This window comes from Protopterus annectens, chromosome 10.part0, assembly GCF_019279795.1.
Source record: "Protopterus annectens isolate FY-2018-M chromosome 10.part0, PAN1.0, whole genome shotgun sequence".
NCBI classification, from domain to species: domain Eukaryota; kingdom Metazoa; phylum Chordata; order Ceratodontiformes; family Protopteridae; genus Protopterus; species Protopterus annectens.
In genome coordinates, this window is record NC_056744.1 from 1,766,440,669 (window position 1) to 1,766,584,847 (window position 144,179).

At 40.3% G+C, this 144,179-nt stretch overlaps 1 pseudogene; it reads right to left on the reverse strand.

Annotated features, from left to right (window-relative positions):
* Nucleotides 1-3,235: 3,235 nt before the first annotated feature.
* On the reverse strand, nt 3,236-97,663 carry LOC122814480 (annotated as a pseudogene).
* Between the last annotated feature and the right edge of the window lie 46,516 nt (nt 97,664-144,179).

Genomic DNA, 144,179 nt, shown 5'->3' on the forward strand with positions numbered 1-144,179 from the left:
TTCAATAAAGGATATTCCATTTTTAACTCAACTGTGGATTACCTACTATTTTCTATTTGCGTATTTTGTAGCACGCATTTTACAGTTTGCCTTTTATTAAGTGAACCAAGTGCATAACATAATTTAGGAAGTGAACATCACACCCCACACTGCAAAGTTTCTTCTTGGTTCGTTTTGGGCCCAGTAATAGGTTGCATTCTGGGTTTTGCTGAGACTTCAAGTGAAACCACGGATTTTTTGGATTCCTGAATTAGCCTACTTATGAGGATTGAGACATGATATGCAATGCTTTTGGCTTCTGTTTTAAGGTACTCACATGGAAGGTCATTGGCTGAAGTAGAGCCTGGTTTGAGTTTGTGTGTTTTTATATAGGAAATGAGCAAAGGTTGGAAGGTAAATGTGGATGTGGTGATATGTGGCTGTTGGGCAGGTTTGGGATTAGATGCTGAGGAATCCTTGGTTAGAGATGCTATACTATGTATGAAATAAGAGTTGAATTGTATTGCAGTTTTGAGTGGTAAGTTATCGGGAGAGAGGTTTGGGCTGAATTTTTAGCCAGGATGTAAGCTTTCTTTAATGACTGCCTAGAATTTTTTAGGGTTGTGTTTACTGTTATTCTGAATGTATCTATAGTTTTTATCTTCATTTATTTGCTTTTCAGTATGATTGTGAAGCATTCTGAAGTTTTCAAGATATTGTGGTGTTTCATATTTTTGATATCCTTTCCATGCTTTTCTCTATTCTGCTAAAGAGCATTCTACCCCTTTTTTTGGATCACCAAATTTCATTATTTGTTTTTAGTCTCTTCCTTCTAGGAGGAGCAGTGCTATTTAGAATATTCAGGAAGATTGATTTGAATTTATTTACAGGATAATTTAAGAGAAGAATTTTAGGAAGTTCCAGCTAATAAATGATAGGGTAGTAATTAACATTTCTGGTGTTAAACTTGGAAAGTTTACACGCTGGTTTATAAACATGGTGTTTAAGTGGGTGTGTGATATGTCTGGTTGTATAGGTTTGGAGATGATCACTGAGAAAGTCTGACATTGTAGCTGTGGTGGTGTATTTGCTAGGGTCTGATAGTAGGATACAGTCTAATACGGAATTTGATGTCTTGCTATAACGTGGGGCTATTAATTAGTTGTGTGAAACCACATAAGTTCATAGGGTTGGGTGTCGACTGCTGTGGGGTTATAGTGGTGTATGGAAGAGAACTGTATTAATGTTCACTGTGATAAGTGGGGCCAGGATTGGGGTGAATATTTCCTCCTAGGATTTTAGTATATTGGGGAATTATTGATACTTGTTTTGGAGACTATTTATTGCAGTTAATTTTGTTTTGGTTTGAGCTGAAATAGAGTTAATCAGTCTATTGGAATACAGATGAGGGGTGTCATTAAATAGGTGTGGTGCAATGCATGGAGAATGTTGGGAGAGAGTTGGAAAGATGTTAAGAGGTATTATTAAGTCATGGTAGGATGACAAATGGCAGAGTAGGAGGAAGAGAATACAGGGTAAGCTGTAGTAGCATGATTAAGTAAAGGAATCTGTATTTTATTTATGACAGGTAATGGGGAAGTAGGAATTAAGAAGGAGAAAGAGGATACATAGGATACATAGGATACATGTATTTTCTATGAAGGAAGAGAGTTAGGTTGTCCAGATATCTTCCCTGGAATGTAAGGAATAGAGGGGTTTGAAAGGCTAGAGTAGGATAGAGTAGTTGAAATAGGAAGAAGTGAGGGTTTATTTGGGAAAAGTAGAAGATACAATGTGGAGCAGATAAGTAGAGGGGTGAAAGTATGAATGTATACAGTGGAAAGCAGGATGGGAGGGAGAAAGATAGTTGAGAATTGTGCTAAAAGATTGGGAAGCAGGAAAAAATAGGATTCATTGTATGATATAGTAGTAAGGTTGTGTGGGGGATAGTTAGGAAATATGAGCCACAAGTGTAATGTATATGTGGGAAGTATAATGGCAGAATAAGAAGGGGTGGGACTGGATTGAGGGTAGGGTAGCAAAGCCAAGCATTATGGGCTTCATACCCTCAGGTCAAATTATAACAGAGAGTAATCAGTTTATAGCCAGTACAAAGCAATTAACAAAGAGCCACAAAGGAGAACATGTTTTCTTTCATTTCCTAAATGCAGAAACCTGGCAGCTGACATTGTAATCTACTGGTCAAAAGAAATGACAGTGGCCAACTTAGTAAGTGATCCTTGGAGTGCAAGGACTATGACATAGTCATTTTCCAGCACAGGGTAGGCATGCATTTGATTAAGTTAAGTTAACTCATTCCCTCCAATAAAGCTCTGGAAGTTTATACTGAAACTTGTAATTTTTTTTCTAAGTTTTTCTCCTTAAACTATTGTATAGGATTTTATAGTTACATAAGTGGATCAACTTTGCCCTTCTAATAACGTTCTTAAGTAAATTTTAGTCTGTTCATGTCTTTGTAAAAATGTAAACTTTGCCCTATTGTACTTATTTTATGGAAACTTTACACTATTATTCATATTCTGGAGCTTTTCTTCCCAGGCTTCTGCTGAAAATGGGCTCACACCCAGTCTGACTTTCCCAGTAAACAAATGTAAAATAAAAATAAATAAAATAAACTTCCAATGGGTGGAGCTTAAAATGTTTGATAGAGTCAGATTATGTCCTCATATTTCAAACAAATATTCATATCTCTGGAACCACAGGGGTTGGTAAAGAAGTAGTATAGTAGTACTATTCTTTAGGTTTGATGCTTTAAACTGGGTTTTTATAAGTTAAAGTAAACACAGTAACTATTAAGTTTGTAGTATTTTGTATACAACTTACAATATCTCAGTGCCATCGGTGCAAGCAAGGGAGTGAATTTGTACTCCCCTGGATTTTGACTTCACTTGCCAAGGGACTGTCACATTTACTTTTTAATTAAAAAAAAAAAAATGCTGTTTTTGGTTTTAAGGGTGTTCTTCTTTAAAAACGGTCCAGTCGCACACCCTCACGCTTGTGAGTGCATTATCACACAGGCATCCTATTCTTCCTTTCCACCTGCATGCATCGTTCCATTCTCATGTTGCAGTCGCATCCTACATATTCAGTCCTCTAGTTTACACTACATTCACATTTGCGAACATGTACACAAGGGTACCTTTTCATTCTTTTGCTTCGTTCCCAGAGTACTGGCCTTTGATCCCAGGCACACACTTTAAACCTACTGACTTTTGCTGTAAGTACTTGCAGTTCTTCAGGTGACATGATGGGAGGAGTAGGTCGCTGGTTGGGGTGTATAGCTATACTGGCTCTTTTCGTCTTTCATACAACAGCAAATATAACACAGGATCACTCCACCTGCAATAAGGACAGCTGCAGTTGCCCAGCCAATGTGCAAGGCTTCTCCCAGTTCTTCCTTCTGGACATTGTTGACTAAAGGATTATAAAAGTCCCTGAAAATATTATGTCCTGTCCAGGATACTGGGATCAGAACTATGATTCCAGCCAAAATAAATGTAATTCCGGCAGCAAGTGTTCTTTCACACGCTCATTATCTCCTGTACACCACATGTATTTCTTTCCAGTGGTAGCTATTAACACCAACAGCCAGTAAGGTCAGAATTACTGCAGTACACATCAGACCTCAGGCACCCTGAAGGTCATGTGTTAGTACCAATCCAGAAGAGAACCTTGCACCTTGTATTGCATTCTTAAGTTTGCATGCTAGATACACAAACCTTCCCATACAGTTTCAAAGACAATGATGCCACTGCCTATAAAGGCTGTAACCCTGCACCGGAGCATTCTTTTTACAGCACTTGTCTCTATCAAACCAAAGACACTAAGGCAAAAACCAACAATTTCAAGTGCTGTAACTGCCTTTTTTCAGCCTTGTGTTGTCTAGTAGAATGCGGTGTTAAAGAACTTTAGTCAGAGTCACCAAACATCTTTAGCAAGCCTGCAAACAAAGCAAATCAGTCAATACTCGCATTTTGTCAGTATTCAAATGCATAGGGTGAGGGATGCAGAACTTGCCTCGCAATGGAAAAGCTAGACAGATAAGGCACTTCTTGTAATATTTAAGCTAAATTGAAACATTGCACTGCACTTCCTTCTTCTAGCTGACCATGCAGTCTAAGTAAAATTCTTCTGTGTTTACAAATACAAGACTGAGTACTGAGGCATTCAACAAGAACAGGAATATCAAGTTTTTGAAGTACTCATATTCTTGAGGAGTGTTGATGAGATAAAGACATTTTACATTGTTATAATTATAAGCAAAGTATTTCTAGAATACTCTTCTCTGCTAACCTTTTCTTTATTTGATTTATTTTTTTTACTAGTGCATTAGTTATAAAAATAGTAAGTCCAGCAACAGTGATTTCAGATCTTTTTAAACATCTTTTACAAGTGTGATATTGCACAGGTGTATTGTAGAGCTATTGTTGCATTGTTCCCTGTTTTCTTGAAGTCTAAGAAATGCTGTTAATGGTTGCTCCACAATATCAGTAACTGCATGTCTGTTAAACTTGATGGCTCTCTGTTAGTTTATTTTTTTAATTTTCAGCTATTGCATTTGTTCAGTGGATAGCACTCTCACCTTTTATGCTGGAAGATAAGAGTGCTGTAGGTTGTATTCCTGCATCAAGTGACTGCATTCATGCACTAACTAACATAGACATTGTGCTGTAGCATAATGGGATTGTTGGACTTCTGAGGTCCCAGCTGTTGGCTGGCACTTTAAACCAGGTTCCCATATGCCAGGGGAGGTGGAAGTTTGGCAGGTTTTAAAGGATATTGTGAGGAGGAGTATGGTAAGAAGGAGCACTGATATGGGATTACTTGATAGCTAGAATATTGCAGCATAGTGGTCGTTTATGTAGAAGATGCAAAGGATTTGAGTAGTTGGGGAGAGGGGCTGTTAGGTGGGAAACAGTGTTAAAAGAAGGGAATATAAAGTATTAAGACAGAGTGACAGAGCACAGTTTGGAGAGGTGACTGATGTGATATAAATAGGTCCACTTTAGAACAACAAAATGTCAGTTACCCAAAACCCATATCACTGACACAAAAAGACTGACAGCATCAACGCACCAACGTCCTGGAACACTGACTCACCATTCCAGGTAAGTAACCTATCGGCCATCCGAAACAAACACATAAACAGAAGAAAACCAAACCCACCCATGTGGGAGCTGTGCCCCCCCCCAACTAAATATACCAACTCCGAGATAGCACTACCGTGGGGGTAAGGGGTAAAGTTCAACAGGATGGCCAAATGGTTACTTATCTGGAGTGAAACGTCACTGTTCCAGGACGTCAGTGTGTTGGTGCTGTCGATCTTCTCGTCTCGGTGATATGAATTTCAGTTAAGTGGTATTTCATTGTTCTAAAGTAGACCTAGTATAAATGTATGGATGTACTGATGAAAATACAAGGTAGAAAGTAGAGAATTGTGTGAGCTGTCTAAACACAGATGAGGTATATTAATAATTTGCTTACTTAGTGAAATAATGTTAATTATTTTGGTCTTAAAGGTAGCTTTTGGAGATGAGGTGTAGTTGTTTCAAAGAGAATAGCTGTTCTTAGTTTGTGTTTAAAAAGCCCAAGTAGCTGGGGTTATGAATTACATCTAATGGTGCTTATAAAGGAACCTGTAATTATTTAGACTGATTTGATAAAGATGGATTGATGATTCTGGATCAGTCTCACTAGCTAGTTTGCAGTTGCCTAAGTGGTGATTTTTAGTTTTAATTCACATTGAAAGGTCATTATGTGGATTATATATGACTTGAGAATGAAAGAGCACATGTCTTGACAGAGTAGGTTTTCTGTTAGGAGGAGAAAGTAAACTATGACACTGCAGTAAGATTTTCATTTTAAAATAGTAGATCTTAAAATGCACTGAGTGTTTAAGTCTCAATATCATCAACAATAAGAGTCAGTACCTCAAAGGCTCCATTTCTTTTTATCCTTGACAGGATTTCTCCAAGTAAGAGAAAGAGGTGTGTGGGTGTGTGTATATCAACAGCAAGTAAGGTTTCCTTGTTTTTTCATCCTGGACAGGATTCCTGCAGGTAAAGGAAAGAAGAAGGTGTGTATAAAGTGCCCTGATTGGGGATAGCAGGTGGTTAGTTAATTTGCTCAGGCTCAAAACTCTGTACCTTGGTACCTTCTGCTCGTGTTAAGTCTGTTTACAATGTGCAGATGTGTTGTTTAGCAAATGGTATCACTATTATGTTAAAAAACTTAAAAGCATTGTTAGTAGCACAACAAGTAATATACTTGCTTTTGATGCAAAAGGCTGTGGAGTCTAGTCCCACAGCATGTAGATGGATTGCTCATACTGTGTTGTACTTTACAGGGGGTGGGGTGCTGCAGTCCTCCTTTGGATGAGATGCCTAAAAACTATGAGCCTGTTGTCAGTTTGTCATCCATTCCCTATTGCAGTATTACCAGCTTACCATTTTTTTAATGTAACATAGGCAACAGGCACTTTATTTGTAGATGAAACACTGAAATATAAAGTTGTTTGCTAGCAGCAGCCTCTTCATTAGTTACAGATCTCTTTAATATGGAATTATTTAGATGACTTTTACTTTTGCAGTGATTGTGTATTTTTACTGATATTGGTAGATTGTAATGACAGAAGTTTGAATAGTCTTTTATGATGGAAATGTTCTGAATTGGGCATTTTTTCATTATTGGTTCATACATATTGTTTCATTGCTTACTGGAAAAATGTTCAAAATTACAAATTTAAAACATGCTTTAAAGAGTGGTGCTGTATAATATAAGGAACTTAATATAATATGATCAGGAAGGTGAATCAAAGAACACACGCATGACTACATAGTCCTAAATGTGTGTGCAAGGGGCCTATGATTTGAAAACAGCCCAAAGGCAAACTTTATCCGCCACTGGCCAGATGCATTTTCTTTGAATGTGGGTTTCAATGACTGTGAGTTTCACAGGCAAAGATGTTTTAATGCTGTTTGTTTTCATTGTGAGACCGTATTGCTTTGTTTAGCAAATGTCTGTCAGTGTTTGTGCTATAACATTTAAAATAAAAGTTTTAAATTAAATCCAAATAAGCATTGTAGAAGTAAATCAGAAAACAGTATGCACCTTACAGTGTTTATGGTAACTGGGGAGAAATAGCCAAGTAATGAGACACTAGAATACCTGCAGGAGGCAGGTCTGTGTATGGGGGGGTGGGCAATCCATTACTCTGCCTAAGTCCCCATTTGACCATGATCTGGCTCTGCTTCCCAACCACAGACACACAGGGTACACTTCCACTGTAGCATACGTCTAACATTTGCAGATATGACAAGAAGTATGTTCAACCGTTTGAACTTCATTCATACCACCCATGATGTCAGCCACATTTAGAACCAGAATTTGCTTTGGGCAAGAACTCAACCATGAAGTTACCCAGCTCACAGCCTAGCATAGCAATGCTATTACTGTGTATTTCATCTTGGTTGTGGCTTACACTGAGATGAGGGAATCAGTATGTGCATTAAGACATCCACAACGCTTGCTGTGTGGTTTAACTGATTTAGTAAATATGTTTTTTTTAATTAATATTTCTTGTGTTACTTTGTAATGACCAGGGGCATGGCTTTGTTATCATTTACAATGTCCCACCTGCTTGCATAATTGCATAGGCACCCTGCACTGTGTAGGAAGAGCAGTGCACACACCCCGCCCACTGTGGACACTGTTCATTAAAGCTGTAGGTGGCCAAAGTTTAAGCAAGGACCTGCAAGAGATGGCTTACAGGAGGCTTCAATGTTGCTAGCAACTGTATACTTATTTAGCCAAGAAATGAGTAACGGTATGTAAGATGTGAGTACTTTACAGTTAACCGTGGTATATAGTTTTCTTGGTTATCCAAACATAAACAGATATACCCTGGAGCTCTGGCCTCTGGGTTTGCACCCCCCTGCAAAAATGCCTGCAGGCACCCTTGATCAGCACCACTCAAGTTACACACCTATTGTCAGCAGCATTTTGTTCTTCCATCTCAGAGTTTTCATATGAAGCTAAGCAGTTCTGTATGTGCAACTTGGTTGTTGAAATATTAAAAAAATACAAAGTGAATGACTATATGCAGTGGATATAAAAAGTGCACACACCCCTGTTAAAATGCCAGGTTTCTGTGATTTAAAAAATGAGACCACAATAAATTATTTCAAAACTTTTCCCACCTTTAATGTGACCTGTAACCTGTACAATTCAATTGAAAAACAAATCTCTTAGGGGAAAAATATAAACAATAAAAAATGTACAATAAGTTGATTGCATAAGTGTCCACACCTTTAAACTAATACTTTGTTGAAGCACCTTTTGATTTAATTACAGCATTCAGTCTTCTTGGGTGCACACCTGCCATCAAATAATGAGACTCTGATTAACTCTAAGTAAAGTTCAGCTGTCCTAGTAGGATTTTCCTGACATTTACTCAGTTGCCTGCTACAGCAAAAGCCATGGTTTGCAGAGAGCTTACAAAGCATCAAAGGGATCTCATTGTTGAAAGGTATCAGTCAGGAGAAAGGTACAAAACAAATTCCACAGCATTGGATATACCATGGAACACAGTGAAGACTGTCATCAAAAAGTGGAGAAAATATGGGACAACAGTGACATTGCAAAAAACTGGACGTCCCTCCAAAATTGATGAAAGACAAGATGAAAACTGGTCAGGGAGGCTGCCAGGAGACCTACAGCAACACTGAAGGAGCTGCAGGAATTTCTGGCAAGTACTGGTTGTGTACTACATGTGACAACAATCTCCCATATTCTCCATATGTCTGGACTATGGGGTAGGGTTGCAAGACGGAAGCCTTTTCATACACAGAAAAACATCCAGACCTGGCTAAAATTTTCAAAACAATACATCAAGTCTCCTAAAAGAATGTGGGGAAATGTGTTATGGTCTGATGAGACCAAGGTTGAACTTTTTGGCCACAATTCCAAAATGTACATTTGGCACAAAAAAAACCCCACTTGACATCACCAAAATAACACCATCCCCACGGTGAAGCATGGTAGTGGCAGTATCATGCTTTGGGGTTGCTTTTCTTCAGCTGGAACTGGGGCTTTGGTCAAGGTGGAGGGAATTATGAACAGTTCCAAATACCAGTCACTTTTGACGCGAAACATTCAGGCATCTGTTGAAAACTGAAGATCAAGAGGAATTTCACCTTTCAACACAGGAATGACCCCAAACATACATCCAAATCAATAAAAGAATGGCTTCACCAAAAGAAAATTAACATTTTAGAATGGCCTGGCCAGAGCCCAGACCTAAATCCAATAGAAAATCTGTGGAGTGACCTGAAGAGGGCTGTGCACAAGAGATGCCCTCGGAATCTGACAGATTTGGAGTGCTTTTGCAAGGAAGACTGGGCAAATATTGCCAAGTCAAGATGTGCCATGCTGATGGACTCCTACTCAAGAAGACTGAATACTGTAATTAAACTAAAAGGTGATTAAACAAAGTATTACTTTAAGGTTGTGCACACTTATGCAACCACCTTATTGTATGTTTTTTATTGTTTATATTTATTCCCCTAACAGATTTGTTTTTCAATTGAATTGTACAAGTTATAGGTCACATTAAAGGTGGGAAAGGTTTTGAAATGATTTACTGTGGTCTCAATTTTTTATATCACAAAAAACTGGCATTTTAACAGGGGTGTGTACACTTTTTATTTCCACTGTAAATATTGTATGAAGAACAAGTAATATCTCTATACCTGCACTAGACAAAGGTTAAATATCAGTCTAGTTATGTTTGCCATTGTGTAAGTTTTAAGATGAAATATTTAATTACTTTGCATGTAGCATTAGTTTTAGAATTATTAATATAAATATGAACAAGCAATGTTGACGCCTTGAGGCGTCAGTAGGATGTAACTGCAAAGCACTTGGAGGCGTCACTTGTCTGTAATAATACACAACAGGATTTTTCATGTTACATTTACTTTCACTGTAGAATAACAAAATTCTCAATGAAAACATGTGGGAGTAGGCCCTTGTGGCAGAGCTCTTGCAGTATCAGTGCTGGATGTAATGACCACAGCCTCTGAAAAGAAAGAAAAAATATTTTTTTTTACTAAACTGTAATAGTGTATTAAATCAATAAAATTAGTATTTATTTTAAAAACAGATGGAGGAAGGACTACAATGAGTCAGAGCAAGAGAACTTTTGAAAAGTGTAAGAACAGAGAGATGGTAAGAAAGTTTCTGAATGTAAGCTCAAAGTAAGATTAACAGGCGGCATACTGACAGGGAACCACAATAATATAGTGTCTATGCAGAGATGTACAGAGCAGATTATCATAACATAGCACTACACTAATAAGCACAATATAAAACCATCATTTATAGGTGGGTGGTGAACAGCTTTGTGAGCTAGTGTGAGATTAATCAGTTGCAGCTGAACATCAGTAAAAAATGGTAGTAAATGCAGGGAGATCACAATCTCATCCCCCAATGATCCCTCTCTCAGTTAGGGGGGTTGACATGGAGATTGTTTAGGACTACAAGTATTTGGGGGTGGCACCTGGACAGTAAGCTGGACTAGTCCAAAAACTCACAGGTGGCATATAAAAAGTGTCAGAGTAGGCTGCACTTACTACAAAGACTCAGATCCTTTCGAGTCTGCAACACTATGCTGTGATTGTTCTATGAGACTGTAGTGACCAGTGTTATCTTTTTCACAGTGACATGTTGGGGTAGTAACATACAGAAGGCAGAGGCAAACAGACTCAATAAATTGGTAAGGAAGGCTAGCTCAATAGTTGGAGAAGAACTGAACACCCTCTAAACCATGGCTGAGAGACGAATGTTAGAGTGACTAAAGTCCATCATGGAAAATATTGACCACCCCCTCAACAGAGTGGTTGATGGTCAGAGAAGTTCCTTTAGCAGGAGACTGATGAGCATGAAGTGCTCCACTGAACATCATAGGAAATCCTTCCTGCCCATAACCATCAGACGCTATAACACCTCCTACTATCTTAGCACCACCCCCTCTACTAAAAGAGATCACATAGTGCAATATTAAACTCTTAACCTGTTTTCCCCCATCCATTTATCTTTTTTTTACCTCTTTTCAGTGCAATATGCTGTACCTTAGTTATAGTATCGTAATGTGCAATACACCATATCCTAGTGTGAGTGGTAATTAACATGAAAGGCTCCCCCTTTCATGTCATTACTGTATGTGGTATCAAACTCATCTAATACTTTGGCTATGGTCAACAGTGTACTTAATATCAGGCATTGCTGTTATATATGTCTTCTTCTTTCGACTTTTTCCCGGTTAGGGGTCGCCACAGCGGATCGCCTGTCCGCTCATGATTGGCAGTGGACTTTTACAGTGTCGAGTTGCCAGCCCGGCGCCCAACCTTCCACAGAAGGCACACACTCGCATGCACTCACACCTAGGGCCAATCTAGAGTGTCCAATCCACCTACAGCATGTCTTTGGGATGTGGGAGGAAACCGGAGCACCCGGAGGAAACCCACATGGCCACAGGGAGGACATACAGACTCCACACAGAAGGCACCCCAGTAGAGGATTGAACCGGAGAACCTCTTGCTATGTGGCAACAACGCTAACCGCTGCACCACTGCGGCCGCCCCATTGCTGCTATATATGTGAGGTACCATAAGTGAGTATAGTATTTGTCTTTTCTAATTATGTAACATATGTGTTTGGTCTACATTGTGTCTGTGTTTATCTGTGCAGTTGTAATATAAGCAATTTCCTGCGGGATCAATTAAGTATTTTTAGTAAACATTCATAGGATTAACCAGTATGTCAGATGAGTATTATATATACCAAAACACCACCAACTTACATTACAGTCATTCTTGTTAAAGGGAACAGGTTCAACATGCATAAAGCATATCCAGATTGAATGAAATTGATACAAATGCAACACACTACCGAGGTCCTTTCATTATTCTGCACAGTCTTAGAACAAACAGAAATGTAATAACATATGACACATGCTTCTGTGGATGCACTTGTGCATTAAATTATATGCCCTAAATATATGATTCTGCATAGTCATACTTCATTAAACAAAAAGGAACTGCCATATAATCAGTGCCTTGCAGACTGCCTCAGGCTTACAGTCAAACGTAAAATTGTAGAAGCCTCTTCACTTCTCAGCATCAGCAAAACAGTGAGTCAAAGCAGAAGAGCAAGAGAAGAATGCTTTCTGGGCACAAGTACACCCACAGCATGATCGCTATGGGATTCAAAGGCCCATTCTGCATAAGTAGACAGTATGTTCACCAAAACAATTTCTTCAAATGCAATAAGTCCACAAATTGGCAAAGTCCAATTTCGATCCCTCTTTAATAGACAAATGACAAAATGAAGAAGTAAAATAAACTGAGTCCCTTAAAATCCACACGATAAGCGCTTTCGATAAAAATCTTCCTCAGATCGTGATCTAAAAATGGGACTAGCATTCATTTTTAAAAGATGAGCTTCTATATTGCTGACCAATCCATACACAGTCCAGAAAGCAAGGAAAATGCAATATCTATATGGACAGTTTAGTGTAGCCTAACCATTGAGGTTAACAGCTCTAGTATTTTTCATAAAGTCGATGTCGATGTCAGCAAAAAATGATGTGCTTCAGCTGCATAAATCTTCTCCATCACGCTAAGCAGGTCTCCTCCTTTTATAAACTGAGAAATAGTAGGAACATTGATAAAGATATACATGCTAGAAAAAATGTCATACATCTACAGGCAACAGAATTAGAAGTGTACATTTCAAACACAGTCTCTGCTTTCTTAATTCTTCTGTGTTCAGCACTTTTGCTTTCCCATTAAAACATTTTTGCTGCCTTGTTTCTCACTCAGTAATCTACTCACACAGTGCTTTTTCTTTTAATCCACATGGACCCCTGTCTCTTGCTGTAGTCAAGTCATGCACTAGATTTCAGCCCTGTTCTTGAGAAAGCAGGTCTCAGTGCAAGGCTGGAGCATGCCTTCAGGAATATCAATAGACTTTCTAAATATCAAAGGAGGGGCTGTTTGTCCAAGCTCTCCTCCAGTGACAAGGTCCCAACATTCAAATAACTTATACTACATAGTTGCCTTGTTTGGCTTTTTCAAACAGTGACTGTTGGCACCAAGGCTTTGCACACACAGCTAGTTACAGATACAATCTCTCTCTGACATACAATATACTTATAAGGGGCTAAGCCATGTGACAGCAGGGGGTGCATTATCATTCCACTAAAACACACACTGAAAACTTAACCTTAGCTATCCTACACTAGAATTGTTAAAGAACCAACATACATACCTAACTAGTTCCTCCCTCCCTTGTCCCACATTCACCCCTACCAGTGGTACAGAATCATGCTATCAGATACAAGGGATACTGCTGACACCCCCACAGTCCCACAGTCTCACACTGAATCCTGTTACTGTTAATCTGTCTCTGGCTATTCATGCAAAATCTTTTCTGTCTATCAATTAAAATTTCTCATAGTTCAGTGATCAAAGAAATTCACACCTGTATGTGCTATCACACTAGACATGGGACTGTTAATGTAAACAGTTAATATGACCTGCATTTACATCCCTTATACATTTTACTAAAGGTAAACCATTCTAAAATGCACAAATGCAGTCAACAGAAATGGAAAGACAAAGGCCCAAAATAGGGACAGATTTTAAATATTACTGTTATAAACTTAGAAAGTTGCTAGAATAACATGATTTGTGTTTGTATGTATTTCTTGAAGGATATGAGGTCTGCAAATCAGATGTATATCATTATTTAGAGACTACAAGTCTCACTGACCAGAAAAACGCATATTTTATGAGGAAGATACTAAAATAAGAGCTAAAATTCTGGACATTCTGTGAAAATCTGGACAGTTGAGAAGTATGACACAACAATGGCCTAACTTCAGTGATGGTCAGTATTAGATTCACTCAGCAACTGCTGGAAAACATTATTATAGCATCAAAATAGCACATAGCAATTCCTGTAGAACTAATGACAAACTGATTTTGCTGCAAGACTAGCTCTTCTACTACAAAATGGATGTCTAGTTTATTGCAAAAGATCTATCTAATATAGGCTCATAGGTCATTACTGGGCTAATGACCATTAGAGCCTTTATAAGGCTAGCCATGCACCCCAACCCAATTTTGTACAAAAGTACCTCGAGTGTCTACATGGGGGGGGGGGGGGGGGCATTTTAGTAAGCCAGTACTAAGGGTTTTGAGGGGGTATTAACTGGTAAACATTTTAGTTACTGGCAGCCTCTGCCCATCAGACACCTTGGAGTCAGACCAGTGGTGAATTTGTGATTTCCCATCCAACGGTCAAAGTTTTATTTGAATAGGGTCAGGGATGAACTCTGCTTCACATAGATGGGGAGCCTGTTCCATAAAATGGAGATTCTTTTAGTCACATATCTGTGTCTCCAACATGTTCTATTTGTAGGTTCAAATGACAAATTCACCACCGTAACAGGAACAGGCAAGCAAAAACTGAGGGTAATGCTACTCAATGCTAGAAGTCTAAATCTCAAAATGCACTTACTCGAGGCACTCCTTAAAATGGAAAACATCGCTATCTGTGCAGTGACTGAGACCTGGTTCAAGGCTCCAGAGAGCACCCCTGCACTACCAGGCAGACCACACTTTTCGGCCATGTAACCTGGACCAGAACACCAAAGGTGGAGGTGGGTCCATATTCATTAAGGATATCACCTCCAGGTTAGTTGCTCAGCATAATGCATCCAAGGTTATCCAAGTGCAACTAACTCTGGGCAAAACAGCAATCCAAATTGTAGCTTGCTACAGATCCCCCACCATGCCCCAAGATTCCCACTCCTCTTTTCTTGATGTACTGGAAAATATTAGGGTTCAACCAAACACCCTCATAATGGGTGATTTCAACTACCCCACCATTAACTGGGAAAACGACTCATGTACCAACTCCTTCACACAACGCTTTCTGGGATTCATTAACACCAATGCCCTGGATCAACTTATCCACACCCCCACCAGGGGCAACAATATCCTAGACCTAGTCATTACCAACATGAGTGACCGGTGTTCCACACCTGAAGTCAGCTCCTCGTTGGTCCGATCCTACCATAAGCTAATCACCCTTGATATCCACATCCTACCCCCACCCCCCTTTAAGGAAACCACAGTAAAAAAATTCTCCAAAGCCAACTTCATGCTTCTTAAGACGGAAGTGGTGAACTTCACGACACCCATGCAGATGGACAATACAGTTACGACTGCTGAATCCTACACAAATGCACTCTATAAGCATTTACACGAGTGCATGGATCTTGCTATCCCAAACATAACCAAGATGCTATCCTCCAGAAAAAGGAAGACAATCTGGTGGTCCCCTGCCATAAACAAACTGTACAACAGAAGGAAGAAATTGTTGGAAAAGAGAGTAAAATCCCATGAGTGGAGGAGCTCCTTGGTCAGCCTCAGTAAGAAGCTGAGATCCCTTATAAGATCCTCCAAAGCTAGCTACGAAAACAAAATTGACACTGATTCTAAAGACAACCACAAAGCATTCTATAGCTATGTCAAGAATCTCAATGGCAACACCCAGATCCGCTCTGAGTTACAGCACAATGGCACGAAAATTACAGAACCAACTGATATTGCCAACATCCTGGCAGATAGGTTCAGTGCTAATTTTACCCCCCCTCAACCCCTAAAGGGCCCATATCTATACAGGAAGAATGCAGAGTCCCCCTAATCACAACTACGCAGGTAAAAGCTGCACTCTCTAAAGCCAAAAACACAGCATCCATGGGACCGGACAACATCCCAGGCTGCATTTTACACAAACTTCAGAACAAACTGACTCCCCACCTAGTACCATGTTCAATCATAGCCTCACATCAGGCTTTGTGCCCACTGAATGGCGTAGAGCAACAGTTAGCCCATTCTACAAAGGGGGAGCCACCACTGATCCCGGGAACTATTGCCCTATTAGCCTGATGAGCCTGGTCTGCAAGGCCATGGAACGTATCATCATGGAACTCATAAACAAAGACATTGGTAACCTCCAAACTCTGGATCCCACCCAGCTCGGGTTTGTGAAAGGCAGATCATGTCTCCTGAACCTGATTGACTTCTTTGAGCCAGTCACCAAAGCCATAAATGAGGGTAAGGTGGTTCACACAAACTATCGTGACCTTGCCAAGGCTTTTGACATCATCCCCCATTTTGGAATTATAGCTAAACTCACTAAACTAGGTATAAATCCCTATGTCACAAGATGGGTTGCCAACTGGCTCACTGACAGAACCCACACTGTAAAAGTTGCACACTCCAAATCTGACTTCAAACCAGTGACAAGTGAAGTACCACAGGGTTCAGTCCTGGGACCTCTCCTGTTTGGTATCTACTTCTCTGAAGTACAGGCTAACACAGAAGGCCTCTGGCTAACAAAGTTCTCAGATGACTGCAAACTAGGAACCATAGTCGAGTCCCCAAATGATGTGGAAATCCTACAGAAGGACCTTACTGAGACAGATGCCTGGTATCAGAGCCATGGCCTCAAGCTCAATGCTAAAAAGTGCATTGTCATTCCCTTTGGTAAAAACTCTGTACCCATAAACTACTACATAGACAGCAGTCTACTTAACACCAAATGTGTGATGAGACCTTGGAACCCAGGTGGACAGTAGTATGTACTTTGATAGTCACATCGCCACAGTAGTCAGGAAGTCCTTCTACATGTCACACCTCATCATAAAAGGGTTCTCATCCAGGGAAAAAAGAGGTCATTGTTACCCTCTACTCAACACTCATTAGACCCATTATAGAGTACAACTTTCCTTTTGGAATGTACCTCAAAAGACATTTGCAGCAGCTGGAAAGGACACAGAAGTACCTCACAAAGAGGATTACTGGCCTCAAACAGATACCCTACACTGACCATCTCAAAAAACTCCAGCTTTACTCCGTAGCAAATCGCCTACTCCGAAGTGATCTCTGCCTAACATATAAAGCTATGTTAAACCCAGAGCTGTTGGACATGCTACACCTAAAGAAATCCCAATCCCTCCAAACTACATGGTCTAGGGACCTACACCTTGTCACCACAATAAACATGCTGGAGGGATAGATTCCTGTCCCAGAGACTTCCCATACTCTGGAACACGCTACCCATCTATGTCAAGCAAAGTTCTTCATTAGCACTCTTCAAGAAAAATCTTGATGAGTAGATGGCAAATAGGAAATACACCCCGGGGATCACTTCTGTGTCTCTGCTCGGCAGTGGCACAGGAAAATAACTTTCCTGGCTGGCATAAGCCAGGGAACCTTGTTGGCTAGGTTTACGTAGGCCCTTGGGCTGATAGCTTAGTACCTACCTATGAACCTATGTCACAAAGTTCAAATCCTTGGATCTAATGTTTCTACCCGCTGCTTGCCATCAGGACTGGATCTGAGGATGCCTTATATGCCAGGCATAGATCACCTCATAGTAGCCTGTAGGACACTGAATCCAGAGATAAGGCCTTTAGACAATATGTGTAGGACAAGTTTTTCACGCCATGGATTCTACCAGTGAGGAATTTTGATGGGCGCTCTAACTGATGTGAGTGGTAAGTGTCTAGTTACGTACATGTCAAAGGGGGCATTGTACTCAATGATGGGTCTGATAACGGTTGATAAGCATAGTGCTATAATTTCCTTGGACCTGGATGCCAAACCCTTACCTATAAGTTGGGTGATATAGAAAGATTTTCTTACTAACTTTGGTACATGTTTGTCAAAGGTCAAATTACTAGTCTACATATATTCCCAGATACCTAACTACTGGATTGACTCTTAGGGGTGTTTTATCAATGGAGTAATTAACTTGGGTGGGCAATTTCCCAAACAGCATTATAATGCATTTCTTAGCATTGAGTTTTGAGCCATGGTTTTAGCACCATTCATTTGTTTGTGTTAGGGCCTCTTGCAAGATGTTGGCATCATGGGACAATCTATGATAGCTCCCAATTTACAGTCATCAGTGAACGTGGTGAGCCAAAGGCCTTTGATATTATACTTACAAGAAGTAGATGCCAAGCAGGAGCAGGCACAGCATGGAGCTCTGATGTACTCCGCTGGTGACCAGTTTCTTGGTGGAGGTGGTCTCACCAATCCTGACTTCTTGGATCCTATCTGTGAGCCATCCAGCAATCCAGGAAGTTATGCAGAGATTTCTGCCTAGTTCAGAGAGTTTGTCAACAACACTTGAAGTAGGGTATTCTATCAAAACCCTTCGCTAGGTCAAGGTATGTGATATGCACTGTTTTATGCTCATACATTGTCTTGGAAACCTTCTTGAAGAAATCAGCCAAGTTATGAAACCCCGACCTTCCCTTAGCAAAATCAAACTGGTATGGGTCCAGTGCCTGTAGGCTGCTAATGCCTTTGTTGATTATTTCCATAATAATTTGTTCCATGGCTTTGAATATTGGACTTGTCAGACTGATGGGTCTCTAGTTCCCAGGGTAGTTTGATTGTCTGCCTTTATGAAGAGGCATGACTATTATATTCCTGCATTCACTTGATATGTAATCTATTTTGAGGTTGTAGTTAGAGTGCCTCAAATCATCCTGATAGGTCATGTTTTAGACCATTCAGGAGACAGCCAGGGATATTGTTGGGGCCCATTAAGGCAGTGTTTTTGGTCTCACCGATCACTGCCAGAACCTGATCTCTGCTAATAGTTGAGAGAAGTATGCTAGATGGGATTTCACAGGGGTAGCTGGGGGGAGCAGGAAGTTAAGAACTTAAGTTATTAGCCAGTAGAATTGCTGATCAGTGAAGGTGGTACCATTAATCACCAGTTCAGCACACTGCTATGCATTACATTTAAGGTTCTGAACATAGCTGAAAAAGGCTTTGTAAATATCTTTAGCCTGAGCGGCTATCCATGACATCATAGATGGCCTTGTTAGACTTCATTAGACCTCTTAGTTTCTTGTCTAGTAGAATCTGAAAGCTCTTTTCTTTATGGGATTTGTTGTGTTTGATTTTGGCCATGATTTATTTTTTTCTTTTGTTACATAACCTGTTGAGGTGAGGATTCCATCAGTGGGGTTTATTTTTGGTGTTTGTTTTGAGCTTACTTCTGGTAGGTACAGCAGATTCTATGCAGCCATTTACATGTCTGTACATGGTTCCTGTGAATAATTCTGCATCGTTAGCTGTGGTCTCAGGGTGAAGGGAGCCTTGAATTTTGATAAACTCTTGCTTAATAAGATGTAGTTTGCCTTAGAATAGTTCCTATCCATTACAGGTTTAGTTGGGTTTAACAAGCTGATTTTTATTTTGAAGGCAACAGCTTTGTTATTTGACCTCGCTAGTAAGGATGTGACATGGGGGGGGGGGGGGGGCAATGTTCTACCATGTTGGTGAGTATTAAATTTAGTACATTTGGTTCTGTAGTTGGAGCATGCAGTATCTGGTCCAAGGTGTGCATGTTAATAAAGTCCAGAAAGTATTCTGCCTGTGAGTTTGTGGCAGTACATGTTTCCCAGTCTATAGAAGGGTAATTAAAGCTACCCACGAATAGGGTGTTTGGTTGGATGATGAGTGCCTCTGATGGGTCTAGGTAAGAGCTGTGAGACTCTAGGGGCATAGATGGTGACCTACAGCTAGCTAGGATATGGTGAAGGACCTTATCTAAGATGACTTGCACATGGATGAGCTCCACGGCATCATCCTTTTTAACCAACCTGGAGGTATATTTGTGACTAAAGTAGATCAGGACACCTCCACCTTTAGTCCCTGTATGTGCTGTTGCTCGTCTAAATGTGTGGAAGGCACTGTAACCTTCCACTGCCAGAGTACCTTCTACAGCTTTAAACCGAGTTTTATTAATGTCACAGATGTCTACGTTCTCTGTAGTGAGGAGGGCTTGTAGGGTGTGCCATAGTGAGGAGGGCTTGTAGGTTCCTAGCATTGAGCAGTAACACCATAAGATGCTGGTAGTTTTTTTTCTTTTTTTTTTAATTTTGGCATTGCCTAAAAAGGCTCTAAGGGCGTGGGTGAAGTTTTATCAAATATCCAAAAGCCTAGAGGGGGCAGGTGCAAGACTGTCCTTGGCAAAGAAATGTGGTCTGTTGACCATATCCTTCCATGCTGACAGATATTTGATCCCCCTGGAGTGCCACCAGAAACTAATCCAGCTATTAAAATCAGTCATTTTATGTACATACTGTATGTAGTATCATGCTGCTCAGTGCAAGGCTCATACCTGTCTGGGGCACATATTCAGAAAGATCCATAATATGGCCTTTTGTGTTTCCCATTCTACCTAAAGTACTTTACTTTCAAGGATGAATGGCCAGCACAAAGAGGCAAGTTGTGTGGCAATAACTGACATAAAAATGTACATATCATACTCTCCTGTCAGTGCAGCCCCTATACTTGGCATAAAGGGAGCCTGTTGTACACTATGTATATATAAGTACATTAGAAAGTTCTCTTATAGGTTGTTTATGTTCCACAAAACTACCCTGATGATTCTCTGAAAGGCACAATTGTAGTGGCTCAAAATTAATATTAATATTACAATGAACTGGTGATCTTTGAGATGTTACATTGATTAGAAGCACTTCTGTGATCCATTTTTACATTAAAGCACATAGTTTTAATGCCTGGCATAGTTAATTATGTTGCTACCCACTAGAACACACAAAACCTGAAGTAGATAAAGCATATTTCATTGGATCCTTATAGTTGCATGTTACAATATTACAGTAGCCGGTATTGTGGCAAGCATCATCAGTGACCATCTACTTTCATTAGAAGCTCAGTGTTAGGCCATGATCCTGAAAGTATATTGCTAGTCTTCTGGAAGACGTAATAGATTTACAATTAGTACCTTTCCACAAAAAAAAAAAAAAAAAAAAAAAATCCAGAGACTCTAATTCTGGTGGCTGCCAAAAAAGCAATTATTAGAAAATGGAAATCAAAGTCTAAACCAACTGTACTAGAAGCAGTGAATATAGTAACACAGATAAAACAATTGTAACTGGGATCTTTAGAAATGATCTGTAGAAAACTACAGAGAAAAAAATGGGAGTTGTGGGAACAATATATGCAGAGAAGGAATGAGGTTTAAGAGGCAGGATTTAAATGAGCCATATAATGCTTAACTAACAATGACAGAAAAGATTTTAAGTGATGTATAATGTTTGCAACTAAAGTGGTGTCAATGTTTGTTTTTCATTTATATAAATATAAGAGTGCCTATGCCATACATGATAATTTAATAAAGATGTTTATTGAAAAAAAATTCCAGATAGAAGAATGTTAATCGGAAATACCTATGTGCTTTGGCTATTAAGTTCTACTCCAGAAAGTAGTTACTGCATGTTATGCAAAAGACTATGCCTCCCTTATTTGTGAGGCTCTGGGACGTTAAAAGAAGTTATTTATATATTTGTCCTTACGTTACTGTAACAGAAAGTTGTTTTCTTTGGATGAAATTGCTTGTATTACAAAAAGCCTGCACAACTGACTTTTGTTTGACTTTACAATAATGCTGAAATTATTCTATGAACCTGTGGACTTTGGCGCATTAATGCATCACACTACTGGGTGCAGCAAGCATTTTTTACTGCTACCAATTATACCAAAAATCCTGATTCTCCTTTGTTGCTACCGAGTTGAATGTGCATGTACTGTTCCTGCCTAAATGCCAAAAGGACTAGAGTCAGTCACGTCTTCTGATGATAGAATGCTATCCATTGCCAGAACTATATTAACACCAAAAATAGTTCTTATCACTGAAAAATAAATATCAGTGAGGAAGACCTTAAGTCATACCTGGTAACTTTTGAGGTGCATAACCACAAGAAGGAATGGGACTAGCATGAATGGGTAGGATTTTTGCAGGTCAACTTACTGGGGAACCCTTAAAAGGTATCATGGACATGGAAAGGAAAATGAAAAAAATTAAAGTAGGCAGTGTTAGCACAAGCTAGTGTAATCTTTGAGATGCACTCTGAAATGTTTCATAAATAGCAAGATCTCAGTTATGTGATGTGAAACGTGCTTAAATTATGGTTAGATCCGGGGGTCAACATATTAGAACTAAAATGACAGAAATTTTAATCACTAATAAATTTAGAAGGACTTTGCCTGCTTCTTTAAGAAAGTGAATGCTTCAATGTGACCATAAGTATACTAACAATTCTATTGTCCTAATATGGACATACGTATGAACTGTCCAGATCTTTGCATCATATTTTTGGTCTATGCCCACACCCCTGTTAATTATATATGTATATTTATTTATTTGCAGTTTGTAAAACAGAAAAGTCCATTGGGTCAAAAATGAGTCAGTTTTTAATGGAGGCCCAGGGAGAAAAGCTCCATATACAAATATTACAAAGCTAATATCAATTCCGAGGTCACACACCAATGAGGAGAGGGTGTAAACCCTTGCCTAGTATAACTTTAGTTTTTTCAGTATTCTGTGTTTAGTTGTTTTGCAGTTTTGACATTTTACATTTTAGATATGTTGATGTTGATATTTTGACTTGAAGATCATATCTATCTATCTATCTATATATATATATATATATATATATATATATATATAGTTTTATGAGGGAAAATTTAATAAAGCCTACACAGTCTGTTACCATGTAGGCATTCTACCATGCTGCTTATACAAAAGTAAGTAGGTTTGCAATCCAATAACACTGCTGGGTGGCGTGCATGCACTTGCCAACACAGGAAGTTCCGTGGCATGCAAATCACCTCATAAGCAGGTGAATCTCATATAAATGAGGCAGGCAGAGGACACAGCAAGCAGATAGGCAGCCCTGCAAACCCCGTTTCAGTGTCCGTAGCGTACATGGAAAAATTACGTGTACAGAAATGTAGACATAAAAAAAGGGGCTGTAAAAATATAGGTAGATGGACAGAAATGGTATAGCACACACAGATATGAGTGAGTTACAGAAAATATGTTAAAATACATTTTTTTAATAATGTGGGCATGTTTGCTCGGCATGCCAAAGTGCACAAACATGCCTTATAAAAAATTTTAAAAAAGTGGAAAAAACAAAATAAATATCATGAGACAGAAATTTATTACAGCACTCTGTGTGGAGTATCTACAATGATGCATTGGTGCTGTTGCCAATGATTTAGGGCTTGGAAGTGTCTAGTTTCCAGGTTGTGAGCATGGAAACCTATGCAAATGAGGTGGAGTTAGTGAATAGCATAATGGGGTAATTGTGTCCACATATCGCCTCCATGTAGCACAGAATCATGTTGAGGTCCACAAAAGAGGTAGCTGACATCAGGATAGGCTGTGTCTACTATCATCTGAGCTGATTGGAGCTTAGCTGTGCCTGTTTGCATGGCTTGCTGCCAAGCTGAGCATGGAAGTCTGGGTGGTTTTGTGCACTGACTTCTAAGCTTTGTTTACCTATGGGACATGTGTTTCCACTTGTTTGTGCAGCATGCCACTGTGCTGATCATGGAAGTCTGGAGGGGGGGGGGGTGTTCACTCACTGCTAAGTACTGCTTACCTATGGGCAGGCATTTGTGTGGAGGGCCACATTGCTGAGAGTATCTAAAAGGCCAATGATGTAGTAATTAGTTTTGACAATTGTTTAACTTAAACTAGGGCCATTAAATGATGTTAATGATATACTAGGTGGGTGAAATGCATCATAGGTAGCCAATCACACAGACAGCACCTACAGTAGAGCACTATAAAGTATGCATACACCCTGCAATCTGATTTTTGCCCCATACTCTGCATCATTGGAGTACACACTTGGGAATTTTAACTGACATAATGCTAGGGGTTGCTGCAGCTCTGCTACATCTGTATGTGCTAGATGCTAAGGTCATTGCTGATGCTGCTGCTGACAATAGGCCTAGACTGAGAAGGAGAAGAGTGTTCAGGCCCAGGGTAACCTTCCATGAGCTACATGAGCTGGAAATTGTAAAGTGCTACAGGGTGGAGAGGGACATACTACAAGAACTCACTGAGCTCTGCTACCCTCAACTCAGACCCAGAGCCAACAGAGAGCACCCCATCCCAGTGGAAACAAAGGTATGTGTAACCCTTAGGATAACAGCCACAGGTACCTTCCAAAGACCAACTGGGGACATTATGGAGTCTCAGAGGCATCATCATCCAGGGTACTCCACCAGTTCCTGGATGCCATGCTACCACATGCCAGTGAGCACATTTATTTTCCCCTCACCCCTGAGGTGAGGGCCAGCAATATGCATCACATATGCCATGTAGCACACTACCCTGAGGTACTGGGTGCCATAGATTGCATTCATGTACACATCAAGGCACCACCTGGTGAAGAGAGTAGAATCAACGTCAATCGCAAGGCATGCCACTCCATCAACTGCCAGGTTGTGTGCAATGCCCTGGACATTATCATGAATATGTGTGCTGGCAGCCCTGGCAGTTATCATGACTCCCATATCTGGCATGCATCACAGCTGTACCAGATGTTTGCTAGGGGGGACATCCCACACGGCCATTTACTGGGGGACACTGGCTGTGCACTGGAACCGTGGATGATGACATCCATCAGAAATGAACACACACCCCATGGAAGAATACCATAATGCGGCACGTTCACAAACTAGGAACATCATAGAGTGCATGTTTGGGCTGCTGAAGTCATGGTTCTGGTGCCTCGATATATCTGGTGGAGCCCTGCATTACTCTCCAGCCACATGTGCACATATGTTCACAGTATGTGCCATGCCTCACAATATGATCCCGCAGAAACAGCTGCAGCAGTATTAGCAAAGGAAAGGGATACACAGCACCCCACCAGTGCCCAGGTCATCACAGCCACACTCACAGGAGGACTCAGAGGAGGAGCCCCCTGATGATGTCCTGCTGGCAGACATAGGGATGCCCAATACGCCCTGGCATTGGCTAAGAGACAATGCAAAGCACATTCACTGACAACCTAGGGCCTTAAGGCCTGATACATTGCTCCTACTCATATACATATATTAAAATATCTGATGCCAGGCAACCCACATAACCTGTACCTATCCATGTATTGGCTGTGTACTGCCTGCATCACACAGAGTCAGCCCTGAAATACAATTCTGTCAACTGCTGCATTCGCAATGTAAGTCTCTAACCTACATGCTAATTGTGAGGACTACTATAATATGGTATTGTATGTATGGATCTGCTGCTGTTATGCGAGGAAATACAGTAGGCTATTTGGACATATGAAACATACACATGGGACTACAGATACCCAATCTAATATTATGTGTTCCTTAATATACACTAGGCCTCATGGTTAAAATATTCACAACATAAGGCAAGGGAGATGTTAAACAGTGGACACACATGATATTTGGGCAACTGTCTACCCAAGCTGATCATATGCTGTTGCTTCCCCACCCCTAACACAGCTGTGTACCCATATAACTATTTTAACAGAAAGTCAGCTATGGTATATCAGTGGACCAGGCAATCTCAGAGCTGTAATATAGATATCGCCCACACATTGTATCTCTCTCTTTCTTCACACAGGATATCTATGCTGTTGGTTGTGTGATGAATAACTCCTCTCTGTCTGGTGACCTGTGTGGCTTGCTTGGTGGACTAGGGAAACTAGCATGGGTGATAGTGTTGATGGTTCTAATCTGGAATTGCTCACATCTTTTGCATGTGAAGTAGTACTATGTTGGTGTTTTCACAGACTATCATATCTCTCAACCTCTTAGTGCAAGAAATCTGGACAAATCCAGAAAGACTGGAGGGCAAAGGTCCAAACATAGGGACAGATTTTAAATATTGTTCACATAAACCTAGAAAGTTGTTGGAATTAAAGGTGTTGTATTATTACATATTTTCAGAAGGATATAAAGTCTGAAACACAAATGTTTGTTTGTATTTATTATAATGTATTGACGTCAATATTCAACAATTCACCAGAAAACCACAAATGTATGAGGTACAGACCAAACATGTGAGGCAAAACTGACAGGTATGTAGACTGCCAGTCTGTTGGTGGTGTAACATTTCCAACCTTAGTCATATATTAAGTACAACAGACAGCTGGGGAATGCCATGGACATTTTGAGTGAAGTGCAGTACTGCAGTAACAAGGGCAGATTTTAATATTTGTAACATACAAAATCCCAGACTGGAGTACAGGTAGGTGTGGCCTGGAGTCACAATATAAGTACTGCCAGTCGCACTGGGCATGCCCATACACTTAGTTAAAATGAGTGCAATTCTGTTGCCCCTTTGTCAAAAATTCCCTGTTATGTATAAATGTCTATAAATACAGACATATATGTATAGATAATTGTCTGTTACTATCTCTCTCTCTCACATATATAGTATACCTATATATACAGCTATATATATTAAAACGATATATAGACTCCCCCCATATATCTGCATAACACAAATACATAACATATACACACATGGCTACATTTATATATACATTCCTGTTACATACAGAAATATGTGTATGGATGTCTGCATTGTTTGACATATCCTAAAATGGTGAGTAAATATGCACTCAGCCATAATGTTGCTCAAAGGATCCATACTAAGAGCACAGCAGTACATAATCCACTTACTTACAAACTCTTGTCCCTGCTGGATGCCACCATGTAGACAGACACAGGTGAGCAGGTGGTGCAATGTGTAATAGTGTCAATACACATATGGACAGGGCACATTGTCCCGGCCGACAGTTTTGCCTATCTAATTGCAAGCAACCACATATGGCCATACTGCTAACTGTACACACATAGCTAGGATAACAACAGTTATCTCACTGCTAGGGCACTAGATGCAGATAACAGTATGAAGCAATATCATTCTGCAGGCCACACATGCTGTGCAACACAAGCCTAGTTTGTGTAATCCACAAGTACTGTGTCTGCAATCACATATACAACAGACGTAATTGGTGGTGCTTTTGATAAGTACTGTGAGCTATAATGTATAAGACTAGATAGGTAGGGGTTCTAATATCACTCCAGCCAATATATATATATATATGTGTGTGTGTGTGTGTGTGTGTGTGTGTGTGTGTGTGTGTGTGTGTGTGTGTGTCCCTCCAACACAGCAGACATGTCCTCATGGGTTATCCACTTGCAGTGGTTATGCACTTTCTGGCCCTGTAACTAGCTGTCAGTTTCCAAACTGCACTCCTTTACAAGGCCTGTTGATGTCATCCACCTTAAGACCACTAGCTGACAGTCTAACATCAGACATAAGCTGTGGCACATGCGATAAGTACTGAGAGCTGTAGTGTATAAGACTAGATGGGTAGGAGTTCTAATCTCATTCCAGCAAACTTTGTGTGTGTGTGTGTGTGTGTGTGTGTGTGTGTGTGTGTGTGTGTGTGTGTGTGTGTGTGTGTGTGTGTGTGTGTGTGTGTGTGTGTGCGTGTGTATCCCTCTGCAACACAATGGATATGCCATCATGGCTAAGCAACTACAATGGTTATGCAATTTTTGGCCCTGTAACTAGCTGCCGGCTTCCAAACTGCCCTCCTCTACAAGGCCTGATGATGTCATCCACCTTAAGACTGTCAGTTGACAGTCTAACACCAGACATAAGCTGTGGCATGTGCAATAAGTACGCTATAGTGTATAATACTAGATAGGTTCTAATCTCACTCTGACCAACTTGGTGCATGTGTATATCCATATGGCATACATATGATAACCTTTGTAACTTAGACATAGGTAGGATTTTGCAGTATTTTATTTGTAGTGGGTGATGTGCCCCCCCCAAATGACTGACCACAACAAGGCCTGCTGATATCAACAATTATTTTATGTTCTAAACTGATAGTACCAGCAGACATGAGGTGTGTTGCATGCATCAGGTACCGTGATCTGTAGTGTGTACCTACCAGTACATAAGTGTTCTAATCTACATACATCCAATGTGCACTACTTGTGTGCCTTGGCATGTCCTGTATATAGTGAGTGGAAATGGTGTTAGCCTGAATGTAGCTATGTATGTGTTTGAAGCTGTTACAGCATTTTACATCATTACAGAGCTGTAGGACATGTGAACTTAAGTAGCATAATTGCCATACAGACCTCACAATCAGAAACATCTTTATACCCCTTGGTACAAGATCAGTACCTGCTGCCCCAGTGCAAGAGGGCCTCGGGTAGACGCCGTGTGTTGAGGTGACAGTCACCCAGCCAATCATACAGATGGCATGTGCTGAGGTTCACTGAGGTGCTCTGTGTACCATTTGGCAGGGTCTGTTTCAAGAGTGTGTTTAAGTCTGCTAGGCAAATGTCTCCCACAAGCATGCAGTACTAATGTCACATAGATTAATGTCCATACAGTGAGTCATCCATCTATTATGTTTTCTGCAGATAGGCAGCATATGCACTCCAGCAGGGTCACACCTTGCCCTGTATGCAAGGCACAGATCACCTCTGAGTAGTCTGTATGCCACAGTTGGTAATGGCACTCATTGCAGATGATCAGCAATGAGCACATACAGAAGATGTGAAGTGGCCTTGTAAAGGACCATACTGTTGTGTGCAGGTGCCAGTACAGTTTGGTAAGGTACATCAATGAATGGTTATTGTACTCAGATATTGGCATGCTGAGGGAAGAGTATGTGGAGGTTATGAGTATGTCACTTACTGGTGACTGTAGCCTCAGCTATGTCATATGATCCCTGCCATACCATTGTAGAGACATGGTGATCTGAGGCACATTAGGTGTAAACCTGTGTGGCCAGGTCTGTGTGGCCACTTTTCACCCCTGAGTATGTACATCACATGTTGGGACAGATGTGCTACTAACCAGGGACATAGATCTACCTGATGGACATGATACTACATATACATTCACTCAGAGTTTATGGCCATTAGTATGTCACCAGGCATGTGTTTCCAATACCCTCTTGCAGGATACTGACATAACACAGAGATTATATGAGTGCTTACAATTAGCAGGCAGCAACCAACACTGTTAGCCATAGTCATTAACTACTCACGTGTACTGCGGTGACATGCAGTCCAAGTATTAGAGGACCCAGGACTGTGCCCTGTTGAGCACTGCTGCTTACAGATCAGCTATTGGAGTCAGATGTCTCTATGTTGCATATGTCTACCAGCAATGGGACATGTAGTGACCCCTACAATGACAGTATTGTGGATGTCTAAGTGGGTGCCTTGTACATGTTTTCTGAATGGGTGGTATAGTCAGACAGCTTGGCTCAGTCTGGGGGTGTACAGCCTGATGTACTCTCACCCATGTCCCTGCTGACTGCCATGGAAATGTCCACCACATGTAACAGTCATGCATCCACTGTCATACATCCAAAGTGTGTACACTCAGCCATGTTTGCACCACATATATGTGTGCAGATCAGTTCCATGATGATCACCCCTATGGGCATACTGATATGGATACTTACACAAAGATTTGTATAGCTATTTTGGTCAGTGGATGCACACCTCTGTGCAAGGGTAAAACAGGTGCCATTGTCCACTCAGCTGGTGTGCAGATAGTGGTGTCAGTATAAATGCAAGGGCTTCCCAATGATGTTAGTAACCCTTGTCAGATCACAGGTGGGATTCAGCCTGGAATGTTAGCATGTGCAATAGATATGTGCCTTTCATTGTGAGGCCAGTTACAAACTGCTCTGCCAACATGGCGGTTATGAGACAGGTTGTAGGAATGTCATGTGTCACATGTGGTGGGGACAAGGGAGTGTACATGATGCAGACATTGTGGAAGTACAGATTAGCTATGAGCACAGACCCATCATATTTGGCATCATGACGTCTGTGGTCAGCGACTATCTGGGCCTCTCCTTTGGGGTTACACATGTAACTACACTGTGTGTTCTAGTCCTGCTTCATGTGAGTGGTGACAGGTGTCACTTACCATGTCTACACAGCATCACAACAACACTATGAGCTGCTGTTACCTGAAGAGGTCATGCCTCTAGGTAGGGGGGGCATCCTCACCCCAAATGTCACACAGCAATGTCCACCTGTTATTGCACAGCTTGCTAATGGCACTTTTCCACCAGTGAGGTGTGCTGAGCCATGATGAGCCTGTGTCTCTCCTGTCCTGTACAGCCAAGTTCATGCAGTTGTAATACTGCTGACATAATACATGGGTGTAGAGCTCTGCTGACATTCCTGTCCCATCTGAAAAGGGAGGTGCAGTCACGCTATGTCAAGCATCCCACAGGAGATAATAAATTACTTTCTTGACATATATGTCTGTATTGTCTGCAAGAGGGGGTAAGTGCTGGTAGTTCTAAGGAGACTGTCATGTGGTCAGATACTACCAGGGTGGACCTCTCATTGGGGGAGCTGTAGTGGTCACCCATATTTCTACACACATGATGCTATATGTTGGTTCCCTGTGTGGGGATGTCATGGCACTGCTCCAGGGCAGTGTAGTTAAGGACCTGGACCATGCTTCAGACAAGTGACCACAGCATGAGTAGGCAACACAGTGTGTACATATTGCACCTCCCTAACACGTTTTTCTGTGCTCTGTACAAACACATTGCATAACTCTCTTCTTGTAACATGCTGGAAGTAACTGCAATACTTACTTGCACAGAGGACAACTAGCATGTAGTGCCAAGTGGTGTCCCCAGATTTCTGAGTCATGTCACCTGAAATGCCATGACAGGGGTTAGCATAGATACCAGCACTAACACTGTTGTACACCTACTGACACTGGGCCGAACACTGTTAATGTTGCTCTATGCCAGATCACACCTACTATCTGTGACTGGCGGAGTCCTATGACTGTTATACTATGCAATGTATGTCGGACAGCAGTCACATTCCACCAACCTTGGCCTGACAAGGTTTATGGGAATATTAGGGCAGCAGGCCATGCTGGAAACTGTGTACATCATGTACAGAGTGGTATGTCAGCTGGTGTATAGACATGTGTCTAACAGTCATACGCTGTGAACATAACATTGGGACACCTACGCTGAACTGATGCCACTCACCAGTAGGGTTCGTCATCTGTCATTAATGGTGTACCCCTTCTAGGTATTCCCTGTCTGCAGTCACAGCCACTGTCAGTGACCTCTGACTGGTACATTAGCAGGTGGTTACATATTAGGAGCCATCACTGACTCCCACACAGACCCAACAGTTATCCAGGATGGCCTAAGACACAGTCAGTTGTCTGAGCCACTGACACAGACATGCCAACCAATGCACAATGCAACCCTGTGGGATATCATCCACCACAGCACAATATTGTAGTGTCCACACACTGCACACACTTGAGCCATTACACATGAAGGTATGGTGGACACAGAGTACTGTACCCCTTGATGGTCACTGTTAGGATGTGGGGATGCAGTCACTATTATACCACATATACCGACAAGTTTGTGATGCAAATTTCAGACTGTCATACTGAATGTGTCAGCCAGCACACCTATCATTGTGTGCAATGGCACCCTTGCCATGTCACCACACAGGCATATGGTACAACTGTAGCAGCCACACAGGTGCCATGGTACACCAATACACAGTGTAGATAACATGTCCTATGGAGTCCGTGTCATAACTGTACAAATGTAGTCCATCTACTAAATGCTTTGAAGGGGATGTGTATGTCCCCATACAGGGAGGTGTCAGATTCCATTGTGTACTTCCCGCATTGCCATGATAGGAGTAATACATGTCTCATGTTCTACACAGCTACAACATCAATGTGATATACATACTGGGGAAACTGCTATGTAACACAGATGGTACACCCTATATGAAACAGGCTCCCCATGCATGTGAATCTCATATCTGTTGTGACACACATCATGTGCAGGTTACATAGTGGGATGCAGAACATGACAATCATAACTGGTGTTGGCCAGCTGTCAGAACCAGACACAGGATATTTGTAGATGGGTGAGCTCCATCACCACAGCTTGTAGATGTGTAAGTTTTGAAAACCCAGTTGACACATATCAAGGGTAGCAGACCTTATCACAAATTATGAATGCACGAGTACGCTGCCACCATTATCCTTGTTAGATTGTTATACACATATGAACCGATGGAGCCATGCACGTATACTGCTTTACCTTGCTGAAGTTATATTTCTGCTGTGCTGCCCTGCCATCCTATGCCACTTTATTGCCACCATGTGTCCATATTTTATCCCCTCAAACTCCTGGAACAGAAACATGCAGAGGTCCGTGACACACCTGTCATTGTGTAACAATACTGCCAGTACATCATACAACATAAGGTACACAAAAATCTGTTGCATATTCATGACACATGCCAGCATACAGTATCTGTTGGTGACCACTACAAGTGGCATGGCAAATCAATACTGCATTACACAACTGCATGTCAAATAATACAGTCACCCTGTGCATCATACACATAGCTTCATTTCCCTGCATCGAAGTAAAATGACTTGTCAATTTACTTCTTTGAATAATTTTTGCAGGACATATTTGTTGTTAGTCTTTGGTACGAGTGCTGTTACTTTAAATTGAGGCTTGCCTTTTAATGTGTAGGAAATGATGTCACTACTTTTGACATTATAAATTGTATTTTTCATTATTGTTTTTGTCTGAAGAAGTTTGCTAAACTAGTAAACGAAAGCGCTAACTTTTTACTTTTTATTTTGTTCCAGTGTGGTTTGTCCTCTGTCCATTCATTGTGACAAGTTGCAGTTTTGCTTTTTACCAGTTTTTTAGATTTACTTATGAATCAACAGTGCTAATGAACACATTCTTGGTACTGATTTTAACATTCTGTGAAATCTAACCACAATATCTGCTCATAATATGAGCAACCTCACCCTATACTTTTTGCTCCTGGGGAGAGAGAAAATGTGAGCATTACTTGACCGATACTGAAAATTTAGTGCTACATACCATGGGATTTGAACCCAGGAATGTGTGTGGCAAAATGTATTATGTATAAACCATTTAACAGACTGAGCTACTGAGTCACTGCTGATAACTGAGTGATTAATGCAGGCCTGGAGATAACCTGGAACCATACTATAAGTTGAGAAATACAAGTTACAGGACATTCTTCTGGCATTCTAGTACTATTACAGTGTTATAATACACTGCAGTTACAGTAGAACACACACGCATGAAATACAACCATACTACATATATTAAAACAGCTTTATTTTAGAATCAACAATGCTGGTGAACACTTTTTATTGTTATTGGTTTGAAATATCTGTGAAGTCCACGCAGAATATCTGCCCATGGAGTGGGCTACCTCACCCATATACTTTTATTACCAGCAGTCTGAGGAACATAGGGCATTATGTGACCAATATTGGCCTGGAAACAGCCTTGGACAGTACTATGAGTTAAGCAATACAGTTTGCAGGCATTATATTTGCATTCTACAGCTATTACAGTGTTATACTTGACTGCAGTAACCTTACTATACAGAATCAATGCATACAGCTCAACTGCAATGGCTATGGCAACACAGTCCTGCTCTACACCATTTTGCTTACTTTCATTGGTACTGTTTATTGTTTTTATTGAACTACACTTGTTATTGTTCATTTATTGCACTATAGCTGTAACTGCTCGTTTATTGCACTACAGTTGTACACGCCCATTTATTGCACTACAGATTTTTTTGTGTATACTTTATTGCAGTGAATGATTTACTCTTTCTTGCCTATTGCATTACAGTTATCATAATACATCTGTACTCACCACACCCACAGCGCAACCTGGCCAGGTGCCTGGCATGGGACTCGACACTGCGAGCCCTCTCAGCTGCAGCTATTGGAAGAGAAGCACACCATTATACATACCAGTTTTGCAGACATTCAGCTTGCATTTTGGTAAGACAGTGGAAAATATATTTAGATACTTGTGGGGCATTCCCATCTTTTGCTTCTTGGACCTAGGTGTCCATGGTTTCTCCTCTTTCTCCTTTTCAGGTCATCATGGTGGTGACAGCACTGCTCAACTTTGCGGGGGATACCAGTAACACTGGTGAGTTCCTTGGCCAACCAGTCCTAGGCCTCTGCCTTATACTCTGAGCCCTGGAAACTGCCCAGCATCAGCCTGGGTTCATGTTTTTTTTACCAGGAGCCCAACCATGACCCTGGACTCCTGAATACCCCACTTCTGTGCTCAAAAGCACGTATCTTCACCAGCACCATCTGCCATATCAACAATCGATTGAACTCCGATGAATGATGCAGAATTCCTACCTATTGCATTTAATATAGGGTGTTTTCCTGCCATTACACGTCATTGAGCGACATTAAAAAAAGTGCTGTATCACTTAGCATCTCGCAAACCAGCTAAGCAAAATTGAGCAGCGCGAAAACTCACAAGAACCACACAAACATTGGCAGCTGTTATCATGTTTATGCAGTGCTTAGCATGGTTGAGCTGAGTTCAGCAGAATGCAGCAGTGCCATATTTTAAAATTTTGTTATTAAATTATACAAAAATAGTACATTAAATTACAGACATGTTCTGCCTGCTGTGGACTTGAACCTAGGACCTACTACACATAAAGCCATAGTTCTACCCATTTAGCTACTTGGATATTATGAAAACTAGTATACCTTCACATATACTACTGAGCTACCTGTTAGCATTCCTGAGCACCATGTCATGCAAACATGCATAAACAAACCTGTAAATAAATAATTACATCCAATTTCTATTTTTAGATGTCTGGCAACTATCAGCTATGTATGTATAAGCTGTGCTCGGTGCCGCACAAATGACAATTCATTTAAAAAAAATTTATTATGATAATTGATTACATCCAGTTTCTAATTTTAGATGTGTAGCAGGCATCAGCTGTCTATATGTAACCATGGTTTGGCATTGCTGCACTCCACACCATGCTGCCCAAACATACAGAAAAATAAAATAAAATAAAAAAGCAACCTTATATATTACACATTTAACATAATTCACAGCATTTTAACAGTGGTGGGGTGCATTACTGGGAGCCTCACTCTGTACTTAACATTTGACCAAGTATCCACAACCATGGGTAGCCTCTACACATCTCCCTACACTGATTCAATATCCCCTGTTCCTATTCTGTCCCTTGACAGCACGCCATCATTAATATGCATGGTGCGATGCCGAGGGAGGACTGTGGCCATGTATATGGATACATTCCAGTAGGCTTTACACAGTGCCTACACTGTGTGTGTGTGTGTGTGTGTGTGTGTGTGTGTGTGTGCGTGTGTTGTGTGTATGTGTGTGTGTGAGTATTAATAAACACATGAATATTAAAGTGAAAGTTCTCCCTTAAAGAGCATTACTATATTGTATAATAAAATGCAGTGCTTATAATAGAACTCTAGTGTTATCTCTTACACCTCTGAAACCCACTTGACAAACTGGTCCCTCCTTCATCTCTACAGGTTGTCGTACCTATGGTGCATCTGATCTCCAAAACAGGGAATTCCTGTCAATGAAGCTTCCCAACTCCTGCCAGATGTCAACCTTTTCCACTTTCCACCAGTGGTGGCTGCCTCCAACTTCTGCAGGTATGAGTCCTGTGATGTCCCACCACTGGACCAGTAATCAAGGAGCCTCAATCCTCACCACTGGCAACAGTGGGGGATGTTCACTGGAAGGATGACAAGCATACACACAGTATTCCCGGATGCAGCTCTCTGCATCAAGTACAATTTCTTTTAAGAGCACACAGAGACCACAGTCAGTCCAGAGCTGGTTTCTCACTCTTTCTCCAGATCTCCAGTAAGACTCCCCACTGGCACAGTTATAGAGTTAAGATCTCAGTTGAGTGACCAAGTTAAGACCTATAGCACCCTCTCTGTCCAACCAGCCATTCATGTCCCTGCTGAAGTAGATGGCACACAAACTCTTTGAGATTTGATTTACACACACACCTGGGAGAAGCTGACACATGTTTACTATCTCTTTCCCCTTCCACTCAGATTATAAGGTGGTTACCACTGCCACAAGTCAACTCCTTATCAGCTTCTTTAAGGCTCTTAACAAAGGGTGTCCAATCGTACTTTGTAATATTAATACTAACACAAATGGTAGTTTGACCAAGAGCAAGGCTATTAGGAGTTGCCCACTCAGTGTCACCAAATAAATATGCAAGTACTCTCAAAACTTACATATGTTTACACAGATCAGCCACAATCAAAGGTTTAAATCTATTTAATAATAATATTAATAATAAATAATAAAATAACAAGACAAAACTAAATATATATTGACAGTGACATCAGATTTCAAAACCAAGGGAAATATTTCAAACAACATTGCAGGACAGTCTCAAATAAAGAAAAAAATATCTAAACTATGCTTCACTATATTCCTGACTGAATCTAAGAGAATTACTATTAGAGCAAGGCAGATGTGATGAATGGATCTTCTAGTTGTTGTCAGATCCAAGACAGAATGCTCTGTCTCACTAAAAGACTTCTCAAATTAATATTTAAAATATTACTTCTAGGATAGCTTGCAGAATGACATCATTTCCCGTCATCTGACTTCTAGTTCCCAGACCAAACAACCATCAATGAAGCTGGCAGTATCTAGCATCTGCCTGTAAAAATACACAGACAAGTGCTTCTCCTCAGATCTCTAGCAGATGCTGGAAGTCATAAAACAATTGCATTCCTTCATGCTTTCAAGACTAGTAATTACTTCACCCCAAAGACAATAGAGAAACTTTCCTAGTACAGGCATTGTGTCTTTGGCTGCATTGAAAACTGTAAGATACCATCTTTTATGGCCTAACCTTAAAGTAATTTAATTTCATGTATTTTTTCTAAAATTTACTAGACTGAGGTTACTCTCCTGTATCCCAGTTTCCACTGATAAAATATATACATTTAAACAGTTATAATAGTGCATGCACATTTCTGTTCTCCTCCAGTAGGGCACGCTGTTGTTACATTTCAAACAGCACTTTGCAAAATACCCTTTTCAACACACACATCTGTACAAGCAGCTTGATATACACATGACGTACAGGTCTAATACATTTGTAACACAGCATCCTGCTTGTATAAATCATTTCAATATTCACCAAAGACAGATAATTATTTACAAAATTCCAGCTAGCTGGGCTGGCAGTATCTCCTTTCATCACAACTCCTGCCATAGGCAGAGGAGGATGTTGGTCTTATTGATCAAACACCCTGGGCACAACCAATAGACGCATTGCTCAGACCAAGGTTTGGAATGAGAAAATGGCAGAGGTGAAATATATAGGGGTGCAACATCACTCTGTCAAGTACTTACACCCTTACAGGTGTGCTACCTTACTGAAATAATTCACATGCAAAATGTTTGTATATTAACATGACCAGTGCCATGACAAGCCAGGGAGGTAAAAGACCTTTTGGTATTAATTACATTTTTTAATTTCTTACACTGTAACAATTCCATGAATTTCATATTAGGGACACAATTTTACCCTGCTTTTCTTTTAACGATATTAAGGTGTTCTTTAACCATATATGCTATTGTCCCACGATTTTTTTGTAATACCATGGACCATTCCTGTGGAAAGGGTGGGGGATAAGTAATATAGCACTGAAGTGGTTATTTACAGTTTTGTGACAAGATTAATGTCCTGCATGGTAGAGACTTGGGGGAAATTAAAATGTTTACACACAAGAGCGTTGTATATTTCTGGAAGTCCTTTCTCAGTGGAAAACATGCTGCCTGCTCAACAAAAGGTAGAGCATGCTGGAGTGGAAATTATGCAGGAATGGCACCTGTGTTCATGAGCTAGGGGCAGCTTGCCCATGGTAAGCCAAATGCAGTCATGCCTTCAAGAGGATATATGCATGTGCACTTCAGTGCAATTAATAAATCTCAGTGAAACTGAGCCTCATATACATAAGAAGTTTTCAAATCAACCCCAACGTATGCAAAACATGATCTGTCTGCCATTTTAGGTTTTGCTGGGCTAGGCACTTATGCCAAAGTCCTCAAAAAGTTTGGGAGAACTTGAACCATTTATTAATAATAGGGATAACCTACAGTTATTGGGAAATTAATTAATGAGTATAATTCATTGTAATTATCTCATAAATAGGCAACATTTAATGGAAAGACATGACATTGTTTACTGTTTTGTGGAAACATTATGGGAATGTGTAAAGTGCCATTTTCAGGACTGTCTACCTGTGTCAAGTGCCTTGATGCTATACATAGTCTTTGGCAATGGGTAATGGCCAAGATAAGACTGCTGACCACCTTAATGACCCATGACCTACTACTTCACATATGGAGTACATCCTCTCACAGCAATGATAAGTATTAATAGCCAAACTCCACAATCAACAGCTAAAAAGATAGCAACATTTAGGTGATCTTATATTCATGACACATACGTCAATCAAAATATTTTACATACAGCTAACAGCTGTTCCTTTCCCACAATATGTGCTTGCAGGTTACCTCATGATGCAAAAACAGAGAACAAGACACAGAAGATAAAACTTCAGTCATGAGGTGAACCATATTCTAATTGGTGCTCTGCAGGAATATGAGAAATGCCATTTTAAAAAAAGGGACCAAAACAGGCAGAGAGAGCTAAGGTGTGGAATGAAGTAGCAGCTGATAACAATACAGTAAAGGGTGGTACCACACCCTAGGCCATTGTAGAGAAAAAAATCAAATGATATGGTGGAATGTTACAGGAAAAAAAGCTAAGCAGAATGCAATTGCCCATGACAGCACTGGTGTTGGTCCTTCCCCATGCCAACCTTTAATGCTAGACAAGGTATGCCCTTTCTGTAGATTGTGTGATGATTTGTATACAGAGGAGGACACTCTTAGAATCATTGTAGATGTGGAGTTTACACCAGTACTTTTGGACCCCTGCAACAGCCACAGTCTGGTATTTTGGAAGGTTAATGTATGTCATTTTACTATGTTATGGTACTATGTATTTAGGATGACACTGCATATGTCACTCTTACATGTTTTATCATCAGGTGTACCATCAATATCATATGCAGTAGAAAGCATACACACAACCCATGGCAGGTTTTGCCATTCTACATAAATGTTAAAATAATTCCACCTATAACAGGTCAAATTGAGCACATCCTGCTATATTTCTTCACAGGGTCAGCATCAGAAACTACATCTTGTGCCTTAGTACAGCAGGCTGATGCTGACAGCAAAATGGCTGCTGCTGCTGATGATGATGATGCCACATAACTCTCATACTCATGAAATAACCTAAGGACAATTTCACACAGTAGTCTAAGAGTACTGGCATGGGTCCTCAGCTGCTTGATAACTCCAAGTGAAGATAAATTTCACTGTTAACTCCAGAGATACGCAAAACCTTGGCTGCCCAGCACCAGATGTGCCATGGCATAGTTCTTGTCCAGGATGCTACTACAGAGAGCCAGGTAGAAATGATCAGAGTACTTTAGGGAATACATGAGGAATTTCATCAGTACATGGTTGAGGCCAAGGACAATTCCATTATGAGTCTCATATGTACTATGGTTCCACACACAGAATCTATGCCAGCCTCCATACAAGCACTCATAAAGGCTTACCAAGCACACATTGGGATCACTGGTGGGCATGGATAGGGAACTGTCCACATGCGTGGTGGACAAGTATGCAGGGCTCCACATGCATCTCAAGAAAGTACTGCTAGCACTTATAGATCCCTAAAGAAGAAGGCAGCTAGGTCTCCTCAGACTTCCACAACATGTGTTACAACCTTTCAGTCAAGATCTAGGTCACACAGCATGGTTAGGTTAATGTAAAGAGGTTCACCTACTTTGAGCAGATTTTGTCACAGGAGCAACTCAAGGTTCAGCTGACATGCTTGCAATTGCTCCTGATTTATGCGGCCATTCCACACAGTCTCCAAAGGGAACATTGTGGATATAAGTTCTTGGGTTCACAGTAAGTGCTAGGCTAGCTGCTCTTGTGGGCCATTTCAAGCCTGGCCAGTTTCCCTTTATGTGTTCAAAACAACCTATCCCATTTGCTTATTGATTGGCCTTACCCATCTCATGGTCGATAATTATATACTACCCTTAGTAAGCATAACAGGGATCATAAACGGCCACGCAAACTGAACAAAAATCAAAAACAGGAACAGCAGAGGTCGAGTAAAATGCTAAACTATATTTATTAAGCACTTTTCATTTGCTTAATAGAAGCAAACTTCTTCAGATAAAATACAGCATAGGCAAAATGCCTTATTTAAAGATACAACTCGAGTCATGTGGCAAAAAAGCTCCATTCATGACACACTAGTTATTTAAAAACTCCCTCCCTTAAGAATTAGTTACCGGGGGCGTGGCTAGGATGTAGACTGGTTGGCAGCATCTTTTCTCAGCTCTGCACTCAAAAGATATTTCTGACAGGAATTTTTAAAAACTAGATATTGTAGACAAACCTATTTTGTTGAATTACTTCTACTAATATCACTAGAACTCTACAGTGCAAAAAATTTGGCTTTAAACATTATTTTTCCTGTCAAAAACAAGAAGGAAGGTATCTGAATCTACTGAAAATGAGCTTTTCTAAGCATACCACACAGGACCAGACGATGAAAAAGGAGATACAGTCTTTATTAAATGCTATACAAGACTTGTCAGTGAAATTTGACAAAATGAATACCAAACTGGACACTTTTGAGGAGAGATCTACAAAACAAATACAGCAACTACAAGAAATAATGACTCAACCGAAGTCTCAAATAGCTGACAGAGAGGGATCCTTAAATGATACTGAGGGCAGACTCTCAGAACAAGATCTTCAGCTACATTTTTTATCACAACAAAATGCTTCATTACAAAATAAAATAGAGGATCTAGAGAACAGGTCCAGACGAAATAACCTTCGCATCTATGGGCTACCAGAGAAAACAGAGGGAGATAACATGGTGACTTTCCTTACTACCTGGTTACCAGAAGTTTTAAAATTGCCTGAAGCTCTTTCTTATGGAATTGAAAGAGCCCACAGATCCTTAAGAGCTGCTTCATCAACCATCAAATCAAAAAAATCACCCGAGATCAATAATAGTAAAGTTTTTTTCATCACAGGACAAGGAACTTATTTTAAAAACAGCATGGTCAACTTCTCCAGTTAAATACAAAGACAACATAATCAGATTTGATAATGATTATTCTGCTGGAGTTATAACTGCAAGAAAACAATGTCTCCCTCTGATAAAGGAATTGAAAAAAAGACAACTTAAAGTCCACTTGCTGTTCCCTGCAAGAATAAAAATATTTTTTACTGAAGGTCCTAAAACTTTTGACACTCTGCAAGCAACAGTTTCTTATCTTTCAGCTAATAAAACCTTGGATAATGTGGAAGAAATGGATTTCTCCCAATTTGGGGTTAAGCGTCACTTAGAAAAAAATGAATGGAGCACTGCTGACAAGAAGAAGAAACGATAAAAGACATATGAAAAACACAAACATTATTGGGTACTTACGTATTATCGCAACCAGATTTTCGCGGTTGCGAATTTACAATACTTCTGTACAAACGAGGCCACAAACCACTGTAAGGTGGTATTTAGGGTCTGTTTTATTTGTTGTGGACTAGCTTTCCATTACAGGGTCTGTGTGAAGGGGAAGACAAACATTTGAGGAAACCCGCTTCGTGTTTTCAGAGTGCCTCACACACGCACGCTTGAATTAGAATGCCTGCTGTTGATCTGACGAACGGATTATTTTGACAGTGTGGAAGGAAGCAGCCTTCAGAGGCAAAGGCAGACCCTGTAATGATGGTTTTGGTCACTTTTTTTTGGGGGGGGGGTACTATTTGTAAAGACATCTTCAGGTAAAAATTAAAAAAAAAAAAAAAAACGGTTGCTAACAGCCACAAAGTACAGGAAGAAGAGAGCATTGTCCGGCAATAAGATGTTTTGGGAAAGTGCTCTTACTACGTGTAATCATGAAGTGATTTCAGTAACCGGGAAGATGCAATGACATGCTGCCGCCAGGGAAGTGCATGCATAGACAGTTCACTATTTTTCTAATTTTTATTCATAACCCTGCATAAAAGACCCTTTCTTGTCAAAGAAAACACATTGTCTCCCATTTTTAAAATCTTACCGGACACATTTCACTATCGGGAAGCAACCTTTACGATCGCAAAAATCTGGTTGCGATAATACGTAAGTACCCATTATTGTCTTCTATTTGCTCTGTAAGGCAAAAAAGTTCTTTGAAAGCATTCATGCTTTACACATGTGTCAGTCTTTGAAACAATATAAATACAAGATAAGCAGGACATTTTATAACAAAAGGAAACAACCCTAAAGAAAGCTAGGTAACATATCTTTCTCTATTACAGTGTAAATACTTACAGTCATGATTTTTCTAACTCTAAATGATGTTTAGATAGTTCATTTATAAATTACCTGCCTTTTACTGCTAGTATAGAATATGATGTATTTACACTGACATATTAATGTGGTGTGTTTAAATTAGCATGATTCCTTTTTATATTATTTACACTAAGCTGCATGAAATATCTAAACTGATGTATTTAATATACATAATAATATATAAAAACTGATAGTAATAACTGTCAAAAAGTGCCTTGAAAAGTAATTATCTATTCTTTGATCCTAAAAGTGCCTTTTTGACTAACAAACAACTGTTTGGCTTGTATATCTGCCCTTAATGTTAAGAAAACTAATAGAAGTTTAATAAGCTGGTGTTCAGTTTAAAAAAAGCCCTAAAAACTTCACTTACTTTGTTTTTGTCTTCCCGCCATGGTCACAAGCTGCGAACTCTTATTTTAACACCCCTGAATGAAGGTTCTTCAGTTAGAATCCATTACAGTGTGTTAAACCTTCTAACAGCACAAAATGAAAGTAAACAGTCATGAGTGATGTCAGCACTAAAACAAGACAGTATGGGTGTGGTGTCAGCTCCTAAGCTACTTAAAGTAACCAGCATACTATTTATGAGATGGCAAAGTGCTTTTACAGTTTTAACAAATATTAAAAGTACACTGAAGTACCTAATGAATTTAGAAGGTATCAACACATACATGACATTTTATTATATTGTAATATTTGTTATTCATTTTGAATTGTACACATAAACAGCACACAAAGCTTAAAAAGAAGTATATCACTTGGAAGTAACTGTATGAATAGTTAACACATACAGACTTTACTATAATCTTTTCTGATAAGATCACCCACGTAAATTACTATAATTTAACTTATTTTTATAAAAATTTAATATATTTAAGTCCTTGACTGGAACTATATAACATATTTGTAAACACACTGCAGCTAGTGTACTCAACCTTAAGGATAGTAAGTCAATTAAGGTTCATGAATGTAGCTATGTGTTATTAGGCATTTTAAGGGTAAAAAGGAGTTGCTGTTTAATTATCAAGATACTCTGTAAATATTAAATTGTTCAAGTAGCACAATCATTAAGCAGTAATGAGCAAGAAAAAATCTCAGTCTTGCTTATGATATTGTTTTATATATATATATATATATATATATATATATATATATATATATATATATAGGAAAGAACTGCTGAATTATAAGTATGCTTTTATTAAAGGCAAGTTATATTAATATTGAACATCCTCACTGAAAATGAGTGGTTGTGTAGAGACACAGTAACTCCATTATATAACCAAGGCTAAAGAGTTTGTCTTGTATGTCTAAATTGATCAGCCTTGAACCTTAGATTGCAAATAGACATGCAACATACTTTTACTTATAATACTGAATATATATTATATAACATCACAAACGCTAAAGCCATTGTCAGCTACATCTCATATCAATCAGCATTAAAATATGATTTGAATAGCATAGGCATTTACTAACATATTGCTGTTGGTACCTGATATGCATATAAGTAACAGGTCTAATTTCTGTCTATGAAAGTAAATACCAGGCTGTGTGCATTTGTTAATTATGAAACAAGAGCATGCTATCTATTCTTTTTAATATCCTATATGTATGTACTTGTTAGAGACACACACATGCTGCAAAGCTGCTAGTTATTGCATATTCATTAGTATATTTCTGACTGCAGTGTTATAAATATATGGTGTGGACCACTTGCATTAAGAATATGTCTCTATATTGGGCATGTTCTCTGTTTGAAAGTTGTATATTATCTATAATATGATATGGAGTACCCTCACTAAATTCAAAGAAGCCACAACAGAAACAAATATTTATTAAAAATGGAGAATAGAAGGATGAAGAGAAAAATGAAGGAAAATGGTTGATGGTCATATAAGGTTATCTTTTCCTGTGTATGTAGAAGAGTTGACAGTAATAAGTACCAAACAATTGTGTTATAGCATATTTAAAGCCTACTTTGCTTCTCATATTTTCCAACCTTACAGTTATAACACTGCAGATAAATCCTGTAATATCATAAGGAGTATGAGTTGCTATTTGACATATGACATATGTGGTACACTAGCGATGAAATATGCCAGTGGCACTAATAAATATATAGGAATTGCTAAGAAATATAGTCTTAAACTATATAATACCAATGCCAAAAACAAATTAGTAGCATTCATACCACTAAAAATGACTTTTTGAATTAAAAGAAAACTATAAGATTACTGATAAATGACAATACAAATGTAATGTTATATTCATTGTTACGGATACTTTCTGATTTAATCAACTTGTGGCATGGTTAACTGATGCATATAATGCTTAACATTTTTTTTTTTTTTTTTATGTATGTATGCATATATGTCTGTATGTATGTATGTATGTGTGTATATATATATATATATATATATATATATATATATATATATATATATATATATATATGTGTGTGTGTGTGTATGTGTATGTATGTATATGTATATATATGTATATATATATGTATATATATATATAGGTAGACCATTATAATAAATTTGATACCTATGAATGCCACTCACACTATAAGGGAGATAGACAGCAAGCATATTATTTTTAAGATGCATAACCGTTATTGCTACACAAAAGATATATTAAAATAAAAGATTTTCCTTTACAATTTAAACAAAACCAAATAGTTAAGTATTAAATCTATGTATAGTTGTGTTGCCTTAGTGTTTTATAAAATATTAAAAATAGATAAAGACTGTATTTAAGTAATCTGTAAAGACAGATACATGTATACTTAAAAGATATATAAGATACTTTTCATTATAAAACTACCATATGGTGGGGCCGGGGAGGATGCTGAAATGCAGACTTAGAGAGATTGCTTGAATGATTAGATCATTCAAGGATGAGATGTTTTTTCTCATGGAGGGGTTTGGTGGTTGTTTATCTTATATTGTTCTCAGTTATGATCTTGTAATTTACTTTTATTGGGTGTCTATAATCTATTGTAATACTGTTGGAAGAAGAAAGAACAAGTCATTCTCTTCATGTACACACATCTACACATTGTTACGAGTATATGAATATGGATAAAAGCAAAGCTAATATAAATCCAATTGCAAAATGTATATCTCTTAATGTAAATGGTTTAAATAATAGCTGAAAAGGGGGAAGTCTTTATAGATATTTAAAGTTATGTGAAGCGCAACTAGTATTTTTACAGGAAACACAGCTTACACAGGAAGACATAAATAAAACAAACAATAAAATTTATACAATACTAGTAAGTTCCACCTATAATCAGAAGCGAAGGGGAGTAGCAATTTTGTGGAAAAACACTACTTTAATGCCTAAAATCATAAACACATTCCATGACAACTCAGGAATGTTTTGTCTAGTGACAATATCTATCAATGAAATGATATATACATTAGTGGATATTTATTGGATACCAGGACTAGGTGCTAGAGTGGCCAAACAACACTTAGAAGACATTGTACAATATACCAAAGGCAATTTAATCATAGCTGGAGATTTCAATTGCATTATAAAAGAAACTGACACAAATACTAAAACTACACGTAAGAGATCACCTTTAACAAAGTTGTTATCTGAGTTTGTTGAAACTTTTAATATAGTTGACATAAATGAGTATGCTATCCCAGATTCACTATTCTTTACACATTTTTCCCATAGACATAATACATACTCTAGAATAGATAGAGTACATAACAAAGGATTTAACATCTAAATTAAATAAAGTCAAGACAATTTCATGTCCATTTTCGGACCATAACACCATAACGTTTGAGATAGACTTATGTTTCAAGAGAAGGATATTAGTAACAAGAATACCATCTTACATAACAAATCTCAAAGATTTTAAGGAATTTTATATTAAAGAGACACAAACATTCCTAGATATCAATCTTACAAAAGATGTATCTGAAATATATATATGGGATGCATTGAAAGCATACCTATATGGAAGAGCAGTGGGATGGTATAAAAATAAACAAAAACAGTGGAATAAGGAATTAATGGAATTACAGTCAAAAGTAGATAATTTAAAGCTTGATATTCAAAATGGAAACACCAACTTAATAAAAGAACTAGAAGATACCAATACAAAATACTCAGAGACGCTACACCACAAAACAATGATCAACTTAGAAAAAATTAAACTATGTTACTATTCAATGAACTCTAAAAACCAGCAAAGAATAGCAAATAGGACTAAAAAGATTATTAAAACAAATCAAATCAAGGAAATACGTAATATAGAAACCAAAAAGAAAGTATCTGATTTAGAAGGAATACTAGAAGCTTTTAGGCTATTTTTTCATAAACTTAATAATCAAAATGAGAAAACAGAAACACATTCAGCATTGAAAGCTTTTCTCAAAAACAATGTTAAAGTTAGGTTATTAGAGGAGCAGGTACAACTAATAGATAAACAAATAACAATGACAGAACTTAAAGCTGAAGTAAATAAGCTAAAATTATAGCTTTTACTCCGTGATCGTATTTACGAACATCAATATGCCATTAGAGGCAAAACAGAAAATGCCTTAGCAAACATATTTTAACTTACAAAGAACATACGTTTAAATATAAAGTTATTGACCAAGCACTGTTTGATATCAGAGGTGGTCCTTTGTCTTTACATTTAGAAGAATTAGAGTTGTTCTGGCAAATTTATCTAAATGCATATAATTTCCCATATATATATATATATATATATATATATATATATTGGTGAGAAGTATTTTTATGTAGATTTCTTAGAAATTTGTCAGTGTAAATGAGCTTTGGAGGTGTAATTGTTGTTAGATCGCATTAGTATGTATTAGTTACTGTGGTAACTAGTTCTTAAGGGAGAGAGTTTTTAAATAACTAGTGTGTCACGACTGGAGATTTTTTGCCACGACTCGAGTTTTATCTTTAAATACGGCATTTTGCCTATGTTGTATTTTATCTGAAGAAGTTTGCTTCTATTAAGCAAACGAAAGGCACTTAATAAATACAGTTTAGCATTTTACTCAACCTCTACTGTTCCTGTTTTAGATTTTTATAACAGGGATCATACCATACATAATTTGAAGGGACCCATGCATAGCATAAAGCATTTAGGAGCTGCCTCTGTCCATTAGTAGTACACTTTCATTAAGGAGAATCACAAGGCCTTCTTCACATACATCCACAATCTCAAATGTAACACCCAAATCTGCTCTGAAATGTTGGTCAAGAACACCACATACACAAATGCAGTAGATATAGCCAACCTGCTGGCAGACAGGTTCAATGAAAACTTCACCCCCTGTCCCCACCATCAGTAAACCAGGACATCCGCAGCACCTTCCCCCTCCCCTCATCACCAGGGAACAGATCTTTAATGCTCTCTCAAAGGTAAAAATATACAGCCTCCATGGAACCCAACAGCATCCCTAGCTGTATCCTACATGAACTCAGGCATGAGCTCTCAGCTCCATTAGGCACCCTATTCAACCAAAGGTGAGCACTGGCTTTATCCCAGCTGAATGGAGGACAACACTGTCATCCTGCTACACAAAGGTGGAGCGTCCACTGACCCAGGCAATTATAGGCCCATGAGCCTAACTAGTCTGATCTGCAAGGCCATGGAATGCATCATCATGGACCTTATAAACTAGGACATTGGCAACTTCCAAACACTTGACCCCGCACAATTTAGTTTTGTCAAAGGGAGATCATGCCTGCTAAAATTGGTAGACTTCTTTGAAACAGTCACCAAAGCCATGGATGAGGGGAAGATGGTGCACACTATCTACCTTGACTTAGTCAAAACCTTCGACCCTATTCCACATTCGGGCATAATAGATAAACTCTCCCAGCTAGGCATCAACCCGTATGTTATCAGATGGGTAGCTAACTGGTACACTGATAGAACCCACTCGGTCAAAATAGGGGATGCCACCTCTAGAAGTAGACCCGTAACAAGAGGCGTACCTTAAGGATTGGTCTTGGGGTCTCTACTATTTGGGATATACTTTTCTGAGGTGCAAGCCAAAACCAGTGGTCAGCGACTGACCAGGTTTGCAAATAACTGCAAGCTGAGTGCTGCCTTAAATTCCCCTAGTTATGTGAACATCCAAGAAGGCCTTACCTAAACTAATGACTGGTGCCAGAAGAATGGCCTCAAACTGAATGCCAAGAAATGCATCATTATCCCATTTGGGGAAAATGGCACCCCCACTAATTAACACATTATTAACAATATGCTAAGCATGCAATCAGTTGTGAAGGACTTTGGCACCCAGGTTGATAGCAAACTGACTTTTGACCACCATGCTGCCTCCATTGTACGGAAGGCTTTATACATGGCCCACCTCATAAGTAAGGGTATTTCATCCAGGAACAAGGAGGTCATAACATCCCTGTACTCCTCCCTTATCTGACCCATTACCGAGTACAATGACCACTTTGGCTTGTACCTTGACAAGCACATGCAGCAGCTGGAGAGACCACAGAGGTTCTTGACCAGGAAAATCCAGGGTCTTAAACACCTATCCTATACAGATAGGCTAAAAGCCTAATCTCTCTACTTAATCTTGTACAGACTGCTCAGAGGTAACCTGTGTCTGGCATGCAAGGCCATCTCAGACCCAGCCTTGATGGAGTTGCTGCATATCTGTAAGTCAAACTCCACTCACACAACTCGCATGGAAGGCCTCAACCTGGTCGGTGACATTAATAGAACTTGTTGGTGGGATAGATTTGTGTCCCAAAGATTCCCCCATCTGCGGAATCGACTGCCTCTCCATTTCAAGCAGAGTACCTCACTAACCCTCTTTAAGAGAAACCTGGGCGACTGGATGGGAAACAGAAAATACAGCCCTGGGATCCCACCTGTGTCCCTGCTGGGCAGGGGAAACAGGTGTTGACTTTGTGGGAACATGGACAAAATTCTTGGCTAGGCTTAAAACAGCTTCTGGGCCAGTAGCCTAGTATCATCCTATGAACCTATGAACCCAGGGGGCAGTCCTAGCATAAATTGTTTATTACCCATCCACAGACCCAAATTGTGCTTGAATATGGACAGGAATGAGCTTTGTCTTGCATGGATGGAGAGTCTGTTCCAAAGCAGTTGTATCATCTGCGAAATGTACCTGTCCCCTCAAACTACTCTATTGATGCTGGAGAAGGGGTTTAGATTCCTTGACAAGATAGTTTTGGTATAATTTGATTTGCTGATATTCAGTGGGTCCATTAGTACTGGGTTGTAGGATGGCTTGTATGCCAGACACAGGTCATCTCTTAGCAGTCAGCACAATGCAGAGTATAATGACAGGATTTTGAATCACTCCATATAGGACATACTGTTTAAGCTTTGTATCCTTTTAGTAAGGTATTTCTGTGGGTGTTCCAGTTGTTGCATGTCCCAGGACAGAAACATGCCAAAGGGTGCATTATATACAATGACTAGCCTAATTAATTATGGTGACTAACGTGGGACAATGACATCTGTAGATCTAGAAGCAATATATTTGTATGACACATTACAAATATAACTCACATTTTGAAAATTAGTTGCAGGGAAACAGTACTCAACCACCTGGTAATTTCCATGCATGATTTCAAATTCAGTTCTTAATGGAACAAAAAAATAAATAAGGAAAAAATACAATAGAAAAATGTAAATAAAAAATTCAAAACATTTGTCTAATACAAGCAATTTCATCAAATGACTTGCCATCACACACAATCTGGACAATGCAGTGAAAACCATCAGTATAGTACAACAAGCAACACCTATTTTACCCAGCAAAAACCTACCAGTATATTAACTAACTAGCAGTTGTACCACTTATCACACAGTACCGTACAAATGATGACTGGATTGTAAGCACATTTCACTTGTTGAAATAAATGCCTGATGTACAACATAAATTGACCATGCAGCACACAGCACAGAACACAAGTACCACTGCATGCATCAAGTACAATTTATGTGACTGTTTTTCTTTGTTGTCACAAAGTAAATGTCATGGCCATCAGTTATGGACCTGATGCTGCCACTTTGCCAGTGCAACCATATACAGTGCATGTCATAGGGATTACTGAGCTACTGTCATTAGCTGGCTACCATAACTATTGTCACTGGTGAAAGGGATAATAGAATGAAGCTGCACTGCCACTGTGGGTGATTGGCTGTGGCAGTCGTGCGCCAGACTGATGCAAGATCATCTTGTGCAAAATACAAGTTATAAATATCCTGCATGCAGTAGCATGATCATATTGAAGGGCACCCCAGACTTGTTCAGGCAATAAGAACAGGCTTCTAGCAGACTACTTGCTCAATACCTATCCATGTACTCCTTGGTATCTCCAGGGGAGTTATGGACTGGTGTCAGCCAAGGTTTGAGTGGGAAGACATCATCACCTTCAAAACATAGGAAAAAGGGAACATAAACAAAAAAGCGGAGGTGATTATTCACTACTACCTACACATCTGTACAGATACTGAAATGCTTATGGATAGGCACAGTAAAATGCTTTGCACTTACCAGATAGGAGACCATGAAGGACCCTATAATGCAGAAGCTACAGTGAGCTTGTATGCCAAAATATGCAAATTATGGGCACTGCCAAAAATATGTTAATGTACTGCTGAAGTGTCCCAGTTTGTACATGTAAGGTCCCTGCAACAATTATAGACAGGTTTCTACAGCTTCAGGAATGCCATGTGTTTCCCTAGTCCCTATATGTAGGCCATACAAACTCTGAAAATTCTGTTCTATATCCCTGTCCACTTTAAGTTTATCCAGTATTTCTTCTTAGTAAAGTTTAGATAGTTCAGCCTTTGCCAGCATTCCTTTCCTTCTTCTTTTCTGGTGAGTTCCGCTGGGTGCACCTGGTTTTGCTGTTGTCAAGACAAGTAGCTCTAAATGAGAAATAACTAAGGTTCATAGAGGTTCATAGGTTCATAGATTCATACTAAACTAACTGCCCTTGTGGGCCATTTTGAGTCTAGCCAATTACCCCAGGTGAGAATCAAACTATGCACCTTGTGTTTGTAAGGTAAACACCTTAACCATTAAGCCAACCTCGGATAGTAGCAAATCCAAGCTTCACTGCACACTACAAAGTAGTCTGAAAAGGCACAACTTTGCTTTTTATAAGCCTCATAACAAAACTGACTATGACTCACACAAAGATTGGGAAAGCTCCTGATTTGTATAAGACAATCACAAATTTTTCACATATTCCTCATTTACATCTCATTATAATTTCCAAGAGCTATGACTAAACATGGCTGGTGTCTATGAATCACTCTGTAGCTGTGCTTAGGCATAGCCAGCATAACATCTCACTACACCTAAGTGCAAGAATTTTGAATACCATTTCATAAGCCGAAGATCATGGAATATTGTTAGAGAGACCCAAAGGTAATAAAATGTGGCTAAAGTTGTAGAGTGAAGAAGACCCTTCACATTTCCAAAAGCAATTTGAATAGAGACATAAGTAGAAATTTAAGCCAGAGCAGTCTTTAGGAAAAGATCTAGCAGAAAGGAAGACTTTACATAGTAAAATATCACAGACTGAAAGTTTTGCAAAATATGGACTATAAGTGACTACTGGAACTGAAGAGAAGCAATCACTCACTGAAAAGATGTACTGAAAGTAAATTATGTTAGAAATTACAGAAAATGGGCAACCTGAGGAACATATCAATAATAAAATCTTTAGTAGTGTAAAAAGGGGGACAAAAGTATCTGGTGAAACTTCTAATTCCATATCTATCAGTGCAAGAGAAAACTCAAACAGGAGAAGACTCTGGTCAATAGGTATGTGTAAAGAAAAAAAAACTGAAGCTACATTTTGTTTTGAGATACCCCTTTGCAGAGATAAGATAACCTAAAGAGAAAAAAAGAAAGTGAGAGGGTGGTACTCATTCACAATGAGATGCAGGGAAAGCAACCTAGAGGGGAAAAGAAAAAAGGAGAGGATTGTACATAAGAGAACAAACTGACATCTCTATGAACTTTGGATCAGAGAAGGGATTCTGTAGTAGGAAGTGTGGCATGTGGTAGCATATGAAGTGGGCATGTTTAGGTAATGTTGCACTGGAATTCTGTTGAGAGACAGCACACTGGTTAAAGTGTTTACCTCACAGACACAAAGTACAGAGTTTGAGTCGTTCTTTTGATCACCGACTATTTACTGGCTAGGGATGTAATAGTTTGCAAATGGGCTCCTAGCATTTACTCATTAATTTTACCTATGAACTTAATGATACTCTTGTTGATTAAAAGTACATGAACCATAAATAGAGGAAAGAAAAAAAAAGATGTTATATATTAGGTCTACAGAGGAAAACTACAAGAAAAAATGGGTATATGGAGATAATCACCAACACTCGAGATTATGGGTATGATCTGCGCTTTTTAGGAAAAGAGAGAGAAAGAAACAAATATCCCAGAGCCTATATTTTTTCATCTTCTACTATAGCTGACCATTAACTGCCTCCTGTTCCTTTGCTCATTCACTAGGTCTACCAGACCTGCCCTTCAGCTCCCTTGGGATCAGCCCAACTGCATGTCTGGGATAATGAGGAGAATGATGAAGCTGATGCAGCATCATACTGCTGCTGGGGAGAGTATTCTAACATCCACTACCCCTCCAAGGCAACCTCTGACCTCTGTACATTTGCTGCATCATAGCTGCATGCACACATTTGCACATTGCACAGCCTGTAACTAAGCAGCATGGAGCCTGCCAGGGTGTTAATGCTGTTATATATTGCAGTACTCTTAGGCTACCTTCCTACCTGTATAATGGATGAGCCAATGTTGGCTGCTCACTCCCACCCTCCTCCACATGGTCTCTCCAACACCCATGCCACTATTCAAACATGGGTTGTCTCGGTTGCAGTAATGGCTCTATCCCTGTGTGCCACAGGTCCACATTGGTCTAGTGCCTGAACTGGTAGAAGAGGAAGCAGTGACTTTTACCTCAATATAGGTCGAGTCTGAGGAAACTCCAAAGCAGGTTGAACTCTGAGTAAGCCAGATAAGCATTAAAAAGGCACAATGGGAAGATGACAGTTTGTGCCAGTTAAAGAAAATATAGTTAGCACTGTAGTGGATGAAGCTGAAGTGAACATTCCCACTTCTTTTCCATACTTTGTTATAAAGTGACTTACATAAAAAATCTAAGGACAGAGAAGGAATAGTTTGCCAACTGTTATTGCCCAAGCTGTTTAGAAACCCAGTGGTGAGATTAGTACATAGCCATGTGTTAGGAGGATGTCCAGGAATGGATAAGAGTAAAGCACATATCCTAGCAAAGTTTTATTGGCCAGGAGTATTGAAAGATGTTGAGTATTTCTGTGCTGGATGTCGTGATGCCAGAAAACAACTCCTCCCTCAGGCTTCACAAATCCTTTGGTGCTAATGCCTATCACAGAGATGCCATTGAATACATTACTGGGGGGCATTGCTGGCCATCAGTGAATTCCAGAAATGGGCTTCACCATATTTTGGACTATGCAACTAAGTATCCTGGGGATATTCCCATATGCAACATATGCAAAGCTAACTCTAGGTCTGCAGCTAGGGAGTTAGTGTCATTATTTAACACAGTAGGAATACCCAAGGAAAATACTCTTCAATGAGGAGACTCCCTTTATATCCAGAATAGTGTATTAACATTGCCAGTGCTTTAAGGACAAATAATTAAACAAGTGTGTTATATGCAAATGGATTAGTGGAGCTTTTTAACTAAGCATTAAAATCCAAGTGGAGAAAAATATCTGAGGAAGATGGTAATGCCTCCTGTTTGCCATTAGAAAAGAACCACAGTCCACAACACTGTTCATTTCAGTCCTTTCAAGTCATTATATCACAGCTGTCCTCCATAGACTGTTAGATATTGCTAGAGGTACTTGAGAGGAAAAGAAAACTCAAGTAAAAGCGTCACAGAACACTGCACCAACTTACAAGACAGACCTAAAGTGTAATGCCCATTGTCGATGGAAATATTACAAGAGCTCATGCTATACAACAAGAGATGAATAACAGAAATGCAAGGTCCAGGGAATTCAAGGCTGGAGACAAAGCATTAATTGTATCTCCTCTGCAGAAAACAAGACCTTGGCTAAATGCCAAGGTTCATCTGAAACCGTAGAAACATAAAATAATGTAAACTACAGTGATCAAATATATTAGTAAAAAAGAAAAGGGCAAATATATAATATTAACATCCTGAAACAATGACAAGAAGCATAAATCTCTACAGTTAGTTTAGCAGTATTAACTACTAGAGGCTATGCAAAATGAAGTACAAAAAAGTATTTTAAGATGGATAGTGACAAGGGAGTCAAAGATCAGATAGAACATTCCCATGGGGTTATTCTTCAAATCTGATGAAACAATCAGTTTCTGTAATCATTTTATAAAGCTGAACAGTTTTTCAAACTGTGAGAACTACCCATTGCCTCAAATAGATGAGAGCAACAGAAAAATCAGTGGAAAACAAGATTCTTGCCCACATCAGATCTAACAAAGGGATATTGTCAAACCCCTCTAACAAATGAAGTCAAAGAGAAGATTGCTTTTTCAACAGCAGAGGGCCATTCAACTATATTGCCCTTTCTTTCAAGTTACAAGGTATCTCATGACCTTTCAGAAACATAAAGACAGAATCTTAAAACCCTGCCACTTATCTGTATGACGGACTAAAACAATAAAACAAGTGGGGATAATATCTTGTTAAGTTAGAGCCTGTTTAGACTCCACAAGACACGGCTCATTAACTTACGCTCTTTCATGACAAAGTGAGACGTCAGAGATAAAACATTTAAAATATGCCACTGGAAGGGAGATTTTTTTTTTTTTCAAATATATTTTTATTGAATTTTACAGACTTTTCAAACATAAAAAGGAAAAACTGTAAGTCGATACAGGAAGCAGTAAAGTATGGGGATATATATATATAGATATATATAGATATATATATATATATATATATATATATATATATATATATATATATATATACATGTATATATATAAATAACAGTTAATACAAAAACAATGCATTTATAAAACAGCAGTTATCATTTCAGTGAACTTCATCTTAGAGAATAATATAAGCAGTACAGAACCCCAATAGCCTATTACAGTCAAAGTGTAGACTAATAAATGGAAAATGGCTTGGAGGGAGGAGTATATGACTGTCTTAAGAAGAAAGAAGAGCGGTAAGGAGGGTACATCAATATAAACTAACTATTTACACCATGTACAACTACTTATAACATATTTACAACATATTTACACCATGTACGACTACTTATAACATATTTACAACATATTTACACCATGTACAACTACTTATAACATATTTACAACATATTTACACCATGTACAACTACTTATAACATATTTACAACATATTTACACCATGGATGCCAGAGGATAACAAAATAATATAACAAAATACTTTGTAAAATCTAAAGCTACAGTGTGATGATAACAATGTCTAATGATTACAGGGCCAGATATGATACAGGTGGAGGATTTCCTGGAATGTAATGTTAGTGACCCACATTTTGGAAGATTATTTAGTTTGGATTAGGTCAAAAAGGCTACACCAATAATTCTGAAAATTTTTTTTTCTTTTTATTATTATTGCATAACTTATGTGCAGATATATATTTGATTGCCATTGGTGTAACGTTTTCCCAAGCTATTGCTGAGGGATTGACCCAATTCTTGGCTATAAAATATTTGAGAAGAGCACAGACTGTAACACAGATTTATTTTATTTATTTAACATTTGTTGACCAGGAAAGTCCGACTAGGTTCCACAGATCCTGTTTTCAGCAGAGGCCCAGGAAGAAATGCTCCAGAAGCATGTCTTTAGAAAGTGGGGGGAAACTGGAGTACCCGGAGGAAACCCACGCAAATGCAGGGAGAACATGCAAACTCCACACAGAAGGTACCCCAGCCGAGAATCGAACCGGAGAACCTCTTGCTGTGAGGCGACAGCATTAACCGCTGCACCACTGCGCCACCCAGATGTGGTGATGGATGCCCTTAAGAGATTTAGGAATTATATTTAGAATCATGGTTTGCCAGGAAAATGTAGTTTTTTCATATCCCATTTTTTCCAACTGAGTTCTGAGAGAACATCAAAGTTTGTAGATATTCTTACAGCTCCAAAAGATGTGAAGTATATCTACATGTGGGAGGGAACAGAATGGACAGGTTAGGTTTTTATTGTATCCGAATTTTAGTAAGACTGCTTTGGTACAGTAGGAATTGTTGGTTATCATAAGTTGAGTGTAAATTAGGTTTTTGAAGGGGGTTAGATTCAGGGTATTATTGATTGCTTTGCACTTAAGACTCCATAGAGATTTTGCCTTGTATGCCGTCCCAATATTTGGAAAATTGAAGTGAATGAATATGTTTAATGCTTGACACAAGTTTATAGGTATTCAAAATCATTTTGTTTCATAGGGAAAGTGATTTTAATGATAAATTGTGATACTGTAATGCCTTGCTCCTTCACTCTATAGTTAGAGAATTTTTGTTTTATAAGTGAGCTGATTTGTCTTAAGATAGGATCATATTTGTTAGGAGGACCAAATAAAGCTTTGACCTCGGCAGCATTTCTTGAGTTATAAAAGTGCCAGACTATGGTTTTCTTAATAATAGGGAAGTTTGATAGGTCAATCATTTTATTGATTTTTAAGTTAGGGTTTAGATGAAGAGGTTGGAGAATGGGAACAGTATTGTGTAAATTTAAGGAGGTCATCAGAGTTTGAAAAATGCAAATTTTGTTCTTTAGTGTAGGCAAGATCTTGAATTTGTAGTCACTATCAGGTGTAAGAAAATGGACAGCATGAGGATTGAATTTTAACGAATATATATATATAGTTGCACCAGATTTTGATCCAGGTTGGGTACCAAGATTCAGCAGAAGGATCATAGCAGGCTATTTGAATTAGATGGCTAGCATTAATTATGTGGTAATATAAATTAAAGTCCAGGAGACTTAAACCGCCTTTGGTCTTTGGGGTAATTAGTTTCCTGTATTATATTCTGGTTGATTTAGGGTACCATAAACACTTTGAGAGTGTGGTTTCCATTTTTCTGAAAAAAATTTTTGGAACATTTAAGATAGAATTAAGATGAAAAAGGATTCTAGGTAAAATATTAATTTTAATGATAGCGGATTTTGATAGCAAAGAAAGATTGATGTTTTTCCATCTAGTTAGAACATTATTTATCTGATCCCATACTCTATATAGGTTTGCTTTTATTAGTTCTTGGTGAGGATGTGTGAAATGTATTCCTAGGTATTTGAGTGTATATTTGAGAGGAATGTCTAACAGGGGGAAGTAATATTATAAATGATTTACAGGATTTAATGGAAAAATAGATGATTTTGCAGAGTTTCATTTATAGTTAGCAGCCTTAGCAAAAGGATTAATAGAATTTCGGATTTTATGAAGATCGGTGTTGGAAAGCTCAAAATAAATGTTCAGGTCATCTGCAAATGCAGAGTAATTTATATCAATGTTAAAGACTTTTGGGATATGGTGATAAGTCTTTTATTTAACCCAGAGAAGGAAACGTTTGAGATATAAATTGAAAAGATAAGGTGAGAGTGGGCAGCTCTGTCTAGTACCATTGGTAATTTTAATAGGGCGTGATAAAGTTTTATTTATATACAGGGAAGTAGAAGCATTGTTATAAATCATCTTAATGATGTTGATAATAAAATCAGGGAAGTAAGTATTTCATGGGTAGGTAAAGGAAGTTTAGATCAATGTTATCAAAAGCTTTGGTAGCATCTAGCATGAGTGCATAATGCGGGTGGTTATCACTTTTTAGAAACAGCATTAATGTGTTTAAGGTAAGAGTATTGTCACAAAGCTGCCTCTGTTTCATAAATCCCAACTGTTCAGAAGAAATGACTGTTGCTATAACTTTCTGGATTCTATTAGCAAAAATGGTAGATAAGATTTTGATGTCAATGTTAATAAGGGCAATAGGCCTATAGCAAAGAGGGTTGGACTTGTCAGAGTTCAGTTTTGGGATGAATATTGTTTTAGAATTGTTCATATACTTATCAGTAATCCCTTTAGAGATTATATAATTATACATGGCAAGGAGAATTTTAGAAAGATGGTGACTAAAAGTTTTATAAAATTTGCCTGTAAAACCATCAGGTCCTGGCACCTTATTTGGTTTAAGTTTTTTAATAGCTAACATTATTTCATTCAGTGTTATGGGGCTGCTTGGAAGGGTGTTTTGTGTGGAGGATAGTTTCGGAACAAACAGCTCATTTAGGATTTTTTTTGTGCATTTCATTTGGGGTCTGGTTTTAGGGATTATAGATTTCAGTGAAGATATTTACAAAAGAGTTAACAATATCTTTATTTCTGTATAGGTTTTTCCCTTTGTAATTTATTTCATTAATATAGTTTGGTCCCTCTTTGATGTTTCTGAGTCTAGCTAGTGTTCTGGAGGGGATTTGAGCCCATTCCGAATATCTGTGGAGGAGTTTGAGTTCGACCAAGGATTGATTTTGTACGTGAAAGGGATAGATTTTTTTTTTGTATCTCATGTAGTTTCTTTTCCAGTTCAGGAGAAAAATCCTTTTTGTAGTTGTACATCAGTCATCTTTTGCTCATTGTTGAGGTTATTGATGTACAGATTTTCTTTTTTTTTTATAATAAGATGATTTTTGTATGAGTATTCCTCTGATGACCGCTTTGGCTGCAGCCCAATGGATATCTAAAGGGATGGTGGATAAACAAGATTCTGCATTGAATTGTTTTAGATAATCATTAATTTCCTGCAGAACGTCTTCTTTTTTAAGAATGTTACTGTTTAGTGACCAAGTGGGACTACTACCATCACGGTTCAGGTGGTGAGTGGGATTAATACAAAGTGACATATTCAAGTGGTCAGATATAGATCTAGCCTCAAGGGCAAAGTTGGTAATTTTGTTTGAAAAGATATCAGAGATCAAAAAATAATAAATTCTGGGCCAGACTTTGTGTGAAGCCAAATAAAACGTGAACTTATTTAGCTCTCTGTCATGGTCAAATATTAAAAAAGGGTCAACTAAGTTGAAGCTATTTATCAAATCATGAATAGATGCATTTACTTGTGAGGGCTGTTTCCTGTTTTTATTTGAACTATCATTCAAGGGGTCCAGAGTGCATTCCAGTCACCACCAATAATAAAAAGATGATTAGGAAATTGAAGTAGTAGATTATGTATTTCATAGAAGAATAAGTGCTGGTTTGTACATGGGCTATACAAATTTAAGAAAAGTAAAGGGGGTATTACCTGAGGGTATGAGCAGGAAAATAAACACCATCTACCATTCGGGTCAAATTTAGTATTTAGTACTTCCCCAGGAAAGGATTTTTTAATTATTATTACAGTGCCTTTTGATGCAAGACTATTCCCTGCTGATATCACAAGTTTAATCCAATTTCTTTTTTTAATATTATCCCATTGAACATTTGGCATATGGGTCTCCTGTGAAAAGACAATGTTGGATTTATCCTGAAAAATCAGGTGCATAACTAGTTTCTTTTTATTGATTTCTTGAAGGCCATTTACATTCCAGGAGTTCACACTAATCATCATACTTTACATTCAAAACATAGATATATGTTAGGATAAACTAAGAAAAAAGTCCTACTAGGGACGGTCCAATTAGTAAACACATTTTTTATAAATAACAGAAAATGTAATGTGGTAGTAAATTGTATTCGGGCATTCATGCTCCTTACCATAGACCCTGTACCTAATCACCAGTCTCCCTGAGGCATTTTTGAATAAGTTAAAAATAGATACAAGTGATCTGTTTTTAAACAATTTTCCTTATGAAAAATAATACATCAATAGTCCAAGCGCCAAGAAACATTGGACAACTTCACCACCATACCACTCCCCAAAGTGTTAAGGAATATGAAAAACATATGTACATAGAATGGATGGTTAAAGGCAAGGTGACGTTAGACTTAGGAGTTAAAGGAGATAACAAAACAATACCACCGTAAGAACATAATACATACAGCATTATAAAATTATTGACTTCAAAATTTTTGATGTAAATAGGCAAGTGAAGTTGGAGTAACTTAGACAATAAAAGTTACTGAGTAATTGACACCAACTCAATTTATATCCAGAGATATTAATAACCCTTACAACAGATAGTGAAACAGGTTCTACTATAACTGGCATAGCAGTAGGTACCATAATAACCTAATGATTTGTTTTTGTCTCCTGTCTGGAAATGGGACAATCAACTTAGATAGACTCTAACTGAGCATACTGCTATAAAGGGAGGTTAATGAAGGGGGTGATTACAACAGGAAAAATTACAGGTTAAATATATGCGTCAACAAACAGAATAGCTCTGGACAAGTGTAAATACATTTTTTACCTATCTAGATATCTAACTGGATTTACTAAATATGCATTACACACTGAATTACATACTATAGGATTAGAAAAAGAAAAACAAAAACAAGAGCTTTAATTGACTACCTAAGCAGTTACTTGGATTTTTACTGAATGTAGTTCTCAGTAAACTACACAGCTCTCATATCATCACAGACCAGGTGAATTATACAACTATAAGAAAAAAAAAAAGCAGTTTAGCAAGCTGGCTAATTAAACCAAGCCCTAGCATACAGCATATCAAGCTCACAAGTTCTGTATATCAACCTTCATTGAGAGAAAAGAACAAAACATCCATATCCTGCACTTTCAATATAGAATTAAACTATATTAAATACACTATAAACATATGATTAGGTTGCTAACTTACCTTTATAGTCCATTTAAATACCACCTTCCTGATGTGTCCTGAAAATGTTGTTTTAGATCCATTTCTCCTTTCCTACGATCTAATTCATGATTTTAGGGTTCCCAGTAATGCACTGCTTCTTCCATCTCGATCTCCAACCTCATGATGTCATCAGCCGACGTTACTGTTGCATTCTGGGTTATGGAATGTTGAAATGGCCCTGGAAGCTTAGGGAACCCTCGTGGAGCTCTAAATAAGGCCTCAACAGGCCACAGGAAGCATCGTGCACTGCTGCAAATGGGCCAACAAGTCGCTGAAGAGTTAAAATGGAAAGAAAATGCCAGGACATCCATATGATGGTAAAAGTAAGCTGGGAAGATATCAGGGTAAGCTAAAATCAGTTAGCAGTGTTAGAAAGCCAGCAGAGATAGGTTATTGTAGCTGTATCATCTTGGTTATAGCATTTGTTAGCCTTAACAGTATTTCATAACTTTTAATCATATACTGTATTATCTTGGTTATATTATTTTACTATAGAGCTAGTTAAGCCAGTAGTTTCTTCAAAGCTTGCATGAATACTTTTTTTTGCTTCATCTGCAGAGTGTATTAGGAATTTCTGATCACCATAGCTGAAGGAGAGGATGGCTGGGTACTTCACCTGAAAGCGTAATTTTTTTTGATTAACAAAGCACAAAAGGGGACTAGAGCTTGTCTCTGTGCCTTAATGGGCTGGGGTAAATCCTGTGATACTGTAATCCTGTGACCTCTCCATGAAATGTTTCTTTTCTTTTTTTGCAGCCATGAGGAGTGTGGTAACATGTGCAGGATTTAGGAGCCTTGCATAAATCTGTCTAGGGACAACATCATCTTGTGATCTTTGTAATGCTCTATGAGCTCTTTCAATAATGATTTCTTTAGCAAAGATTTTACTTTTAGTAATGTGTTTAAAAATCTCAGTTAGTATGACTGGTAGTTGTACTTGGTCAAACTTTTCTGGAATGCCACGTATTAGAATGTTGTTTCTCCAACTGCATGCTTCTAAGTCTATTATTTTTTGCTGTAAGTCAGTAATAATTTTGTCATTTGTATTTACCTTGGTTTGTAAATCTTGTGTTTGCTTTGAATTCTCCTCAGTTTTATTGTCAATAAGATTAATCCTGGATGTAATTTGGTCTAGATTAGAACCAAATGAATTTAATTTGTCTGAGAATAATTTGAAATTTTCATGCAAGGGCTGTAATGCTGATTTAAGGTCATCCAGTGAAATAACAGTCTCACCTTTACATTTAGCAGCTCCTTTGTTTGAAAACTGTGTTGATTTATTTATTCTCTGCCTCTTAGCTGTTACATCCTTTTAAGGTGACATTAGAGAAGGGAGTTTGGTTTTAGAAGTTATAGCATCCATGGATTCTTGTTGGTTAGCCATCACTGAGTGAATTATAGTGTAGGTTTAGTCCACAAAGAAGTAAGTTAAAGATTTATCTTTTAACTTTTCTTGTTTAGAACTCAAAACTCAGTCCTCTAAAGAAAGGGATGCCACCATGCGGCTGAGGCCTTCAGCCAGTCACTAGAGGTAAGCACTTGTAGAAAAAATTGTAATATTTTACTTTTTAAACCAAAATGCTGCTATAGTTTGTTTCCATGAAGTGTAGTTTAGAAGTAGTACTCCTTTCCTGTTCGATTTGATGGCAGATGCGGGGTTGTTTTTGAGCAGATAGACTTAGTTGATACAGGAACAGCAGAAAGTGTATGTTTAGTGCTCGGTGGGCCATCTTGGAAAACGATCTGGAAGGGAGATTGTTAAGCCGCAGAAAGAAAAAGAAAAAAACTTGAAGCTGTGAGAAACTGGCCTATTCCTGGCACCAGGAAGAAAGTGAGGGCATTCTTGCAGTAAGGTGGGTAGTATCAAAAATATGTATTCCATTTTGCATCAATACTTTGCCCTTTCATGATTTGGCTAAATGGAATTGCCTCTTAATATGAAATAAACATTAGAAGCAGATAATGCTTTTAATAAGCTGGAGAACACTATGTTCAAAGATTGTGTCTCTCCAGATTTCATTAGGCCTTTTCTAGAATGCTCTGATGTATAATACAGTGTTATCACAAACCTTTGATGGGGAGTGTATATCCCATATGATTTTTGGGATTAAAACTCAAGTAGAGTAGAAATCAAGGGAATGCTTGGCACTCAGCCAGGCATTATCTTCATTAAAGTGTTGCCTTCTTAGCAAAGAATATTTGCCAATTACAGATCACACTCCAGTAGGAAGGGAACAGAAAATTGTGTTGGCTAGCACTTCCTTATAGACTTAAATTCATGGAGAAATGCAGTCCAGGCTAAAACCAACATAATGCAGATGAGCTGTGAAGGGTTCACAGTGCATCTGTTGGGGCTGAAACTCAAGGTTTAAAGTCTGGGAGGTCATAGTAACATAGTGTCGCAGTTTTTTTCCAAAATGGTGTCTCACATATTATGTAAGGATTGTGTACACATGTTGCACCCAGAGCTGTTACTCTAAAAAAGGTGCACATATGTTTGACAATTGTAAATGGAACTGCTGCATTTAAATAGTTGGGCACTATTGTGTATTGGGCAGAAAGGATTTCTGTATAATATATTTAACAGAAGCAAGACTAAAGACGTGTGAATTCACAGTGAATTTATTGTATTCTGGGGAGGACTGTGTACCTGTATCATTGAATCTGGTTAGTATGCTGTAGTAAGAATCACTGTGGGATATACCCGAGGAAACCTGGACATGTTCTTACAAAGGTACCTAGAGAGGACAGCGCTGCTTGGAAGTACCTGTATGCTTTGGAGCATCAGTTCCTGCTCCAAAAGGCAATTACTGGACATTGTGGAATAGACTGTATTCCTTTGATTGTATGACTTAAGGATATTGGAAGAAAGAGGTATTTTGTATATTTTTCCTTTGGTTGCCATTACTGAAAGTTGTGTTTATTTTATTAACTTTAGTGCATTAATATACCACAATAAATACACACTTAAGTAAAGCATGGCATCTCGCTGCTACTTTGCTCCTTGACTTTTCAAACAGCAGACTCCTTTTTAAGCAAGCTGCCTGCTGTTGGATTGTCAGACAGTACTTCCCAGTTATTTAGAATCTACCTTGAAGGCAGATCTCTTGCAGGAAGATGTGATGATACCAGCTCCTGTCATCTGCCAGTCACAATGGGTGTGTCAGATCTCTAAGCTTAGACTACGTCTATAGTCATCCTTGTTAATGACATGTGGAAACATGTTGCTGCCAGGTTTCACAGTATGCTAATGATTTAACTCTGTTCTGTTCCGCCTGTACTATCCCAGCCATACAGTCAGTCCTTCAGCAGAGTTAGTTCTGTTCAAGGCTTATTGCCCAGATCAGGTCTATGCCTAAATATCCTTTGGAAACAAATGCCTGCTATATGGATATATACTGCCTTCTTGTGTACCTGCTTCAGATGTGCTTATCACCTGTATGGATCACTCATCCATTCAAGTTGCAAAGCCTGCAAACAATGAGATTGTCTTATAGGTTCATAGGTAGGTACTAGGCTATCTGCCCGAGGGCATTTATAAGCCTAGCCAGAGTGTGTCGGCTTTCGCCGCCCCATTGATTAATTAACTGATCCTCTGTCACGCAAAGCCAATGAAGTGATCCGAGGGGTGTATTTTCTGTTACCTATCCACTCGTCAAGGTTTGTCTTGAAGAATGTTAGTGAGGGGCTCTGCCTGATGTCATTTGGAATTTTGTACCAAAGCATGGGGAGTCTCTGACAGAAATCTATCCCTCCAGCATGTTCTATTTATTGTTGTGGTTAGGTTTAGCTCACTAGAGCATGTGGCTCGCAGTGACTTGGATTTTTTTAGGTGGAGCATGTCTATCAATTCTGAGTTGGACATGGCTTTGTAAGTCCGGCAGAGATCACCTCTGAGTAAGCGATATGCCACTGAGTACAGCTGGAGTTTTTTTCAGTTGGGCTGCATAGGACATATGTTTGAGACCAGTAATCCTCTTGGTGAGGTACTTTTGTGGTCTTTCCAGCTGATGGAAGTGTCTTGTGAGGTACATCCCAAATGGGGAATTGTACTCTATGATGGGTCTAATGAGTGACGAGTAGAGGGGCACTATAACCTCTTTATTTCTAGATGCAAAACCTTTAGTAATTAAATGTGCCACATAGAAGGATTTCCTAACTACTTTGGCAATATGATTGTCAAAGGAGAGATTACTATCTACCTGGGTCCCCAGATCTCTTATTAACTCTTCTGTATTAAGGGGGCTGCCACCTATGTGCTGGGTGTTTTGTTTTTCCCAAACAGGATGACTATGCATTTTTTGACATTTAGCTTGAGGCCATGACTTTGACACCAGGTGTCCATCTCAGTAAGGCCCTTTTGGAGGATGTCCGTGTCAGCCAGAGAGTCAATTATGGCTCCCAGTTTGCAGTCATCAGTGAACTTGGTTAGCCATAGTCCTCCTGTGTTTGCCTGTACTTCTGAGAAGTATATGCCGAACAGTAGGGGTCCCAGGACTGAGCCTTGTGGGACACTACTTGTGACTGGTTTATAGACGGACCTGGAGCCTGCTATTCTTACCGTGTGAATTCTGTCTGTAAGCCAGTTGGCAACCTATCTCATGATGTAGGGGTTTATGTTCAGGCTGGTGAGTTTTTCTGTAATACCCGAGTAGAGAATGGTGTCAAAAGCCTTGGCGTGGTCAAGGTAGGATGTGTGAACCACCTTTCCCTCGTCTATGGCCTTAGTGACTGACTCGAAGAAGTCAACCGGGTTTAGTAGGCATGATCTGCCCTTAACAAAGCTGAACTGGGTCAGGTCAAGTGTTTGGAGGTTCCCAATGTCTTTGTTAATGAGTTCCATGATGATGCGCTCCATAGCCTTGCAGATCAGGCTATTCAGGCTTATGGGGCGATAGTTCCCAGGGTCAGTTGTGGCCCCTCCTTTGTGGAGAGGAATAACCATTGCTGTGCGCCATTCTATGGGCACGTAGCCTGTGGAGAGGCTGAGGTTGAACTGCGTGTTTAGGTGGGGGGGTTAGTTTGTTCTGTAGCTCGTGCAAGATGCAGCCTGGGACACCATCTGGTCTCATTGACTCTGTGTTTTTGGCTTTTGAAAGGGCTGTTTTCACCTGTGCGTCTGTGATTTTTGGGACACTACACTTTTCCGGTATTGTTGTGGCCCCTTTTGGAGGTGAAAGGGGGGTGAAGTTTGCACTGAATCTATCTGCCAGGATGTTGGCAATATCAGTAGGTTCAGTATATTTTGTGCTATTTTGCACTAGTTCAGTGCATATCTGCAAGTTGCCACTTAGATTCTAACATAGCTAAAGAAGGCTTTGTGGTTATCTTTTGAATCCTTGGCTATTTTTCTTTCGAAGTTAGCCTTGGATGATTTCATGAGGGACCTCAGTTTCTTACTGATACTGATCAGGGATGTCTTTCCTTCTTAGGATTTGCTTTTTTTCTGAAATAGTTTCCTCCTTCTATTGTATAGCCTATTTATTGCAGGGGTCCACCAAACTGGTTTCCTTCTCTTAGAGGAGTGAGTCTTGGTTTTGCTAGGGATGGCATGATCCATGCATCCTTGTAGGTGCTCATAGAGTGCATTTGTAAAGGTTTCTGCATCTTGGGCAGCGTTATCCTTTAACGTGGGGGCTGTGAAACCTACCACCTCTGTCGTAAATAAGGTGAAGTTTGCTTTAGAAAAGTTTTTTACTGTGGTTTCCTTAGTTGGGGGTGGTGGTGGGGTGTGGACATCCAGAGTGATTAGTTTATGGTCTGATCTAACCAGTGACGGGCTGACCTCTGGTGTGGAACACGTGTCGCCCATGTTGGTGATGACCAGGTCCAATATGTTGTCACCTCTGGTAGGGGAGTTTATCAGCTGATCCAGGGCATTTGAGTTGATGAATTCCAAGAAGCACTGGGCCTGGGAATTTATACTCGAGTAGTTTTCCCAGTGAATGGTAGGGTAATTGAAATTGCCCAATATCAGGATATTTGGTAGGACCTTCATGTTTTCCAGTGTCTCCAGAACGGTGGAGTGGTTGTCCTGGGTCATGGAGGGTGATCTGTAGCAGGCCACAATTTGCACTGCAGATTTGCCCGATGTTAGTTGCACATGGATGATCTCAGAGGTATCATGCTGTGCCACTAACCTGGAGGTGTAGGTATCTTTGATGAATATAGATGCACCCCCTCCTTTTGCATTTCAGTCCTTGTTCTGTGGCCGAAACGTGTGGTATGAGTTGTAGTCCAGTAGTGCTGGGGTGCTGTCTGGAGCCTTGAACCAGGTTTCAGTTACTGCACAGATGTCGACATTCTCCATACTGAGGAGTGCTTTGAGCGCGTGTATTTTGAGATTTAAACTCCTGGCGTTGAGTAGCATGACCCTCAGTTTTTTGTTAATTGTGCTGTTTACGGAGGTGTGTTTGACTTTTGAGCCTTGCCTAAAAAAGGCACTATGGGGGTAGCAAGAGCCTTGGCCAGTATTCAAAAGCCTAGGTGTGACAGGTGCAAGCCGTCTCTTGAGAAGCAATGCTGCTTGTCGAGCATGTTGTCCCAGGCTGACAGACACTGGATCCCCTTTGAATGACACTAGAAGCTTAGCCAGTTGTTGAAATTGATAATTTTTTCTTTATACTGAGGTATCGTTCTTGGTGAGGGCAGGATGCTACTCAGGGTCAGGGTCATACCAGCCTGGGCTACATGATCAGAGAGCTCTTCCATGTCTCTTTTCTTGTAGTCCAGGGAGGTACATCTCAGGTCATTCAAACCAACATGAACAATGACAGAGTCATATTTGTACTTGTTCTGGAGTGACCTGAGTGCTTGATGTGTGGCAGATTATGGCTCCTGACAGGCAGCTAACAGTAACCTTCTGCTTGTCCAGCCTAGTGACATCAGTGTACCTGACTATAGAGTCACCTATTACTAGTGTGTTAGGTATGTTATTTCACCTTAAGGGCTGTGATTGTGTGGCACACTGATTTTGTATTTTATGTGTTGTCTGGTTTGTGACGGGAAATGCAGGTTGTTTGGGTGTATGTTTTTGAGGTCTCTGATGCTTTTGCAGGTTTTTATTTAGAGCCTCCGAGTATGATTTTGTGTATTTCTGTGTATTTTTTGCCAGTGCTGTTTTGGTAGGTCTGTGTGCGGCTGGAGTTGTGGTGCAAGTGTTAACCTTCTCCTCTTGACTGTCTGTTCCAGTCTTGGGTGGAGACAGCTTAGTCTTGGAACATTAAGCACAAAATTTGACTTGCATATCAAGTCTGTCATTACAATACACAGACAGAGGCTTGCCATATTATACAGTCAATACATAGTGTGATCTTCTACATTAAAAGAGCTGATCATGTGCCTTCCTATTGCTCAGCTTCCTGTGGGCTTCCCATGTAATATACACCTTCACACTGATTTGAGCTACCTTACAGAGGTGCTTTGTTACACCTCTGTGACTTTTTTATTGTTACCATTTTGCAGTCTTAAGCAAATGTATGAGTTTATTTGAAGCTTACTCAACTAACAATGAAACTTTTATAATACTCCAGTTAAAGCCAAATATTATCAACATATTAATCAGGTATAAACATTAAAGGCAACTCTGTTCCACATGTACCTCCTTAGTACAAGTCAAACCACTGAACAGCAGACAAGGTTATAATGTGTACATTGCAAGACAATGGAATAAACTTCATATTTACGATATAAACACACCACCAAGCAAGACTTTATACTGCCATCAAGTCTCACCTAGCCAGCATCTGATTTTGAAACTGTGGGATTATTTAATGTAGCTAAGTAGTCATAAGTCTCCCACTACTTTTCAAGTGTGTGTGTGTGTGTGTGTGTGTGTGTGTGTGTGTGTGTGTGTGTGTGTCTGTGAAGACTTGCAAAGTAGAGGATTCGTATAACTACATAGCTAGATAAAATAATCCCACAGTTCCAAAATCAGATGCTGGCTAGTTGAGACGTGATGGCAGCCTAAAGTTTTGTTTTACGTTTACTATCAAAATTCCAAAAGACAGATCATTTTTCCATCAAAAGATCGAAATATAATGTCGAAATGAAAATAAAACCTGCCTAAATATCGAACACGATAAACACAATTGACATTCGATATGACAGATTTCTGTTTTTTAAAGTCCGTGTGCCCTTTTACATTTTAGCAGGGGAGCAAGTCACCCTGCATCCCCCATCCCATCTGCTTATTATATATACCAACACTGAGATTGCACTACATTAAGGAAAAGGGTAAATTACTCGTTCCAAATTGTACCCCGATCCCCATTCAAAATTTCAAGTTTATATTAGCAAATGTATACCCACTTTCACTAATATAAACTCGACCACTTTCTGTTTGACATTACAAAAGCTTAGAAATCTCAAATTTGACGAATCTGTATTCAACTGCGTGCCTTCTGGAATTTTGATATATATATATATATATATATATATATATATATATGGTTCCACTCCATATCATCGAATTATCATTTCATTGAATCATCGAGACACTGTTAAAGCCCATTTCATCGAAAACTCATTTCATCAAATCTCAAATCATTGAAAACTATGAAGCAACTACAAATAACATTCCACAATGTTTTTACTACGTTTATGCAGGGGGGCAAGCCCCCCTGCACCCGTAATTTCCTAACCCCACTGTAGTGCAACCTTGGAGTTGGTATATTTAATTACGGGGTGGGGTCGAGCCCCCATGGGGTGCAGGGGCTTGCCCCTGCATACACATAGTACAAAGTGTCTGGGATGTTATTTGTAGTTGCTTCATAGTTTTCAATGATTTGAGATTCGATGAAATGAGTTTTCGATGAAATGGGTTTTCGACGATTTGGTCTCGATGGTTTGCAATTCAATGAAATGATAATTCGATGATATGAAGTGGAACCATATATATATATATATATATATATATATATATATATATATATATATATATGTGACTTATTTTATAGAAGGTCATTTTATTGAAACTCAACTTACAGAAAGTAGAAAAACTTAAAAATAAAAGCAAGGAAATGGTTTTCTAAAAATGATTTGCTGATCACGGTTATTACTTTTTTAAAGATGTACAAGTAATATTGCAGTTAGTTTTTTGTACAGTGTGCTGTTTTGTGTGAGCTGGTGGTGCATGTACTTCAGTTTTTTTCCCTTTGTTTCACTCTAGTACAACCATGGAGTTTGTATATAAGTTAGGGCAGGGGTTCCCAAAGTGTGCACCGCAGTGCCCTGGGGAGCCGCGGCTTCCTCACAGGGGCACCATGAACTAATAAGCTTAGCCGCAAAATAAACCACGAACTAATAAGCTTAGTTACTAAGCTTATTAATTTGCAGTTTATTTTGAAACCACGCTAAAGGTTATTACGGTATAGCAGTGTGTTTACACGGTGATCCGCCTCCTTGATATTATATTACAAACACCCAGAAACCGCCTATATATAAAAGCTGCATGTTCTGCTGTTTACACAGATAAGTTTAACCACACAAAAGGAAACTGTCATTTATTCCCACAAATAGGAAGGATCCTGACCAGTTCAACATGGTAACATGTGTCATTTATACATGTATGTCTGCACTGCAATATTAGACTAGAAAAAAAGGCCTCACGATACACGGATTTTCTAACACTTCGTATTGGTAGTACTCACCTGACTCCTAGGATTTATTGCCAGCACTTCTAGAGACTTGTGTTCCCCTTTATCAAAGGACAGAATCTTATTCTGGTACCCCTACAATCTTTTACAACTTGGATTCTCCAGCAAGGAGGAGATCCAGAAGCCCAGTACAACATAGGTTCATAGGTTAATAGGTAAGTACTAGGCTATCTGCCCAAGGACATTTATAAGCCTAGCCAGAATGTGTTGGCTTTCACCACCCCCTTAGGTTAGTTCCCTGTGCCTCTGTCCAGCAGAGCCACTGCAGTGATCCCCGAGGTAAATTTTCTGTTTCCCATCCACCCGTCAAAGTTTCTCTTGAAGAGTGTTAGTTAGGGGCTCTGCCTGATGTATATTGGAATCCTGTTCCAAAGCATGGGGAGTCTCTGGGACAGGAATCTATCCCTCCAGCATGAGCTATTTATCGTTGTGTTGAGGTTAATATCTCTAGAGCTTGTGACTCTCCGGGATTTGTTTTTTTTTTTTAGGTGGAGCATGTCCATCAATTCTGGGTTGGACATGGCCTTGTATGTCTGGCAGAGATCATCTCACTAATATAATGTTATTAGCCATAGCAGATGAGTCTGTAGCAATCCGTAGAATAAGGGAGAAATGACAATAATTAAGGTCAAGTATGAAATAATGCTGATCACCGTTATGCAGTTTAATTAGTTACTGAACTGGCCATACGTCACTATAATCCCTGTCCCTCATGTCGTCAAGAAACTTTTTGTAGCGGATCGAAGTGCTTGAATAGTTTATGCCCACAATTCACATTACATTACTTTAGAGCTGTTTTAAATTTGGTGATGGCAAAGTAATGAGTGAGGAAAAAAAAGCACATTTTGGTATATTTAAAATTACTTTGTTGCAGTCTCATTCGTCTTAAGATGCCTACAGTCGGGGAGAAACAAATTGTCTTCAGTACATTTACTAGTAAGTTGCAACTGTTGGAAGTAACTATATAAAACAAGGTTTATGTCGTTGCTTCCCAAGGAAGATGATCTTTAATTTACATGTTTTGTAGTATTTGTATAGTTGGAGTTTGGGAGGTGGCAGCCTTCTGTTAAAAGGTTATAGGTCTTCTAGACTTCAAGGGGGAGTTTGAGTGATCAAAGAGTTGGATTTGTATTTTGAATGTTGCTCTGTGTTTTTCCTGGTACTTGTATAATGATGATCTACTGCTGAACCTGTGTTATGTTGTAAACTTTTCTTATTTTCACCGTGATAATGATGGTGCGAACTAATTGTCCTGCAGTGGAGTGTAGGACTGAAGTATGGACACTGCTAAACTGTGGGCTGGCAAACCAGATGGAAGATGATGGGTGGCTGATATTGCACTAAATGCTATAACTATTTTGACTCATAGTAGTGTTTTTGCTACACTATTTAACTAACTACCCACTAACATTCGTTATCATTACACTAGTACCCAACTATCTTAAAAATGACACTCACTCATTATACCACCGTACCTTTTAACCACAGAAATAGAAAATACAATCTAAAAAGATCCCTGGATTACACAGGACTCCAATAGCACGTCTTGGGTGTCACCATCTTATATGTACTGTCATCCGGAAGTATTCCAATAAGTGTAAGGGGTCCAGGTTGTTTGGATGTAGGAGTATGTTTGATTAATCTTCTCTATTTTTTAACCATATTTCAAAAAGTAGCATTTATTTTTCTTTTTTGGCAGTAGAAGAGTAAGACTGCTGCTAGAGTTATAAGTTCAAGCATTTATTTCAGTAAGGACAATGCCTAATAATCAAGAATATTGCTTGCATGTTAATACTTAGAATCTCGTTGCATTAAAAACAGGTGCTTGTGTCTTTAAAGCCTGCTAATATCTAAATATTGAAAAATCTAAGTTAAGTGCAGGTATAGTGGAGAAGGTTTGAGTGTAGTAGTGATATCCGTAGCACTTACAGAGGGGACTAAGAATATTCCTGGCTTGGGTGTGGGCAGCATGTGTCCCAGCTCTAAATTATATGCACTTTATGCGTGCAGTGGGGGGGTGTCTTGGGAAAATATGGATTCAACAAGGCAGTCGAGAATCGAAAAAGATATGTATGTATAGAGGAGTGGAAGGAGTTAATAGCAGACAGGGTAGAAGTTCAACAGAAAGGAATATACATATATATATATATCTACACTAATTCATTATCCTGAATTCCTCCCTGGTTAGATCTGACCCCAGACTAATCACAATGGAAATCCACATCTCACCTACACCCTCCGCAAAGGTAACCACCATGAAAAACTTCTCCAAGGCTGACTTTGGGCTCCTAAAAACAGAGGTGGCTTACTTCATGGCACCCATGTCAATGGAAAATAGATTTGTGACTGCCGAATCATACACCAATGCACTGTATGAACATGTACATAAATGCATGGAACTTGCCATACCCAACAGAACCAAGATGCTCTCCTCCAAAACAAGGAAACCAATCTGGTGGTCCCCTGCCATTACTAACTCTACAACAGAAGGAAGAAACTGTTGCAGAAAAAGGTGAAGTCCCAAGACTGGAAAAACTCCCTTATTAGCCTCAACAAGAAATTGAGATCCCTCATCAAAATCTCTAAAGCCAGCTATAAAGGCAGAATTGCTTCAGACACTAAAAACGACCACAAAGTCTTCTATAGTTATATCAAGAATCTCCACGGCAATACCCAGGTTTGCTCTGAGTTATTGCACAATGGTACCTCCTATACTAAGCCAACAGATATTGCCAACATACTGGCTGACAGATTAATTGCCGACTTTACCCCCCCCCCCCAAAGGATCAATCACAATACCGGAGGAATGCCAGGCACCCAGCATTACTGCAGCACAGGTTAAAGCTGCATTGTCCAAGGCCAAGAACACAGCTTCCATGGGACCCAAGAATATCCCTAGATCTGTTCTACATGAACTACAAGGTAAACTGGCACCACATCTGTGTACCCTGATGAATCACAGCCTCACCTCAGGCTTTGTCTCTACCGAATAACACACTGCTACAGTAATCCCTCTCCATAAAGGGAGAGTGACTACAGACCCTGTGAATTATTGCCCCATTAGCCTGATGAGTCTGATATGTAAGGCTATGGAGTGCATCATCATGTACCTAATTAACAAGGATATAGGGAATCTTCAAACTCTAGATCTCACGCAATTTGGCTTTGTGAAAAGTAGATCATGCCTGGTCAACCTGGTTGACTTCTTTGAGTCAGTCACCAAAGCTGTGGATAAAGGCAAGGCAGTTCATACAGCCTACCTTGATCTGGCCAAGGCCTTTGATACCATTCCTCCCTCAGTAGTTATTGATAAACTCACCAAACTAGGCATCAACTCCTATATTGCTAGATGGGTTGCAAATTGGCTCACAGATAGAACCCACAGTGTGAAAGTAGTGGACTCGAAGTCAGACTGCTGACCAGTCATGACTGGAATCCCACAGAGATCGGTCCTGGGTCCTCTCCTGTTTGGCATCTAGTTCTCAGAAGTTCATGTCAACACGGAGGGAATCTGGCTGACCAAATTCACAGATGACTGCAAGCTGGGAGCCATTATTATCTCCCCAAGTGATGTAGACATCCTACAGAAAGACCTCACTGAGACCAATGACTGGAGTCGAAACCATGGCCTTAAGTTTAATGCCAAAGAATGCATTGTCATCCCCTTTGAGAAAAACTCAATTCCACTGAACACTGAAGGTGTTATAAGAGATCTGGGGACGCAGGTTGACAGCAACCATCCCTCTCAACTGTACTGAATTACTTGGTTTTTACCAAGGTTTGGGGTCCAAATAATGGGGTGCCACGATTCCCGAGTGGCACCCCTTAATTCCTGAATTTCCTGGCTTTTTTTATTTTAATTTTTTTTCCCGGCTTTTTGAGCTGACATCATCACGCGCGCAGTGACATCAGCTCTGTGAAACGGCCTGCCAGCCTGTTGGAATAGAGCTCAAAGGTTCAAGTGTGTGCATTTCTGGCTGCTCCAGCTAAGCCGTGAGGGAATGGAATAATGGTGGTAGCTGCAAGCAGGAATGGTAGTTCTGCGAATGGAAACAAGCCGTGAGATGATGAGGACTGCAGAGGAGGTATCAAGTATTTATTATGCTGCGCTGACGTTCGGGTTTAGTTTGTATGATGAGAAGTGTGTGTGTGACAATGTTTGTGAAAGTATTAATCCTTGAAAAAGCACGTTAAAAGCACCAAATGTGTAACTAAAAATTTCAAGGCACTCAAGAATTGTTACCAGACGCTGATATATAAAATAAACACTTTCAGTCAAAGAAAAAATGGAAACCATAAACGTTTTTGAAGAGCAATCCATTTTCCTTATATCTTTTTTAGGTAGGTTATTTTAAATGTTTTTTTCCTGAATGGAATTTTAATTGGATGGTAATTCTGGAGGGAAGAAATTATATAAAAGGGTCATTAAGTTGAATGGAGTCCACATCTGAAGAAGGTATATCAAAAATGGTTTATGGTTTCCCATTTTTCTTTGGCTGAATAAAGTGTTTATTTTGTATATCAGCGGCTGGTAACGATTCCTGAGTGCCTTGGATGTTTTAATGTTTGTGAAAGTGTGACAGTATTTCCTTTTGATACATATGTTGTCCTGACTTAAGACAGATATTGACTGCCAGATAATGCTTGCACTGTTGTTTATTTTATGTCGACCCAGACAATATTTGCACTGTTGTTTAATTTATGTCGCTGTTGTCATCTTCTGTATTAGGGAAACTTGAATCATGACTAAACATTTTCACTTACAGAAGAAATTATTTTTCTGAATAAATAAATAACTATATAATACACCATTTACTTTATACTATAGCAGTGTCCTTATAACTAACAACTCTTTAGGTTTTCAGTAAATACAGCTAGTGTGTTCTGATGGCTAAAGGCATTAAATCAAGAAAGAGCAGAGAAACACAGCTATTTCCAAAAGCTGGAACTAAATCAAATGAGTGAGTACAAGTGATTAACTGTTAAGGCAGTAGAAATAATGGTTAAGAAACATTCCAAGCACTTTAGGAAATAATTTCCTCTTAGAAAAAAGGTACCTAGTGAACCTAAAGCACTACTGAACAGCAAATTGTTTTATAGCATTAGCATTGTTTCTGATCAAGGGAATGATGCTTCTCAGAAAGCACGGCAGACCTGAATGCTCAGCTAGCACTGAAAAGACCAGATATTAAAAGTGCAATGCTTATGCCATAAGAGGAAAGTTATGACTCTGCAGGGACTGTTTACCATCATGGACAAATAGCGAGAGTCTTATGGTAACTTTAACAGCATTGCACTTTGACAGATTAGGAATGCATCCCTGAGGACTCAGTTGCTTCATCATTGTAGGGAGGAGGCAGAGGTAGAACCCAGTTGGGGGAATGAATGCTGCTATAATTTTACTCAGACAAATGGTTATAGGTTCATAGGTAGGTACTAGGCTATTGGCCCTAGTGCTTATGTAAGTCTAGCCAAAAAATGTACCCTGGCTTTCACCACCCAAGAAAATTATTTTCCTGTGCCCCTGTTGAGCAGATCCACAGAAGTGATCCCTGGGGTGAATTTCCCATTTCCCATCCAATCATCAATATTTTTCTTGAAGAGTGCTAATGAGGAGCTCTGTTTGACATAGATAGGTAGCCTGTTCCAGAGTATGGGAAGTCTCTGGGACAGGAATCTATCCCTCCAGCACATTCTGTTTATTGTGGTGGCAAGGTTTATGTCCCTAGAGCGTGTAACTTGGAGGGACTGGGACTTCTTTAAGTGGAGCATGTCCAACAGCTCTGGGTTTGACATAACTTTGTATGTTAGGCAGAGATCGCCCCTGAGTAGGCGATATGCGATGGAGTAAAGCTGTATACAGCTTTCTAATGGTATCAACCCTCTGATGGGAATGCTGCTATCTTATCCAGAATGCACTGCTCTAACGGTTACTATGACCAAGTAGAGAACTTCTGATTTAAGATGATTACATATTGGTTTTGTCTTCAGGGTGTGATTTCTGAGAACTGTACTAATTCCTGGATTAGAGTAGTACAGTGATGGTTAGTAGGTGCTCAAATAATCTGAATAAAAGAATGATTTATAAGCATACCATTAAATGAAGCCATCAGAAAGAAGTGCTGGATGCAGTTTTTAAAGCATGCAGATTTTACAGAAGCATCAATTTAGTCTTCTAAACTGAAATCTTAAGGGCTTCAGACACCTAGAGTGACATTTTTCCTGTAAAAGTACAATTGAAATTTCTCCAATATTTAGTTGCACACAGGACAACTAGTTTGCAGTAACAAGCACTGTCCACATAGTTGCAAACCGGATACTCCAGACAATGATTCATATTCTCACATTCAATGCTGTTTCAATGAATGTGAGTTTCAAGGGCAGAGAAGTTTTAATGCTAAGTCTATTTTCACTGTGAGACAGTATTGCTTTGTTTAGCATATGTCTATTAGTGTTTGTGCATTGTGCTATAAAATGTAAAAATAAAATTCAGATAATCGTTGTAGAAGTAAAGCAGTATGCACATTAGTGTTTATGGTAAATGGGGTGAAATAGCCAGGTAATGGGACATTGGAATGGCTGCAGGGGGACTCTGGTGCCATATTTTGGTTGTCTGTTCTTGTCTGTTCTTCAGTTTGTATTTGAAAGTTGGTATCCCACAATTCCATTGGAGTGGGTGGGGGTCACATAATTATGTATGCAAATTTCATATTAATCAGCGTACATATTTGTACCTATTTTCATGGGCCTCATCCAGATTTTTGATGTTTCCAGGTTGAAAGGTATGACAGCAACTTCTCCTTCAACCACCACATTGCCACTGCGGTCAGAAAATCCTTCTATGTGACACATCTCATTACCAAGGGTTTTGCATCCAGGAAGAAAGAGGTCATCATCTCTCTCTCTACTCTTCCCTCATTAGGCCAATCATCGAGTATAATGCCCCATTTGGCATGTACCTCACTAGACACATGCAACAGCTGGAAGGGCCACAAAAGTACCTCACAAAGAGGATCCTAGGCATTAAACAGATGTTTAATTCTCTGTCTCATATCGCCTGTTAACAGGCAATCTCTGCTTGACTTACAAAGCCATGTCTGACCCAGCTCTGTTAGAAATGCTGCATCTAAATAATTTCCAATCCCTCCACACCACACGCTCCAAAGACCTCAACCTCATTACCGCAATCAACAGAGCATGCTGGAGGGACAGTTTTATAACCCAGAGACTCCCCATGCTCTGGAATAGACTTCCCATACATGTCAACCAGAGCACCTCACTGGCCGTCTACAAGAGAAATCTTTTTTTTTTAAAACAGCTTTATTGAAAACATTAATAAAATAAATAAATATTTTGAAAAAAATTAAATAAGTTATTTTTTTTAAATTACAATATTTCAAAAAGAAGAAATTAATACAATACCTATAATAGCACAGTAAACTATGTACAATGATGTTCACTATATATCAAATAACAGGATCAATTAATTTAAGTTTGGCAGAAGAAAAATGAAAACATAGAATAAAAGATTTAAAAAAAAGAAAGATTACTGCATTAATCATTTATCCAGTTCTTTAACTAATAATTCTCGTACATTTTCCCATTTGTAATATAATTATGTATTCCTTGTAGATTTAGATTTGATAGTTAACATTTATAACTTAGATATTTCTAAGAGAAGGCCTTTAAACTCTTTAAATGAGGGAACTGATGAGGAATTTCAATTTCTTGTTATTATTTTCCTGGCAATGGATAGTACAGACCAGAGCAAAGAATATTTGTTTTTATTTATACAGTCTGGGACAGGTGTATTGAATAATACAAGTGACTTTGTAAGCATAAAATTGTCTGTAACAATTGCCTGCAAAAAGGTGTTAACTTCTTCCCAAAATTTCTTTAGTAATACACAGTCATAAAATATATGATTCCAATCAGCATTTATTACAGTGTTACATCTCCAGCAAACAACATCTTGTTTAGCTATCTTACTCATTTTCTGAGGTGTGATGAAAGATTTATGTAAAAATCTCCATGTGAAGATTCTTCATTTAATGGAGGAAGTGGTTTTGCTGGCTGACTGAAGGAAATTAACTTTGTCTTTTTCTGAGGGAATAAAACTATTAATCATCTAAATATACATCTAGATCTTTTTTAATTGCTTTATAAATATATGCTATACTATTTTTAACTGGTAAAGTATAAGTGTATAAAATCAAATATTGAATAAGTTTGGGTACTAAATTTTTAGCATTTGAGGGGATTAAAATTAACTTATCTTGAATATACTTTCTAAACACTTGCAAATCTGTCCAAAGTAGAGAGTTAAGGTTATATTCATATATAAGAGCATTAATAGATTTTGCCTCATTTTTATTTAACATTTGATGCCAAAACATTAATTGTTTTTGTTTAAACGACAACATTTTAGAATGATCTGCAGATAGAATTATACCTTGTGGATAGGCTATAGGGAAGATGAGGATCAGACAATTTTCAAAGATTCTAAACCTAAATATATAGTTTTAAAGGCCCTGAGAATTAAAATTATACACGTAGATTTAAGCATTTGAATGGAATAATTGGAAAAATACTCTCTCAAATTCCATATAAATGAATTATTTATTAACTGTGGTAGATGTTTGCTATCTTCGTTTTTGGTATTTTGGGATAAATTTAACATATATTCCTTCCATTTTGCAAAATACTCTCCATCTATAAGATAAACAATTGTTTTAATAACTGATGAAATTGAATAAAGTTCTAGATTTGGTAAAGATATACCTCCATTTTCCCAGCTATACATATGATAGGACATGCAATTCCATGCTTTATCGGATGCCATAAAAAGTTCTTAATCAGTGTGTTAAATTTTTCAATAAAAGAGCCTGTAGGGGGAATAGAGATAGATTGTATTATGTATAGGATCTTTGGAAGCAAGATAATCTTTATAATGGAAAGTTTTTCATCCATTGTAAATAAAATCTTGGTCCACTTACTAATTAGAGTCTCGGTTGTTATACTTTTACTATAATTTAGGTGTAAGATGTCTTTAATATTGGTTGCTATAACTATACCTAAATATGTTATTTGTTGGGACTGAGGTATATATTTTTTTATATTGGTCATGCATATTATAGCTTTTGGAACCAATTAGAAGAATCTGTGTTTTAGAGTTATTAAAATTAAGACCAGAACATTTTTGAAATATAGCCATATTTTTAAACAATTCTTGTAAGGTAGAGTTAGTACCACCAAGAGTGATTAATACGTCATCAGCAAACATTTGGATTGTTGATGTTTCATTACAATTTAACCTATATCCTTGTATGTTATTGTTATCCCTTATTAGGTTAGCCGAAGGTTCCATAATTAATGTGAATAAAAGTGGAGATAGAGGGCAACCTTGTCTGGTTCCTTTTACAATGGGTATGTTCTGGGATATACTTGTACCTATTTTTATGTAGGCTTGACTTTCATTATATAACTGAGTTATAAGGTTAATAAAGCTATTAGAAAAGTTTAAGTCCTTCAGTAAGATAAAAAGATAGTTCCAATTAACGGATTCAAATGCACAGTTAATATCTAAACTAACAAGAGTCAAATTATTCTTTAAGGCTTTTACTGATTCAATTAAAGTTATTGTTCTTTTGATGTTATCATAAGAAGTTCTATTAATTATAAAACCTGTTTGATCCATATCTACCAGGGATGGTAAAAAATGTTTAAGTCTGTCAGCATAAACATTTTATAGTCTGTGTTTAATAATGAAATGGGTCTATATAAAGCACATTTTACAGGATCTTTATCAGACTTTAGTGTGGGGGAAATAAATGTTTACTTCCAAGAGGGAGGTATAATGTTGTTATTTTGAGCTATATTAAATACTGTATGTAGTAGAGTTAACACTTTAGCAGGCAAAATCTTACAGATTTCAGAAATGATACCATAATTACCAGGAGCTTTATTTTGCTTAAGTTTGGTTATTTGATCTTTTACTTCTTTAAAATATATTTATCTATTAATTTTATTTGTGCTTCAGATAGTCTGTTCTTTATATTATTATGTATAAAAGATTGAATATCTTTTGTACTATTAATGCTATCATTGGGTTGGTTTAATTAAAAAAAAAATTCTCTAAACTCACTTAATATATTTGGTAAATCAGATACCATTTTTTTGTTGGAGAATAGATTTCTTTAATATGGTGAAGTTTATTTAATCTTTTAGTTTTGTTAGCTAGTATATTCATGGATATAGGATTTATAGAAAACGTTATAAGTTTATATTTTTCAAGATTTATCATAACTTTATGGTTTAAAATTTCCATATATTTATTGTTTAAAGTATTTATTTCATTCATTCTGTCTTTCTTATCTAGATTCTTAGAAGCATCAAGCCTTAAAGCATCTAACTTTGTTCGTATATCTTGAAGGTCTTTATCCCATGAAATTATTTTCTTTTTATACCAATCAATAACTTTACCATATAGGTAAGCTTTTAGAACTTCCCAAATGTATACTTCAGAAGTTCCCTGTGTACTATTAAGTTCAAAAAAATGTACTTCTGTAGTGAAGAAATCAATAACATATTTTAGTTTAATTATGTAAGCTGGTATCCTTTTAATTTGAACATTAAATGTGGAAATTAATATAAAATCGAATGTTATGGAATTATGGTCCGAAAGGGGACAAGAAATCACTTTTGAGTTTGATAAGAAATCAGTTAAGTTATTGGAAAATTAATACCCTATCTAGTCTTGAATATGAATTATGTCTATGTGAGTAGAATGTATAGAACAACGACAGCGTCAGTAAAATTATTAATATCTTTCATCATATATGAATCTGAAAATTCATTCAATAATTTAGCTATAGTTGGAATTTTCCTTTTACCACTGGTACTAGAGTCTTTTATGTCAGAAATACAATTAAAATCCCCAGCAAGAATAATACTACCCTTAGAAAACTGAACTATATGTTCTATATGTTGTTCAAGAGAAATCTTGATGAGTGGATGGGAAATACAATGTTCACCTCAGGGATTACTCCAGTGGCTCTACTTGATACAGCCAGTGGGAACTAACTTCGGGTTGCATGATGCCAGGGCACTTCTATGGGAAGCTTGTAAAGGCAGCAGGCCATTAGTCTAGTACACACCTATGAACCTATGAGTCAACTGCACTATATTCATGCAGATCTTTTCTCCTTCCTCTCACTATTACTATTATTGGTCCTAGTACGTTTTAACACAGGGCTCCTTACAGCTGGTGAAGTCCCTAGCACTCGAAGACAAGTTCTTCAAAGTCAGAGACTTGACTGTGCTGTAGCCTATACATCCAGCTGCTCGTGCTTAAACTCAAATAGTTCAACCAAGCAGATGGGTGCACACCAAAAGCTCAGATCCTAGGGAATGAAGTCCGGAAGTGCTCACAAACCAGTTAATTGGAAGTTTATGTTTAGGGAGGGAAGGGAGATTTTAGGTTTAAGGGAATGTTCAGGAGGTATCAGAAGATTACATTTATAATTGGGAGGGGAATTTTAGGTTTAGGGAGCAATTGGAAGGTATTGGAAGGTTACAGTTATGGAAGGGAGGAGGAATTTTAGATTTAGGTTCTGACTGGAAGATTAGGGTTAGGGAGAGGAGGCTGATTTTCGGTTTGGGGAAATAAGGTTAGGGTTAGGGAAAGAAGATGGATCTAGAGTTTGGGTTATGGTCAGGGATTTGGGAGGGACATTTAACCTATTGTTACTTCACAAAGATTGCGTTAGTGGCAGTTAGGGACTTGCCAACACAAGTGAGTGGCAACAGGGAAGTATCTCACAATGGTAAAGGTACATAAGAACTTGTATTAGCCCATTTAGTATCACAATCATCTTATCCTACTTTTCTGTCATACTGTCTCCTCATTTCATATTAATTTCAATTCCTCTGCCTTTTCTTTCCTTGAAGTCTGCTGAATATTATGTTAACACACACACACACACACACACACACACACACACACACACACACACACACACACACACAACCTATCCTGTAGCAACCAGGTACACTCCACATTTATGACTGTTACCTTTTACTCTAATACATATCATCTAACTATTTCAAAAAAAGAGAAAACCCCTTTGGTAAAGTAAATAAGCAAAGCAGAATTTAATATTTATCATACAATGAAGTTCCTGTGTGCACTTTTGGAACAAAAGCACTAAATATTTATTGAATTCTGCTTGACTTATTCATTTTACCTATGTGTTTTCTGTGTTTTGGTTTGTTGTCACATTGGAGGATAATGGAGTATGACTACCTCTATTCCTTTGAAAATAGACATACTTTTTACATTTGCATTTTGCTTACAAGTACAAAGTAGATGGTTAGATTTACTGCTGGTCCATTTGCTGTCTTTGTACATATTTATATCTTTTTCAATGTAGACTATGCATTCTACACTGTTAAATTTGCTTAAACGATGTATCACTACTCATTAACTAAATGTCAAAGTATAATTGTCACTGTCAATATGTTTACTTAGTGTTAATACAATCACCATTTTCTTCACAGTTATAATACTCCTTGTATATTCTCCCTATGCAGATACTCATTTTTGTTTTTTTGAAAATTAGATTTATATCATGACTTTCTTATAGAAAACATTTTATGCATGGGCTTTTCACTCTTGGCCTTCACTGTGCTGCACTTCCTATTCAACCAACAAAAAAATAAAAGTTATATACTTACCATAATGACAGACCCTGTCACCCCAGTCTGTCTGATATGACATATGGTTCCTCAAGCCCCAGCTCAAATCTCAACCAGCTCATTTAGTGCTTCACCATCGAGCCCTTCCTAAATTTCTTTCCAATTCTCCTCCCTGACAAACTCAGATTAAGTTTTTTATAAGTGCATTTGTACTGTCTTTGACTCAGGATGAAGATCCGTAAATATACATAATGTCACGGGGGGGGGGGGGTTGTCGTATCAGACAGACTGGAATGAAAGGCCCTATAGTTATGGTAAGTACATAACTTTTGTATCTAATTCATCCAGTCCACCCAATCCAACATCTGAATCAGAATCCCCAAGCTACTACAATCCTGGGTGGCCTTAATACAGGAGATCTTCAAGGATGGAAGCCCTGGCTCTGGACATTACGTCCAATTTATAGTGGTTGGTAAATGTATGAGTTGAAGACCAGGTGTCAGCTTGACAAATTTCATCCAAAGACAAAAAAACCTAAACCTGAAAAAAAGCTGTTGAGGCTGCAATGACTCTAGTGGAATGAGTTTTGGGCTTAATGGGCAAAGGTTTATTTTGGGAAGTGTAAATAAAGGAAATACAGTTCAACAACCATCTGTGAATGGAAAATCTTAAAGTCCTTGCTCAATCTGTTGTGTGTGAATGAAACAAATAAACTGCTTATCTTTTCTAAAGGAAGCTATCCTGTGAAAGTAGAAGCAAAGTTGCCTGTGCACATCCAATGTACATAAAATATATTCTCCTTTTTTTGATAATTCAGGGAGAACATTGGAAGATACGTGGACAGTGAACAGTTGGATTCAGAAGGTACTTTTGGAAGAAAAGAAGGATCGGTTCTGCAGGTAACCTTACCTTTATGAAAAATGATGTACAGAGGAATAGAAGATAAAGCATGAAGTTATAAAACCCTCCTGGCTAATGTGACAGCCAACAGTATAGTTTTCCAATATAAGAATTCTAATTTTGCAGAAGCAGTTGGTTTAAATGAAGGTCTGGACAATGCTCCCAAAATGAAATTTAAGTCCCATAGAGGAGACTGATCCTTTATGGGAGGTTTCAAATGGAATATACCTTTAAGAAAGGCTTTACATAGCTTGTGAGAAGCAAAGAAATAGTCATGAAAGCCAATGGGGAAGGAGGAGATTGCTGCTAACAATACCATGATAGTGCAGAAATTGGAATCAGGTGAAATCTTGGAAGACAAGAAACATAAGACATCTACCATGGGTGCTAGAAAAGGTTCATCATTATGAGTTTCTATCCAAATAGCAACTCTCTTCCATTTATTATGATACTTTTTGCATGTAGACAGTTTCTGATAAGCTGTATGTGTAAAACATCAGAGAAAAGGGAGGTATCCCATGCCATCAATGAAATTCAAGAAACCATGCAGTTAGCTCCAGGTTTGGAAGGTCCAGACAGGGTTGTCTGGGTGGGTGGGTGGGTGGGTGAGAATCAGACCCAGTATTGGATCTAGGAGCTAAGGGCATTTTTTAGGTGAGGTTTTAGGAGGGGTAACCAAATCTGTCTTGGCCGGATTGGGGCAGTAAGGATGACTGTGGCCTTGCACCAAATGGCTTTCTGTATGAATTTGGTCATAAGCAGAGTAGAGGGATATGTGCAGAGTAGCCTTAGAGGCCTATGACTGGACAGAGCATCACTGAGGTTTGGTCCTTGGTAAGGGAGAATGCAAAACTGTAGTTGGTGTTCTGTGGGGTCACAAACAGATTGCGACATGGCTTGGCCAAGTGAATGAAAGTCTTCTGTGTTATCTCTGGATTCAGGAATCACTTATAAGGAAGAAGGAGATTCCTGCGTAACATGTCCACAAGATTGTTGAACCTTCCACTAAATTGCAATCAGTGACAGGCCACAGTCTGTTGCCATATCCTCATTGCTTTTGCAGAGGAGCGGGTAGGATCTGCCCCCCCCCCCACTTGTTTATGTGCCAGACTGCTGTCATATTGTCTTTCTGAATGTTTATTACCCCTAGAGGAAGGCAGTCATGTAATTCCTGTAACAAAAGGAGAAATGTCTCCATCTCTAGGCCATTTATGTGAAAACAAGCTTCTGAATCTGACCAGGAACCTTGAACCACTACCACTTCACAATAACCTCCACCCACATCCAAAGGAAGATGCATCTGTGGTTGCAGTTGTTACTGGAGAGGGACTTGGAAGGGTCTGCCTGCAGCTACCAGAAGTGAATGAAGCAACCATTTTAGACATGCTTTGCATGAATGAGTTATATCGATGGGAGCAGGTTGAGAGTTGTACTTCTGAGACCACTGGGACTGGAACAACTATTGGGGAATTCTCATATGGTAATGAGTGAACTTCACTTTAAGAATTGACACTGCCATTAATCCTAAGGCTGTCAAGACCAACCTTGTCAGAGGATGGTCGGTTTCCAGGGTAGCCCAAACTGCAGTTTTCAATTATATGATTCTGTCTTGTGGTTCAGAAATCAAAGTTACAGTTGTGCACAAATGACAGCCCAGAAAACCTATAAGCTGAGTGGGGTCCAGATTAGACTTTGCTAGATTTATCATTATACCCAAGGAAACAACGAGACAAAGCAAGTATTCCTTTGCCCGATGAAGTGACTCTCTGGAGGAGGCACCCAGGAGACAGTCATCTGAATATGGAAAATTTTTGAATCCCTGCTATTGTAGATGATCTACTACTACAGCCATGTATTTGTGGAACACCCTGGGGGTTGTGGTGAGACCAAATAGCAGGACTCTGAACTGAAGAAGACTGGCTTCTAAATGGAAGTGTAGAAATCTCTTGCACGCCTCTTCTATCATTATATGAAGTTAAGCATCTTGGAGATCTAAAGAAAACAACCACTTGTTCTTCTGAAAACAAGGAAGAATAGCTTGCACTGTGGCTATCTGAAAGTTATCTTTCTGACATAATCAGTTTGGAGGCTTAGGTGAAGAATGGGTTGGAGGCCCTTTGTTTTCACTGGAATCAAAAAGAAGCATGAGTAGAATCCTGACCCATGCTGGTCTGGTGGGGCCTAGTGGATGGATCCTTTTTGTAAGGAGAGAAAAGAGCTCTTGCACAGCAGCCTTTGCATGATTGTGTGGGACATCAGGTAATGGGAATTGGTGGGGGAGAAATCTCCAAAAATGGAATTTTATAACTTCTGGATATTATCCCTCGTAGACATTAGTCTTGTGTGATGATAAGCTGTGAGTGAAGGTAGAGGGATATACATCGCATGAGTTGGGCAAGCCTTCAGGGATTCTGAAGTCACCTGTCAGAGGAAACCAATGGAATTCCTGGTGCTGCATACCTCCCCAGATTCTGGGCCTACATCCATTGAAATGGCCACCTCTGTCAGAAGAAGAGTGAATCTGACAGTAAGACTTAGAAAATCCAAGTGATCAAGCACCCTTTTGGTCATTACTAAAGATGTGCTGAGATGTCTCTAACTTCTTACCTACCACAGACAGTGTCTTGTCATCCTGCTCAATCTTCTGCCTCTGTTCTTTAACTGTTTTAACAACTAAAGTGGTTCCTTTGAAGAAAGCATTAGAAAATGATGCTTTAAATTTGCCTGTAAAATTGCACAAATACAGCTGTGTGTGATGCTCATGGTGATGCCTGTTCCAGTTGCTCTTGCTGCTCCATCCACTGCTTTAGGCAGAAGGCGCATGAATCGGTTGGTGATATTGGACATTGTGGACAGAGTAGCCTAAAGTTGCTTCTGTGACTCTGGTGTTATGGGGTTCTTCTGAGTGGATAAGACTTGCTGAGTGAGATCCCTCTTGAATCTGGTCATATGAGTGGTGTAGTTCATGGCTCAGATCACAGTGGAACCAGAAACATAAGTTTACTTCTGCAGTCTATCCACAGCTCAAGACACCGTTGGGCAGATGGACAGATGAAAAGTCTTCTGACTACTCCTTCTTAGTGGCTGTCATATTATAATGGAGTCCACTGGAGCAGTTTTTGCCCATAAGGTTTTTCTGGAGAGGGCATCAAAGTGTCTTGTCTAACTTTCTGGGGACTGACTCACGTGTTGGACTTCTACTATGAATTTTTTCTCTGCTAACTCCACCATTTTGACAGCTGGTGGGACCTCCAAGGAAGTAAAAGGGGTCCTTCTGTATGCCTCAAATAGCACTGATTTGTGGCTGGCCATAATTCCCTCTGTCTCATGAGCTCCAGGATCTCTGCAAAGGAGACCTCATTGGAAGTGGATTGTAGGGAGCCCTATCAGTCATAAGTATCTGAAGTGACAGACTCATTAGGTGAGTCAGTGTGCTTCCTTTTGCACATCCTCCTCTTAACTCATAAGGGGGATGATGCTTCTAAGTCCTCTGAGGACTGTTTCTATGGTAATGCAAAAGATTTGGAGTCTACAGAATGAATATGACTAGATGACACCTGTTGAGAAAACAAGCTCAAAGAAAGAGGGTCATAGGATGAAACCATAGTCATAGGACCCTGTGGATCTGCCTTGATGATTTCTCTCCAGCACTCGGAAAGCTGCACCAACTTCAGTGGGATTCAAAGAAACTGCACCTGTGGCCAGATCCAGCTCTTTATATGGATAGAGATCAAATAACCCCGATGGAATCCTCTGATCTGACTGAGTGGCTAGCACCATGGGGGGACCACAGCCAAGGTCTCAAAAGCTGTCTCCAGTAACACCTGAGGAGCCAGCCATTCACATGATCCCTCAGCCCTGAGAATCTGTCATCGGGTCTAAATGCAGTCAAGACAGTTGAGTCAAATCTAAAACCGATGGAGCCAAATAAACCTGGATTGACTCTTAGACCACAGGATCTGGGTTACACATGAAACCAAGACCAGAGTCAAAACATGGACCGGTGAGTGTGCCTGGATTGGGGTAAAGTGTATGGATTAAATTGACTTCGGAGCTGATGGAGTCACAATAACCTAATCTTGAGTTGTGTTTTGAGAAACTTTTCCAACTTTCCAACCGATGATCCAGATTAACTTTGGAGGCACATTTTTGAGATATAATGGACCTTGTTGAGAAGGCCAAAGAAAGTCTCAAAGCAGATTTTCCACTCTCTAGGGAGAATCTTGAATAGTAGTAGTAGCCATTGACTCTGAATTCAGAGGTGGGGTATAAGGTGGAGTTTGTACCACATGTTTTTCAAGTGTAAAGAGTCGTCAGGGTTGAAACTGGGCCTGAACTCAAAGAGATGTTTCATTGGCTCCAAATTATTGGCTTTTGGAGCTTTATCTGAAGATTTCTTAGTTTTGACAGGCACTAGAACAAGAGGAAGGAGTCTTAAGGATAAGTTTATTCCTCCTGTCTGACAGGGCTCTCGGCTAAGGCAGCACAGATGACACATGAGGCATTAAGATATGCTAGCCCTAAACAGGCCAAGCATAACTGATTGTGGTCTTATGGTGGAATTTTATGACCCCATATTTTGAGCATTTCTTAAAGCTAGAGGCTTTTTGATCCATCAGAATACAAGAAATCAATAACCATGGAGTTGCATTAAATATATACATAAATCAGCTACATAAAACACACACACACATATACAAAAGGAAGAACCTACTTATATAACAAAGGCCAAAAGGCTGCAGATATCTACATATATGCTATCACCTAGCTTTTGAAACTAAATAAGAGGTGGAGCACTTACCGCCTAAGATTGGCATTGCTTCTCCAAGATGTAGCAAATTAGATTTTAGATAGTCAGGGAGGAGAAGGATATGATGGAAAAGAAAATTTAGGAAGGGCTGTAGGCTGGAGCACTAGATTGGCCAGACTGCAGTTGGGGCTCAAGGACCCATATGTCGGATCAGACGTACTGAATGAACAGGATCAAATATTACACAACCAATCAGCCAAACTGAGTTTGGGAAATAAGAAACCAGAATACCTAAAGAAAACCCAGACATGGGAACCCATGCAAACTCCACAAATTTAGATTCAACCATTAGCCCTAGAACTGTTATTGATGAGACAGAAAACTTACCCATTGAGCCACCATACCATTCAGACTGTGTGTTATGGTGGAGTTTTATGTACCGTGTTGGTCTATAAACATATATGCAGTGGAGACAGCATCAAAGCTCTTAAAAAGGTAATCATCATCATCCCCCTTTTTCCCACTTACATGGGGTCGGGGTATCGTATTAACTGTCACCAACTCTCTCGATTCAGTGCCACTCTCCTGCCTTCTTCAACACTCATGCCTGACTGTCGCAGATCTTCTTTCACACAATCCATCCACCTCTTTACTGGATGCCCGCGCTTCCTCTTACCTTCTTCCTGTCTGTCCCAAATCTCCCTTACCAGATTGTCTTCTGCTTTTCTACACATGTGCCCATACCATCGTAATCTTTTCTCTTTGATCTTTTCTGTGATTGGAGCTACTTTGGCTTCTGCTCTTATGTCCTCATTTCTTCGCCTGTCCTGCAGTGTGCATCCTACCACCTTTCTCAGGCACTTCATTTCCATCACCTCTAGCTTCTTCAACTGTTCTGCCTTTACTGCCCAGGTTTCTGTACCATACAGTAGTACTGGTCGCACCACTGTCTTGTACACCTTACTTTTCAGCTTCTTTGGCCTTCTTCTGTCATAGACTACACCTGATACTCTATGCCAGTTGGCTGCAGCCCCTCTGATTCTAGCTTTGACCTCTTCATTCAGACTACCCTTCTCCTCAACCACCCCTCCCAGATACTTGAAGCTGTTTACCTGTTCCACTATCTTCCCATCTATCTCTATTCTCAGCTTCTTCTGATTTCCCCAATCTGCTGCCATTACCACTGTCTTATCTGTGCTTAGTTTCATCCCATGTGCCTTCAGATTTGCATTCCATTCTCCTATCCTTTGCTGAAGTTCTAGATCAGAGGTAACCCATGTTCTTCTAAAGATGTTTTATTTGTTTATTTGGATTTGTTTACCCAGAATGTCTAACTGGGTTGAAAAGTCCTTTTTAAATGGAGGCCTGGAGAGAAAAGCTACACAGAAAACTGAACAATAAAATATGAGAGATACATAATAAAGTAGAATTTTAAAACAGTTATTACATCAAAACTTGGTATCCTGTAGATTCATTTACAGCAGTTTTGGTGAATGTAAAAAGATTCAATAATGTTCACCAAAAGTATTTAATCTTTCTCAACTGTTGTCTGACAGTAGATATGGTGTATGTATATATATATAAGTTCAGGGAATGAAGGAGGTGTGCCTTGGTTCCAGCAAAAAAAAAACCCTCCGAGGTTTGGCAAAAGTAGTTTTGGCAAATATTTCTCATGTTTGTGTTCACTGAAACTGATTTCAGTGATGTAACATGATTCCCAAAAGTTCAGCAGCTGCGATATCACATTAGACAGCAGAGAAAATGTTTACATGCACAGGAAATGAGGTAGCTGAAATGAAAGAGAAAAATAATTTTATAATAAGGGTATCGAATGAGCATAAGTTTCTATGTAATGTTACTTCTGCCAGGTATTAAGAAATGGAAGTATAAGGGAAGGAGAGTTAAAGAATAAAAGGATGAAAGTGAAGACTGAAAAGTACAATGTAGAAATGTTTAAGTTGGTAGACGTTACAGAAGTGTACCAGTGATGCATATGAGGGGGACAAGAGGAGGAGAAAAGGCCATGCAGACAAGTGAAAAATAAATAGGAAATATGGAGTGAAAAATAGGTCTGGAAGTAAAACGGAGGCAGGAGAGAGAGACAGAAGAGGACATGTATAAGCAGCATTGAATAAAGGGAGAGTGACAATAAGAGAAAATAGCAAAATCGAAGTGGTGATTTATAAAAGCTCCATCTAAATAGTTCTAAAGAAGTGGCTACATAGACACTAACATGAGCAAGAAATAAATACAGAAGGTTATTTTGGAGATGAACATGAACACAGCCATAAGTCTATCGTGTACTGTTTTATGAAGGATTTCAATCACTTTAATACATCAGTATGACTTTAATGTACATCAAGCCATAAATTTACAAAAAATATAATTACAATTTAATGCTAAGCAAAAACAAAATACAACAAAAAGAAAACATATTTCAACAAGCATGTTCAACAACAGAAAAAAGCAAACAAGTTGATAAATATGTTTTAATTCCTTAGAGTTTAATAATTACAAAGCTTTGCTAACTCCTTTGAAAGCAGCATTTCCTGCCCATCTTTCATTGAACATACACTTATAACTTCTTTTTTTACCTCCAAGATCTGTACTCCAGATATGAAGTCAAAGTTAGCAGATGTTTTCTTTATACTCTAACAAATGTTACTTTTCTAACAATGTTGGTTACCTTTGTAGAGATTTAACTACACTAGAATAGTATGTAGCAGACTGGTTTAACATTTCAAAACTAGTTTCATTCTGAAATATATAAAAAGGTTCATAACAAAGCAATGTAATAAACTTGCAATGCAATATACCAGCAACCCCCAGACTAATGCATAAAGTGCATTCCTTGCACAAAACAAAAGTAGCTCCCTATGTAACCTTTTACCAAGTAGTCAAACATAACTTCAGCATCTGTAATGCAAGCGCTAAGTGTTTTCACAGCGATAAATTTGTAGGTACACAGCAACATTACAACTTCCTATTTAGACATGTAAAGCCTCTCCAAAGTAGAATAATTCTCAGTTTTCATTTTATCATAACACTTCTAGGCATCTGGACTGCAAAACGTTTCAAAGCTCAGGACATGATGCTTGTGAACACTTTCAGAAGATCAACAAATTCCATTACTGCCTTACACTCAACACTAGGCTGAGCTACACATTCAAACTACAAGGTTACAGTTGACGAAAATCTACATTGTGCAGCCTATAGTTTGAGTAGTTATAGTCGCCCTCTTACTACTCAATGTTTGTGGTCCATAAAATTTGCCAGTGATATGTACATTCATAGCCAGTTTATGGAAGATCCTGTAGCAACATCTGGGGACAATAAATGTTACCTTAGTGAATCAGTTTCTGCTTTATTATTGACAAATGGTGAAGTGATACATACATATATTCTCCTAGATAGCAGGGACTGTAACAGCTAAGTAAATAAGAAATGTAAAATATGTCATCTGAAAACAGCTTTTATTCAGAGTCCAAGCAAATAGTTTGCAAAATTATGTTAAGTACACCTGTAGTGTATGCAGCATTATGTCTTCATCCAATGAAATGGTAACATACAAAGAAATTATGCCTTACCATAGCATTCCATCTGTGGTGTCGATCTTCACTTATCCTTGACTGTGGGTTTGTGCCTTATCTCAAAACTGACTCGGCCATTATTCCAACTTGCACCTTCCAAAACCTCTCGAGCTCAGCTCTACTGATAATGCTCCTCTCAAGATCATCTCAAATTGAGTTTGCATTAGATAGTGAAGGGACCAAATAGAAAAAAACTAAAGAACTAGATGTTAGAGACCATGTCTGTAGCCAGAGTTCAATAATATACTGCAAGAGCATAGAGCTGCTCTACCAAGAAATCTGAGAAAGGAGGGGGAAGGTGAGTGGGAATGTCAAGGATAAGTGAAGATCGACAACACAGATGGGGCATTATGGTCAGACATAACTTCTTTATCTGATGTTGTCAAGTTTCGCATTATCCTTGACTGTGGGACAGAGTCCCAAGCTACCAAATCTTGGGAGGTCTCAAGGAAGAATATTCCTGAGTACTACTGAACAAAAGGACGTATGTCCCCTGGACACCAGATCCAACTTGTAATGAGTAATAAAGGTATGCGGAGATGCTCAAGTAGTTGATGCGCAAATGTCATCTATTGAAGCTCTGGCAAGAAAAACTGTGGAAGCAGCTATTGACCACATTAGAATGTGCTTTGACAGACTTTGGAAGCCGCACAATGTTTTTGTTATAAATGAAAGTTTTGCTATCTTTAATCTATCTACCCAGAGTAACCTTTGAAACTGGCTTGCCCAGGGTAACTGAAGAGAAAGAGACAAATAGCTGATCAGATTTTTGGAATTCCTTTGTTCTGTGGAGGCAGAAATGTAATTGTCTGTGAACATCTAACAAATGTTGACATTATTCCCCTTTGTTCATATAACTGGGAAAAAATACTGGAAGTTGTATAGCTTGGTTGATATTAGGTTCAGATACTACTTTTGGTAAAAAGGAAGGATTTGTTCATAAAGATAATCTGTCCTTGTGAAAGATTAGATAAGGTGGCTTGCAAGATAGGGCATGTAACTCAAACTCTTATGACATAAGTAGCGGCTACTAAAAAGGAAGTTTTCCAGGATAAAAATTTCAAATCACAGTTTGCAGCTGGTTCAAATAGGGGCTTAATTAGAGACTGTAGTACCAGAGTTAAGTCCCAAGGAGAAGAAGAATCCTTGTAGGGAGGTTTCATTAATAGGGTTCCTTTCAGAAAGACTTTATAAAGTTTGTGGGACATTAAAGCCATGCTATTACAACCATTATGGTAATTAGAAATTGCAGCAAGGTGAACTCGTATGGTTGAAGAGGAAGCTCCATCATCAAAAAGCAATGCCAAAAATTCCAAGACTTTATGAACTTTTGCAGAATATGGGTCTAAATTGTCGTCTGGTGCCTATTTTGAAAACTTTTGCCACTTGCAAATGTATAATCATCTAGTTGATAGCTTGTGTGAGGCTAATACAATTCATTGTTCTGGGGCAGTAAGACTGGTATGCCTGGCTATCATTGGAAGTGATGAAGCCATTCAGTGAACTTTATATTTTGGAGATTCAAGTGAACAAGTCCTTCTGGATGGGATATCAGATCTGGAACAGGGTCCCGAGTCCAAGGTTCCCGAATTAAGTGAGGCCAGAGGAAGGGAATCCATATCTGTCATGGCCAGAATGGAGCAGTGAGAATTATCTTGTTCTTCAACTTGATGGCTTTTTATAACTATGTCAAGAATCTAAATGGCAATGCTCTGATCTGCTCTGAGCTACAACAGAATAGCATTAATATACTGATCCCAAGGATATTGCCAATATCCTGGCAGATCAATTCAGTGCCAACTTCACCCCTCTCTCACCTCCTAAATGGTGCATCTCAATACTGGAAGACTGCCAAATTCCGGTAATAACGGCCACACAGGTAAAAAATGCGCTCTCCAAAGCTAGGAATACAGCATCCATGGGACCAGATCTCATCCCGGCCTGTATATTACATGAACTATAAAATGAACTGGCACCTCACCCAAGTGTCATGTTTAATCATAGCCTCATCTCAGGCTTCGTGCCCACTGAGTGGCGCAAAGCTACAGTTATCCCACTCCACAAGGGGGGATCCACCTTGGATCCTGTGAACTACCGCCCCATCAGTCTGACGAGCCTGATCTACAAGGCCATGGAACGTATTACCATGGAGCTTATAAGAAAAGACATTGGCAACCTTCAAACACTGGACCCCACCCAGTTTGGGTTTGTGAAGGGCTGATCTTGTCTCCTGAACCTGATCGACTTCTTCGAATCAGTCTCCAGAGCCATGGACACGGGTAAGGCAGTCCACAGCCTATCTGGACCTCGTCAAGGCCTTTGACACCATTCCCCACTCTGGAATCATAACTAGACATACTAAGCTGAGCATTAATCCCTACGTCACTCGATGGGATTGCCAACTGGCTTACTGACAGAACCCACATTATAAAAGTAGTCGACTCCAAATCCAGCTCCAGTCAAGTGAAGAGTGGAGTACCTCAGGGTTCAGTCCTGGGACCGCTCTTGTTTGGCATCTACTTCTCTGAAGTACAGGCCAACACTAAGGGACTCTGGCTAACAAAGTTCGCAGATGACTGCAAACTGGGGGCCATTACTGAATCCCCAAATGATTAGGATACTCTACAAAAGGGCCTTACAGAAACAGATGCTTGGTGCCAGAGCCATGGGCTCAAGCTCAATGCCAAGAAATGTATAATTATCCCCTTTGGGGAAAAAACGTACCCGTGAATTACCACATAGGTGGCAGTACACTAAACACCGAAAGTGCGATAAGAGACTTAGGGACACAGGTGGACAGTGGTCTCACCTTCGATAACCACATCGCCACAAGAGTCAGGAAACCCTTCTATGTGGCACACCTCATCACTAAGGGCTTTTCATCCAGAAAAAAGGAGGTCATTGTCCCACTGTACTCATCCCTCATTAGACCCATTATAGAATACAATGCCCCATTTGGTATGTACCTCTCAAGACATCTGCAACAATTGGAAAGGCCACAGAAATACCTCACTAAAAGAATCACAGGCCTAAAGCAGATGCCCTACGCTGACCACCTTAAAAAACTCCAGCTATACTCTGTCACATATAGTCTACTCAGAGGCGATCTCTACTTAACATACAACGCCATGTCAAACCCAGAGCTGTTGGACATGTTACACTTAAAGAAATCCCAATCACTCAGAGCCACATGATCCAGGGATCTAAACCTTGTCATCAAAATAAAAAAAAATATGCTGGAGGGATAGGTTCCTGACCCAGAGACTCCCCAGACTCTGGAATAAACTGTCCATACATGTCAAGCAGCGCACCTCTTTGGCCCTCTTCAAAAGGAACTTTGATGATTGGATGGGAGAAAGGAAACTCACCTTGGGGATCATGTCAGTCACCCTGATAGACAAGGGTCCAGGAAAGTAAACAGTGTGGGAAGAAATAGTCAGGGAATTGTTATGGCTAGGCTTGTATAGGCCCTAGGGCCGATAGCCTAGTACCAGCCTATGAACCTATGAATTGCAATACAAGAGGGATGAGGGAAAAGGCATACAGTAGATCATGGAGCCAATCATGGAAGAGAGCATCTCTTGGTGACTCCCCCAGAGAGGGGATCAGGCAAAATAGCTGCTGCATTTGTTGTTCAGAGGGGAAGCAAAGAGAATGCAGCATGGCCAGCCCCATTAATGGAATATCTTTTCTGCCAAAGTTAGGTTGAGAGACCACTCGTGAGGCATTAGTATGCTTCTGCTCATCTTATCTGCAATCATGTTAGAGCTCCCCGGAATGTGTGTTGCTATCAGAAAGTGGTTGGGTAAAAACTCCCATTGCCAAACTCTGAGAGCTTCTCAACAAAGAAAATAAGATCTGGTTCCCCCTGTTTGTTGATGTACCACACCACAGACATATCTGTTTGGCTCACAATCTTTCCTAAGGAGAGGGTTTCTTTAAATGCCTTCAAAGCTAGAAGCACCACCCTCATATCTAAAACATCGATGTGCAAATTGGCCTCCATCTGGGACCATGTGCCTTGGACTGTGCTTCCCAGATAATGACCCCCATTCTGGGAAGCATCCACGGTCACTATGGCTTGGAGTTGGGGAGGAAGAAAGAAATGGCCTGATAGGATGTCGGAGTGCAGCAACCAAGTGAGGTTTTGTTTGCAGGAATTGATGATCCGAATTTGATAGGACATTGTATGTTAGTAAAGACCATTGTGATGCCAAGAGCCACTGCAGAATTCTCATGTGAAACCTTGCCAGTGGCACTAAGGTTATGGTGCCCACCATAGATCCTAAAGTTTGCAACACCAGCCTTGTGGGTACTTTGGTTTTGCAAATAACCTGGCTGACTTTTGATTTTATTCTCTGAAGCCTTTCCTGAGGGAGAGAGGCGATACATGAGTTTGTGTTCAGAACTGCTCCTATGAATTCCGAACATTGGGTTGGCTTTAGCTGAGATTTCTCGTAGTTTAATGTGATTCCTAATGAGTTGCAGGTTTGGAGAACATAGTGCCTTGCTTGTAGCAGTAGATGCCTGGTGGTTTGCGGTAATGAGCCATTCATCTAAATATGGAAACACTCGTATTCCTTGCAGTCTGATGTGAGCTGCCACTACTGGCATGCATTTGCTGAACACCCTGGCAGCTGTGGTGAGGCTGATGGGTATGGCTCTTAACTGATAATGACGGTCTCGCAGCCGGAAGTGCAGAAACCTTCTGGAGCATTTGTCTATTTTTATTTGACAATACGTACCCTTTAGATCTATCAAGCACATCCAATCACCTTTTCCTAAGAACAGAAGAACAGACTGAATAGTGACCATCCGGAATTTGGTATATTGAACAGATTTGTTCGGAATGCTAAGATCTAAGATTGGTCTCCAGTCCCCAGTTTTCTTTGGCACTAAAAAGAATCTTGAGTAAATTCTGGATCATATCTGGTCTTTTTTTAATTTCTCCAAGTCTTTTGGGTTTCTAATACCATGACAAGAATGGACCCCATACCTACGTTAAAGTACGATTAAAGTTCATGAAATTAGTATTGTTTCAATCTTTGATGTCAGCTCTTCGCAGCACCTGCAGTGTGCCCAGTAATGACTCCTCCTGCAATTCGTATGGGGTTACATGGATCGGTAACATATCTAAATATGATGTAGATTCTTTTCAATAAGATCCGTTGCCCCTGCTGCTATTGGAACTGTCAGGGTATCTTTCTTCCACATTGCTCTTGTTTCTGTCTGCAGATCCTGGTGTTTTATGAATTTGTGTGTCTCTGTACGCAAGACACTGTAGTTACTGGGTGTGGTGATTTCAATGATCAATGCTACTTTTGTCTTCTTTTCTTGGACCACTATATCCAGTTTTCTAGCATCAATCTTTTGAACTGTTGGCAATGGGTGATCCCATGTGATATAAACCATCATTTCCTATGATGCATTGTGGCTCATATTTCCAGTGTTTTTCAGCCACGTTGATACCATAATGTTTGCACAATCCCCACTGCAACAGTCTCGCCACATTATTATACCTTTCAGTATACAGTCCTTCTGCCATTAGTGTGTCGCAACCAGCAAAAAGGTGTGTGACGGTTTCCAATTCGGTTTGCAAAACCTACATTTGTCTGTTTCTCCCACATGTTCAATGAACTTTGTAAACCAGCGTGTACATAGCCCACTGTCTTGGGCTGCCAATATTAACCTTTCATTCCTTGGTTTGAATTTGCCTCTCTTTAACCATTCCTGCATTTGTTCCTGATCAACATGAGGTTCTTCCAGAAGTTTTCTATATTTGCAACTATATTTATGCTTTTTCCACATTTCTTGCTTTCTCATCTGGTCCTTTACCTTATATTCTTTTTGTTTTTTGGCACATTCAGTTGCTGCCTCTTTTTTATCTACTGGTTTGACTTCCATTCCTGCTTGACATTGATATGCTTCTGCTAGATTAAACAGATAAGTCATCTTAGATTTATTCTCCTCATGTTTCAAAACTTTCACTACATTTGAATCTTGTGAGGTCAGCAGATATGTGTGGAGTCCCACGATTGTAGATCTGTACATGTAATTAACTTCAAAGAGGCCCATCCCTCCTTCAGAACAGGGAATATATAATCTTGGTATACACTGATTTTTATAAATCATTTGGTGAGCATGAAGCATCCTTCTTGTTTTAATATCTAATCTATCCAACTCCTTTTGGGCCCAGTCAATCACTCCAAAACTGCAAGTTAGGACAGGAAGAGCAAATTGGTTTACAGCTTGGATCTTGTTCCTAGATGTCAATGCTGTTTTCAGGATTAATTTAAGTCTTCTAAAGTATTCCTTTCTGAGTTTTATTCGCATTTGTTCATGTTTTATTGCTGATCCTTCATCAGTTCCCAAGTATTTATACACTCCCTCTTCCTGAAGTTCTTTTATATCACATTATTGTTCCAGACTGATGTTTTCCTGGTGCTGCAGTTTTCCTGCTTTAAAGGTTGCTTTTGCACATTTACCAAGACCAAATGACATTCTAATATTATCTGAAAAAGTTTTGACAACCTGCAGCTGTTCTTTCAGTTCCTCATCTGATGAGCTATACAGTTTTAAATCATTGACAAAGAGAAGATGAGAAGTCATTAGACTTTGTTGTTTTCTAGGAGCCTAATTGTAGCCCTGGCCTAAGCTGTTAAGTAAACAGCTTAATGGGTTAATGGCAAAGCAGAATAGCAACAGTGACAGGAAGTCACCCTGGACAATCCCCCTTTGAAATTTTTATCCCTGGGATAATAATCTGTCCTTTGTTATGGCTTAGTTGCAAAGTGGTCTGCCATTGTTTCATGCTCACTGTAGTCAATCAGTGTAGGGTGTACCTTATACATTTTTAAGCACTCTTTTATCCATGAATGTGGGATACTATCAAATGCTTTGTTTGTAGTCAATCCATGACATACTTAGATTCTTCCCTTTTTTACAGTTCTCCACTATAACTTTAACAACAAATGATCCTTTGTTCCGTATGACTTTCTTTTATTGCCTTTTTGTTCTACTGCCATAAGTGAGTTTTCTTCTAAATGACTATAAACTCTGTTGGCTAACTCATTCATGATCCATGGTGGGACTGCTTGGATGGCTCTTTTGTCGACCAGTTTTTGAATTTTTAGTAAGCCTCCTCCCTGTGACTGGGTGGAACATCCAGGATTCTTTCTGGTTGTTTGGGTTGTTCGAAGAAGGAAATATTGTAACCTCTAGTTATAATCCTCTGCACCCAACTGTCCATCGTTATGGTTAGCCAAGCATGTAAGTACAGAGGAAGTCAACCCCCAACTACCTGCACAGGATGGCAATTGAGCCTCCTTTCAGGAGCACTGGTAGGAATTTCCAGAGAAGAAATCCCTGGAACTCTAACTTTGTGGCTCACCTCTGCCTCTAGCATGGCGTCTTCTATTATAATTCACCCCTCTGCCCAGAGAGGAGTCATTCGGCATGTGAGTCTTGAAAAGGCCCTTTGGACTTTTTAAACCACATCTTTCCACTCCTTTGGTTCCTAGATCAGGGGCATAGAGGAGCAGAAAAATGTATACCAATGGCCAAAAGTGTCTTTCCATCCTTCTCACATCTGGCAAGGGTGTCTAACTTTAGGGCCAAATAGGGAGGTTCCATCAAAGGGAGCACTGACAAAAGAAAACTTAAATGGCTCTGCAAATTTGCATAAGCACATGCAGGTGTGTCGACTGATGGCTATGCCGGAACCTGATGCTCTAGCCATCTCTTCAGCTGTGTGCGCTATGAGCCTCATGGATGAGTTAGATATGGATTTGAGGGTTGCCAGCTGGGAAGCTACTTTAGATTGCACCCCACACCCCCCAGCAATGGTTCCTGCTAGAGTATCTGATAGGTCCTTTATCAGGCTCTTTGAAGTCTGGTAAAATGTGTCATGAAGTTCAAAGACCTAAGGGCGAAGGGCGATGAAGCATATATGCGCGTCCCAATCTATCCATTGTCCTAGACTCCTTGATAGGAGGATGAATATTAGGACTTTCATTGGCAAGTTCCTTTTTGGTGGCTGCCACAATCACCATGGCATCTACTGGCATGTCTTTAGCCCAATGTTGTTTAATCCACAGGAGCAGACAATATGCAATCTGGTCTTTTAGGAATTGGTTTAATAGAATCAGGAATTGTCCAAGCCTGCTGGGTGATCAGTTTAATGAGATCATCCATGGGTGGAGAGAGCCGAGCAGTAGATGGTCGAGCATGGAAAGCCTCTAGGTACACCAACTCCTCTAAGGAAGGCTGCTGGGAAGTCCAGTCACCCTTCTAAGGATTTCCAGGATGTCTCCAATTGAGGCATCTTCAGAAGGTGACCTTGGGGAACCTTTCCTTTCATCAAAGTCAGTACCTTCTGTGACTGACTCCTCAGGAAACTCCAAGTGCTTCCTCTTGCACTCTCTCTTCTGGGGCACCTCCTCTGTGGGAGTGTTTGGGGAGGTATCAGAAGAAGAGATGGCCACTAGGGTAGACTCCTGAGGTTGCTGTGCCCGCTGCCCCAAGTCAGAGGTTAGTGGTAGTGCTGGGCGAGAGGAAGGACTAGGGTGCTGTTCCAACAAGAGAGGAATCGATTGAGACCCAGGATGGGATAAGGCCCTCTCCATGGCCCAGAAAGCAGGTCCCCCCCATAGAGGAATGGGGGCCTGGAATCAAAATAGACTGCTTCAAAACCATGGTCCCATCCTGCAAAGAGGAAACCATCCCCAAGCCTGAAGCTGGAGTGGAGCTTATGTGCGCTGAAGCCCCGAGGACCATGGACGGCTCCGAAAATATCAGTGTCAAATCACACTCCCCTGAGCCAGTGGTAAAGCTCTGATCTGGAGAGGTCTTCAGCTCCCATGGAACTGAAGAGCTCAGGGTGGTTATTGGCATCAGAGACAAAACTCTCACCGGCGCCAATACAGTCAACACCAGGGCTGTCGGAACTGGGAACTCTGAAGGTTCAGTTGGACTCAGAGGAGGAAGGACTAAGGATTGTGATGTTGGTATGGTTCCAGTGTCAGAGGTGCTAGGAACCAAAGAAGTAATGGGTAATCCCCTCACCACCAGGAGCTGGTCCACTAGCCTCAGCACATCGGATTCAGTAAGACTCTTGGTAGAGTAGACCAATGGGAACCTGGGTCTATCTTAAAAGGGGCTTGGTGGTTGGTCTACAAAAGGATCAATGCTAGGGGAATATCTAGTTCAATTTAATTCCTTAAAATGTGGAACAGAGGGAGGTGGTGTGGTCCGAATCGCAGAGGTAGATGGTGTCAAAATTGTCAGGGTCAATGTCGGCACAGACGGTGCTGATGCAGGTACTTGTTCTCCAACTGTCTCTGTGGAAACTGTGGGAATCATGGATAACTTAAGCTTTTATAGAGCAGGTTCTGAAGAAACTGATGGAACCAAGCAACTTCTTGTTCTTGAACTCCCATGCTTAGATGAAGATGATGAGGAAGAAGAACTAATGTCAGTTTTGGAGGTTGCAGAAATTAAATCTTCCTTTGATGGTGCCATAAGTCCTTTCAAAATTCATTTATCTTTATGTTCCACAAGGGCCCGGTGACTGAAGCCATGACAGATCGCACAGTCCTCTTGGAGATGCACCAGGCCCAAACAGTACACACACAAGTCATGTCCATCGGAATTAGGAAGTTTCCTGTCACACTTTTGGCATCTCTTAAAACCCATGGTGCCCTAAGCCTTTTTAGCCATAATCACAGAAAAGAATTTTTGAGAAACAGAAAGAAAATGAAATGTACCAACAATGGTATGATAGAATACCTTAATGGTAATAAAGGAAGGGAAGAAAACCTACTATAGAGGAGCCGAGGTAATATAGAAAATATCTTAGAACAAATTTAAGAGCATTCACTAAGTTATAAAATGCTGGCTTGAGAGCTGACAGGAGAGAAACATGTCTGGCACTTTACACGGCAAATGAGATCTGAGGTAATCTTGAGAGGAGCATTATGTGTAGAGCTGAGCTCAAGAGTTTTTGGAAGGCGTGAACTGGAATAACGGCCTAGTCGGTTCCGAGATACGGAACCGAACCCATAGTCAAGGAGAATGTGAAGATTGACAACATCAAATCTGTTAACTATTTCAGTACATTTGACATTAAAACAAACATTTTGATTGCCATACTAACAGAAAAGACTGAAAGTGATGACACTTATTCATAAATTCCTTCTCTATAGTATAAGCAGGGCATTGTTCAGGTACTATTGTTTGCTATGAAATTATTTTCTTCTGTAATCTTTTTCCTACTAAAACTCAGGCTAACAGAGTAACCATAGCTTTACTTTACTCATTTTCTAACAAAGTATCAAAAAGCACTCATATATATATATATATATATATATATATATATATATATATATATATATGTGTGTATGTATATATATATATATATATATATATATATATATATATATGTGTGTGTGTGTGTGTGTATACATATATACACACACAGATAAATATAGATATACACACAGTGAATATAAAAAGTATGCACACCCGCCTGTTAAAAAGGCAGGTTTTTGTGATATAAAAAATGAGACCACAATAAATCATTTCCAAACATTTCCCTCCTTTAATGTGACCTATAACCTGTACAATTCAATTGAAAAACAAACAAATCTGTTAGGGGAAAATATAAACAATAAAAAATGTACAATAAGATGGTTGCATAAGTGTGCACACCCTTAAACTAATACTTTGTTGAAGCACCTTTTGATTTAATTACAGCAACAGTTTTTCCATGGCTATTGCAGCTTTGGTGGTAAGAAAGTAACTTGTCAATATTAATCTAGTCCCCTTCTGAAATGTTACTTTTATCGGTTTGTTCTGAATTTCCAGCTGTTCATTATTCCAACATCTGAGTTTCCTACAGTACCATTACACACATACATAGCTTTTGGGAAGTCCCATATCATTAAATTACTTGCATCTTCCTTAGTAAAATATCTCTTTCATTATAAGCCAATTTAGAAACACATTTAATATCTATTTTCTTATAAGCCGATTTAGAAACATATTTGATTATACAAGCAGGAATTCTATTACTATTTTTTTTTTTTTACATTTTTTTACAATTTAATATTTTGCAGTTTAGAAAAATGTGATCAGGGACGGTGTAGGGTATAATTTTTAAATTTCTTAGCTATCAAATCTTGAGAAATGTGTAGGAATAATGTATAAATTCCAAAGAGCCATTATTGCCTAGTTGATATAAGGCCTTCAGATTTAAGTTTATCTAGATTTTCAAGGTTTTAGCCAAAATTGAAATAATTTGCTCTCTTAATGAACTAGATTCAGATTTATCAATTACACAGTTACAACTGCCGCCACAACTAGACTACTCGGTATGTTGTTTACAACAAAATCAAGATGTTTCTGGCTATTTTGACTCCCAAACCCATATCCGCTACACATTCAACAGGGTGTATATTCTATTACATTCAGTAATTATGAAATCCTTAGGCAAGATCATGCTTTTTCCCCACACAATTACCACTTCACTCCTTTTACTTTTCTAGGAGGACTGGGTGAGAATTTCATAGTGGTTATGACTATGTGTCTGTTAAAGAAGGGCAAATTTAGCCTTATTTGTCTTAAGGTATTTGCTGACTCACCCTGTGACTATCTTATACCTAACTGTAGCGGAATTTCACACCTCCCGATACCTGAAGAGTTTCTGCCTAGACACCCTTCACCTGAGCTAAAATTCTGAGAATGCAGTTTTCCAGCCTACCTGAAAAAGTACAGTTATGTTCCATTTACCATAATCACAGATTGGTTCATTGGTGTTTACTAGGCTGATTACCACTGGGACCTTTTTAAGTCTAGCCATGTATCCCAAATCTCTGACTAGTTCCAATGTCTATTAAAGTTATTCCCCCTCTACCCCAGAGAGAGCTGTTAACAGAAGTATCTTGGGCAAAATTCTAGGATTTGCAAAACAATAGTTTCTGTCCAACCTTCTGGTTCCAGGAACAGGTCCTTTGGAGAGGGTGGAAAAATAAATACCTATGGCAGGCAAAGTCTTGCCCTCTTGCTCACTTCTGGTGAATGTATCCTTGACTTTTGGTCCAAAGAGGGTTAAACTGTAAAAAGGAGCATTGACAAAGGATGTCTTGAAGCTCTCTGCAAAGTAGCACAGAAGAATCCAGGCATATTGTCAATCAGCAATGCCAGTGCCTGCTGCTCTTGCTGTGTTATTAGCTGTGTTGGGTAGCAGACATGGTCACAACTACCAGTGACTGAAGAGTAGATAGCTGTGACTCTACACTTTTTTGTACAATGGCAGTTAGGTTACCCAAGAGGGACTTGGAGAGTTCTTAGTCAAGTCTTTCTGGAAATGAGACATATGTGTTAAGTAGTTCAGCTCATAAACAGCGGATATTGCTGGTGAGTAAGCTCATTTCTCAAATACTTCCAACCCTAGGGCTCCCTGTTAGGGGGACAGAGAGGTACTCTCTTCAGAAAACTCCTTTTTAGTGGCTACCACAACCACTTTTGCATCTACTGTAGGACCCTTGCTCCAATGGTACTACACTTGTACTCCAGCATACTGACATCAGTCCACTGGCCATTGGAGGAGGGAAGACTTACTCTGGTAGTTGGGCTGACCAAGGGCTTCTATGACAGGAAATCCCACTAGTCAGTGAAACAAAAAACATAGTACAGGTGCATCCCAATTACCATAATTGTAGATTTTGCGTAGATCAATACTGCAGTACTAACTCTTCAGTCTTTCTGCGATGCAGAAGCCCAAGATTCGCCTGATTTCCAGAGTCTTAGCATCATCCCTAGCTAATGGATGTTTGAGGGACAACATTCAGACATCAGGTTATAAGAAGAACACCTACCTGTGCCATTTTCAAGTCCTTCTAAGCAGTGATTAAGCAGCCTGCTGCCAGAGGACAGCACAATCTTCTCAGTTTGCTGAATTTGAGAGAAACAAGAAATATCATAGGAAGATGACAGAGGATGAAGGAGCTAAGGAAACCATCTACACTGAACTCCTCTACCCTTTGCATCCAGAAAGGAGAGGAAAAGTGGATAGCAGATAGAGAGGTTGAGTAAGGGCATGTGTACTGCAACATCAATCTTCTCAAACATTTACAATTACGGTAAGTGTGACACAACTGTACTATATTCTTTGTAGTCAATGTTGCAGCACTGATTCCTGGAAGAACTCCCAAAGCCAACTGCTAGGTGATAGAAAATCTGTACGAGTATAGGAAATATGGATTTGTAGGATGCCAGTAGTAAAACCTGCTCTAGCTCTGGAGATATTACCTAGATTGTAGTGTATTTTAAAGGTGTGCATAGAGTTCCATGTGGCTGCTTCTAGGATGGTCTGGGTAGGGACACCTTTGGGAAAAGGATTGATAGTTGCCCTGTGCCTGGTGGAATGTTTTTTTTTTCCATTGTGAGTGTAACAGAATGCAATGCAGTTGGCTATCCATTTGAAAATGGTTCGTTTTGAGACAGGTCTGCCATCTTTTCCCTCTGTGAAAGCCACCAGCAACTGCTTTGCTCTTGAAGGTTTTGTCTTGTCTAGATAGTACCTTATTTGCATGTGTATATCCAGGGAATGAAGCACTTGTTCTGTGGATTTTGGAAGAAGACTGGTAGGTAGATAGTCTCATTTAGTGTAAGTTCTAATACCACCTTAGAGTCATGAAGGAAACGTTTGTTCAAAGAATTACCAATACAGTGAAAAGTTCTTTGCACCTGAGGGCTTGTAACTCTGAGACCCTCTTTACTGAGATGGCAGCTGTGAGGAAAGTGGTCTTCCAAGAGATCATCTTTAGAGAAGCAAAGTCTATTAGTTCAAAAGGGGACAAGGTGAGACATTTTAGCACATAGTTTAGATCCCAGCAGGGAATAGGGCTCCTTCAGGGTGGTCTCAAATTTACAACCCCTTTTATAAAAAGTTTCATGTGGGGTGTGAGGAGAGAGGTGGAGAATGGTACAAACAAGCAGTATAGAAGCAGATATGTACTTTGATAGTGATGCAGGAAAGTCTCTGGGTAAACACGTCTGTCAGGTACTCCAATACTCAACTGATATCTGCCGGAGAAGAGCTAGTGTTCTTGCTTTGGCACTAGATGGAAAATCTCTTCAATTTTGCCAAGTATGACTTTCTGGTACTGAGTTTCCTTGCCTCTTTTAGAATGGAAGTACCTCTTTGGGGTAGGTAACATTCCTTGGAGTCAAAATCCAATCCTCCAGGCTGTTAAACTGAGTGTGGCTAGGTGTCGGTGGAACCCAAAGCCCTTGGCTTGATCTACTTCCTGTGGTATGGGATGGAATCTCCCCTCAATGAGAGTCAGGAGTAGGGTAAACCAGTGTTGTCTTGGCCAGAAGGGGGTCACCAGGATCATGCTGCATCTGGATCATGCTGGGTCTATCTGTTCTGACTTTTATCAGTACCCTGGAAATCAGAGGCAGGGGTGGGAAGGTATACGGTAACAGGTTTGTCCAAGTGAAGGAGACAGTATCCCCTTTTCCAAGTTCCTGTTTGAATTCTGGAGCAGAACTTTTGAAGTGATCTGTTTTGTTGAGAGGTGAGCAAGTCTATTGAGGGAATCCGCCACTGTAATGTTAGGTTGAGAAACTCTTCCGTCTTCAGCATCTACTCATTGAGGTGTAGAAGATCCCTGTATAGAGAATCTGATAGGGTATTGGTCTGATCTGGAATGTCTGATGCTACGAGCGTCAGTTTTAGTTCTTGAGCAAGCATCAAAATCTTCCTTATGAGACTTTACAAAGGGTAGGACTGGGTACCCCCTTGCTTATTGACTTACCACATCACAGTGGCATTGTCTGTCCAAATCTGCAGGGCACATGGTTTAAATTGTGCTAAAAGGCCTTTATGGCCAGGTAAACCGCTAGTAGTTCTTTCTAGTTTATATGCAGTTTTCTCTGCTGTGGTGCTCAGTTACCCTGTACTTTCATGGGGCCTATGTGAACTCCCAAGCTATGTTTGAAGTGCTGTGGTGATGGTCTTGTCTGCTTCTAGTAAAGAAACATTCTTCCTCTGGTTCTGTGGTATGCTGTCCTTCCATGATTGCAGCTCCATCTTCAGGCATGGAAAGAGAGGTAACAGGGTATGCAGGGCTGAGATGCCGTTCCCAAGCATTTTCTAGGAACCCTTGAAGTTTTCATGAGGATACATAATGCCATGCAGCCCAGAATAATTAGAAGTTGCCTTACTGAGATTTGCTGTTTGGGTACAGACTGGTTAGATAGTTTGCCAGGAAAGATACCTTGCCCTGAGTAAGAAAATCTTTTTGTTGAGCCAAGTCTGAGAGCAACCGGAAAAAGGAACCTTCTTCGGGGGATAAGTTGTGACTTTCAAAGGTCTAGGGTGAGACCTACTTTTTGAAAGGGGTCTGCAAGGCATCTAGGGTCTCTGCTGTGGATTTTCCCTGAATAAGATAATCATCTTAGTAGGGGTAGATAAGAACTCCTAAAGTTCTGCAATGTGCTATCACAGGAGCTAAGCATTTTGTGAAGACACTGGGATCAATAGACAGACCAAATGGTAAAGCACAGAACTGGAAGCAAGAGTTTGTTGCTAAAAGCACAGGTATTTACTTGGCTGTCTGCTATGGGGGACATGGAAGTAAGCATTCTTAAGGTAAAGTATAACAATGACTATGAAGGCATCTTAGAAGATCATGGGAAATTTTGTAGAGTCAGCATTTTGAATTTTTGGGTTACTGAGAAACCTGCTTAGTTTTGAAAAGTCTAAGATGGGAAGTTAGGTGCCCTCTTTTCTTGGGACTAGAAGGATGCTTGAGTAGAAGCCTTCCCTTTTGGCCTGTAGGAATAGGCTGAATGGATCCTTGTTGAAGCAGTTCCTTGAGTATAGGTGGTAAGAGGCTCTTCCTGCTCTTCTGTGTTTTTTGGTAGGATTTCCCCCTGAACTGGATGTAGTATCCCCTTTTCTATTATGTAGAGGACCCATTGGTCCCAGGTTATGGTCTTCCATTGATGGAGAAAGGAGAATCTTCCAGCCAGAGGGTTGGAGGGAAGGGATAATGAGGGTTGGGGTTGAAGGTAGTCACAGATGGTCTCTCTGCTGGGTGGACTCCTTGGAGCTCCCTGTTATGTGTAATTGCTCTGCTTGCCATCTTCTGGATTGTCTAGGTCTCTTATCATGGGGAGGCATCCCCCTTGTGCTGTCTATGGCAAGGGGTCAAGGTATAGATGGATAATTCCTATTTCACCTTGGTATCAGACAGAACATTTTTTCATAGTTTTTATTTGCTTTCCTTTATCTAGCTTCTTAAAAACTTGTTCAACTGAGGGTCCAAAAAGGAACACTGTCTAGTGAGGAATCCAGTAGTTCACCCTTTACCTGGTCTGAGTGGGGCTGAGTCCAGAGCCATACATGCCTGGGGATGACAGAACTTGTGGCTGCTACTCTGCATGAAGCATCCAAGGTGTCATGGCCATATTTTTATGGTATGTCTGGAAACTTGTGGAGCTTCTCTGGCTGTCTCTTGTATTTCCTTTGATAAGGTTCTATCTGCAAATGATTCCACCTTATATAGCATTTTGTATTGTAGAGATTCAAGGTACTTAAGCATATGGAATTGGCAATTCAATGCTCTGACAGGGTAGCAAGCGTTACAAGCCCTTTTTTCTAAATCTATCCAAAAGTCTACTTTCTCTGTCATTAGGTAGGGAATGTCTTGTTGGCTTCTTAGATACACTGTTTGTGGATTCAGTAGAGACCACTGAAGGGTCAGCCTTAGGAATTTGTGGAGGTAGTTGTGTGAGTCAGCACTCTAAAATCGGTATGGTTTCCTAGGAGGTGGTAAGGAGACAGGATGTAAAGCAATGTCTTCAAAGACATCCTCCAACAGTACACATACAGAGGGAAATGTTAAGTAGTCTAGGGGAAGGCAAACTCATAAGCTCTCTGTAGCATGTCTGAGCTTGTGAGAACTGCTTTCCTAGCTGAAAGCCTCCTTTGTTCTATGAATGATATCCCCAAAAGTGAGGTCCTCTGGGGAGGAACAGAAGACAGGGTGTCATTACAGTCTGAATATAGGTAATGTTGACATAGGTGCTCAAAATAGGATAACTCTTCCTCATCTTTGAAACTTGAGGAATTAGCATCTTTCTGAAAGGCCATCTTCCTGCTTCTTTTTGATAGGGAGGCTACAGAGTAGAGATATGGACAGGCTCCCTGGATGTCATGAAAGACATGAATTCCTGTGTTATTTTTAAGAGGTCTTAGGCTTTGGTCTAAGATGAAGTGGCCGGGGAAGGAGGTGAAGAGAAGGAAATGGTTCACTTTGGTTTAGGTGTCTGCATACAAGGGATAACCTGTGGTTGCAGTCCGTTAAGGATTTGGTAGTCACCCTCAAGACTCATACCCCAGTCACCAAAAGCTGAGGTCTGGTGAGCAGTATCAGACCTAACTGACGTTGGTTATGTGGTAATGACAGTGGGTAGGCCAACAACCATGATGGTATCCCAAGGGGTTGCACCAGAGGGTTCGAGCCTAGCAGCCACCAGATCAGGGGGCTGCAAAAGCACCTTGCCTGGCTCATCAGTGAACTTGGAAATTTAACGTTCACAGAAATAGATTTTTCTTCTCAGCATAATGGTAGCTGTGGATGATGCTACAGAGGAAACTATATGAGTAGCTAACACCTAGCTCTGCATTTAAGGGGTTTTGCTCGACATTTAGCAGTCAGGATAATTGGAAACATCATACTAAGATCCCAAGCAGAGTAGACAGAGTGAACATCTTTATGCAGGATATGCTTCTGACACTTAAGCAACTGTTCAACTTTTCAAACATTAAATCTGTAAAAGAAAATTCTTACTAAGATATTTAGTTGACTGGAAGGAGACGACGCACCAGAAAAAAAAAATAATACGACCGACTGAGAGTGTTTTGAACAAATGGTGAAGTGCATCAGCCTGTATAGCTAGAAAGAACTAAAGATGGTGCCAACAGATGCCCTTCTTATACTCTGACATCTGGACATTGATTGTCGGACGTCTGGTGGTTAGGCATGATGCAAAGATCTTGGAAATTAGACCAGTAATTGCCTTCCTCATGGCAGGAAGACCCAAGAATCAGTACTGCAACAGTGACCATGAAGAACATCAACAGGATCTGAGGGAGGTCAGGACAGTGCAGTGAGAGTATGACATACCTCCTCTCTCAACTGGGACAGAACCTTCTGCAAAGCTTCAAAGGTTGAAGCTGAGACCAGTGCCAAGGAAGACCTCTTTGCACTGGAGGTCATCAAAGAAGAAATGTCCCTAGTCATGATCTGATTCAGCTCCTAGGAAGATATCAGAGCCAAACTGCCCTGGGCCAAAGTACTTAAGGCTAGAGATGGCTCCAAAAACCATGGAGTCAGCCACAGCCCTGTAACTCAGCCCTGACCTCTCTGCTCTGAGACACTTTGCAGACCAACAGAGTCAAGAGTTAGGAAAATGGTCAGATTCATAGCCATCCATATTCTCGGCTCAAACAAGAGCCTCTCGCATACATCACTCGGAACTGTAGGCACTAGATCCAGTGGGCTGACTTGAGAAGGATACATCAATGAAGCTGTTGGGATCTGATCTGGAGCACCCTAGTGGACAGGTACTGGGAGGACCCTCATCTTAATCGTTTTCCTGAGAAATTTTCACATCTTCCTATTGATGGCTTCTGAAAGGATCCTCAATGATTGAAAGGACCAGAATAAAAATGCCACTGAAGTTGGTCTGGAGAGTTGACGGGGTGGTCTGTCTTACAATATCAGGGAGTGGAGCCAAGGACTGGCTGGATCTGGTGAGAAACGGCAAAGTGGAGATGGATATCAGATCCTATGTTGTGCCTGTCCAGTGGACATACTGGACTGCTTCACTGACTTTGGCAACAGAGCAGAAGAACCCAATAGATCTGGGGATCTCTTCCAGGATTTTTCCTACTTTTTTCTCTTTTACCTTATCAGAAATCCAACAAATCCACCAAAAAGGCAAGCCAGTCAAGTGAGGAACAATTCAGAAATTAAATTTTGAACTTAATTTCTGTATCGTTCCTCACTTGATTGGCTTGCCTTCTTGGTGGATTTGTTGGATTTTTGGTTTTCATTTTCCACCTGAACAGGTCGTGTTTATTCTTTTTTCCTTATCCTTACTTATCTCTCTTTTCTTTAGAGGTTTTGGACTTGTCTGATTTATTTGAAGGAGAGGTAGAACCAGAAGCTGAAGAGGTCGAATCGTCTGCTTGAGCAGGGATAAGACACTTAAGACTTCATTGAATTTTATCTGTGACTTAAACAGAGCATGCTGGAATGACAGATATGTCCCAGAGACTGCCCCTCCTATGGAACAGGCTTCCAATTCATGTGAAGTGGAGTTAGCCTATTACTCGATTTAAGTGCAACCTAGACCAGTAGATGGGAAACAGGAAATTTACACGAGGTCTAGCACCCATGTCCCTTATGGGCAAAGGTAGCTTATAAATGACTGCCCTCAGTGTCTTATTTGGATACAGGACATCATTATTATTTCAGGAAAATTTGGCTAGGCTTAAAACAACCCCAGGTCATTAGCTTAGTAACAACCTAGGAATCTGTTACTGCCCTGGCTCCAAAGGAAGCACAGGACTCATATTCAGCATCTTAATGATCGACCCCCAAGAAGCAGACATACAGGGTGTTCTGGTCCTGTGGGAGGGGGGGTCTATCTCCAGGTACTACAATTTTTAAAGCCAGAGGTCTTGTTAATGTTAGGGCAGAAAATATGCTAACCACTGAAAAATCTAAAAACAGACAGAAAAAATATTCACAGTAACTTTAAATACTATCAACTCCTAAGAATAGAATTACAGAAATCAGAAAAGGTAAAATAAGAAAGGACGGGAAGAAACTCCTGAAACATGTAAGAAAAAGACTATAGTAAACTTAGCTGTCTATAAAAGCAATATTAACATTAAAAAAAGTTTAAAAGGCTAAAGATGGACAAAAACAACCACTTATCTCACTGTTAATCAATGAGCCCTCAGAATTGTTTCTTCAATGAATAGGTGGCAAATGAGATCAGAGTTACTGTAAGGACAAGAGGGAATTATTGGTAGTAGAGGAGCCTTAGTCTGGATCCAAGAGCTTGAAAAAAGGTAATGAGGTCAGATCCTATAACCCATTCAGTCAGATGGAAAAGACAACATTGGATCAAAGGCTAGACAAGGCTGGTACTGACTGTAAACATTGTCACAGCAGTCTTCAATTATTTACAGAGTCAGAGATTAAAAGCAACTCTGAAGTGACATCACAAGGTAGTACTATGACATTCACCAGACCCCATAAGGCCTAAATTATCTCTCTCCTACCTTCTCAGTGTTAAGGATATGGAGTAGGGAAAAATGAATGCTAAATTTAAACACTAACAGACTTTCTTTTTATAGAAGAATTAGACAATGTGGCTACCACTGACAGAACAATGTGTTGAGATTTTAGATACAGACATATACACACAAACATTGAAAATGATGCCGAAAGCCTTTTATAGGTTTATTAATTCAGCACAACTACATTTTAAGTCAGCTGTGGAACGTTTCAATTAAAATCTTTCCTGATATTGCTTAAAAGCTTTCCTTGCTTACGAATAAAGGGGAGAACTCATTTTTAAAAATGTTTAATTTTAACCATTTTATGCATGTGACTAATGATTCATGACGGCCATGCTTAGATTTTGGCTTTACTTCTAAAGGGCAAGTGTACACAAATGGTTCAGGCATGTTTTCCTGCTTAAACATTTTACATATTTCACTTTTCAACACCGATAATCTTGTGCACCGTGCATGATTCAACTTTTTCCAATTATTTAATCATCCTATTACCTTTTTTGTGCACTAGTTTGAAATAATTCAGTTGCTGCACTTAATATGAATCCTACAACAATTATATTGCTTTACCATTATTTAATGAAAGCAAATCTGAAAGTCTTATTCAAAGGTATGCCATTCTATATGTTTTGGTTTGTTTTTTGCTAATTCACAGAAGATGAAACATAAATGCATTAAAGGAAAGTTGGAAAGTACATACTCAAAAGATGTCGTAGCTGATTTCAAAATGAAATGATTCCCACCATTTTACCAACAGCTGCAATGGTTTGTACTGCTCTTTTAAAAATATTTGGTTGATTCCACACCTGCAAAACAAACTCCTGAAAAGGTGTAGGAGGCTGTGATTTCCTAATAACAGTGTGGAAATCCCCTAAAGTGACAGCTAGGAGAAGGGTCCTTTGCAATTATAAATGTTTCACAACCCAATTGGTTTCCTCACCATGACATCTAAAATCTTGAAGCAGAAACCAATCAGGCTGTGCGACATTTAATTTAGTATCTTGTCAGAATCTGCCACCAACTGCAATGGAAAGGGCAAGCAGATCAGATTAATATGTCAGCAAATGTGCTGTGTGTGTTGTAAGGGTAGCAAGGTATTTTTCTATGGGTCTATATCACAACATTGAACTAACAGAAGTTCAAACATTGTAATACTGAACCCTAAAGTCCGAAATTCAAAAAATAGCGAAGCCACGACGCATCGATTTTTTTTCCCAGGGAAAAAAATGGTGGGCTGTTTTCAGGGCTTTGCTATTTCCTCCACTGTGGTGCAATCTCTGAGTTGGTATATTTAAGTAGGGGGGGTGTGGGGGGCTTTATTTTAAGTTTAAGGTTTAATTTATTTTTTTTGTCACGGAACAGTGATTTTTTTTCCTTGGGAAAAAAATTGCTGTTCTGTGTTTTCGTTATTATTGGATTTTGGACTTTAGGGTTTGATATTACAACATTCAAACTTATGTTAGTTCGACGTTGTGATATAGACTCTTTTTCTACTATCCAAGATGGCTAAACTTTCTTATGCAGGCCACAGTGCATACTGAAAACAGAAATTTACCAAAAAAAAAAAATGAAATGTAAAGCATAACCCAAGGATTTAATAAAATCCATGTAGAGCCTACACAGGAATGTATCCATGTACACGGCCACAGTTCCCCCTCTGCAGCACACCATGCATATTAATGATGGTGTGTTGCCGAGGGAAAGCTTAGGAATAGGGTTATTGAATCGGTGTAGGTATAAGTGTAGTGGCTACCCATGGTTGCGGATGGCCTGTACTGCTCCCTGCTACTGTTGGAACACTGGGAATCAGGTCAAATGTATAATATTTAGTTCTTAATTTTGTTTTCTGTTTTTGCATGTTTGCACAGCTGACAGTTGCCAGACATCTAAAAATAGAAACCGGATGTCATTATCATAATTGCATATTTTTGCAATTTTAAATATTTTTTCTCTCTTTTTTTTAATTGCTGTTTGCTTGGTGCATAGCCCCACAGAGCCAAGTGATGCTCATACATATATAGCTGGCAGTTGCTAGACATCTAAAAATAGAAACTGGATATAATTATTTACGTATGTCTGGGTTTATTTAAGTGCATTTGCATGGCATGGCATGGCACGTAGCCATGCTAACAGGTAGCCCAGTAGTATATGTGAAGGTATACTAGTTTTCATACTATCGAAGTAGGTAAAGATACAGGCTAATGTTTAGTAGGTCCATGGTTTTGAGTCCATAGCAATGATAAGACCTGTATAAATTAATTACTTTTGTTTGCACGGTGCTAAGTTGAGCTAAACCCCTGGATGTGTGAGTTTTCACACTGCTTAGCTGGTTTGAGTGCTGCTAAGCAACATGGCACTTTTTTGAATTTCACTCAATAACGTGCAAGTGTGGGAAAACAGCCTATATTAAGTGCAATAAGTGGGAATTCTGAATCATTTCTTGGGGTCTAACCAACTGTGGATATGGCAGGCAGTGCTGGTGAAGGCATGTGCTTTAGGGCATAGAGGTGGGGTCTTCAGGAGTCCAGGGTCTTTGTTAGGGTTCTGGCAAAAAATCATGAACCCAGGCTGCTGCAGGGCAGTTTCTAGGGCTTGGATTGTAAGGCAGAGGCCTGGGACCAGTTGGCCAGGGAACTCACCAGTGTTACTGGTGCCCACCCCCACATAGGTGAGCAGTCATCACCATTATGATGATCTGAAGAGGACAAAGAGGGGAACTTTGGACACCTGGGTCCAAGAAGCTAGAGCTGGGAATGCCCCACAAATATGTGAGCATGTTTTCCTCTGTTTTACCAATATGCAAGCTGAATGTCTGCAAAACTGGTATGCATAATGGTGCGTTTCTCTCCCAACACCTGCAGCTGAGAGGGCTCGCAATGTCAAGTCCCATGCTGGGCACCTGGCCAGGTTGCACCATGACTGTGGTATGTACGAATTTATTATGCTAGCTGCAGTGCAATAAGAAAGAAAGAGTAAAGCATTTACTGCAATAAAGTATACACCATAAAACTGTACTGCAATAAATACCAATAACAGTAAGCAAAATGGTGTACAGCAGGACTGTGTTGTCAGAACCATTGCAGTACAGCTGTATGCATTGAGTGTGTATATTAAGGTTGCTGCAGTCAAGTGCAACACTGTAATAGATGTAGAATACAAAAGTAATGGCCTGCAAACTTATTGTTTAACTCATAGTATGGTTCAAGGCTGTCTCCAGGCCAATATCAGTCACATAATGCTCTGTTTATCCTACTTCAGGTAATAAAGGTATATGGCTGAGGTAGCCCAGTCTATGGGCAGATTTTGTGTGGACTTCACAGACATGTATCAGCAATACCAGTAAGTGTTAAGCAGCATTGTTAATTCCTACAGAAATCTGATTTAATAAATGTGTTATGGCCTTATGCAATGCATGTGTGTTCTACTGTTGCTGCAGTCAAGTATATTACTGTAATAGCTCTGGAATGCAAAACAAATTCAGTCACATAATGCTGTCTTTTTCTCCCACTCCAGGAACCAAAGGTAAATGGCAAGGGAGCCCACGTTATGAACAGATATGACAGTGGTTACATTTCAGATACTTACAATGTGTTAAGCAGCATAGTTGATTCCTAAAGAGATTTGTTTCAATATATGCAGTACGGCTGTATGCTATGCATGTGTGTTCAATTGTCACTGCAGTCAAGTACAGCACTGTAATAGTTCTAGAATGCAAAACAAATTCAGTCACATAATGTTCTTTTTCTCCCACTTCAGGGACAAATGGTATACAGTATATGGTTGAAGTAGTCCATGTTATGAGCAGATATGATTGTGCTAACATTTCACAGTTATTAGCAATACCAATAAAGTTAATTTTTTTGCAGATATCCCCTACAGTCACAGCTATTGGGTTATATTCCCATGCCAGCCAACTAAGACATGATGGATGTCTAGATTATGTACTGTACACAAACATGCCTCTCCAGTGTCACAATTTCACATAATGTAATTAAAACTGCCTAATCCGTCTGTCACAGGATTATTAGAATAATTACCTGGAATGCAATGCATTACCAAATCTGCTTACAGAACACCTCGGTAGTTATAGAAGTCTACATTATGTGAAAGTGTTCTATGTAGTAGTAGTGTACCTGTATTTGTTATTGCTTGGCCCATACTGACCCATGCTAACAGCTTGAGGGTTATGTACATACTAAATCAGCTACAGGAGAATTGTAGTCACTGTACTCAGAACTGACACTACATGCCTGTAGGGTATTTAGTAGAAGTGCTTTCAGGGATATAGTCTACAATATCAGTAATGGATTGTTTCTCTGCGTCTCCCCCACCCCTTATCTTCATTTATTTATTATGACTTAATATCGGCATATGTTATTTATATTTTTACAAAATGTGATGTAATATTATGTGTTATTAAGATTCACTATTAACATACTTTTTGTTGCCCTTATGGTTTACCTCTTACTGGCATGCTGTTACCATACTGACTGTTATATTTACTGTTGTGTTACACAGATTATACATTAATATGTATTTGTATGAATTAAAATGATGTTCCATTCTGTTAATACTAACGGTGGTTTGGTTATTACTAACCTTAATTTATTGCTATACCTCATTCACCACAGCACATCAAGGTAGGTTGGTTCCAGCTGATCCCCCTACCTTGCCTCAAGTGGCCACGGCACTGGGTCCCAACACATCTGGGACCCAGACCGGTGGTGCCCCCTCTGCTGCACCTGCACTACCTGTGGTATCAGGTACCACCGCCCCATGGGACGGGGCCTGACCCTCTTTGGCAGTGGTGGTAGAGGGGGTGTTGTCACCCATGATGAGCTGCCAGTCTTGGTGCACAGGATAGTCTACTTTGGGTTTGACCAGTGCCTGGCCAACCTGGTGGGGCAGCCTCACTTCTGTGTCCAGTCTCCAGCGCTGCCACCCTTGAGGCAGTGAAGGGAGCAGTGCCAACAGTCCCATTGGTGGGGATGTGAGTCACACTGCTGCCATCTGGAATCATAGGGGAGTTGGATTCCACAACACCCTCCCTATTCAAGGTGTTCATCCCCCTTATGTGTCACACACCACCCGTCTGCTGTTTTGTATGCAAATGCATCCTCACTTACCCAACCTACCTCCCCCCCCACACGTATCTATGTCTCTTCCAACATTCCATTCTCACGTTAAAAAAAATGGGCACCCATGTCCCACCCCCAAAAAATATCATCCCATACATAGCTCTCCATTTCACACACATCCACTGGACACATGTAATTTGGTCCAATTGGCTTGATAAAGCAGTTTTGTCCTCACCACTCTCTCTGAGGTTGAGAGTTCAAAGCCATGTACAAATTCTGTCGAAGTGCACAGTTGTTGCTGTACAAGAAATGGATACCTTTGTTTTTTCCTGTACCCCTCCTGCACATCCCTACCTGCCTTTCACTATGTTTTCCCCCTGCTTGCACCCCATTTCATCACTTTGTCTCCCCATTTTTCTTTTCTTTATATTTTTTTTAGCATGTTGCTGTGCAGCGTGCCGTGTCACACAACTTTGCTAAGCTCAGCTAAATACAGCTGTATTCACTACAAGTGTTTTTAAACTTGTAAAACACACAGGAAATAAACACCTGTCCCATATTTCGAACCCAAGACCATCACACCTGCAGACCACTGCATTAACCTGCCACACCACAGAACTCTTACTTAAAAAGTACAGTTGTGTACCTACTATAAATGTAGATGTTCGAGTGTATTCACTGTTGCAGTCATTACTCTTGGGTTATCCTGCTGGCAGGCTACCCTCAGTCGGCCAGAATTCCAAAGTCTAGGTCCGGCATCGGTTGCTGTCGCCTCCTCCCTGACGTCAGTGCACCAGGGGTATAAAAGATGCAGCCGACGCCATTTTCTTCAGTTTTTCTTGCCGCAGATGTCAGGTGCCCCCAAACTGGTAGGCAGAAAAATAAGCCAATAAAAATGCATGCACAAAAATTACATTTCCTTCATCTACAAGCAAATACACCACATAGGTTGTATAGGATAGAGAAGTGCAGATAAGTCCCAGCAAAGAAAAGGGGGATGGTGGGTGGGTAACCTGGACTGCAACAGTGAATACACTCAAACATCTACATTTATGGTAGGTACTCAACTGTACTATGTTCATTGTGTTTCACTGTTGCAGTCATTATTCTTGGGTTGAATCCCAAAGCTGAGGATGGGTGGCTGGGCTAAATAGGATTAGGAGAGGCTATGAGGCCCTGCAGAACTGCAGTGGCAAAGCCTGCTCTGGACTTAGAGTAAAGAGGTAAGTGGTAGTGCTTTGTGAAAGTGTGCACTGAACTCCAAGTTGCAGCCCCTAAGATATCTTTGGTTGGTACTCCTCTGAGGAAGGCTGCTGAAGTGGCTGCTGCTCTGGTGGAATGAGGCCTAAGCCCTTAGGCACTGATTTGCCATGCTGAAAATAGCAGAAACGGATGCAATGGCCTATCCATTTAAACATAGTCTGTTTTGAGATAGCCTTTCCTTGTGATCCTGCAGCATATGACACTAAAAGTTGCTCAGTCTTTCTGAAAGCTTTAGTTCTGTCCAAGTAGAAGTGTAACTGCCTATGTATGTCCAAAGAATGCAGAATTTTCTCACCCTTGTTCTGTGGATTTGGATAAAAGGTAGGCAAGTGAATGGTTTGGTTGAGGGCCACACTGGACACCACCTTAGGCATAAATGTTGGGTTTGTCCTCAGAGAAACCGTGTCTGGATGAAAAATGATAAAACGTTCCACAGCCATGAGTGCTTGTAACTCTGAGACTCGTCTTGCAGAGGTTATTGCTAGGAGCAGAGCTGTTTTCCAGGATAAGAATTTTATATCTGCTGTTGATGCTGTCTCGAAAGGAGGCAGTGTGAGTTTTTCCAAAACATAATTGAGGTCCCAGGCCGGAATTGGTGCTCTCCTTGGAGGCCTAATGTTTTTGGCCCCTCTGAGGTACTGCCTTATTAAAGGATGAGAAAAGATATGTGGTTCCGAATTGTAATGGGCTGAAATGGCAGAGGCATGAATCTTAACTGATGAGAAAGAAAGGCCTTTGTTCAGCATCTCAGTTAGGTATTGTAAAATCTGAGGGATATTTGGTACACATGTGTCAATGCCTTGTTCCTGGTTCCAAGCACAGAATCTCTTCCATTTTTCTGCATAGGATTTTCTGGTACTGGGCCTCCTGGCCTCCAAGATAACATCCATAACAGCTTTTGAAAGATGAGTGTTCTGAATGGCTACATTATCCGCCATGCTGCCAGATTTAAGGTCCTGAGTTGGCTGTGCAGAATCCGATTGTTTTATTGGGTCAGCAAGTGAGAAGTTTGAGGCAATACCCATGCTGGACCTTGAGACAAGCTCTTTAGGATTGGGTACCAGTGCTGGCGTGGCCAGTCTGGTGCAATCAGTATCAATTTTGGCTTCTCTTGTCTGACCTTTAGGAGTACCCTGGGAAGGAGAGGCAGTGGAGGAAAGGCATATACTGTTAGATTTTTCCAGCTGAAGGATAGGGAGTCCACTTTCCATGCTTGCTTGTGATAAATTCTTGTGCAAAATCTCTGCAATTGGCAGTTGTGAGGGGAGGCAAATAGATCTATGTCTGGGCATCCCCATTTCCTTGTTATCATGCTGAAGACTTGTGGGTCCAGTTTCCATTTGTGGGGATCCATGAGGTTTCTGCTTAGTTCGTCTGCCAGAGTGTTTTTCCTGGCAGGAATTGTGCTTGCAGGTGAACTTGAAAAGTCAATGCTGTGTCCCATAAGGTCATTGCTTGTCTGCAGAGGGGGTAGGAATGTGTACCTCCCTGCTTGTTTATGTACCACATGACCGTAGTATTGTCTGTCTTTATCAGTAGCTGTCCTGGATGAAGCAGGTCCTTGAAAGCTGTCAGGGTATTTTGAACAGCTAGCATCTCTTTTTGATTGATGTGAAGATGCATCTGGTTTGCAGGCCATGTGCCCTGAATACATTTTCCTGCCATATGAGCCCCCCAGGATTAATCTGATGCATCCGTTGTCAGTGTCTGTCTAGCTGTGGGTAAACTGAATGGCAGACCCTTGTTGTGGTGACAGGCCTCTGCCCACCATCGAAACTCCTGTTGCAGGCAGGGAATGAGTGCAATTACTGTCTCCAGGCTGTGGCAATGCTGAGTTCAAACACTTTTTAGATACCATTGTAGTTTCCTCATATGGAGTTAGCAGAATGCAAGATGCCATGAAACCCAAGGTCTGCAGGATTTTCCTTGCAGATAAGTGGGTTTTTGTTGCCAATTTCTTGAAGTAAGAAGTCAGTTGCTTTTGTTTGTCTGGTGTGAGATAAGCCATCTTGGCAGTTGTATTTAGGCTTGCACCCAGGAATATTATCTCTTGAGAGGGCACTAGTTTTGATTTCTTTTCATTTACTGTGTACCCTAGGCCAATTAGTAATCTTTTTACAAATGCCAGATGCTCTAGAAGAATGTCTTTGCTCTCTGCTTGAATTAGGCAGTCGTCCAAGTAGGGATATATTTGAATTCTTCTTTGTCTGCAAAATGCAATTACTGGTGCCAGGCATTTTGTGAAGACCCTGGGTGTAGTAGATAAGCCAAAGGGCAGTGCAGAGAATTGATAGTGCACTGAGCCAGCTATGAATCTGAGGTATCTTCTGCAAGATTGTCTGATTGGGACATGCAGGTATGCCTCTTTTAGGTCCAAAGTTACGAGCCAAGCCTTCTTGCCCAGCATGGGCAGTAGCTGCTGTAGAGTCAACATCTTGAATTTTGGAACTTCCAGAAAGGTATTTAGTATAGACAGGTCCAGTATTGGTCTCCAGGTTTTGTCCTTTCTGGGCACTAGGAAAAGTCTGGAGTAAAATCCTTGCCCCTGCTCTTGTTGTGGTACTTGTTGAATGGCCCTCATGTCCATGAGGGCTGTAATTTGTTTTTGTGCCTCTGCCCATTGATTGTGTGGCAGGTCTGGCATACCTTTTGACCTTGGTAGGGTGTGAAAATGGAACCTGTAGCCTTGGGACACTATGTTCAGGACCCATTTGTTTTGGGTAACCATTTGCCAATTTGATGAAAAAAGTGCTAGTTTTCCCCCTAAGGGGGCTGCCAAAAGAAAAGTACTTGGATCTGGCAGAGGAAAGTCATTGGGACTGTTTCCTGTAAGGTTGTGATTTGTCTTCTCCGCTTTTGGAGGTAGGAGCACCCATTGTTTAGGCCTGTATGAGCCTTGGGGCTGAGATCTGCCTCTGGGACATCTGTATCTGCCTCTGTGGTCTGTCTAACACCGGAAAGGACCAATTTTTAGAAGGCCAGCTCTTGCTAAACCTGGGTGGCTGTACCTGTAAGAAATCCTTGACTGTCTGCATGGATTTTGCTTTATCCTCCATTTTTTGAACACCTCTTCTGCTTTAGTACCAAACAAAGTATCATGCTGTAATGGAGCACCTAATAATTTTGCTTTAACATGATCAGGCAGATTCTGTTCCTTTAACCAAGCATGCCTTCTAATAACAGAACCTGTAACAGCAGTCCTGCAAGAGGCCCCCAGTGAATCATAACCACATTGCAAAGTATGTTTTCCCACTTGTTCAGCTGCATTTCCTTGTTTTCTGAACATTCAGTATTTGTCAACAATTTCTGTTTAAGCAGTGACATTAAATATTGCTGATATTTAAGCATATGAAACTGACAATGTAAAGCCCTTACAGCCAAGGTAGCAGAAGTGTAAACTTTTTCCCCCATCTGTCTAGAGCCCTAGAATCCCTATCAGAGGGAACAGGGTTTTTTGCAGTGGAAGCTTTAACCCTTTGGGACCCTGAGATATAGTTTCTGGGTCAGCAGCGGGGTTTTTATATAGGAATTTATGAGAATCCGGGACCCTGTAGTATCTGTCTGGCTTAGCAGGTGCAGGGGTAGAGAGTCAGGGGACAGGCCGGACTCTGAAAATACATCATCTACAATGTCTAGAACAGGTGGAATAGCAAGGGGTCTGTGCTGAGGAAGTAGCAGAAAGTCTCTGAGCCTTTTCTTAGATTCAGAATAATCTTGGCTCTCCCAGTGGAAATGCTCCCTCATGGTATGCAGGGTTTCCCCAAAAGAATAATCCTCAGGAGGAGAGGCTGAAGGAATGGATTCTTCAGCATCAGAATCCTCATAGGGAAGCATGGAATAATCCTGTTCAGAAGAGGAATCAGAGGAAATAGAAACCTGATCAGAAGAATCATACTCTGTCTCTTGCCTAGGCCTCTTATCAGGAGGGGGATGGGAACCCCTGATCAAAGTAATTAGGTCTTCGACCATTTTGAGCATCTGTTTTTTAGGCATGGAAGTCTGAGTAGGAGAATGCTGTACTTGTTTCTTTGTCTTTAGAGCTGCTTTAGTCTTTGAAGCTGAAGATGGCATAATATATAGTTGTGTAGGTCTGAAGACACCCTCAGAAGCTGATGCCTGCTCAGCGGCTCCAGACCCATCTGAGGGAATGATTTCCGAGTGTCCAATACCTTGAGTATCCAGAGGCCCAGTCGGCTCCACGTGGGAGTCGGAAGTGAGACTTTTGAGATTTTAAGTATTTTGCTTCAGATTATTTGTTAAGTTTTTCTGCATACTTTTGAGCATTTTCTGGCCTGTTAAACTTGATTTCTGTGTTGGTAACTGTATTTAGAACACAACCTAGAGCTGATTACTGAATTTCCTGCCTGCACATTTTTAAAATTGTTTTTTTTCTTAAAACTTGCATTTTATCTGTCTCTGGCCTAGCACTCAAGTGTGGGGTCATTTACTGCACTGTTCTAACTTGTTGATACTTGTGAACCTCTGCTTTCCTTAAAAAAAAAACAAAAAAACAAAAAAATCTTGCTTTTTTCCCACATTTCTGAGATTTAAAAAAGTTCAGTTACAGATTTGCTGTTCTGAACTGTTTGTAAGTTTCTTGGAGGCCATTGTTTGCTTGGGCTAAGGGGAAGTCTCTGTGTTCATCAGTGGCAGTGACAAACATTGAGCAGCCTGCCTGCCCCTGTGGGAGTGGTTACTGCCTTGAAACTGTAGTTTTATTGGCCATTTTGGGTCAATTCCAAACTCCTTGATCTCCCTCTCTTAAAACCCTGTTTTGCGCGTTTTTGCGCATAGTGCAACATCGGGCAGCACCGCCTAATTGGGTTTAAACTATTCCTGGCTCCACAAAGTCTGCTCTTCACTTTTTCCCTTAGAACTGCTCTATCTCTCAAATTAAACACCATATTCTCATTCTAAGGCCCCTCACTGGTCCAAATAAGTAATCTTACAAGTTAGCACTAATAAACCATAAGCACTACTTACTCTTATACTCTCTACGATTACCTTGTCCCCTATTGGTCCGTTTTAATTCAGTTCCCTATATTACTCTAGCATGTCCAAAGGTCAGTCAATGGTTTCCTCTCCAGTCCAGCTGGTGACTCTGGGAATTTTGAGGCAATGTTACAACTGTCTCATGTACACGGACAACCCTCTCCTCCTCCAAACAGGTTCAAATATATGTGAGAGATGCAACCATATAGCCAAACTGGAGGCTGAGCTCTCTCATCTCAAAACTGGTGTAACCAGTCAGGAGGAGAAGTTAACCTCACACAACACAATTCCAGTATCACATAGTCCCACCACAACAGCAAACCAAACACATAAAAACACAAAAACATACTCGGAGGCTCTAAATAAAAATCTACCTAAGCAACAGAGACCTCCAAAGCAGACATCCAAGCAAACGCTACCCCAAAACAAAACACGTACAACACATAGCACACAAAGTCAGTGTGCCAAGCAGTCACAGCCCTTAAGGCTGAATAACACACCTGATACTCTTGTAATATGTGACTCTATTGTCAGACACACTGACGTCCCGCTCACCAGGCTGAATAAAGAGAAGGTCACAGTGAGCTGCCTATCGGGTGCTAGGATCCACCACATAATGCAAACACTCAGGTCACTCCAAAGCAAATACAAATATGACTCAGTCATTGTACATGCTGGCGTGAATGACCTGAGATGTACCTCCCTCGACTACATGAAAAGAGACAATAGAGGAGCTCTCTGATCATGTAGCCCAGGCCGGTATGACCCTGACCTTGAGCAGCATCTTAGCCTCACCTAGAATGATGCTACGTATAAAGACAAAATGATTGATTTTAACAATTGGCTAAAATTTTGGTGTCATTCAAAGGGGATCCAGTGTCTGTCAACCTGGGATGACATGCTCGACAAGCCACGTTGCTTCGCTAGGAACGGCTTGCACCTGTCACCCCTAGGCTTTTGGATATTGGCAAAGGCTCTTGCCACCCCCATAGTGCCTTTTTTAGGCAAGGCTCAAAAGTCAAACCCACCTCCATAGACAGCACAAGGAACAAGAAACTAAGGGTAATGCTGCTAAACACCAGAAGTCTTAACCTCAAGATGCATGCACTCTAAGCTCTCCTCAGTATGGAGAACATCGATATCTGTGCAGTGACAGAAACCTGGTTCAAGGCTCCAGAGAGCACCCCAGCACTACCAGGTTATACCTCATATCATGCTTTTCGGCCCCAAAACCCGGACCGAACCACAAAAGGAGGGGAGTTTCCATATTTATCAAGGATATCCACACCTCCAGGTTAGTGGCATTGCACGGCATCGGAGACCATCCATGTGCAACTGACAGTGGGCAAGACTGCTTTTCAGTTTATAGCATCCTACAGACCACCCTGTCAAAGTCAAGAATCCCACTTGGCTTTCCTGAAAACATTGGAGAACATGAAGATCTCTCCAAACACCATTATATTGGGCGACTTCAACTACCCAAACATAGACTGGGAGCATTACTCAAGCCCCAGCACCTTAGCCCAAAGGTTCATGGAATTTATAAACTCAAATGCTATGGAACAACTAGTCACCACTCCCACAAGAGGGGAAAACATACTAGACCTGATCATTACCAACATGGGGACTCTATACTCCATACCAGAAGTATATCCCTCACTGGTAAGATCAAACCATACATTAATTTCACTGGATATCCACATCCCGACCCCACCCCCAGCCCAGAAAACCACAGTGAAAAACTTCTCAAAAGCGAACTTCACACTTCTCAAAACTGAAGTGGAATCCTTCAAGGCCCCAGGGCCAGTGGAAACTACGGCCCAAACTGCAGAATCCTATATAAACGCATTCTACGGACATCTCCAGGAATGCATGGATCATGCTATCCCAAACAAAAATCAAGACCCAATCATCCAAAGGCAGGCGTCCAGTCTGGTGGACCCCAGCCATAAATAAACTGTACAACAGAAGGAGGAAGCTACTACATGATAGAGCAAAATCCCTAAAAGGGAAGGCATCTCTGATCAGTACTAGCAAAAAATTACGATCCCTCATAAAATCCTCCAAGGCCAGCTTCGAGAGAAAAATTGCACAGGACACTAAAGACAAATCATAAGGCTTTTTTCAGTTATGTTAGGAACCTGGGATGCAACTCCCAGACTTATTCTGAGTTGATTCTAAATGACAAAAAATACACTGAACCCACAGACATCGCCAATATCCTGGCAGACAGGTTCAGTGCAAACTCCCCCCCCTCCCCCCCAAAAGAGCAAGTATCTATCCCAGCAGAGTGCAGCCTCCCAAACATCTCTGATGCTCAGGTGAAGGCCGCCCTCTCCAAAGCAATAAACACTGCTTCCATGGGACCAGATGGCGTCCTGGGTTGCGTCCTACATGAACTCCAAGAAGAACTAATCCCTCAAGTAAAACTGCTGTACAATCTCAGGCTCACTACAGGATATGTGCCCAAAGAATGGCGTACAGCAACAGTGGTCCCACTCCACAAAGGTGGCGCCTCTGCGGACCCTGAAAACTATCGCCCCATAAGCCTGACTAGCCTAGTCAGCAAGGCTATGGAGAGGATCATCATGGAACTCATAAACAAAGACATTGGGGACCTACAGACACTAGATCCTACCCAATTTGGCTTCAAGGGCAGATCCTGCCTTTTGAACCTGGTCGATTTCTTCGAAACAGTCACCAAGGCCATAGATGAAGGGAAGGTAGTCCACACAGCCTATCTGGACCTCGCAAAGGCATTTGACACAATACCCCACTCGGGCATCATAGATAAGCTATCCAGCCTAAATATAAACCCCTATGTCACAAGATGGGTCGCAAACTGGCTCAAAGACAGAACCCACAGAGTCAGAGTTGCTGGAGCCATGTCAGACTCAAACCGGTCACAACTGGCGTCCCACAAGGTTCTGTCCTGGGACCTCTCGTTCGGTATTTACTTTTCTGAGGTACAGGCCAACGTGGGAGGACTATGGCTCACCAAGTTCGCAGATGACTGCAAACTGGCCATAATCGACTCTCCAGCTGACACAAACATCCTTCAAAAGGTCTCAGAGACAGATAACTGGTGCCAGAGCCATGGTCTAAAGCTAAATGCCAAAAAGTGTATAGTCATACCCTTTGGAAAAAACAATGTGCCCACAAATTACCACATAGGTGGTAACCCATTAAGTACAGAGAAAGTAATTAGGGATCTGGGGACCCAAGCTGATAGCAATCTCTCCTTTGACAACCACATTGCCAAAGTGGTTAGAAAGACCTTCTACATAGCCCACCTCATCATGAAAGGATTCACATCTAGATCAAGAGAAGTAATCGTGCCCCTTTATTCATCCCTCATCAGGCCCATCATAGAATACAATGCCCCCTTTGGGATGTACCTTACCCGACACCTGCAGCAATTAGAAAGACCCCAAAAGTACCTCACCAGGAGGATCAAGGGACTTAAACAGATGCCATATGCTGCTCGGTTAAAAAAAACTCCAGCTCTACTCAGTTGAATACCGCCTACTTCGAGGCGATCTACATCTATCTATATACATATAAAGCTATGTCCAACCCAGAATTAATGGACATGCTCCACCTCAGTAAATCTAAATCCCTTAGAGCCATGCGCTCGAGGGACTTGAACCTCAGCACAGAAATAAATAGAACATGCTGGAGGGACAGATTCATAACCCAGAGGCTCCCTTTGCTCTGGAATAGAATTCCAATTCATGTTAGACAGAGCACCTCACTGACTCTCTTCAAGAAGAATCTTGATGAGTGGATGGGGGATCGTAGGTTTGTCCCAGAGATTACTTCCGTGTCACTATTAGACAGAGGCACAGTAAACTAAACTTTAAAAAGGGCACAGTATGCTCAAATAAAGGGGTGGCGTAAGCCAAACACAATCGGGCTAGGCTTATAAATGCCCCAGGGCAGATAGCCTAGTATGAACCTATGAACCTAAGTGGCCTGTGGCTCTGAGGTAGCGGGCGCCAGGGGCTGTGAAAGCACCTCACTGAGAACCGGTGAACCGGCGACTGGCCTAGCGGAGGCCTCGTCGTCAGTTTTGGACCTTGGATGCCTATCCTTTTCCTTGTCCTTGCGTTTTTTGTAAACTCTGGTCATCGGCTGTTCCGACGACATTATATAATTAAATCTTCAGCCAAAGTAATGAAATGCAAAATCGAACCGACAGTTAATAGTGCGTTGGTTAAATCTAGCACAAAACCAACAGCTAGCAACGTTGTGATCAGGGCCTAGGCAAGGAATACAGTAAGAGTGAAAATCCTTATGAGGTATTTGCTTCCCACAAGAAATACAATTGTTAACTTTTTCTGACATCGGTCTGGAGCAAGAGAAATGTTTCCCCAACGGGGTACTTAGCTTTAATGAAGACTTCGGTTCTGAAAGTCGGATTTGAAAATCTCAGGAGTCGGCCGACCGGCACTTGCGAACTGCTTTTGCTTCGGGCACCGCGCGGCAAGAAAGACTGAAAAAAATGGCTTCGGCTGAATCTTTTACACCCCTGGCACACTGACGTCAGGGAGGAGGTGACAGCAACCGATGCCGGACCTAGACTTTGGAATTCTGGCCGATTGAGGGTAGCCTGCCAGCAGGATAACCCAAGAGTAATGACTGCAACAGTGAAACATGATGAACATCAGGTAGTTTAAAGAAAACATAGTAATTGCCAGTTACAGTCCTTAAGTATGTTTCAGCAGAGCTGTGCACAGCAATGCATCACACAAACTTGATTAAAATGTAAAGGAGAAAGATTAAAAATGGGAGTGTACCTTGGACTGTGGTTCAGTAGTACACCACTAGAAAGCCAAAGACATAATAATAGATGTGAGGCCTGTGATAGTAGGTAAAGGTGCCCTTCAACAGCAACATGTTGAGAGAGACCTCCTAAGGCATTAATGGCAAAATTCATGTCTAGCTGGGACCCTGGTGCACATATACATCCATATAAAGCCATGCACATACTAATGGATGTAGAAAATGTATGTCACAGCCTGTATGTGTGCACATATATCTTGCAAATACACCTGCTGCAGAAGTGACTCAGTAACTCAGTCTGTTAACTGCCTTGTAAATGGTACATTTTGCCACATACACAGTCCTGGCTTCAAAGCCAGTGGTGTGTAGAAGTGAATTTACAGTATTGTGAAGGCAGCAATTAATGAGAGTCATGCACTCTTTATCCACATAATGCATTTCAAATGACAAGTCTGCTTTTCACTGATGGAGGTCACACTCCTGCATGTAGGAACACACTTCACATATACCTATAGCAAAACTTATATGTGGATAAGGTGTCACATCATGCATTAATATGCATTCACACAGAATGTCAACATAGGTGCTGCAAATAAGGACCACTAATAGAGTGCACCATACAATCCTTCCAAAGTCACTGTGCAGATTATCACTGCTGCACAGCTAACATACACATTGTAAGCCCCTTCTTGTAACAAGGCCTGCCCTCATACACACTGCAAATTACTACCAGACTAACACATGGCCTGGCAGTTGCCCAAATGGTGACCTATTCTTATATTTATACCCCATCTTACTCAAGGACACACCAAACGTTGACTAGTACCTTACACATGCCTTATTTGGAATGGAAAGGATAGCTTCATTTCACACTCTCTGCCTATGTCTAGTACCAGCAGCTGTAACCTATAGTACACATCTCTATGGTAAGGTTTCTGCTACAGACCTACCCTCTGCAACAATGTAGTCTCCTCACCCCAGTAATGTCTAGCTCAACATATCAGAAAGGGGTCCTAACCTACATGAAGGCCTTATATATTGTACAGTGGTTGCATGTCATTGGCTGATGACAGTGAAAATCAGGTGTGTTAGCTGCAATTAGCATTTCAGACCCACAGATTGGTTTAGAGGCAAATCACCTGCTGATGAGAAGCATGTTTAAAAGGTAAGCAGCTGGCTAAGGAGAACCAGTCTGTATGAGACTTTCCTCACACAGAACACATCTTTGTGAAAAACTTTACTATCACCCCATATCAACAGAGGAGTACTACACTCCATCAGGTATGCAAATGATTTTGAGTAAAACAGGATGCAGATGGGTGAACAAACATACAGGGAATACAGCATTAATCCTGTCATAGGCCTGTGGTAATGACATGTCATTGATCTCCTGCTGTCTTACACCTAGACAAGATGTACTATACATCAAGGGTGCATTGTCTGTTGTCATTGTGGCACACTGGTCTTGTTGGACTGTCATTTTATAGTGGTTGTAATAGCACACTATTTGTGTGGCACTGTTCCTATGACATACCATCAGGGGGTTGCCTGTAGGGGACACACCACAGTAGACCAGGGTGTTGGGTGTATGATCTGTCATGGCACACATGGGAATACCGGACTATTGTTATCTCAGTTGTATCCACGCACTTAGTATGTATGAACACTGCGGAATATGACATATATGAGCAAGCAGTGGATAGTGCCAGCCATGTTGTCCTTGCTATATCTCTACATAGTGTACTTCACTGTATGTGATCCTGTAATGTGGTCCCCTTTTTTTGTCTTTCAGGAATCATGTACCATAGACACCATGCACCCTTCTCTGATGCGGAAAATGAAATTACACTTGAAGGACCAAGGCAACATCATCACATTCTACTGTCCAGGGGGAGGCAAAACCAGGAATAGCAGGCTGCATTGTGGGCAGATCTTGTCCATGATGTGAACAGTATGGGCCATCAGGTCAGGACATATGAGCAGGTTCAGCACCATGCCATGGACATTATCAATGCTGCATGATGAAGATCAGCAGATGTAGCCAGGGATTGTGCAGTCACTGGTGAAGGGCCTGCAGTGGAAGAACCACTCACAGCCACTGAGGAATTCCTGGCAAACCTAGGCACACATGACAGCTCCCTGGCATCCATCACACCATACATCGTGGAGGTGGGTGCCACAGTTTCCACAGCAGCGAAGCATGCAGGTAGGCTTACTGTGATCAGCATTGTAATTCTGTAGCTGTCAGTGTGTCAAGCTGTACATACTTTTACATGGGTGTCAGGTCTTAGTTCTTTGGGGGGGCAGGGTTTTACCTCAGTTGTACTCTCATACTCAGAATGTGATCAATACAATAATTAACATAGTAGGTACGGTAAATGTGAGATTTATGGATGTATTACCTTGTTGTGCTGCAACATGCATTGGTAGTGACATTACCTCACCTTCAACTTTTCACAGGTCCACCAGGTAGTAGCTAAGGCCATGGTTCTGCTCCTGGTATGTATGACACTATTTTGTTAAGGAACATTTATATTCTGTTACAGTTAAGGGCCAGATTAATGCCTTATTTAAACATAATGTGTTTAAACAGAGTAGAAAGTTTTTATTTTCCATTCTGAAATAGGTACATAAGGCTCTTAGAGGGGGTATAGTTGAAAAAAATAGAAAAACTTTGGCAGTAACAGTTAAGAAAAGATAAGCCTTCTGGTTTAAATGATGCATTTACTCTAAAATGCCTTTTAAAACACAAAAGGTTGAAAGGACATTAAATTAGGCAGTACATTTCAATATATTTGCTAAAATATGTGTACTGGGTTTTTGTGTGTTGATTTATCAAGTATAGTGTCGTATTGCTTAGTTAAAAGATAAATTGTACTGGTCATGTTTTACTTGATTTACTTGGAAGTGATTGTTATAAAAGTCTTGAGTTTAATGTGTATTTTGTTTTAAGGAAGTCTATTTTGGACGAAAGCGGAGAGGAAAAAATTGACCGCTAATCCAGTTGTAGGTCTTTGTTATTATGAGTATTGGTGGATTTTTCATACACAACAGTGCAGCTGTTCACGTATCACTTTTTTCTTTATCACAGGTGACCGGGGAAGGGTTGGTCTCTGTCCCTACACAACCTAATGTCACTGTCTCTTTGGACTCTGATGATGATGGTGGCCATAGTGAGGGACAGGTGGGGGTGTTGGGGGCTGAATCTATCCCAGAGGTAGACATCCCTTTTCTGCCTCCATTGTCACCCCACATAGTCAGTATGCCCACACATACCCAGTCAGTGGAGGCTACGGATATTGGATAGTCAGTGGGTGGGGACATTGAACTGGAAGTGTAGCAACTATGGCTCCAGTGAGTGTAGACATAGGCCATAGCCAGAGAGCTGACGAAGTCCCACACAGGCAGATTGACTGTGGTGCTTGTATGAGGCCTGCTGTCTCGCACCTGTTGCAGGTGTCATATCATGGGTCACTTGGTGCATGTTTTGGGCCATCATGGAAGCATAGGCACGTTCTGAACAGAACGCCAGACAAATGCTTAGGGTTATGGATGCAGCAGTCTGACATTAGTGACTGCCTCCACTGCACTGGGGACACCCTGGCTCTTTTGATTGATGCAGTAGACAGAAGATGGGCTGATAAAAGTCTTGGACCACACATTGTGCTGGAACGTGTGTGTTTGGAGTGGAGGGTTGGACTCATGGACGTTGGTCAGCAACCCCAATCTGCTGAGAGTCCATGTGGCCATGCACAATCATGCTCCCATAGTGGCAGTACATCCAGCGCTACAGAGGGGAGTGTGCTGTCCACACCACAACATGGCAGACTATGGGCTTGTGGTCCTGGGTGTTCCTGTGGGGAACACGGTCCCAGCAGGCAGCAGTCACCATCAGTTACCAGCACTGCTTCTGACCTTGGGCATGGAGGTGCCAGTGCATCTGCTGGCAGAGCCAGTTCCCATGTTTGGGGCTGGAGACTGAACTATCAACTCTACCATGTACAGTCCAAAGCTGTCCAACATACACACATGTAAAGCTAGCACTAAGCTTGACTGTGTGTGTGTGTGTGTGTGTGTGTGTGTACACACACACACACACACCACTGTCTAATGCAGGTCACCAACAGACACACAGCAGGTTTCCATAGTCCATCTTACCTGCTCCTCTTCCTGAGTCACACACATGCTATCAACCGTTTGGGTCAGCCTATGCCTCCTGCACCCCCAACACATCTTGTGCAAGTGATACCTGTGCCACATCCTTGTCATCCCATTCATGCAGGAAAATGAAGCTGTGTGTCTGATGCACAGGGTGAGTATATTAGTTAACATGTACTTGTGTAATGCAGTGTTTTGCCATGCCACTTGTAGTGGCTAACCAATACTGTATGCTGGCATTTGTCATGAGTATGCCACATACTTGTGTACCTTATGTTGTATGATATTGCAATGGCTGTATACTTACATGACGACAGGTGTGCCACAGACCTGTTTGTTTCTGTTTCAGTGGTTTGTTGGGATAATCTATGGACACAGCAGCAATGAAGCAGCACATGATGGCATGTCAGCACAGCAGAAATGTCTTCAGCAAGGCACAGCACTCTAAGTGCATGGCTCCATAGGTTTGTGTGTGTATAACAGGCTAAAAAGGGCAATGTCAGCATTCAGTGTACTCATGCATACCCTATCTTTGAACAGGTCTGCTACCCTTGATTAGTGCCACCGGGGTTTTGGGAACTCACATCTACAAGCTGTGGTGATGCTGATGACCCATCTACAAATATCCTGTGCCCAGTACAGTTTCCCAACACCAGTTATGATTGTTGTGCTCTGCATCCCATTGTGTGACCTGCACATGACGTGTGTCACAACAGATGTGTGCTTCACATACATGGAGGGTGTACTGTCTGTGTTACATACCAGTCTCTCCAGCATGTACTATGCATACCACAGTGATGTAGGTGTGTAGAACAGGTGAGACGTGTTAGTCCTGTCATGGATACATGGGAGGTACATGGTGGGATCTGACTCCTCCCTGTATGGAGCCAAACACATCTGCCCCAAAGCATTTAGGGGATAGACTACATATGTACGATTGTGACACAGACTCCATAGGACATGTTATCTACACTGTGTATTAGTGTACTGTGGAACTTGTGTGGCTGCTACATTTGTAGGCTATGCCTGTGAAGTGACATAGCAAGGGTGCCACTACGGCAGTCATCATGGCTATCATTCTGTGCATTCAGTATAGCAGGGACAGTCTGGGATTTACATCCCAAACCTTTCAGTGCAGGGTGTACAACAGTGAATGCATTCTCACATCTTACTGACCAGTGAGAGTCAAAGACTACATTACTCTGTGTCCAAAACTCCATGTGTAATGGCTCAACTGTGTGTGATGTGCAGGCACTACAGTATTTTGCAGGGGTGGATGATGTCCCACAGGATATTATTGTGCAGTTGTTGGCAGTTGGTCTAAGTACAACTAACTGTGTCTTAGGCCATCCTGGATACCTGTTGTTTCTGTGTGGGAGTCTGCATACTGAGGGCTGTCACAATCACCTGCTAATGTACTCAGTCAGAGGTCAGTGTCACTGGCTGTAACTGCAGAGGGAAAATAGGCAGTCTGAGTATGCCAATAATGGAGGATGGTGAACCCCACTGGTGACTGGCATCATTGCAGAGGAGGTCTCCCACTGATACCTTCCCAGAGTAGGACTGTAAGACACTTGCCTATCCACCAGCTAATATAACACTCTGTACATGATGTACAGAGTTTCCAGCAAGGCCCACTGGCCTAATATTATCATACACCTTGTCAGGCCATAGTTGGTGGAGTGACATGTATGTCCAACATCCATTGCATAGTTTCCAGTCAATTAGCTCCGCTGGTTACAGTTAGTAGGCATGATCTGGCCTTGCGCAAATGTAACAGTTTTTGTTCTAGTGTCACTAGTTGTACAACAGTTTCAGTGCTCATATCCATGCTAACTCCTACCATGGCATTTTAGGTGACATGACTCAGACCTGGGGACACTGGTTGGCACTACCTGCTAGTTGTCATCCATGCAAGTAAGTGTTGCAGTTACCTCCAGCATGTTGCAGGAAGACAATAATGCAAGGTGTCTGTACAGAGCACAGACAAACACGTTAGGGAAGTGTAATATGTACACACTGTGTTGCTTAGTCATGCTGCTACTCACTTCTCAAAGGATGGTCCAGATCCTTACCTACAATGTCCTGCAGCAGCGCCATGACATCCCCACACATGGAACCAATGTCGTGCATCATGTTTATCAATGTGGGTGACCAGTACAGCCCCCCCATGTGAGGTCCTCCCTGGTGGTATCTGGCCACAGATCAGTCTCCTTAGAACTACCAGCATGTACCTCCCTTGCAGATAATACAGACATATATGTCAAGACAGCCATTTATTACCTCCTATGGATGGTTGTTACAGTTTAACTGCATCTCCCCTTCACATGGGACAGGCAAGTATGCATAGCTCTACACCCATGCATTATGTCAGCAGCATTAGAACAGCATGAACTTAGCTGTATGTGACAGGAGGGCCACAGGCTCATCATGGCTCAGCAAACCTGACTGGTGGACAACTACCATTAGCAGGCTGTACATTAATAGGTGGACAGTGCTGTGTGACAGTTGGAATGGGAGCCAGTACCTCCTCAGCTAAAAGAAGCACAGTGTTTGTGATGTTGAGTAGATATGTTGAGAGACAGAAGTAGCCATCCACCCAAAGCAGAATTACAGCGCACAGTCTAGTTACATAAGTGACCTCAAAGGACAGACTCAGATTGTCAGTGACCTCATACATCATGATGCCACATATAATGGGTCTGGACTCGTACCTAACTTGTATACCCACAATGTCTGCATCAACTACATTCTGCCCCCACCACATGACATTCCTACAACCTGCCCCATAACTTCCATCCATACAGTTTGTAACTGGCCTCTCACTGGAAGATACACAGCATCTATCGCACATGCTAACATTCCAGGTTGCATCCCACGTGATCTGACAAGGATTACTAACAGCATTAGGTCTCCCATGCAACCATGCCAACACTACTGGCTGTACACCAGCTGAGTGGACAATGGCAACTGTTATGCCCTTGCACAGAGGTGATGCATCCACAGAATGACATAACTATACACCTTTTTGTCTGAGTATCCATATCTGTATGGCTGTAGGGGCAATCATCATGGACATGATCAGCACATATACATGTGTTCTACACAGTTGACTGTACACAGTTTGGATGTGTGACAGAGGCAGCTTGACTGTTACATGTGGTGGACATTTTTGAGGCAGTGACCATGGACCTGGGTGAGGGTACATCAGGGCATACAACCCCCTAGACTCAGCCAAGCCATCTGACTATAGCATTTGCTCAGGCAACATTTACAAAGCACCCACTTAGGCATCCATGATACTATCACGGTAGGGGGTCACTAAGTGGCCTACTGCTGGCACACACAACAAAGGGACATCTGCCTCCAGTAGCTGATCTTTCAGCAGCAGTGCTCAACAGGGCACAGTCCTGGGTCCTTTACTGCTTGGAATCCATTCAACCACAATACAGGCAACTACTGACTGACTATGGCTAACAATGTTGGCTGATGCCTGCAAATTGTGAACACTCAGTCGCTGTGGTATGTCACTATCCTGCAAGAGGGTATTGCGAACATATGCCTGTTGACATTGCAATGGCCACAAATTTCATGGAAATATATATGTAGTATTAGCTCCATCAGTTAGACTTATGTACCTGGTAAGTAGCACATCAGTCACAACATGTGATGTACATAGTCAGGGGTGAACAACTGGGCACACAGACCTGGCCACAAAGGCATACACCTAATGTGCCACAGATCACCCAGTCTCTACAGTGGTGTGGCAGGAATCATATGGCACCAGCTGAGGCCACAGTCACAGTGTAAGTGGCATGCTCATAACCTCAACGTACTCTTTGCTCAGCATGCCAATATCTGAATGCAATGGCCATTTGGTGATGTACATTTTCCAAGCAGTACTGGCAATTGCATACAACAGTATGGTCCCTCACAGGGTCACTTCATGTTTCCAGTATGTGTTCAACGGGTATAGTCTGCAATGAGTGTCATTGTCACCTGTGGCATATAGAATATGCAGAGGTGATTTGTGCCTTGTATATGGGGCAATGTGTAACCACCTTGCATTATTGCATATGCTGCCTATCTGTAGGAGGCATAGTAGATTGACAGCCCACTGTAAGGACATTAACCTCATATGTGACACTGGTACTACATGTTTGTGACAGAGATTTGTCTAGCAGACCTAAACACTCCCTTGAAACAGAACCCTGCCTAATGGCACACAGAGCACCTCACCACATGCCATCTGTATGAATGACTGGGCAATAGTTATCTCAACACAGGGCACCTGCCTGTGTCCCTCATGGACTACGGCAATATGTGCTGATCTTGTAACGACGGGTATAAAGATGTCTAGGATTGTGAGGGCTGTATGGCCATTAAGCCAGTAAAGTTCAAACATCCTATGGCTCCATAACATGATGTAAAATGTTCTAACAGGCTCACACATAACCATGGCTACAATGAGGCTAGCACCACTTCCAATCACTGCATACAGGACATGCCACGGTGCACACACAGTGCAAGTTAGCTATATGTAGATGAGAACACTTACCTATGTAATGGTCCACACTACAGATCACAGTACGTGATGCACACTACACTCCTCATGTCTGCTAGTACTATCAGTTCAGGACATGCTATGCTTGATGTCATCAGCAGGCCTTGTTGTGGTCACTCAATTGGGGGGGCCACATCACATCTTATAAATAAAATACTGAAAAACCCTACCTACTTCTGTGTTACCAAGATGATCATATTTATGCCATCGGGACACTCATGTGCGCCAAGTAGCCTGCAGTGAGATTAGAACCCCTATGTATCTAGTCTTACACACAGTAGATCACAGTATTTATTAAACATGCCACGGCTTAAGTCCTGCTACTACACTGTCAGTTGGTAGACCTAAGGTGGATGACATCTGGCCTTGTAGAAGAGGGCAGTATGGAAGCCAGCAAGTTACAGGGCCAAAAAGTGCATAACCATTGCATGTGGATAGCCCATAACGGCATAGCAGTTGTTTTGCAGGGGCGTACACACATGCACATGCACCAAGTAGCCTGCAGTAAGATTAGAACTCATACCTATCTAGTATTATTCACTATAAATCACAGCACGTATTGCACACGCCACAAGTTGAGTCTGTTGTGTATGTGTTTGCAGGCACAATACTTGTGCATTACACAAACTAGGCTTGTGTTGAATAGCATCTGTGGTCTGCAGAGTGATATTGATTTGTACTGTTATCTGCATCTAGTATCTTGAGAGTGGGATAACTATTATTCTAGCTGTGTGTGTACATTTACCAGTATGGTCATATGTGGCTGCCTGCAGTTAGATGGGTAAACCTGTGAGCAAGAACAATTTGCCCTGCCCATGCATGCATTGACATTATACATTATACCACCTATGTCTCTCTATGTTGTGACATTCAGCAGGCACAGGGGTCTAAGTAATTGGATTATGTACTGTTGCACACTTAGTTTGAATCCTTTGAGCAACAGTGTGGATGTGTGATAGTGCAGATTTACTCACCATTATTAGGGTATGTAGGACATCCATGCACATATTTATGTAATTAACAGGGTTGTATATATAAATGTAGCTGTGTGTGTGTATGATATGTATATATGTTATGTAGATATATGGGGAGAGTCTATGTATCAATGTGATGTACAATGTATATATATATATATATATATATATATATATATATATATATATATATATCAGTATATATCTGACACTACACAGCAATGTATATCCTATGTATGTGTGAGAGAGACAGATAGCGATAGACATATATGTATATGTACATATCTATGTATAGACATATCTATATATAAGTCAGTTTGATGGGGCAATAGAATTGCGCTCATTTCAACTGTTTGGGCATGCCCAGTGTGACTGTCAGTACTTGTATAGTGACTCCAGGCCACACCTACCTGTACTCCAGTCCAGAATTTTGTGCATTACAGACTATACCTCTCAACTGTCCAGAGTTTTGGCTTACAGTTTTGGTTTGTTCCTCATAAAATTTGTGGTTTTCTGGCAAATCACTTGGATGAACTTAGGACTGAAATAGCGACATTTTCATAGGAGTGAAATAGTGACATACATTTGAGTGTCTGACTTCAAATCCTTCAGAAAACTGTTGAAATAAATCTAGCTATATTAACAACTGTTTATGTTTATGAAAGCAGTAAACATGTGCCCCTACTTGTGGGCCTTTGTCCCCCCATTTTGTCAGACTCTGAACAGATTTCCTGCACTAAGCGGTTGAGTGGTATGTTACAGGCATTGACATCTGTCCCTTTTTCTGCAGTACTGCACATCACTCAAAATGTCCACAGCATTACCCATTTGTCTGCTGTACTTAATATTTGACTGAGGTTAACACCAACATAATAATACCTCACATGCAAAAGATGTACCTACTTCTAGATTAGAAGTATCAACCCCATCACCCATGCTAACTTCTCTAGTCCACTGAGCCACACAGGCTGCCAGACACAGTGGAGTCATTTATCACACAATCAAGAGCATAAATATGTACATTGCTATTCCTGCATTATGCGTGATATACAATGTGTGATCGACTTCTATGTTACAGCCCTGAGATTACCTGATTCATTGATGCACCATTGCTGACTTACTATTACAGCAGTTATATGGGAACACTGCTGTGCTGGGGGTGAGGGAATAGCAAGCACATGATCTGCTGGGATAGGCAGTAGTCCAAATATCATGTGACCCCACTGTTGAACATCTCCCTTGCCTGATTTAGTGCATATTCCAACCATGAAGCTTAGTGATTATTGGGGAAGACATACTATTGGACTGGGTGTCTGTAAGTCCAATGTGGCTGTTACTTCTGTCCACACAGCCCACTGTATTTCCTCGCATAAATGCAGCAGATCCATAAATACGATACATTATTATAATAATCCTTAGTGTGTAGGAGACTTACTTTGCGAATGCAGCAGTTGACAGAACTGTAGTTCAGGGCTGACTTTGTGATGCAAGCAGTACACAGCCAATGCATGGTTAGATCAAGGTTGCGTGTGTTGTCTGGCATCAACAATTTTGCTATATGTGAGTAGGAGTAAGGTGTCAGTCCCTAGGGCTCTAGGCTGTCAGTGAATGTGCTATGCGTAGCCTCTTAGCTAAAGCCAGGGCATACTGGGCACACCTACATCTGCCTACAGGGACTTCATCAGGGGGTTCCTCCTCAGAGTCCCCCTGTGACTGTGGTGATGTAGGCAATGGTGAGGGGCTGTGCATCCCTTCCCTTTGCTGATCCTGCTGCAGCTGTTTCCGCAGGATCATATTGTGTAGCATGGCATATGCTGTGAACATATGGGCACATTTAGCTGGAGAGTACTGCAAGGCTTTACCAGACATATCGAGGCACCAAAACCATGACTTCAGAAGCCCAAACACATGCTCTATGATGTTCCTAGTTTGTGCGTGTGCCTCATTATGGCATTCTTTAGTGGGTGTGTGTGCATTTCTGATGGGTGTCATCATCCACGGTTCCTGTGCATTGCCAGCATCTCCCAGTAAATGGCCATATGGAATGCTTCCCTAGCAAACATCTGGTACAGCTGTGATGTGTGCCAGATATGGGAGTCGTAATAACTGCCAGGGCTGCCAGCATACACTTTCACAATAATGCCCTGGACATTGTACACAACCAGGCAGTTGGAGTGGTACCCCTTGTAGTTGATGTAGATTCTCCCGTCCTCACCGGGTGGTGACTTGATGTGTACATGACTGTAATCTATGGCACCCAGTACCTCAGGATAGTATGCTACACAGTAGAAGTGTTGCATATTGCTGGCCCTCACCTCAGGAGTGAGGGGAAAAGAAATGTGCTCACTGGCATGTGGTTGCATGGCATCCAGGAACTGGGGGAGTACTCTGGAAGAAGATGCCTGTGAGACCCCAATCATGTCCCCAGTTGGTCTTTGGAAAGTACCTGTAGCTAGTATCTGAAGGGCTATACATATCTTTGTTTCCACTGGGATGGGTTCCCCTCTGTTGGCTCTAGATCTGAGTTGAGGGCAGCAGAGCTCAGTGAGTTCTTGTAGTATGTTCCTGTCCACCCTGTAGCTCTCTACAATCTCCAGCTCATGTAGCCCCTAGAAGGTTACCCTAGGCCTGAACACTCTTCTCTGCTTAGACCTATTGTCAGCAGCAGCAGCACTGACCTCAGCATCTACAAAGTACAGTTTTGTACCTACCATAAATGTAGATGTTTGAGTGCTAATACAGCTGCAGTAATCACAGATGGGTTCTCTGCCGTCAGGCGGGTCCTCGGTCGGCCGAATTCCAAAGTCTAGGTCCGGCATCAGTTGTCGTCGCTTTCTTTCCTGACGTCAGTGCAACAGGGGTATATAAGACACAGCCGACGCCATATTCTTCAGTCTTTCTTGCCCCAGATGTCAGGTGCCCCAGAAGGAAGGCAATACATAAATTATATATATATATATATATATATATATATATATATATATATATATATATATATAGTCAAGCAATGCAATATAATCAAAAATCAGTAGTTGCAAGCAAATACACCATAGAAGGATAACCCAAATTAGGTTGTATGAGGAGGTGTTAGCCACTAGGCCTTTACCAAGAGGGGAGGGAGGGAGGGAGGGAAACCTGTACTGCAGCTGTATTAGCACTCGAACATCTACATTTATGGTAGGTACAAAACTGTACTATGTTCATCGTGCATACAGCTGCAGTATTCACAGATGGGTAGAATCCCAAAGCTACGCACAGGGTGGTAGGCACTAGGTGGAACTGGGAGCAGCCAGAATGCCCTGCAACACAGCAGTGGCAAAGCCTGCTCTAGTTTTGGAATATAAAGGCAGGTGGTAGTGTTTTGTGAAGGTATGCACAGAACTCCAAGTGGCTGCCTCCAAAATATCTTTGGTAGGGACTCCTCTGAGGAAGGCTGTAGAGGTAGCTGTGGCCCTTGTGGAGTGGGATCTGATGCCTGTAGGAACAGGTTTGCCATGAAAGGAGTAACAAAACTGTATGCAATGGCCTATCCATTTTGAAATTGTCTGTTTGGAAATAGGCTTCCCTTGAGCTCCTACAGCATAGGACACAAAAAGTTGTTCTGATTTCCTGAAGGGCTGTGTTCTGTCCAAATAGTAACGTAGCTGTCTATGGATGTCTAAGGAATGTAGCAGCCTTTCCCCTTTGTTTTGAGGATTGGGGTAAAAGGTAGGTAAGTGTATGGCCTGATTTAAAGCTACCCTGGATACTACCTTAGGCATAAATGAAGGGTTGGTTCGTAGGGAAACCCTGTCCTGATGGAAGATGAGAAAGGGCTGCACAGCCATGAGGGCTTGTAGTTCCGAAACCCTACGAGCTGAGGTAATAGCCAGAAGGAAGGCTGTTTTCCAGGACAAATATTGCAAATCTGTTGAGGCAGCTGGTTCAAAGGGAGGCAATGTAAATTTTTCTAGAATGTAGTTAAGATCCCAGGCTGGTATTGGTTGTTTCCTTGGAGGTCTTATATTCTTAGCTCCTCTGAGGAACTGTCTTAAAAGTGGGTGAGAGAATAAGGGTGGATCAGTGTTGTATTCTGCAGAAATGGCTGAGGCATGAATTTTGATGGAGGAAAATGAAAGTCCACTATTCAACAGCTCAGCTAGATACTGTAATATCTGAGGCAAATTCAGTTTTCTAGGATCCTGGCCTTTTTTCTCATTCCAAGCGCAAAAACGTTTCCATTTTGCGGAGTAAGCCTTTCTAGTAGATGGCCTTCTGGCCTCCAAAATGACATCCTGCACCTCTTTGGAGAGTAGGGTCTGTTGTGGTGTTAAGGAATTTTCCATGCAGCCAGATTGAGAGTTTTCAGCTGACTGTGAAGAGTTTTGTAGCTGTGCTGAGTCAGTAGAAGAGGCATTAGAGGTAGGGTCCAGGGAGGAGTATGTGTTAGGCTCCTCAGGAGTGGGTACCAGTGTTGTCTTGGCCAGTCTGAAGCAATCAGTATCATCTTCGGTCTGTCTGCTCTTGCTTTCAAGAGCACCTTGGGCAGAAGAGGCAAAGGTGGGAAAGCGTAAACTGTCCATGTTGCCCAACTGAAAGAAAGGGCGTCCACTCTCCAGGCCTTTGGATGAAAGGTCCTTGAACAGAACTTTTTCAATTGATGATTCCTGTGGGAGGCGAAGAGATCTATGTCTGGTCTTTCCCACGCTTGGATTATCTTTGTAAACACTTGAGGATGCAACTTCCATTCGTGTGGATCTGTCATATTTCTGCTTAGATTGTCTGCCAGCGTGTTTTCCAATCCTGGCAAGTACTGTGCTTGAAGTTCGATTTGCCATTTCAGAGCCAAGTTCCAAAGTGACATGGCTAGCCTGCACAGGGGGTATGAATGTGTTCCACCTTGTTTGTTTATGTACCACATTACTGTGGTGTTGTCTGTTCTTATCAATAACTGCCCTGGATGCAGGAGGTCCTTGAAAATTGTAATTGCATTTATCACTGCTAGCATTTCTTTTTGATTGATGTGAAGGTGCTTTTCCTTTTGGGACCATTTGCCCTGAATGCACCTGTCTGTCATGTGCGCCCCCCAGGCATATTCTGAAGCATCTGTTGTGATGACTTGATTTGCTTTAGGCTTGCAGAATGGAAGACC